The 105445-nt window shown below is 43.0% G+C and overlaps 4 protein-coding genes across 10 annotated transcripts; 2 read left to right on the top strand and 2 right to left on the bottom strand.

The window, feature by feature from the left end:
* Positions 1-44396: 44396 nt before the first annotated feature.
* cdk9 (cyclin-dependent kinase 9 (CDC2-related kinase)) lies at positions 44397-51089 on the bottom strand. 2 transcript variants are annotated; one of them, XM_079178515.1, is made up of 8 exons: positions 51029-51089; positions 50782-50895; positions 50180-50261; positions 48330-48420; positions 47968-48134; positions 46116-46287; positions 45619-45767; positions 44397-44564 (listed from the first exon to the last, which is right to left on the bottom strand). In XM_079178515.1, the coding sequence occupies exons 1-8, from the start codon at positions 51067-51069 to the stop codon at positions 44409-44411; spliced, it is 972 nt and encodes a 323-aa protein (XP_079034641.1). In that variant the 5' UTR covers positions 51070-51089; the 3' UTR covers positions 44397-44408. The 2 variants fall into 2 exon arrangements, with proteins under 2 accessions (XP_079034641.1, XP_079034640.1); XM_079178514.1 differs by lacking the exon at positions 44397-44564 and adding an exon at positions 44652-45527.
* Positions 51090-52043: 954 nt separating this feature from the next.
* On the top strand, positions 52044-68781 carry fpgs (folylpolyglutamate synthase). 2 transcript variants are annotated; one of them, XM_079179021.1, is made up of 15 exons: positions 52044-52199; positions 53507-53635; positions 53750-53803; positions 54573-54637; positions 55238-55352; positions 56431-56508; positions 56880-56941; positions 63026-63128; positions 63564-63641; positions 63733-63880; positions 64136-64267; positions 64710-64860; positions 65317-65392; positions 67303-67369; positions 67830-68781. In XM_079179021.1, exons 1-15 carry the CDS (start codon positions 52053-52055, stop codon positions 68198-68200), a joined length of 1776 nt encoding a protein of 591 aa, XP_079035147.1. In that variant the 5' UTR covers positions 52044-52052; the 3' UTR covers positions 68201-68781. The 2 variants fall into 2 exon arrangements, with proteins under 2 accessions (XP_079035147.1, XP_079035148.1); XM_079179022.1 differs by having other exon boundaries at positions 64184-64267.
* Positions 68782-71193: 2412 nt separating this feature from the next.
* skp2 (S-phase kinase-associated protein 2, E3 ubiquitin protein ligase) lies at positions 71194-78027 on the top strand. Of its 2 annotated transcripts, none has more exons than XM_079179187.1 (10): positions 71194-71277; positions 71890-72134; positions 72234-72348; positions 72889-73032; positions 73722-73856; positions 74514-74612; positions 74726-74853; positions 76190-76241; positions 76965-77072; positions 77148-78027. In XM_079179187.1, the coding sequence occupies exons 1-10, from the start codon at positions 71264-71266 to the stop codon at positions 77353-77355; spliced, it is 1248 nt and encodes a 415-aa protein (XP_079035313.1). In that variant the 5' UTR covers positions 71194-71263; the 3' UTR covers positions 77356-78027. The 2 variants fall into 2 exon arrangements, with proteins under 2 accessions (XP_079035313.1, XP_079035314.1); XM_079179188.1 differs by having other exon boundaries at positions 72237-72348.
* Positions 78028-83029: 5002 nt separating this feature from the next.
* Positions 83030-91518, bottom strand: nadk2 (NAD kinase 2, mitochondrial). 4 transcript variants are annotated; one of them, XM_079179150.1, is made up of 12 exons: positions 90750-91518; positions 90576-90664; positions 90374-90462; positions 89986-90067; positions 89721-89804; positions 87993-88132; positions 87186-87279; positions 86932-87027; positions 85590-85645; positions 85445-85498; positions 85234-85357; positions 83030-85142 (listed from the first exon to the last, which is right to left on the bottom strand). In XM_079179150.1, exons 1-12 carry the CDS (start codon positions 91002-91004, stop codon positions 85004-85006), a joined length of 1302 nt encoding a protein of 433 aa, XP_079035276.1. In that variant the 5' UTR covers positions 91005-91518; the 3' UTR covers positions 83030-85003. The 4 variants fall into 4 exon arrangements, with proteins under 4 accessions (XP_079035276.1, XP_079035275.1, XP_079035274.1 ...); XM_079179149.1 differs by having other exon boundaries at positions 86932-87075; XM_079179148.1 differs by having other exon boundaries at positions 86932-87096.
* Positions 91519-105445: the final 13927 nt, after the last annotated feature.

Consider the following 105445-nt stretch of genomic DNA (forward strand, 5'->3'; position numbering starts at 1 on the left):
ACCGAAATGTGATTCCCGCAGGAGGTTGAGTATACTTCCAAAATCACACAGACCACACACAAGTTTGGCTGTTTTTTTTGGTTTGAGGAAATGGATCTCCCGTGATTCCAGCTGCTGGATTTTTCCTCTCACACTCCGACAGACAAGTGAACAAGACAACATCTATATTGATACTTGCACTACTTCTCTGTGTAATTCTCTTTGAAATATTCAACAAACATGTTAGTCTGCCAATTGGTTATAGCCGGGGTGGGTTGGGGGCAGTGATAATGGCCCTCTGGTGGCAGCGTTCCCACCTCAGACAGAAGTAGCTTGAATCCTCCGTACACAATCTTTGTGCTAAACTGGTATCTCAGGCTACATTGCAGTAATAAAGGACCATCTAAATAGTAGCTGGGCCCTTTATTTACCTCAATGACAGCTAACCATCGCCATAAGCCTTCATTTCCACTGTTCACCAATTGTATAAGTTTTCCTCCATGTTTACCTTTTTGACTTGATAAATTCAATATTATGTCCATTTCCACCGCACATGTTGCATTAGCACAACAACGTCATGTATTCCACTTTACCCTTTTTCCATGAACTATTTGATGTTACCATGAATGAAATACAACGCATCCTCATCATTTTCACATTAAAAGTCTAGTGTCTTTCCCTTCATTGACAGACTTTTAATGTGAAAAGGTGAGTATGGAAACAGTATAACGAATAGAAACTGATGCTGATGACATGGCCTTGTTGCATTGATAGTGCTTTGTAAATGATGCTGAATTTACCATGTGGGTCGTTGTAGTAGGCTGAAGGTAATCCTATCAATCCCTGCTTTTCTTAGGGACTGGCCTCTGTTTGTGTGCGCTATAGACTTTTATTTGAGATTAAGACATTTTTGAATTGCAGGTTCACATGAGAATTTCGGGTACTTAACATTACTACCAATCATTTCCCAAATGCTACTATCAGATTAGAGCAAAGTAGGCTATTTATCCCAATCGATGATTTACTACCTTTCAATAACAACATGAGCATTTATATCAGCAAAGCGGTCAAATCTGCCTCAGTTGACCTTTGTGTTTAATGCTACAATAATTAGAATGGCAGCAAATGTTAGCATGCTAATAATCTAAACTAACGTGAACATGGTAGACATGTAGAAAAATGATATTTTAGTACAACTTTGATTTTACCATTGAACGGATGGTCAAAGCAACAACACTAACATGTTAGAACCTAACAACGTTGACAACATTGACAAGCAGTCAGGTTGTAAAGAAAGCCCTCAGTTTAGCCAACCTTGGAAGAGACGATGAAGGCAACGTTGTCACCCAGAGTGCACTAGTGGCTCTTCTGTGCAGTGAGGGATGATCTGAGACGTTAGAGGTGCTCCCAGCCCGGTGGCACGGTTAAGAAAAGACGCAATGGAAGATGGTTTATTTATAGAAGAAATGCATGTTAGCTTTCAGAATACGTAAACCAATTGTGTGTTTTCAAAACGATGTCTTATTACGAAGTATTTTAGCAATTCAATTAAATATAACTTTGGTAAATATAAGAGCGACTTGTGTTGAAAAGATCAGGGATCATTTTCTCGTCTATAATAAGTTTGTTATTGCTGGAAACTAGACATTTTGAACTTAATTTCCTTTATACAAGCCATGTTTTAAATTCCTTAAAAAAAACAAAGTAACAATTTAATTTGGCTGCCAAAAATGTTAAGGTCTCCAGTTTGGAAAGCATTTCAAAATGAATTGACCCTCTTTGTGAAATCCTTCGACATGTGGTGCATGAACGAGCGCCTCGACCACCTGCAGACGCACGACGCGCAGGCCACAATTAAGTCATTTTCACGAAGACGAATGTAAACTTAGCTTCATGGACGAGTCAGCAGCCTTCTTAGTCAAGTTAGGCAGACTTGCACTGCAGGGAGCTCTGGCTGTTTGTGGCCGCCTGGACGATGCGATGAGATCAACACGCCTTCCATCATTCTCTTCAGAGCACTGAGGGCCTTTGCATTCTCCAATAAGCTTTCTGCATAACATGGAGCCCTTCAGTCATTATGATTATTGATCGATATACATTGTGGTTATTACTATTTTTATGTTTTTGGGAGATTGATGTTATTTGCAACATGACTATATGGAAAGTAAAACTCAGAATAAACAGTCAACATGTTAACAGTACACATGGCCAAAACATGAAGACCGCCTCTGTATATCTTAATAAATTGTATCAAATGTTATATTTTAGTGTATTTTCATTACATTTACAGTCCCTGTCTTTGTAAAGAGTAGTAGAAGATAGGTGCATCACTATCATGGGATCTTGGCTATAATAGTGTTATTGCCTTTTTCTATTTGTTCTGGAATGGTAATAGAAATAGATTTACTTCTAATGGATTCATATTCCTTAGCTTTGTACCTTTCAAAGGAGATTAGATATACATATATAAGCCTTGTGGTTGAGGAACTAATTCGTTGTAGGTATGCTATTTAATTTGAGAGTTTTATCGATCTTACAATTGGTTCTTTTTATAATGAGCATTAAAGACTCAAACTGCTAGCATGACTCTTAGTCTTGTTAGGAGATGGGCTATTACAGGCAAAACCATCTGTATATCCTCTAAGGCAGAAATGCCACTTACAGTTGATTTAAATCAGCCTTTATTCTTTCTAAATATCTATTTGAAGAAATAGAACAAACCTTTTAGTGCAAGGTCTCTTAACAGTGGGCGTTCTTCCCTCTAGTTCATTGTTTTATATTTCCCCAAAGACCTGTGATTCCAATAATTCAGCTTTTGTGGATTTATAATACTTTAGTCAGTGGAGATCTACACAGTGATTGTTGGCTTTAGAATGCAACTACAGTACTACAAGATCAATGCTCTCCCTCAATATCAATTTCTTTTCTTGATACTTTTCAATGATGTGCCATCTCTTCTACATTGTTCCAGACGTCATGAATGCTTTTGGGGTTCACCAGAGTTTGTAAGTGGATGTATGGAAAGCTCATTTTACAAGAGATTTAGCAGCAGTGGTGTATACTGTAGAGCAAGTTTTTTTATTGTTTCTGTCCATAGGTTATGAATGAATCAAGTAGGTTTGGGAGGATATGTTCATAGTGCACTATTATCCTGTTGTGTTGTGTGCTACAGTGTATGAATCATGTTTTCTGTGTTGAAATGTTATGTTTTGTGTTTTTCAATCAACAGTTGTATTGCTCTTAATTGTGTGTGGAAAGAGGATAAGTGCTCTCAGAAGAACTCCTAATAATGAAGTGTTGAGGATGATCTGGCTAAAGCTCCAGTAGGTGTGTTGCACGAGTTACAGGTAGCCGATGCAGACTGAGGACTAAGTAAGAAACTCAGACAAACATGGCTGATTACCCACAGGAATGGGATTTCAAAGCCATTGCAGAAGCAATTAAAGTGGGATGTGGTGGAGGCCTGCATGGGCTTTAGATGCACTCCAGTGTTACAGACTAATGAGGCCTAATCTGGTGAGCTGGTCTAATTAAAAGGGAGGGAGCTTTTTCCTGTGGGCACCAGGAAGCCAGCAGTTTGTGCTCTCTGTAGCTGCCTGAGTGGGAAAAGCAAAGTTCAAGTCAGAATATACAACCGTGAAAAGTTTCATAAATCGTCAATTCGTCTGTTCAAATTAAAACATTTAACTTGACATCTTTAACATCTGTTCTGGTCTCTGATCCTTCCAAGGTCTCTAGTCTGGTTCTTTGTGATTGCTTTTTGGCATCAAATGCTTTTTTAAATGATCCTTTTTTATATGTATATTTGGCATGATCATTTCTTCCATTCTAATTTTAGGATCACTCCTTTTCCATATTGTGTGTGTGGCTTTCTGCAGAGCAGAATTAAAGGCTGATGTGAAGCGGGGAGAGGCACTCATGAGAAACCAGCTGTGACTCTTCAAATTAACAGCCTTCACAACTCGGCAGCTTCTCTCACATGGTTAGTCCAATTAGCTTCACATGCACAGTAACGATGAGGCTGTTAATGGTAGTGTTTCAAAGTGCGGAGGGTGAACACGTTCCTCTGGTTTTTCAGTCATGACTCCAAATCTGAATCACACCAAGTTTCTTCTGAATCCACTAGAATGCTTTTGTGTTGCTTGAGATCATGAAGGTTATGGAGTGAATAATGAATCTAAAACCGCTTCATTTGCCAAAACAAGCTTTTCCAACAGAGTTAGCTTTGTGTTCCAACTCAATCAAAGGGTTCATTCACCCAAATCTCACTTACCTCTTTTAATATAGATCAATTCAATTCAATGTATTTCTATAGCCTTATATTAAATCATACTTCATATAGAGCAGGTCTAGACTCTATCATTCCCTGATGAGCAAGCACTGGCAAGAAAAAACCCACCTAGATCAGGTCCTGGATCTGGGTGGGCAGCCATCTGCCTCGACAGGTTGGGTTGAAAGAGACAGAGTGGGAGAGCAGGGGCACTGAGTACCCGACTAAATGTTGAAGGGCAACAGCTAGGGTACACACACAACACAACAAAACCAAAAGGTCCTCTTCACTGACTGCCAACAGTGGCGATGATTATGGAATTCCAGAAGAACGCCGCCCCATCTGCTCCTATCACCCCGTGTGACTCCCTGGTCGCCGCTGTGGAGTCCCTCTGTTTCCTGCTCACAATCATCCCTCAGCTGAACATCAGCTCCATCACAAAGGCTCAGCGGAGGATGGACTTCCTGAGGCCGTCGGATGTCACCAGTAAAACATGGTAAACGCAGCATTTGGTTGGGGTTAGATCAAATCCTGGGCATAACTGATAGGAAGCTATATCTGTAGATTCTTATTATTATGAAGAATAGATTTGTGAAAAATGTAATCATTTCATTCAGTCTCGTGAGGCTGATCGTTCCTGAGTGTCGGGTTTGATGAGTTATGTCATATAAGTTTAACCTGAAACATGGAGCCTGATGAATTAATTCCAGTGTTCAAGAGAAACCATAATCATATTCTGGGTTAATTAATAATGACTTCACAATTGAAATGTCAATCAATACAGACGCAAATAATGAATTAATAAGACAAATAGATTCTTCCAGTAGAAATGTATCCTGCGCTTATAAGCAGGACACAGAACACAGTTAAATACAGCAGTAAACGTGAAGAAAACACCCTAGATGACAGGAGAATAATGATCAGTTTACCATAAATAACCATACCATTGAACAAGTATGATGGCAACCATGATGGCCATGGTGCCGTGGCATTTAGCTCAGAGCCCAACAGCTGAGGGAAGGCATCACCATTTCTTTGAGTTGCAGAGTTGGTGATAACTCTGTGGATTTATCGGTATGAGCGAACCCTTTCACATAACAAACAGTCATTTGACCCATTGTCAATAAAAACCTATTGATTAATTTCTATTATAATTCCAAAATGAAACTAGAATGAATTGCTCGCAGATGTTGACATACAACTGAAACATCCTTCATGCTGTATGTGTGCATATGTGGCCAATTGTGAGTCATACCTTCTGAAAAGTTGTATTCGCCTCACCTTGTATCCTTGCAGTCTTGCTAATTGGTTCTTGAACTAGTCAGGCTAATTAATGATATGCAGATGAGGCTTGATTGGTTTGAGTGTGCCATGGAACTTGCACCATGGAGGGAGATTGGAAGACCCCCCTCCTTGCTTATCAAGATATGGAGATAATTGCAATTAAAGTAATTTGCATGCACCAATGAATTTGTCTTATGCTTTTCATGATCACAGATATGAAGTAAATAACTGATTTCCTATCAGCACTGAGCATGTCAAACTGCCTTTGTCACGACTGTGCCTTTGACACAAATCTGCTTGTATTATTCCAGGGAAGGGAATTCTACTAAAAGTAATGCAAAGAATAGTTTATGAGTGTTAATGTATTTAATGCGTAAAGCTGTTGTATCCTCTGTGATCCTTGCAACCACCGTGACTGGCTCAGTGGTAGAGCCGGGTCGTCCTTCAGTCAGAGGCGTGTGTGACAATATTTTAGCCTTGTTCTTCCAGCTGTAACCCCAGCGGTGTGAAACATCTACTGTCACACACACACACACCATAAGAACACATGAACTTAACAGAATACACACATGTAATTATAGTCCGATCTATCGTGCTCTAGATGAAGCAGTCAAATTCTAAGTCTGTTATTTTACACATTCAGCGTTTTGTTTTTACCAGCTGTCCTTCCTGCGTTTGGCAGTTTAAACTGTGCTTGTCTTGTTTCTTTGTTTGTGTTGATCTATATTACCGGGGGCCTGTGCTTCGTAGCACTGGCCCCCCGGTGTCCTCAGATATGAGATCTGCAGTGCACATGCAAGACGTTTGCCTTCAGGGCGTTCTGCCGGAAAAGGGTCAACTTCAACCAAACCGTGATATTTTCCACCGAACCAAGTAGGTCTGTTGCCTAAACCGGAGGAGAATTCTATCAGAAAGCCCTGAAGGCTCCCTTCTCTCACATACATCTACAGTTGTGCCCTTTTTCTGTTCTTGGAAACATCTTATGACCCCCCCCCCCCCCCCCCCCCCCCCTCCTGAAGGTCAAAGGATAAGAGAAGGGCCTGGACTCTTTGCTCACATTGCTGGTGATTTGATAAAAGATTTGAGCCACACCTCCAATCACTGACTATGATATGAAATGGATATGCTGTGAACTGTGAGGAAGATGGGAGTTTGAAGCAAGGATTTTTGGGTGAGTGAGAAGGGGGGATGGGGGAGTAATTTCATCCAATCAGACTTTGAATAATTAAACTGATCAACTTAATTAGCTCAATTAAGTTGATTTGACCACGGAACATTGCCATATGGCGCAAGGAAACAAAAGAGGGGGGAACTAATTAAAAGTAAAATAATGAGGATTTTAATTAACTGGTTCCCCAGACATCAGCAAGCGGGATGTGGAGTTGTAATTAAAAAGTCCTGTAGTGCTGGCAACATTCTCTCCCTTTCTGTTTTAATAACGGCAAGGGCTCCATCCATCTAATTAAATCTGTAAATGAATTAGCAACACTGAGGGTCCCTACTTGAGTTTTACACCCCACCTCCCACAGCAAAGCTTCCAGATCCTTCTCATCATGTTGTCACAATAGGATGGGAAAGTATTCCTCTTTAGAAACAAATATACAGTAAGTTGTTCATGCAAGTTCTGACTCAAATCACTCAACTATATTGTAAGTGCTGGCATACGCATGAGCTGTGACTCAGATCACAAGCTTGGGATGATACAGTGTGTGTGTGCCCCCTGATCCTCGGTGGTCCTGAGGGTCAAAACACACATTTCACCAAACACACAAACAGTTAGCAAAATGAGATGATACCTTATAAAACACATTTCACAAAACGTTTTACAGAACATGACAATATTTTAGAAAACACAAAAACATTTAACAACATTAGTTCATATTTTATAGAACGCAACATTTCACAAAGCACACAACAGTATTTCAGTAAACACTATACTCTGCTAGGAGCGCCAGCACGAAGAACTCGGTGAGGATATGAGGATACTATTGAATGTCAATGTTATGAATGAAGCTTCAAAGCTTCCAACTGAGTCTTAGTACATCCTCACAGAGCCGCTAGCGTTGCTGTAGACTCTCCGTCCTGTTGCAGTACAGACAGGTTTCCTCAGAAAACAACTCAAAATGACTGAGAGCTTATGGGTTTATTGACAAAATGGCAACAAAAACGTTGCAAAGATTGAACTTATGGCCGAGGTGTTGTACTGAGCATCAACACTCAAACTCCACATTTCCACTTTGGACTTGCATTTGACCTCTGAGCCACAGAGGTAGAGCATATTTAACATGAAGAGAGGTGGTCTAACAATATAAAAACACCTGGAAGTACGAATGACTGTTGTCAACTGCTCTCTGAAGACTCGTCTACGTTGGAGTTCTAGTGGAGATCTGCCTGCAGCCTGGGAGGATGAAGACAAGCTGCACAATGACAACCAGAGCACTGCAGCTGTCGTTCCATGATCATTACCATCAGCTGCTGCCCACCACCTCTCAGTCCTCAGTATGCTCTGCATGTCTTTCATTTTGTATATGACTCTGTCGTCACTCTCTCTCCTCCTCTGAGTGGCAGAGGCGAGGTGCCAGGCCGCTCCTCGGTAGGCCCACCAGGAGTACAGCTTTTCATTAGCACTCTGTAATTAGGAACACATGCAATTTGCAGCATGGCACTCAGCTCACACACCAAAAAGTACACACATGGAGGCCCGCTGACACATACTCTACCTCAATCACTGACACAGACCAGTGCCCTGTTTCACCTCAAGCAAACTCACAGGCATACAAATGGAGTGTTTCCCATCTCTTTGTAACATTGATTTCATTTATCCCGGGATGAAATCAACAGATTAATCAATATTTGTGATCACACTTGTCATGCTGAAATCCTAGAGTTTATTACCCAACTCTCTGCAACTAGATGTACCTTTAAGTAAAAGTGTCTTTCACAGTCTACTGTGATGTTGTATTGTAGTGAGTAATAATGCATAATATATTTTGTATATAAAAATGAAGGATGTTTTCGCTGATGTTGCCGAATTAGACCTCTTCTCAGAACAGTAGAGCATGTGCAAACTGTGCTTGAATGGCGGGACAACTTAACATTGTTGGGATCTGGCAGGAGCGGGTTTGGTTATTAGCATAACAATTTCATTATTATAGGATTATTAATATAGATTATTAATAACCCCGGGATCAGGGACCAATAACAGAACTGTGGATTAGGTCTAAAATTGGTGTTCATTCAAAATGTCAATAGTCAAAGTACTATTACACATTCATAGAGTGAACATGGAAGGTTTGAATCCGAACACTGATTATAACAACCAGCTAGTATCACAACACAGAAAATAATCACAGAACCTGCTCTTTAACAAATAACAAAGTTACTTTACTTTAACAATACTGTCCTCCTGTCCTCCTGTCCTCCTGTCCTCCTGTCCTCTGTCCTCTGTCCTCCTGTCCTTCTGTCCTCTGTACTCCTGTCCTCTGTCCTCTGTTCTCCTGTCCTCCTGTCTTCTGTCTTCTGTCTTCTGTCCTCTTTCCTCTGTCCTCCTGTCCTCCTGTCCTCTGTCCTCCTGTCCTCCTGTCTTCTGTCCTCTTTCCTCTGTCCTCCTGTCCTCCTGTCCTCTATCGTCTGTCGTCTGTCCTCCTGTCTTCTGTCTTCTGTCCTCTGTCCTCTTTCCCCTGTCCCCTATCCTCTGTCCTCCTGTCTTCTGTCCTCTGTCCTCCTGTCCTCCTGTCCTCTGTCCTCCTGTCTTCTGTCGTCTGTCCTCCTGTCCTCTGTCCTCCTGTCCTTCTGTCCTCTGTACTCCTGTCCTCTGTCCTCCTGTCCTCCTGTCTTCTGTCTTCTGTCCTCTTTCCTCTGTCCTCCTGTCCTCCTGTCCTCCTGTCCTCTGTCCTCTTTCCTCCTGTCCTCTGTCCTCCTGTCCTCCTGTCTTCTGTCTTCTGTCCTCTTTCCTCTGTCCTCCTGTCCTCCTGTCCTCTGTCCTCTATCGTCTGTCATCTGTCCTCCTGTCCTCCTGTCTTCTGTCTTCTGTCCTCTGTCCTCTTTCCCCTGTCCCCTGTCCTCTGTCCTCCTGTCTTCTGTCCTCTGTCCTCCTGTCCTCCTGTCCTCTGTCCTCCTGTCTTCTGTCGTCTGTCCTCCTGTCTTCTGTCTTCTGTCCTCTGTCCTCCTGTCCTCTGTCCTCTGTCCTCCTGTCCTCCTGTCCCCTGTCCTCTTTCCTCCTGTCCTCTGTCCTCCTGTCCTCCTGTCTTCTGTCTTCTGTCCTCTGTCCTCCTGTCCTCCTGCCCTATCGTCTGTCGTCTGTCCTCTTTCCTCCTGTCCCCTGTCCTCCTGTCTTCTGTCCTCTGTCCTCCTGTCCTCTGTCCTCCTGTGTTCTGTCCTCTGTCCTCCTGTCCTCCTGTCCTCTGTCCTCCTGTCTTCTGTCTTCTGTCCTCCTGTCCTCCTGTCCTCTGTCCTCTGTCCTCTGTCCTCCTGTCCTCCTGTCCTCTGTCCTCCTGTCTTCTGTCGTCTGTCCTCCTGTCTTCTGTCTTCTCTCCTCCTGTCCCCCTGTCCCCTGTCCTCTGTCCTCTGTCCTCCTGTCTTCTGTCGTCTGTCCTCCTGTCTTCTGTCTTCTGTCTTCTGTCCTCCTGTCCTCCTGTCCTCTGTCCTCCTGTCTTCTGTCGTCTGTCCTCCTGTCTTCTGTCGTCTGTCCTCCTGTCTTCTGTCTTCTCTCCTCCTGTCCCCCTGTCCCCTGTCCTCTGTCCTCCTGTCTTCTGTCCTCCTGTCCTCCTGTCCTCCTGTCTTCTGTCGTCTGTCCTCCTGTCTTCTGTCTTCTGTCTTCTGTCTTCTGTCCTCCTGTCCTCTGTCCTCCTGTCCTCTGTCCTCCTGTCCTCTGTCCTCCTGTCGTCTGTCCTCCTGTCTTCTGTCTTCTGTCTTCTGTCCTTCTGTCCTCCTGTCCTCCTGTCCTCTGTTCTCTGTCCTCTGTCCTCTTTCCTCCTGTCCCCCTGTCCCCTGTCCTCTGTCCTCCTGGCTGCTTTGTCTCAGCCAGCAGATACATTTACAAAATAAATGTTTTGCCGTTCTTTCGTGCTGTGCCTGTGGCCGATTGAATTAGGTTTCACTTTTGTTTACATGTCCGTTCTTGTTGAACAGATTTTCGTTCTTCTTTTCAATCTCAAATATGTTATTGCACGGACAGTGACTAGCTTAGTTGCACGGACAGTGACTAGCTTGAGTATCCTTCAATTCGCCTGGTTCGCTTCACCACAGAGGCATATCTGCTCGCGCTGTTTGTTTTTGTGTGTGAGTGTGTTTGTGTGTGTGTGTGTGTGTGTGGTTGGGTTTCAGAAAGTATCACTACCTTCAGATAACGTAAAGCACAAAAGGCTCTCGTCAGAGCCAGTTTGTCCGTTCTGGGCTGCTGTAGAAACATGGAGGTGCAAGATGGCGGACTCCATTTTTGTTGCGAATGTGGCTCAGTGGTAAAGCAGGGTCGCCCTTCAATCAGAGGATTGTTGGTTCGATCTCCAGCTCTATAGTCCATGTCGATGTGTCCGTGGGCTCCCATGTTCCTGCAGTGTATGAATGGGTATGAATGATTAGATAACTCTGATGAGCAGGTGTCACCTATGTGTCACGTATGGTAGCTCCTCCATCAGTGTATGAATGGGTGTGAGTGGGTGTGAATGGGTGAATGATGACATGTAGCGTTAAAGAGCTTTGAGTGGTCAGAAGACTAGAAAAGAGAAATACAAGTACAGTTTATTTACCATTTTCAAATCGATGGAAAACACTACGATTAATAGTTTTGGGTGATTATACATTAATGCAAACAGTTATGAATATTGTATTCCATTGCTGCCAATTAATCCCACTAAATGCTACACACTGTTCCTTTAACACTATCAAAATCCAGAAATTCTGAAAAGATGTTACAATAACACGTTTTTTAGCTGCAGTCAAGCCAGAGAATAAGGCCCTTCTTCTGATATCTTCACAGATTAAGGAGTGGCATTATGGGAAATGTAGGATCTGGTGGTTCTGTCGATACTAGTCGGGATGCAGTATCTCGGTAACCTTTTTGATTACTACTTTAGTTACTGTGTTACTTCTTAATTTTACTCCTAAGGAAAACAAAAAGTAGAAACTTTTCAGTATTTTCTCCATCCAGCACAGTGCAGCCTCTGGGGACACTAGGAGGGCTAGTCTGTGTGTGTGCGTGTGTGTGTGTTTGTGTGTGTGTGTGTGTGTGTGTGTTAGGAGTGCTGGCCACCGGGTGCAGCTCCTGCCTCAACAAATGACTCCAAAGCTATTCTCAGCACCATGTCCTCATTAAAACATTCCCCAAAGTGCCCCTCCATAAAACGCCCTTGGCTTCATGTTTAGGTGTCTAATTAGGGTCCTTGCCTCAGCCCTAGTCCGGGCTTGTGTGTCAATTTAATGAGGCAATTAGGGATATTAGTGATATTGTATCTGGACTGTCTGGACAGTAGATTTGAAGGGAACTGGGAAGTGTAGTGCAGGCTGTAGGGGCAGTGGGAGGGCAGGGGTGTAGGGTTGCAGACATGTTTGTCTTGGCTTTAAGAATGTCCAGCTGTAAAAAAAGAAAAAGAGGTAATGTTATTATAGCCTCACATATACAGTAGTTCTTGGTAATTTACTGGGATAACTTCTCAGGCACTGCCAGTGATTTCCACTATTCACACATGCACAACATCCAGGAACCTTTCTGTCCGGCTCACTTTCACACATTCCATGTCCATGAATAGACGGGGCAAGGACAGCCCAGCAGATTGCCATAAAACTCAAAAGAAGAAGAAGACGCTGGGGGAAAGGCTGGATGTGCTTGTATGCGGCAGAAGACGTTTTATTATTTTCAGGAACTTGGTGGGCAAGGAGCTGTTTTTGTCTGGTGCCAATGTTTTTGTAATATATTTAATATCCAGTTTGTAAGACAAGTCAAATCATTCCGGCAAAATCAGCGGCGTAAAAGCTAAACTGTAAATATGTTGTGGAGTCTAATACGTCATCACCGGAGTCTTGTGGTTGGTGAAAGCCTTTTCCGTCAGACAAACGTAACCCTTTACGTACTTGTTCCTGCAATGTTACTGCAGGACATGTTCCTGAACATCTCAGGGATAGACTGCATGTGTGAACGGGAGAGTTTTATGAATATAAAGGGGAATAACCAGGTTCCATGGAGAGTTTTCCAAGTACAGTAGCTACGGCAAAGCTCACCATTTAACCCATTATATCTTGTTTGTCTACATAACCCAAGATATTGGTCCCCACCAAGAAATATTTCAGCAAATAACCCATGAAATAAGCTAATTGTTATTTTGTACACCTGACATTTTTGTACGGATTTAACAATCAAGATATAACGTGTTAGTGAACTAGTGAGGTGCTGGAAGGAGGATTTTGTTACTGTTGGAGCCAGAATAGCTGGTTCTGCTTTCAGTCGTTATGCTAAGCTTAGCTACATAGCTCACAGACATGAGAGTGTAAAGAAAGTGAATAAACATATTTCCCAAGATGTTGAACAGTGTTTCGTGTGCATGCACTGAAATAGTGGAAATGAATCCCTGCCTCCATTGAAGACACCAACAACACACCGGAGCCCTGTTTCATCTCTACTGAGCAAGTGAGCCTGACAGTCAACCATCAAGCTGGCTTTTTGCTCCACTGGCTGAGCGTGCCCAGGGTCTCTGAGCCGGCTCTCTCGCTCTCTATTCAAATGCTCTGCCTGTTGATAGCGTCTGCAGACACTGACACAGACCCACTAGGCTTTTGTTACTCCAGACTACCGATCAAATTGTTACACTTGTAGGAGCGTGGAAACAAAACGAGGAGGCGAGTATTCCCTTTGGCTGCACCTTGTGGCCGTTTATTTCCATCCATACACACATCACACACATTCACTTCCTGCTACCTTTTAACCCCCTTGTCACCCAGGTTACGCCCCTTCTCTTAAAGGGGCCCCGTGAATTCGGTCCCTTCAGTCCCCTACATGCGTCCCCCCAGAATTCACCAACTCTAGAGATTAGCCCCCTAATGTCTCAGGGCCCGAATCAACCGACCAGCCCGACTCCGTGTCTCTGGGGCCGGAGGTAGGACCACCGTTGAAGAAACCCTCCGGGTCTCGGTGTGATGTGGTGGGAGGGCACGAGGCCGCCCCCGCCGTGGGTTTTCAGCCAACCTTACCGGCTGGTCCAGGTCCAGATGAGCCGGTTTCAGACGGTCAACCGACACGTATTCCAGCCTGCCGCCCATGTCAACCTTGCAGGTCTTGTCCCCGATCTCTAGAACCCGAAACGGCCCAACGTAGGGGGGTTGAAAGGGTCCACGGTGGCCATCCTGGCGAACGAACACGTACTCCGCCGACCTGAGGCTGGACGGGACGTACGACTGTGGAAAGCCGTGCTGCGACGTGGGCACCGGTTTGAACAGCCTGGCTTTTTCCAGGAGCGTTTCCCGCTGCTGGGTCGCAGACCAAGGGTCTGTGACTTTGGGGATGAACTCCCCCGGGACCCGCAGCGGCTGTCCATAAACTAGCTCCGCCGATGATGCTTGCAGATCGTCCTTAGGGGCTGTCCTAAGCCCCAACATGACCCACGGAAGCCTGTCCACCCAACCGCTGTCTGTGAGGCTGGCCCGGAGGGCAGCTTTCATCGACCGGTGGAACCGCTCGCATAATCCATTAGCCTGCGGGTGGTAGGCAGTAGTGCGATGGAGCTTCACCCCTAGGCTCCCTGCAACTGCATTCCAGAGCTCTGAAGTAAACTGTGGGCCTCGGTCCGAGGAAACGTCAGCTGGGGCTCCAAACCTGGCGACCCAAGTCTGAATAAAAGCCCGAGCCACCTCATCTGCCGTTGTTGATGCCAACGGAACAGCTTCTGGCCAGCGAGTGGTTCGGTCTACCATCGTGAGGAGATGTGTGAACCCCCCGGATGGGGGCAAAGGTCCTACCAAGTCCACATTCACGTGATCGAACCTTCTTTCCGGAACCGAGAACTGTGCTAACGGGGCCTTGATGTGACGGTGCACCTTGGAGCGCTGGCACACCACACAAGTCCCGGCCCACTTCCGTACATCCTTCCTCAGCCCGTGCCAGACGAACTTCGCTGCCACCAGCTTCTGAGACGCCCTCTTGCCCGGGTGTGACAGGCCATGGATCGCATTGAAAACCTGTTGCCTCCACTCGTCAGGAACAACTGGTCGTGGCTGGCCTGTGGAGACGTCACACAATAGCGTAGTGCCAGTTTCGCCAAACAGGACCTCCTCCAACCGTAGTCCAGTCTCTGCTGTCCTTAAGTCCTGCACGCCCTGGTCTGTAACTTGATCCCCAGCCATCTTGTTGTAGTCCAATCCTAACTGGACAGCCCCGGTGACGGCCCTGGAGAGACAGTCTGCGACCAGATTTTCCTTGCCAGCTACATGCTGTAGATCCGTAGTAAACTCCGATATGAAGGAGAGCTGGCGCTGCAGGCGTGCGGACCAAGGTTCGGCGCTCTTACCCATGGCAAACGTCAGTGGCTTGTGATCCACAAACGCGGTGAACGGCCGAGCCTCCAGCAGGAACCGGAAATGCCGAATGGCCAGAAAGAGGCCGAGGAGCTCCCGATCGAAAGTGCTGTACCTCCGTTCATTAGGCCGCAACTGCCGACTGAAGAAAGCGAGCGGTTGCCACGCCCCTTTCACCCACTGCTCGTGCACCGCGCCCACTGCATAGTCTGAAGCGTCCGTGGTGATGGCAATTGGAGCCCTAGGTGATGGGTGTGCTAGCATTGTCGCGTTTGCCAGGGCTGTTTTAGCATCCACAAACGCAAGCTCCCTTTCCTCGGTCCAGTCCACAGCCTGCTTGACGGCCTTGCCCTTCAGTGCTTTGTACAGGGGGTGCATTACCTGCGCTGCTCGGGGAATAAAGCGATGGTAAAAGTTCACCATGCCCAAAAACTCCTGCAGGGCCCTCACTGTGAGTGGGCATGTAAAGTTAGTCACCGCCTCCACCTTTGACGGAAGGGGAACTGCCCCGTCCTTCGTGATGCGGTGTCCCAGAAAGTCAATGGTGGTCAATCCAAACTGGCATTTAGCTGGGTTGATAATCAACCTGTGCTGGCTGAGTCGCTCAAACAGAGTCCGGAGGTGAGCCATATGCTCCGCTCTTGACGCACTGGCCACCAGGATGTCATCCAGGTAGACGAACAGGAAAGGCAGGTCCCTCAGCACCGTGTCCATTAGACGCTGGAACGTCTGTGCTGCATTTTTGAGGCCAAACGGCATCCTCAAGAACTCAAACAGGCCGAACGGAGTGATCAGCGCTGTCTTGGGAACGTCCAGCGGGTGAACGGGCACTTGATGGTAACCTCGTACCAGGTCCACTTTTGAAAACACCACGCTTTCCGACAAGTGGGCAGAGAAGTCTTGAATATGTGGAACCGGATAGCGGTCCGGGATCGTTGCCTCGTTGAGCCGGCGATAATCTCCACACGGGCGCCACCCGCCCCCAGGCTTCGGTGCAATGTGCAGGGGTGAAGCCCATGGGCTGTTGGAGCGGCGAATGATGCCCAGGCGCTCCATGTTTTCAAACTCGGTCTTGGCGATGGTGAGCTTAGCCGGCTCTAGACGCCGGGCCCGGGCATGTACCGGTGAGCCGGTGGTAGAGATGTGATGCTCCACCCCATGCTTGACCGTGGAGGACGAGAAGGTGGGCTGCGTGAGGTCTGGGAACTCGGCCAGCAGACGCAGAAACTCATCAGCCACTGCCAGCATGCTAGTCAACCTGGTAGATCCCGCTCCACTTAGTGTACACGGGTAGGAACAAAAAGTCACAGCATTTATCAGGCGGCGGCCCTTGACATCCACCAATAGCCCATACCGGAAATCCACGCCAAGCAGGGGAATGGCAATTTTGGCAGTAACAAAGTCCCAGCTGAAACGCTGCCCCATAAAACACAGCTCCAGGCACCGTGTCCCAAAAGTGCGTATGGGGGTACCGTTCGCGGCTTCCAAGGGGGGGCCCTGCCCATTCGTCAGCATGTCCACCAGCGATGCAGGCACCACGCTCCTCTGCGCCCCCGTGTCGCAGAGAAAGCGCCGCCCGGAAACGTCATCCTGGATGAACAGCAGCCTGCCTTCCCGACCGACGCTCATGGCCGTTACTGAGCGCCGGCCCTGGCATTTCCCATCCCGCCGAAACTGCATGGAGAACGGCACCTTGTAGCCCGCGGCCCAAACCTTGCGTGGTAATAGCACAGGCCGGTAGATCCCTGCCGTTGGCTCGCTGCGACAACGGCCGTCATCTCCCCGGCAGCCATGCCGTGGCTTGGGCCGGCCTCAGCGCTGCCGTGTGGCCTTGCTGGCCAGCCAGAAAGAACTTATCGGCCTCCTCGGCCAACTCCCGACAATCGGTAATCGTGGTGTTGGCCAAAGCTGCCCGCACCTGCAGCGGTAGCTGCTGCAGAAAAAGTTCTGTAAACAGAAACTGCAGCTCGTGTTTTCCTAGCAGAGCTAACATTTTGTCCATTAGCTCCGACGGCTTGCTGTCGCCGAGGCCATTCAGAGAAAGCAACCGGCGAGCCCGCTCAGAGTCAGAAAGCCCGAAAATGTTCAACAGCCGGCGTTTCAAGGCATCGTACTTGTCCCGCTCAGGAGGATTTTCCAGCATGCTTACCACTCTGCCTGCTGTCGAACTGCCGAGGGCCGCCATGACATAATAATACTTTGTAGCGTCCGCTGTAATGTCTCTGAGGGCAAACTGTGCTTCAGCTTGAGCAAACCACACCGATGGTTGCGTCTCCCAAAACTCCGGAAGCTTGAGCGAAACTGTGTGCGTCGTCATCGTCTCTTCTGGAAACGTCCAGTAGAGTCAGGGTCACCAATGTAGGAGCGTGGAAACAAAACGAGGAGGCGAGTATTCCCTTTGGCTGCACCTTGTGGCCGTTTATTTCCATCCATACACACATCACACACATTCACTTCCTGCTACCTTTTAACCCCCTTGTCACCCGGGTTTCGCCCCTTCTCTTAAAGGGGCCCCGTGAATTCAGTCCCTTCAGTCCCCTACACACTGATAAACTATCTGGGCAATAAACAGATTCTCAAATAATTGGCCCCTGCAATTCAAAAGGGAAATATCATACAAATGTCCTGACTTTTAGTCACTAGTATGAGTAAAGATCCCAAAACACTGGTTCCTTACAAAAGTACTAATTTACCATTGCACTCCTAAAACATTGTAGGACTCACAATAGACTCAAAAAAAACAAAAATCTGGACCACCGCCAGTTCGGTTGCAGATCCAGGAGTGTTATAGTGGCCAATAAAGACTAGAGCCTCCCAGAACCCCAGCTTTTTTTCAACCTCATAGTCTTCAGCTCCAACTGATGCTGATTCAAGTGACATCACTTGAAGGCATTTATCAACCTTCACACAGCACCCTCTGGGCACACTAAAGGCTTTATACAACTTTCTTTCACATATGATTTAGTGCTCCCAACACCTCCAAACAGAGTTCCCTTTTATCTTCCTATAGTATAACCAATAGCTCATTTGCTACAGCTATCGTTTCTTTTAGCCTAATAAATGCCCACATCTTTCTAACTTGAGCTGAGATAAACCCGATGACACAGTAGAGTCTGGTCTCCGGTTCAGTTCAATGCATTCCATACGTCTCTATTCTCTTGTTTCCACTGTAGATTTAACAACATCCACAACAAGCTGACAGATTCACCACCATGTATAGACATTAGAGCTAATAACTGACATTTGCCATTTTGCTCATCCAGCAGTTTCAGAGTAACATTGGCATTCAGTAGGAGACATGTTTGTGCCTACCTGATGAATGTAGTCCAATATCCATTCTCCTTTTAGCTCCGGTCTTTTAAAAAAGACTATTTTTCTGGAAACAGCGGCCTATGGGGGTTGATGAGTGAACCATGAAGTAAATGTGCTGCTAAACCAAAAACAAGGAGCTTGAGAAGCTTAAGTAAAGCACCTTAATACTTCTTCCAACACTGGTGAAAAGGAATCAAGAAGTTTGTCACAAGTTAGAAGGTGAATTTAGTTTCATGAAAACATTCGTTATGTGATGTCACTGTGTCTTTATTGCTCTGCACACACGTCTTCCCCTCATCTCTGATGTGAATGATGGAGTCAGAGAGCTAAAGGCCAAATGATAAGGTGATATCTGTGCCAAACAAAGGTCATTATTTCCATTCCCCTCTGTAACACTGACCACCTCTGTCTTTATCTGCTCCGCTGTCAGCAGCCTCTCAGACACAGTGCAGCTCTCAACTCAGGATACTTCAGAGACACGTTGAGCGCAACTGCACACAAAGAGCCCATTCACAGGAGCAAAACAGGAAACAGCCATACAGCATGCTTCCTCATGGAACATCTTTTGATCTCTGCAACACATACATGTAGGACTTCAGCCTGGGAGGAAGAACTGCACCTAGTTTTTCTTTAGGTAGCCCATGTTGGGTTGATTCTATGGAGTTATTGTTTAATGATGATGATGATGATGATGATGATGTATAAGCTGTAATTGTATTTATACAGACGTAAAGTAAGACAAATATTCATGATTTATTTTATTTAGCAGTGATGCTGATGAAGCTCAACCTAGACAGGAAATAGTTTTGTATAACATAGCAGGACAGCTATTTTCTTCTCAACTAATCCTCTGAAATGCTCTACATTCTTAACCACCACATATGGTCCCTAACCTTTAGGTTAGACTGTGTGTTAACCCAAAGCCAAATGACCTGACTTGACTCTATGAAGCAATTGAAAATGAGAAAACCTGCAGGATCCAAAGAGGCACATTTTATATTCATAAAGGGGTTAGGCTCCCATCTGTTGACCAAATAAACCTCCTCATTGAGTGTGAGGTAATGCACTTTAATTTGATGTAATGTGATAGTCATCCGAAGGAAATTGCTTGTGAGCATCAAAAGCCACTGAAGCATTATGAGAAGCAGCAGCTGGGTGACCAGATGAGTCTGCAGCTCAGGAAGAGCGTTTCTATTCACGTTCTACCACATTTCCTGTCGTAGGTCTTTACTGATCGGCAGGATGTGAAGTCATCAGGGCTGTAAAACACTGAGGTGGAACTTTACTTACACATGGTGTCCGGTTTTCTTAAGCAAGCAATTTAGGAGTCACTGCTTCTTAAAATGTAACGACTTTATTTATTATGTCAGGGTCGAGTCACGCTAATGAAGCTGATGAGCCCCATGCTCATGTTATGAAATAGGTTTCTACTGTTTGGGGTTATTTTGTGATTCGTTATAGACTTCCCACTTTTATCAGTGTCTTTAAAATCTCTCTTTTTTGATTTTCACAGCTGTTATAGTTCATGAAAGTCTGTCAAACTAAATGACAAAATGTTTCTTTGAGAAGCTGTCACACAAATTGTTGGCTTTTGAATATTTATCTTTCTGAGCTAAATATTTATTCTTGATTCGATGTGCAATCGTGCAATACGATCCAAAATGACATGGACCTTGTGGGGAAATTATTGTAGCAAACTACTGTATCAAAAGTGAACATAGATCAAGACAAAATATGTTGGATTGTCATTTAAAAACTTTTTTCTGCTATTGGCAGAATGACACTGTTTGCCAGAGCCTTCCAATACTGTGGCTAATATAAAGATCCTACCTACACTATAAGGTTTAAGATTTAAGATTCAGATTTAAAATGACTACTTCAATAAGGTTTGTGAAACAAGATGTAAAGAAGAACTACTACTTAATCAATATGCACAGTGTTTATGTGCAATATATCAGGAGAAAGGCAGAAAAGAACTGCTACAAGCCTAGTTTATGCTTAGTAGGGCGCTCCCTGTTTTGTTGCCACGATTAGCGCTACGGAGAAACGTTTTGATTCTTCTGATCGACAGCTGGTGGCAATGCGGCAACAACAGCGAGGAAGAAGAAAAGGCTTGCTTGTTGTACATGGATGTAAACAATGTAGGTTTAAAATAGTGTTTTATGATGAAGGAAACACATTCAAAGACACTTTTTACACCTCAAGGATACACACAATGCTTTCTGTTGTGAAATAAACACAATCCGGAATATGCAACTCTGGTTGATTCCATTCAGTGCAAGTCATCAGAGTATGGTGATGACCAAAAATGTACAGAATTGTATTGTGCCATAAGGGTTCATGCAGTTATGCAAGGTGCGCCAACATATATTATAAATATAAAGTTTACTCAGTATATATATATAAATAAATAGATATTTAGCATTTTTAATGTAGGTAGATCATGTTGACTTGGTCATTTTAAAAGTAGCTTGCAAGCCAAAAAAGTGTGGATGCCCCTGCCCTAAAGGAACAGTGTGTAAGATTTAGTGGCATCTAGTAGTGAGATTGAGCTTTCAAAGGATGAGCTACAGTGGCCTTCAGATAGAGATAGATATCTTAAGGATTTATTGCTTCTTGGAACTTATCGATACTCTTTATATATATTTAGAACAGGATTATAATTTATTTGTATTTAACTAAATATAGTTTCTAGAGCACTCACAGTCAATATATAAAGTAATTCCCATCTATAATAAACATGGCGGAGCAACATGACGAACGACATGAAGAGGACCCGCTCACTATGTAGATCTATACGTGGCTTTTCCTCAGCAAACAAAAACCCAACAACTCTTAGTTTCAGGTCATTATACACTCATATCACAATCACAATCAGCTTTATTGGCCATGCATGTATGTGTACGCATACATGGAATTTGACTCCGGTTTCCACTTCACTCTCGATCTACATACACAAATTCACAATAAACAACAAAAAATAAATATATATATCAAAAATAGAAAAGGGCAGCAAAAAAACAAACAGATGTAGGTATAAACATTTAACAATATGTACAATATAATTATAAACATACATCCAAAAAAGTATATATATATATATATATATATATATATATATATATATATGTGAACATAAACCTATAAAGATCAATGGCAATGGAATTGAGATGATAGTGGTAGTAGTGGTAATAGTGCAGACAGAGGTAGTGCAATATGACTGATTAATTGTTCATCAGAGTGACGGCCAGTGGAAACATAGTGAGGAATATTTTATTCCATTTCTGCCAATAAATCCCAGATATTATACACTGTTCCTTTAATATTGTGATTAATCCGGTATGCGTCTTTGTGTTGCTATTTTGTTGTTTGTTTTCTGTGGCCTTTAATAAAAAGCAATTCTACATCTGATTACACCGGCTTATGTTCCACCCGTAACCCTAGAATTATTAGGAAGGTCAAATAAATGAGGGCTCGTCCGGATAATGATTGATTCCTGTGACGCAAAATTATTGCCAAATTGTTAGCGACCACTCGACGCTGTTTTGTGCAGGTCTAAATTATTGTTTGCCTCTGTTAAACCTCCATCACTTTTTTGCCAACCCCACTCCGGAACAAAAGCTTAGATCTGACAGGCACAGCTAGATTTTGAGCTACAAGTGTAAAAGGTGTAAAAAGAGGATACAGCTGTCAGGCAGTGTCAGCTTGAGCTTGACCCCCAGAGAGAAGCTCCCACAGAGGAGGCAGCATTCATATGATGTCAGTAAACACATTTCTTTGGTGCCAAAATGTTGCAAACAGAAGTAAACTCGAAGCGCATTGCTACTGCTCTCCATTGGCCTTCTGATATGTGGGCATTGACGGCAGAGCCCTGGAAGCAGTTTCTGCTCTCCTTATAGAACAGGGTTATTCAATTTAAATTTAGCAAGGTCCATTTAGAGAGAATTCCCTCATGCAAAGGTCCGGAACATCAAAATAATGTCCAACTTGAGCCACGATTTAGTCCCATGTATATTGAATTAGCCAACAGTTGTATTAACGTCTGTATTTAGACAACAACTGACTGTCAGATCAAATATAGAAAGTTCAATTGAATAATATCTCAACAATATTTATTGTCAGATTTCAAATTGAACTGGATGAATTATAAATAATTACTCGAAATAAAGTTTCGAGTAAAATAAGGGCTGGATTAAAGAATAAATTACATAACAGAACGCTTCTGAAAAATGTAGTACTTTATTTATAAAGTGTTTATACCAGCGGAAGTCCACCAGCAGCTCTGTGGATTTCCCTGAGTTTATCTGGAGGCGGTTCTGCTGGCACCAGCCGATAAGCCTGGTTCAGTTCTCTGTTCCCTGATATCTCCGTCCGTGATGAGGCCGACGATTGCAGAGTCGGCAGAGAACCTTTGCAGGTGGCAGTTAGCAGAGTTGTGTGTGAAGCCCGAGGCGTCGTGTCTGAAGAGGAATGGAGCTAGAACGGTTCCTTGTGGGGCCCCCGTGCTGCAGGACACCAGGTCACACTCACGTATTCGCGCATACTGTGGACGGTTGGTGAGGTAGTCCAGGATCCATGCTGTGAGGTGGTGGCACTCTCCCCAGCTTCAGGCTCAGGTTTAACATGTGCTCCACAATACCACACTGGCCTGCGCAGGACTTGAGAAGCCTTGAGCTGATGCGGCCTTTCATGCCTTGATCTTCCTTCAGTTAGCTTATTTTTTGGATTCAAGGATTCAGGGATCATTCATTATTATGCAACACAGAGTTGCACAACGAGGCGACTGTGGATCAGTGGTAGAGCAGGGTCGACCTTCAATTAGAGGATGGTGGTTTGATCCCCGGCTCCGCTAGTCCATGTCCACATTGCTCCCGTACGGTGTGTGAATGTTGTATGAATGATTAGATAGTTCTGATGAGCAGGTGGCACCCTGTCATCAGTGTATGAATGGGTGTGAATGGGTGAATGATGACATGTAGTGTTAAATAGCTTTGAGTGGTCAGAAGACTAGAAAAGAGAAATACAAGTACAGTCTATTTACCATTTACAACAAAATGCAGTTGTAGTCCATTTGCAGCACAAGCAAAACATGACAGTACATTCCTGTAGTGCATTTTGTAATTAGTATCACAAGGAATGTAAACAGCAGCAACAAAAACAATTCTCTGGGCAGATAAAATGGCCGACATCTTAACATAAAGAATCCCACATGAAGAATTGTCCATTAACTGTCAATACGTTTGAGCACTAAGCATCATGACGTAAACACAGAGTCCACCTCCTCTCATCCCAACGAAACCCTGCGCTCTGTCAGCCGTTTCCCTAACTTTATTAAAGAGAACCAGGTTCATCCACTTCCGCTACCGAGGCCTCATTATTTGGCCTATTGCCCTTGCTTTCTTTATGACTTCTGGAATAAAATGACAGTTTGTACTTTTTCTTCTACTACAATAACTATACCGTCTACTATTGCTGGACCCAACTTTTTTAATTTGCTGTAGACTGACGATGATGCTGTGAATCAACCATGTCAGCTCGCTCGTTGACAGCTGCACAGAAAGCGAGTCGCTAGCCTTCTAATACCAGCTAAAACCTTGGCGGTCTGCCCCTTTGTCTTAAAGGGACAGGTTGTACGTTTTACTGGCATCTCGTAGTTTGTGGCAGACTGCAACCAACTAAAGACCCTCTGCTAACACCTCCCTTTCCAAGCATGTTGGAGAACTATGATGGCCTACAGGTAGGGAGAGTTATCTTTAGGTTTTTAGTACAATAGGAGGTACTCTTCTCAATACTCTGTTCTTCTACATTACTAAATAATTGTTATAAAAGATATATAAGATTTTAAAAACAAATACTACTACTGAGCATCAGTGATATTGGTGAGAAGAGGAGCCTGAGAAGAGCTCACAGGATATTAAAGACTAAACCCACCCAGACACAACCTGTTCACCTGCTGCTGTCTGGAGAGAGATACAGAAGTATCAGCTGATGAACCACCAGACTTCAGAACAGCTTCTTTCCTCTGGCTGTGAGACTCCTTCAGGGAACGGCCGTGATTGGTCCCGTATCATCAACAAGCAAAAATAATCTTCAATAACTTAAACTTACAGCTCTTTAGCTGGCCAAACCTTAAAAAACTAAAGGAAATAGGCCAAATACTTGCCTATCTATATTAGTGAAAGAAATAACAACAAGCAGTCCCAAAAAGAAAGCACACAAAAGGAAAATGCAGCCCATAAAACAACTAAACCCTGCCCGATCCCCTGGCGGGGTGCAGTGGGTAAAGGCAGGGTACACCCAAGACAGGTCGCCAGGCACAGAGACAGACAACCATTAACGCTCACATTCAAACCTACGGGCAATTTAGAATCACCAATCAACCTAAACTGCGTGTTTTTGGAATGTGGGAGAAAACCCACACTGACATGGGAAGAACATGCAACCTCCACACAGAAGGGCTTTCCAGGTCCATCCCGGGTCCATCCCGGGTCCATCCTGGGTCCATCCCGGGTCCATCTTGCTTTGAGGCGACAGTGCTCGCCACTACATCACTGTGCCATCCTATATATATTTAATATAAGCAGTCATGATCTCCAGAGGATGAACCTTAAAGATTTAATGACCTCCTGATGCTGAATCGGCCCTTTTCAAGTCATTGCATGGTAAATACAGCAGTAATTAATAACATTCATTATGGCTGTGTCATTTAGGTGGTGTTCTGCATGCTGGCTCACTGGAATGTCTGTGACACACTAAATAGAACGGGACCATCATTAATCTAATAGTGACACCTATGACTGACTTCCTATGCACTGTATTATTTGTCCATGACCCCACACAATACATTCCCACAGTACCCCAATGTCATGATGCACACTGAGATATGACATCACATTTCTGTCAGTTGCTAGTGCACAATGTTGACTTTGTAGCATAAAATAGTTTTCATTAAATGTATCTGTACAAAACTGTACATTAATAATGCTACATACTACAGCCCACATCCCTTGCACTGAAATCGGGGCGAACAGCAGAGCTGTGTTGTACCACATACCCCAGACTGTAAGATGGGAGTTTCAACGTTTCAATGTTTCAAACATCCTAGCAGTTACCTCAGCTGGAATCTTGCTTTCCATGAAGGTTCCAGGACATCGGTGAGTTGTGAATAGCTTGCCACACTGACTTTTCTGAGTGAAATGTTACAACTACAGATCTGTGCAGGCTTAGCCTACGGTTTTGTTCCACAGTTAAAATAATTATGTGCGACATATTAATAATACATACTGTATACAAGTTAATACAAATATATTGTAATTCTCAAAGAAGTGATAGCATCACTAATTTTGTTACAATATTTGCATATCCATGGTCATTAATAAGCATTCTGCCAACACTGTGATGGGCTCTCATTATGTAAACTAGTGAACCAGGACTGGTCATCAAACACGCAGGTTCAACACCGGGCTGAAGTCAGTCTGAATGTGGCCTAGACGACCTTTCTGCTACCTGGGCAGACTTTTCACGCGGTGCAGATTGCATTTACACCTGGTTGAGATCCACAATGGGAGTCAGACCACCTCTGATCCACTGCGTTCTGTGTGCATCAACATGCATTGTGACACAGATTCAGATCTGGCTGCCGAAAAAGATTCATGTTTGCCTAAAGTGTAATAATTTAAAGATCCATTAAATAGCATTTATTATTGCCTATTGTTTAGTCAAATGTATTGTATGTGAAGAACTGCATGAACAAAGGTTCACTGTGTGTTTCTGACTCCTACAGAGACAGAAACATTTACGGTGACAGCGATGGACAAGAACCATAGATAAGAAGTTTACCTTTCAACAGGTAACTGTTGATACGGCAACAAGATTTTTTTGTTAGGGTGTGCTAGTCTTTTCTCTGGGGAAATGTGTGCATGTTGAATGTTAAAATATACCTCCAAATCCTGGCTAAAAGTTCTAAAAGTATGGGCAATAAAAGGGCAGTTGTCCTGTTGGCAGGCCCAGCTGGCCACCAAGAGGCCACTCTTTATTGACTTGGCTGATAGAAATCTGCACTGACATTTGCCTCCTTTCTATCTGAAAGAGCCCAGGACTGACATGGCAGCTAAGCATTTCAAAGGCCCAGTCAAATTGCTCTTTTTGATATTCAGTCAGGCCAGCCTTCTGGGGACCCGTGGCAGGGGGAATCATATAGAAGAAGAGACGACGAGGAGTATCTAAGACCGAGACACTTTTTAACAAAGCAGGGAGGAGGCTGCAATATAGAAGGACAGTGACCGGAATACACGACCTCTGTGAACTTTGTGAACTCAATAATCGCATGTGTCTGAAAAGTCTACCTTTCAAGGCTTTGAAAGATTTCAGATTGAGGCATAAACTTTACAGAGAAGCTTTTTGTCAGATGTGGCTGGTCATGAACTCAGAATGAGGTGATTGCCAAATGAAGACGTGTTACATTTGTATCCATACAGTATTTAGAAAGGATGAATCTTGAGACTGCGGGTCCCTGGAAACAGACACAGAGTGCTGATTAAAAACAATATATTGTCCAAATCATATGCAAAGTTTCCTGCCATCACACTGCCATTTCTCTCCACAAATACAATAGGTCCTCCCGAATGTTTTAACATTTTGTAAAGGGACAGATGACCTAATGCACTAATGGTTGATGGTGAATGCTACTGTGTGTGGGCTTGTTGAAAAATGGGTTTAAATGTCCTCTATCAAAATTCAGTTCAACTATAATGTAGATTGACAGTAACCTAAGTATACATTGAGCAGCTGTATTATGTAGACTTGATATAAACAGATACTCAATATTAAAGGACCGGGATTAGGATCAGGAAAACAAAAAAACATGGTGAGGTCATTCCTACTTTTCTCTGAATTCTGACATGTGACTCGGTACAGCCTCTCTAGCTATGGGGGCCCCTTGACATCTTGGGCCCCAGGGCCTGTGCCCGTAGGTCTGTTTGATCATAGTTAATGTACAGTAGTGGCTCTAGGCTCTAGTCATTTTTACCCTGATAAAAAACAGCATTCACACTGACATACTCTCTGTTCAGGTAACTACCGTATATGCTGCTTCCTGCTGGTAAAATACCAAGAGCCGATCTAATCTGTTCATACTGAGATTACCCATGACATTCTCAGAAGCTGCTGAAGCACAATCATGGTGAAAACAGTCTGTTCATGGTACAGTCTGTCTGCACGAGCTGGTATTCACTCATCTTGTGTCTCTTTGGTTTTCTCCCTCTTGAATGCACTTACTGCTGCTACATACTGTATTTCTGTAGAGATATGGTGTGGGCCTACTCACTATAACCTGTAACTCAGTGGCGGGCCGTGTCTTTTATACCTGGGCCTTCAGTGCTGTCCTACCACAGTTGAACCACCTCATTATGCTACATCACAGCTACAGGTTATCATTTGTCAATAATGAATTCAAAAGTAGTGTATTGCACACTTTTATTTTAAAAGTACTGCTATAAGAACACAAGTGCAATAACATTTGGTTTGCAAACACTTAAAACAAATCAGGTTCTTTTTAACAGCAGTATTCCCGTTACACAGTAGCAGTTCTAATACAGTTATGATTCTGATAATAGATATTCAGCCGGTGTTCACAACTTTATCTTCATGTGTGTAAGAGATGCAATTTGAAATCTACACCTTGAAAACTGCAAACTTGTCTACGTCATGTTTTTTTTATGTTTGTTAAATTCTCAGTAGCGATAACTAAATGATATGTTTATTATACATATTACAAACAAAACAACTTTAAAAAAATAATTTAAATCAATCATTTATTTTTTGCTTTCTTTGGTATTTTGGTCAGACATTATGCAACACTGATTACTGTAATATGTGTGGCATTTGTTATAAATGTACGTTGGTACATACCACTGCTGTAACTGTTATTTTCTATCTCCCTACCCCACAATATTAATTTAATAAGTGGACATATACAGTATAGCCTAACTTCATATTTTTCCTACATTTTCTGTTGGTCCCCAGTCTGTACACTATACTTATTTAAAGCTGCACTGATCAATCTTTTTATACAAAAAATGCCAAGTTTCTCCAATAAGAAAAGGTCTCGGAATAATTTCCTGTATTTGTAGAGCTCAGTGCTCTTCAGATCTTGCGATAGATCTCCTCAGGAACGTCAAAACTCCTCTCCAAAAATGAATAACCAGTCCAGCACTTCTGACTCCATCAAGCCCCACAGAGGCTCACAGCTTCAAAGTCTCAAGTTTGGTCTTAAAATGGGATTTCTAAAATCCTTCCAAGCTAAATCTGGTCTAATTTCAGTCTAGATATACTTATCTAATACTCATCCCTACCGGAATGAGTCACATAATGACACAGTGTTTGATAGGCTGGATCACCACCGAGGATGAGAAGGAACGAAGAGGTCAGGGATCTGTCACTATGGTGACAACAACAAAACTGAGGAGCTGCTTGTGGATTTTGGGAGGAATCAGCAGAGGAATAGATGAGAATTGATGGAACACCTTTAGGGATCTGTGAGCCCAGATCACAAGATTCTGACATGAACCACGCACTCAGACATCTTGTTAAAAAGGTGTTGGTGAAAAAGGCCGTTACCAGCTCAGACAGCTGAAGAAATGTACATCTCTGGAGGTCCTAAAGACCTGACATTGCATTTCACTACACATTTCACTTTTGTATGAGACAAACATATCTTTACTGCACTACACCAGTGGTGGGCCGTCAGGGCCAGCTAAGCCTTCTCTGCTGGCCTAAACTGTAAGGATTACAGATACTTGAACCCAAAAGCACAACTCGGCTAATACAAGTTCAGTTCTGTTACTTGAGTTCAGGCAGGGTCAAAACCAGGAGGTCAGTCAAACAGGCGAACAAATCCAATAAGGGGCAGGCAAAAATCCAAGGTCGGAACAGGCAGATCAGGAACAATACAAAGCTACGCTGGAGAACTTGGCAATAACACAATCTGGCAGGGAATAAGTGCAAGTGAGGGGACCTAAATAGTGAGGGCTGATGAGGGAATGGGCTGCAGGTGAGGTGGGTGTGGAGGACCAGGTGAGGGGAATGAGAGGGGATCGGGTGTGAATGGTAGAATCTGAAATGACAGGAGAGTTAATTAAACAAGCAGACAGGATGAAAACAAACTAATATGAAGGGGAATTCGTGACATAAACAGAATCACAAAGTTAGAGCTATTTTATAATTCAATAATTTTTCACAAATACACTAACATGTATCATATTTTCTTTTCCCATTATCTTATGTTCTCATTGCACAGCTCCTGTCTTCCTCTGTTGCTCTGCTTCCAGCGCAGCTTGTTTTAAGGAGAGCTTTCATCCAATCAGATTCAGCCTCTATGTCTCTATGTAAGGAGAGAGGCCCGAGGTCCTCTAGAGCCGTGGTCCCCAACCACCAGGCCGCGGACCGGTACCGGTTCGTGGGTCATTTGGTACCGGGCCGCACAGGAAGAATAAATATATTATTTCCATTTTATTGATTATCAGAGTCTGAAAGAAGTTTTATTTAGAAAAATTACCGGATTCTCTCCCAATTTCATCCGCCTGTGGCTCTTGACACATGGCAAGACGCTTGTCTCGGTCACGTGATACGTTACCTCAAAAATGAAGTCCGCAAACTAGCGAAAATGAGTAAAACACTTTTGGAGAGCTTCTTTGCAAAGAGGAAAGGCCTCTAAGGAGACAGAAGAAGAGCCGACAACTTCCAAGAAAAAGAAAGCTTCATTTAACAGACAATATCAGGAGTCTAATTAAATATCAGGAGTATTTCTGACGCCCCAAGCCCGCTCTGCAGAATATGTGGAGACAGAGGAAGTTCAGCTGCTGGAGATTGTAAATGACGGTGGCCTTAAAGTATGTTTGAGACAACAACTCTGCTGGTGTTTTGGATTCAAATCAAGGCTGAATATCCTGAGATCGCCAGAAAAACCCTGAAACCCTGCTTCCATTTCACACATCCTCTTTGTGAAGCGGGATGTTCTGCAGTGACTAATCAAAACAAAACGCAGTAGACTGGACATGAGGAACACACTGCGGGTGTCATTGTCTCCCATTAACCCCAGATGGGACCGTCTCGTTTCAGAGAAACAAGCTCAGGGCTCCACTGATTCAGCGTTATTGTGAGTAGTATTTATTTCTGCATTTTATATTTGTTTTAATGCCGATCGTATCATTTTATTTCCTCGTGTTTATCCGCCATACCTTGAAGGCCGGTCTGTGAAAATATTGTCTGACATCAAAACGGTCCGTGGCGCAAAAAAGGTTGGGGACCACTGATCTAGAGAGCCTTTGCAGTTTAAGTGAATGGGGACGTTATTGTTGATTGTCATAGTCTTCAACCAATCAGATCTTTAGTTTGACATGTTGGGCGTATTCTTTGACGTGCCAGTGGCACCGAGGTAGCCTGTTAAGTACGTCTGCATTAACGTGCGCCGTGATTGGTCAGTGGGCGAGCGCGTGACTAATGTGAAATTTAAGGAAGCTGGCAGAAGTTAGTTGGAGTAGTGAGAGTTCAAATTGAAAGATATGGAAGAAATTATAACATTTCTAGGGTTTTGCTTGGTGTAGTTTATTTATTTGTATGAACGGTGTTCCTGGCTGACAGCGTTGCACATTTTAAGGCTGAGAATGTGTTTCATTTTAACTGAGCAGCTTGGTGTTTGGAGCTATGCTATGCTAACCTGAGGACGCCATAGCACGGCAGGACATTACGGTGCTTTTGAAAACTTTTGGAGAAACCCGAGTGGATCTACAGGTCAACGAACACGTTCGCAGGGAAACGGAGCTCAACAACTGCAGTCCGCCTGCGGCCGGTCCGCCGGCAGAGGTGGGATTTATACACATATGAAAACAAATGACCACAGTACTTCAATACAACAACATAATGAAGCGTGTCTTCTACCCTACTCCATAAAAACAAACATCATGATAAGGTGAATTTGTGGGGTGTGGTGAGGAGAACAGGGGTCTAGGGTAGTCCGGTGCACCACATGTGCTCACGACCCTCCTCTGATCTCAAACATGAAAGAAGAGATTAAAATGGATCATTAAAGCTGTAGAGCAGAGAGACAGTTTCTCCTTTATATTACCGAGTCCTTTGAGCTGTGAAACACACACGAATACACAGAGCACCCCAGGATTCTGACAGCTCCTGTGTGTGTGCCCTCTGATTGATGAGCCCTATTCCAAATGTTTTTTCATCCAAATCAGTGGGAGTTTAAGTGCCTCGTGCATGTTAATACCAAACAAAACATTAGCCGGAGCGGTCCCATTGCTAACTCCCTCTCTGCTGATTTCATCACTCATCTCTCTGTGGCTCCACATGACTCCAGGACACGGAGGGGTAGAGACGGAGGCAACAAGGAAGGCAGACACCATTAGAGGTCGGGTCATTTTACACAAATGCTGCACGCGTTTTATGGAAACTGTAATTTTATCTGTTTTAAGTCGGTGACTCTGGACTGTGGAATGGTTTATGTTGTGTTGCATTTCTGAAACCATTCAGTGACCATTTGTTAGTTGAACATGAAAGCCTGGTCATCTATTAATAAGGAGATGATGGATGACTTTGACCGAGCTTTGTAGTGCTTAACATGTTCTCCATGTGGTTGACAGGATGTAGACCAACTCAAGAATCAAGAGAAGCCCTTTCATACGTAGGTCTTCCTGTCATGCATCAGGGCCTGTGTTGGACTGGCTGTTACTGTTAGCGAGACTCCAATCTACAGTATAGTCCGTACACTTCACTGATGAACCTGACACATTACATAGAATATTACCTAATGAATGTTACACGCTTTAGATTTCTCCCCCCTTTATTTCTCCTTCCTTCTCTCTGTCACCAGCTTATAAAGCTGATAAAAGCTGGTGACAGGAAATGTGCGTTTCCATCTCCTACCATTCTGCAAATATTAGGAGTCTGTTTATAGTGATAAACAGGGATGCTAGTTCTCTAGTCTATCGCTATATTTCGGTTCTTCATTGAACGTTTAAGTCATATGCCTCATGTCTGTCATGATTTATTCACTAAGCCTGTTTCCATTGCACTTTCTTGCAATTTCTTTGTTAACCACGTTTTCCACCTCAGCCGACTGTAAAAACCTGCAATATCTGGACTTTTTTCAAATGTAATTTATTTACTGCTCATGGGTGAAAACATGCAGTGAATGAGTCAGGGGATCACCAAAGTCTAGAAAAAAAGTAAAGTTTAATTATATATCAGTTTCCCAAACTACTTTCTTATGCTTTGAAGGTTACTTTTAGAGGAGCTGAGACCTCCTGCAGTCTGAACCTTTAGCATACTTTGTTTCAGAAGTTTAAGTCCTAAAAGCCCAAGTTTTGGTAGCATCTTCATTAATAATAACGCTGATAATGGCCTTGAATTTCATGAATTCCAAGGCTTTTTTAAAACTGATCAAAATTTAGAGTAAAAATCTTTTACAGCTCAACTTTGAATTTAGGCTCTCGTCCTCAACAGAAATACATCCAGCGACGCAGGATAAGCAACTGGGAGCTGCCATTAGCTCCCCACAGCTCTGTGAGCTGCTGCAGAAAAGCTGAATATGAAATCCGCCTCAGGAGTGAAGCAGAGGGCTGGAGTGCTACTAATGGCTTGATGTGGCCCCTGACTGTGTTCGTTTCAGAGCAACCCAAGCTCATCCTATCCCTACTGGGCAGCTAATGCAATTACACCCTTACATCTGCAGGGGGCTCCCTCTGTCCCCATCTCCACCTCAGCCCACTGCTCTCTTTGTGACTTTGTCTTAGGTGTGTGTGTGTGTGTGTGTGTGTGTGTGTGTGTGTGTGTGTGTGTGTGTGTGTGTGTGTGTGTGTGTGTGTGTGTGTGTGGTGTGAAGGGAGAGGTAGCGGTTGTGACTAGTAGGTCTCATGCTCACGATTTACGGTTAATCAATCATTGTGCCGCCTTAATGACACCCTGCTGCTTCCCTAATGTCTTCTGGCAGAGGCGGCCCGCCGCTGGCACAGAGCTCATGCAGGCACACATATGGTTGCCTCAAGTGAGTGACAGGACCCCTTTCATGTGTGCTGCCCTGCACGCTGGATGCCATCAGCCTCATACATGCGCCGCTGGCTAGGACTGAAAAGGTGGTGGAAGGAGGAAAACGAGAATAGAAAGAAAAGGAAGAAAGTGATGGAGAGAGTAGGAGAGAATTCGTGTGCCTCTCCTGATTGGCTCAGCCTCCCTGCCTCCTAAAAGTAAACTCAAGAACAATTCAACATGATAAGTGTTACTCCTGGTTTCTGTGCTGGAAACACCAGGAATAGTGTGAAATCAACATTTATAGAAGGCTGAAATGAAAACTGATAAATCATGAGATATTTGGTAACGTGCACTCATGTACGTCTGATAACTAGCTACCAGTGCATTTTAGCCATGCGGTGTGGCTGTATGGATGCCAATGTCTGTGTGTTGAACAGTGCATCATTCAGTCCATCATTTTTGTCACGACTTACATATCTCAATAACTGCTGGTTGGATTATCATATTCTATTGTAAATCTTAATATGTTTCTATTTCTTGCACTGTGTTGGTTGTTGTTGATTCTTTAATGTTATGCTCACCCGCCATGACAAATTCCTTGTAGGTGCAAACTGATTCTGATTCTGATGTTTTGCACAGATGTTGGTGGTCCCCAGAGAATGAATCAAAAGGACTTTGGTGATTGCTTGACTTTTCCTCCAGCGAGACACTTCCATTTTGGGTTTTTATTGGCATGACTTAACAACCATTGGATGGAATTCCATGAAATCTGGTACAGACATTCACGGTCCCCTCTGGACTTTGTGTTTAGTGCTTTATTCCAAACCGACACCTGAAGATCAGATAGAGTTCAAACTAAGATCCAGGCAGGCATTGGTTTCATTCATTTCAATCATCTGTGGGTGGAGTTACTCCATCCAGACATAGATTTTGCTCAGATGTATAGACATCACCTAAGTATGGAACTTTGGTCATATGATAACAGGTGTTAACAACATTCAGCACCTTAAGATCTCTGCTGGTCTAAGACATCATGATGACATCCCAGCTGTGGGACCACTACATCAGTGAATCAACAAAGGATGAGAGACTGAATGAACACCAAAAACAGGATCAGCTGTCTGTGAAAATCAGAGCAAATCCACTCACAGCATCCACTGGGAAGGGCTTAAAACGTCTTCAACTGGAGTCAGTTGACGTCCGGAGACGGATCAAGGAGGACACTTTACATTACAGCCTGTATAGTACAGCATCATTATTGTTGAGAGTTAACCTTTGCACACCAAGTCCATATTTTTCAAATGCGTTTTTTTAAAATCCGTCATCCGATAAAAGCTGTTACACACGGAAACTCTTTGCAAAAATGTGCAATAGGACAATAAATTATGAGGGTGCAATTGATAGTGAAAGGGGCTAAAAAAATGAACAACATAAGCAACAATCTATAGTTTAGCTGCCTAGAACACAATCAATACTGTCTTATCTTTGGTACATCCATTGTTTTGTGGCCACAATCTGTCTTTAAATTCTGCATCTCTGCATTCTTTTCTTTGTTTGTCGTAAAGGGGTTTGTGCTGGGAGACGAATGAACGAAGGGAATGAGTTTATCAGATGCCATTTTGAATGACGACGTTTACATTTCAAACCTGTTCTGAAAACAATAATGACTAACGAAAGTTGTTACATTTAGTTACGGGGTAACTGCAGGGTATTGGGGCTGTACTGTAAAGCACAAATAGTAGATAACAGGTATTAGGCTGCACAGAAGTGCAGAGTACCAGGCAGATTAAATCACCTCCTCAGAGCAGAGCTCATATAGCAGCAATGTTTTCTAGTACTTATAAGAACAAGACCCCTGTGAATGTAAAATGGCATTTATCCCAATCTGACATGGCATTTACCTCAAACAAACCCTGAAGCAGAGTGTCATCACATCAGTCAGAAAGAACACCATAATACACCTTTTAGAGCAGTTCACAGTGTGCCCTTCTTTGGCCCAAACCTGGCACAGTTTAGACACAGTTTGCATCCTGACCTCTCATCCATTCAGATCATCAACAGGGATGTTTCTATGCCGAAGACTTCAGAGGCCATTTGCCTGCAGGCGGCTGCAGTAGGAGGTCCATCTGTCCATTGGAGCGCTTTCTAATTTATGTTAGTTGTTGATGTCATCGTTGACCCCCCCCCCCCCCCCCCCCCCCCCCCCACACACACACACACACACACACATACAACTGACAGCAGAGGAGCTCTGGAACTAAAAGAGCAATCCATCATCTGTGAAGCTCCAGTTTGACACCACACACAGACTGTTGAGATGAGAGTGAAACTGTGAGCCTGAGGTAATTCTTGACAAATACATGGAAATGCAATATATACATATTCATAAATGCCTTCTCCAAAAGAAATGTCCACGCCTTCCAATAAACATGTTCTCTACTTTATAGTGCAATTTGCTATTCTAAGGCTCTGCTTAGAACACTTAAAGGAGACATATTATGTTCATACATGTATTTGGGTTTTCTACTACAACATGTTTCTATGCTTTAATGCTCAAGAAAACTCTTTATTTTCTCATTCTGCCTGTCTGAATATACTTCCTGTCAGCTGATGTCATTCATTTTGACACACTTAGAATGGTCTCTATAATGTACAGTTGACACCCAAGGTTACAAGGTTTTTTTATATGTCATTGTACAACTAGGTTGCTCAATAAAATTCAGATTGTAGTCCTATTTTGCTACATAGGAAAAATAAAAATATATTCTATATGGAGGGTGGAGGATGAATTAAGGAGTCTCACAGCCAGAGGAAAGAAGCTGTTCTGAAGTCTGGTGGTTCATCAGCTGATACTTCTGTATCTCTCTCCAGACAGCAGCAGGTGAACAGGTTGTGTCTGGGTGGGTTTAGTCTTTAATATCCTTTGAGCTCTTCTCAGTACCGTACACATCCCATGTTAGTTTGTAATGTCTCCAGTCAGGATGCTTTCTATTGCTCCTCTGTAAAAGTAAACAAGAACTTGGTACAGAATTTAGCCTTCTTAAGTTTCCTTCAGAAACACAGCTGTTTATGAGCTTTCTTCACCAGGATGGAGATGTGTGAGGACCTTGTCAGCTTGTTTGTGAAGCTGATTCTCAGGAACTTAAAGCTGTTAACTTGCTCCACCTCAGCTCCATTGATTGACAGGGGTGTGCGTCTTTGCCTCCTTTTTTCTCAGATCAACAATCAGCTGCTTGGTTCTACTGAGTTGAGCAGCAGGTTATTCTCTGAGCTCCACTCTGAAGGTTGTTGATATCCTCTCTATATGAAGTCTCATTGTTGTTCGTAATCCGGCCAATGACAGTAGTGTCATCTGCAAACTTCACAACAGAGTTCTCTTGATGTTTGGGGTAGCAGTCGTGGGTGAACAGCGTGACCAGGAGGGGGCTGAGCACACAGCCTTGGGGGGCTCCGGTGTTCATCACTAGAGTGGAGGCTGCCAATCCGAACTGCCTGGGGTCTGTTTATTAGCAAGTCTAATAACCAGTTGCAGAGTGAGGCACTCAAGCCCAGAGTGCTAAGTTTACCAATCAGTTTCATGGGAGAGAACGAGTTGAAGGCTGAGCTGAAATCAACAAGATGAGTGAGGGCTGAGTGGAGAGCAGTGGAGACGGCATCCTCTGTGGATCTGTTGGCTCTGTATGCAAACTGGTGAGGGTCCAGGTTGGCTGGGATGTTGTTTTTGATGCTGGAGAACCAGTTTCTCAAAGCACTGCCACAGGCCGATAGTCATTTAGAAAAGACACTGCAGACATTTTAGGTACAGGAAAGATGGTGTCTGTCTTGAAGCAGATGAAACACTCTCCTTAGACAGTGATGATTAAAATGTCAGTGATGACATCATAGCTGGTTGATACATTTTCTTAGAACACAACCAGGGATGTTATCAGGCCCAGCAGCTTTACTCATATTCACCCTCATCACATCCTCTGAGGACACTGACAGTGGCCGGTCCTCTGGAGGCAGGGCAGACTTGACAGCTTACTCTTTGTTGAGGAGGTCAAAGTGAGCGTAAAAGGTGCTCAGCTCAACTGACAACGTAGCCTCACACATGATGGGGGCGGTCCTTCTTTTATAGCCATTCTGGATTTCCTGCCACATTTCTTTAGTGTTGCTGGTGTTGAGGTCTCTCACCAGTGAGGTATGTACGGGTGATGACCTATAAACCCTGGGTGAGGAAATCGCTGCCTGAGCGGGCAGACGATCTCATTCAGCTAGCCTCCAGTCTGCTTGCCTCCACACCAGTCCATTAGCTTTGAGTTCCTGAGTCTGCTGTCCAGAGCCGGCTCTAGCCCCAAACCTGCTACTGGGAACCCACATGGCCGTGGGAGGTCCACGAAGCGTAAGCCGGACTCCCAGAATTCATAAGAAGAAAGCCAGTGTTTCTTTGGAGCATGTTACCACCATGCAGGGCCATTTCAAAGCCTATCCTGTCAGCTTCTGTCAGCCTGCTCCTCGGCCTGCTAGCGTCCAGTCAGCTGTTGGGATTAGGCAGGAGCCTGTTTGGTTATTAGCAAGTATGAAAACTAAATCATTGATAGAAATAAAAGTATTAATATCAATAGGATTATTAACATATATTAATAATAACGGGGCACCAACCTGGGATCAGGCACCAATAACCAAACTATGGATTAAAGTCTCAAAATTGGTGTTCACTCAAAAAGTCAATAGTTCCACATTCATAATCAGTGAAGGTTTGAATTCGAGCACAGACTATTACATCCAGCTATACCACATATATTACATGCAACACACACTGCAACATTAAATCCAAGTCAATATGATTTATTAGGATTGCATTACTGGAATTGTATACAAATGTATGTTTCCATATTAAGTGAAATCTGTCATAATTAATTTGTTAACCTTATTCTAATGTTTTTTTAACAGCTGCTCAACCCCATATGATGACCTTAATGCAGAACATTAAACACCAGCTAGACCAATTGATTGCCAGAGTGAACCATCTCGCCAGTAAGCAACACACAACTGACCAAGAAGTGGAAGTGACTGACGACCCAGTGCAGTTTCCATTTACGTCAATGGAGGAAGTGGAGCTTTTTGAACAACAGCTTCAAAATCCCTCCAACTCTCAGCTGAAGAAGAGTGGTGAGTTTTATTAAGCATCTCTATCAAATCTGATTAAAATCAACTATTGTATGTAATTAACACTGGATAATACCCTGTTAGATGAAAATGTATTTTAAAACATTCTGTAAAGTATCAGATATTAACAGTACTTTTTTTTAACCCTTTTTAGATTTCCTCCCTGGCAACCATCGGAGGACATGACACCAAACGGGTAACGTGGAACATCCTTGCCCGCATGTTCAGCGATGATGATGGCAGGAGCATCAACTGGAAGGGGATAAATGGAAAAAAGGCCTTCCGCCAGATGACGTCAAAGACTTTGCGCCTGCGTAAGTAACTAATATTTAATGAAAACAATTTTAAGTCACCCAGAGGTCATAGGTCGTGTTCAAACTTACAAATTAGCATGTTTCCCAGATCTTCTCCTTTTTAACGGTGCTAAATTCAATATTTGAACAGCAATTTCATTCTCTGCTCAGGTATTACTCGACTGTATCTTTACATAGATTATAGTTATATGATACATTAGCTCTGAATATAGCATAGCAAACCTTTTCAATGCCACTAGCTTTTAGACTGCATGTCTGCTATATGTTGCACTGAGGGTTCATGAGATTTGGTATCTGCTTGTGATTACAGATGCTGTCAGAAAGAATCATTTTACCTGCGAAGCCACAGACAATGACATTCTGAAACACTCAATGAGGTGGTTGAACCTGGCAGCAGACCGGGGAAGCTCCAGGCGGCGTGCCACTGTCAACACTGAACAAACCTAAGTGTGTGTGTGTGATAGTGTACATAAAAATCCTTGTAAATGCATGTCTTTTAATAAAAAACGGTTTCTGATATCTATGGTTACATTTCTTTCTTTCCATTTCCACAAAGAATGCATTTATGTTCTCCAGATTTTATGTCGTGAATAAATTCAAGGAGTATTCACACTTTTATAGAGCAATCTAGATGTTTGTCAGCTTGATTTGAGATATTTCTGTAGTTTTTGAGTAAGGGATCCGCTTCATGAATGGGTCCAAACCTGACCCGGGCCGAATGAGCCGCTTTATGAACGGGTCCAAAACGGAACCGGGCCGAATGAGCCGCTTTATGAACGGGTCCAAATCGGACCCGGGCCGAATGAGCCGCTTCATGCGCAGATACGGGCCGGATATATGCCGGATCTGGTCTGGATCTTTGACGCGTATCCATTCCGGATCCGGCGCGCTGTGCAAGTAGACCCCGGAACAGACCCGTTTTGCGGATCTGTTCCGGGGTTTATGATACCTCCAGGGCGGATCCGCAGCGGGGTCCGTTTGCTATCTGGGTTATCACAACACATATAACTACAAGCATTCCTTTTCTTCATATTTCCTGTCAGCGACAGTGATGCACTGTTCTCCTGCCCAGCTGTTGTTGTTGTAGTCCTTGTTCAGTAGCAGACGGTAGAAGCAGGTCGTCGGCATAAACCAGACTCCTCTCTATCGAGGAGGGAGAGAACTGAACACTTCATTTAGATCCACTCGATTAAAGTCAACCTGACCAACACCTCTTCTCTGGGTGACAATTCAGTTTGTTTGTCTCCAATTTCAACAGCACATGTATTTTCTGAATACATTGATTTCACCAGATCAGACGTTTTGTCTCCCATATCACAATGAAGAAGACTGTAATAGACTCCTTCACGCCAAATAGAGTCAACGGTTTCTTAAAATCAATGAAAGAAGTGAATGTCTTTCATCATTTTATGTTTGGTGTACGTGTTTGTTCATGAAAGTGTGAAGGCTATATACATGGTCGGTGTTTTGGGAGGAAACCAATTTGATTTCTTCTGAAGATGAAGTGTTCATTAAGGACATCTAGTATTCTTTTATTCAGAATACAACAGAAGGTTTTACCTCGACGCTGCTGATACCACGGTAGGTACTAGGGTCTGATTTGTCCTCACTCTTATGAATGGAGGAGATAACACTTTTGCACCAGATGTCAGGAAAACATCCTGACGGCAATACGATGTTGAAACACTTCAACAGTGCACTCTGCATCTCTGGGATGCTGCATTTGACGTTTAGTCTTTAGTGTTGTCTGGGCAACAAGCTTTCCTTAGCGGGAGAGATTCTGTCTGTGTGCTCAATTCTTCCCACGTAGTCAAAGGGTTTGTTGTCTTTCACAATACATTGATATGAATTCATTACATTTAATTTAATGTCTTTGTACAGATTTTCAAAATGTGCTCATCAGATGTCACCGTTTTGGATGATAAGCTTGTGCTTGTTTTGTGTTGAAGTTGTTCCACATATCCCAGAATTGATTTTGCTTAATTGCATTGTTTCATGTCGGTATCATTTTGTTTTTTTATCCTAATTGTATATTTGTATTTGCTTCAAATTGCATAATACATAATGTGCAGGGCTGTTTGTTTGGTCAGTGTTTTTTATTTTGATGTTTTTCTCAGGTCTTGTTAAAAAAACATTTCTCACCATTTTGCCCTAAGGTCAGCTTTAATAGCTCTCTTATGAAATATCATATTGATATCATCAATGGCCTTGTTTACACCAGATTAGATTCTGTCTCTTGTCCAGGGTCCTTTGTTCATATATTGACACGTCATCTGTGGATCAGTTGAGTTCAGGCCATTATGAATTTGTCTCCACTCTCTGGTGCACATCTGTAAGTAGAAATTCATTCATACATTTTACTGGATTCCCCTTTTGTGTCACTCACTTGACCTGAGAGTTTAAAGAACACATTTATTTGGTTGTCGTCTGACAGTGAATGCACTGATAGTGGAGGGGTCAATGTCAATGATTGCATAATGTCCTAAACTAGACCCAAGAGCTGAGGAGTTTGTGAACCTCCCGCTACCTGTACAGACCTAAAGCCTCTTTGATTTACTTCAGAGTCAAGGTTGTACTGATGGGTGACAGTTGGGTTGTAATTGGGGGGGCTCACCAAACACATGGTGGTTGTCCTGTGGGTGGATATCAGGTTCAATTCCTGTTCGTCCATTCAGAACTCTAATTAGAAGTACATTTCACTAGACCTGGAAATAGGTGATTGAAGAGTTTCACAATCTACAGATATAGCTTCCTATCAGTTATGCCCACGGTTTGATCTAACCCAAACCAAATGCTGCGTTTACCATGTTTTACTGGTGACATCTGATGGCAAAGTTCTCCTTTATAACACACCAAGATCCCCCGCGATGATCTGCCTTTGCGTATGTTTGAGAATTTCATAGAGGGCACCATTACTTCATTATATCCTGGAGGATAGTGAGTGAGAAGTGTCTGTTCATATAATTACATCAACATCTTTGATAGATTCTATGGATTCAGGGTTTCCACTCTTTAACTCAAAGGGTGAGGAGTTAAGACCCTGAATATTCCAACAATTTATATATAATTAATGCAATAAAAAGAAAACGAAGCAATCAAAGTGAACCTGTACAGTGAGATAAATATAAAAGCTCTTACAACTATCTTTATATTTACAATGCGGAATAATTATTGATCTGAATTTCCCGGAGACATGTACCATTTTCACAAATTACTAGAACTACTACTATTATAACAATATATTTCCATGTTGTTCTGTTACTCAAGTGTGAAGGTGTTCTGAGTTTGTACATCTTCTCTGGACAGAAGCCGGGTGCACAGGGTGTGCAGCATCTCTCTGACGCCTCCCGGCTCAGAGGTAGCAGGGAGAGGGAATGGGACAGCAGGCTGCACTACAACTGCAGCATAGGACTGTTTACTGTGGTGAAGGCTGAACTGTAGTGTCTCCTCATAGCATGGGGGTTGATCCTGGGGTGGTGATGGGGAGGAGGGGGTCCGGGATGGTCTCTAAAGGGGATGGAAAGTTTGCGTCCTAGGGTTGCGTCTTTGAGGGTCTTTGCAAATATCCCCATCCTTTCTTTGTGTAGATGGAGTCCATCATGGAGATCCCAGGTTTCAACGGTTGGGTGGAGGGCCAGGTGAACATTGGGTAAGGCATCGTCTTCTGATCTCCATATTAATGTCATGGATGACATGAGGAGGGGTGTCTGTCCAAGGCACAGGGTGGAGAACACAATGCAGGTGTCTGGGAATTCCTTACTGGCCTACTCCGCCATCTTCCTCTCTGCCTCAGCAGTGTCCCTACGGAGACTGTGCAGGTCATTTGTTCCTGTGTGGATCACCAGATACTGAGGCCTAATGAGGGTCTCCTTTTTTAACAGCTTAATTGCCTGGCCTGTGTTGCTGCAGCGTTTAGACACCACTTTTTTTGTGTCTAGGAATTTCCCATCAGACTCATCCAGCAGGACCGCTAGTGGGGTTTGTTCTTCAGGTTGAGTGAAGGCAAGCTGTGATGGGTAGAGCTGATTGTCTGGATGTATCAGGAGGAGCCATGGCATTGTTGGGCTGGGGCAGAGACAATGCAGGGGTCTGGGACACTGGCAGGGACAGTCTGTGTCTCTTTACTTGTCATTGTCCTTTCTACAGTATATTCTCAGCATCCTCCTTCACTTTGGCTCACTGAGCACAGATCACACTGTTCTCCTGTTTGAGTGCCTCTACACCTCCTCTGAGAAGGCCTCACGGTCTCTCCTCAGCTGCTGGAGCTCCTCTTTAAGCTGCTTCACAGTGCTGTCTGGGGGGCCAGACAGTCTGACCTGGGTCAGCTCTTTGAATTCAGCAAAGTCCAGCTCCAACAGGGCCACACTCTGGTTGGTGGAGCTGGAAGGCGTGCGGGGGGGCAGAGATGGACATGGTGGTGGGGTTCACTATCTGGCTGTCATCATCTTCACTGTCGGAGGGGAAATTGATTCTTGGTGTCCACCTCAGCTTTCAACAGTGTGAATGCCTCTTCAAATGACTCCAGTTTGGCTTCATTCCCTTGGACCATGACCTTTCCTTTGGTGTAGCATGTGATGGTAAGCAGAGTCATCCTTGTCAAGGTGTTTATCTTTACAGAATTGTATTCTGCCTCCTGAGCCGATGCCCTCACTGGATACATGCTGCACAGAGTATCTTTTCAGACGTAGATGGACTCAAAGGTTGTCCTTCTTCCTTAGCATAGTCAATGAAGAGGACCTTTTGGTCTACTCCGTGTGTTTCCTCTACTTTTACATTTAGTTTACAGCTGTCATGTTCATTTCTGCCTGCTGGTCAGCTTTCTTGGCTTTTGTTTCGAGGTAGGGTAGGCTGACTATGTGTACCTGAAGTCTTTGTAATTTACATTGTCAAGAATAAAAAAAATAGATGAAAATAAATGTATACAGTCTATGGATTTGACACAGAATGACCCAGCTGGGACACACGGGCAGCCTCCATGTTTGCATGACTTTGACATCGGAGCTTCAGGAGACAACTTTACTCACGTACTGTACTACTGTACTCTCACTTACTAGGCAGGCCTCCAGGAAGTCACAGATACATCGTTACCCATCCAACTTCCGTTGCAGTGGCTGTCTTTACTAAAACCAGGTAGAGTATCGGCTTGACAAGGAGTTTTTGTGGTGAACAATTGACACATTTGATTTAAGACCAACAACAGGTTCTTACCTGGACCCTCAGAAGGTTCTAGAGGGAACCATACATGGGGACTCGACATGAAACTCCTTTAGTTTGAAGCGTAAGATTCAGTTTTGGTTAAAGTTGTTCCAGAAAGCACTCCAGGTCTTCAATGGGGACAAGCAGAATAACCTAAAGATGTTTGAACATATGTCATTCGAACATACAGGTAACAGACATGGTAGAAGGGCTGCTTTATTGTTAGCTCGAGAGGAAAGAAGATTGCCAAGAATTCAGTAGAAAGCACATCAAATGTGTGTATGCACTACCCAATGATACAGTAATGTGATGCTGCCACCTACTGGAGGCAGGTCATCAATGTGTGATGGGCAGTCTTCTTCATTTATCTACATGGCTACACTACAGTAGTGTTGTAAAGTCTGGAGATGGAGATTAACATTAATCTGCCACAGGTGTCCCAACATGTCCTGAGCAGGACAATGAACCGACAGCCGGAGTCTGCCACGGTCACCAGGACAGGAGCTTGTTGCTTGTTCATGTTTCTGTGAAACAAATATACAGGAACACCAGCTCACATAAAAAGGTACATTTTCTGTTTGAGTGTAAACCTCAGGAAATACCATGATCACACAAAATCTCAAGTTGAGTAATAACTATTTTATTTTGGGTATGTAACATTTGGTCATTTGTGAATTATTTGTGTAAAATGGTTTAAATAAAAGGTTTTAATATAAATAAAAACCTCAAATACTGCACAGCCTTTAAAGAGACAGCTATTTTTTTTAAACAAAACAATAATCATGTGTGAAAATGTAAAAAAAAAAGAATCTCTCCTCAAGTAATCACAATGAAAACTTATCTGGACCTTGTCTAATCAAGGCCACCAAGCAAACACAGCCAAGCCATGTCTACAGAGTTGAACATCAGTCTCTTCATTATTACCTGGAGAGAAAGTTGGAACATAATAGCATGGCTTGCATAGGATCAACCCAAACAACCTGCATCCTCTGCCATACACACAGAGCAGTAGAGCTCCAAACCCCAACCAAAAAAGGAATGTGTAGCTTCCTCAACATTCTGCTGGTTAGGAAATAAAGTTGTCAATTGTGAGAATTACCGTCCATAAGTTTCTTCAACCACTAAAACACTCGATCAAACTCAGTCTGACTGGTGGTGGCTGGGTTTCTGTTCTGATTGGGCTGCTGCTGTGGCATGTGGCCTCTCCGTCTGGGTGGGGCCAGATATTCAAACATGGAGGTGTTGTGGGTGGAGAGCATGTTCTTCAGGTCTGAGGGCATGGGGTCGGACCAGAAGAAGTCGTGGTTGAGCGCGTCGTCGCTGTCTATGCGCTGTGCCGGGTCCAGGACCAGGAGTTTATCGATCAGATCCAGGGCGTACGGGTCTTTGACATAAGCTTTGAGACGATCCTTTACTTTTCTCTTTTGGCCTTTGGGCAGCTCCATTTTCTGGTAAAGCTCATACTTCTTATCCACACCAGGCCACACCTGATGGAAAGCCAAACTGGTTCATGATCCAGTTGACAGAGAAGACAAGCACGTCACCAAGTAATGCAACGTCAGTCTAAACTGATCTTACCTCAGCAGTGATGGAACCACAGAGCTGGCTGATGAGAGTGAGCTGATGCTGCTCAGTGTTGCCTTGCATTATGGGACTTCTGGTCCACATTTCTGCCATAATGCAGCCTGCCCCCCACAGGTCGATGGGGGGGCCGTAGTCTCGCTCACCTATCAGAAAAAAAATATATTAATATTATAATATAGAAAAAAAGTGCTTTATTTATTTCAATTAATTTGTGATGCACCTTGTAAACTCAGCATCAATGAGTGCTGGAAGTCATTACTTGATGACAATGATGGAGTAAGAATAAATGAATTGACACAGTAGCACTATGAATAGCTGCAGCAGTGTGTAATGGCTGCACACATCGCTGACTGGGTGGTGCTGCTGCAGGATCAACCAACACTAATCAGTGAATTGAAGTGCATCCATTAATGGATAGCAATAAGATGAAGGAGAGCATGAGCACATTTCTACCTGTGTGTGTTGTTTGGAGGTTTATGGTGGTCTCTTACCCAGCAGCAGCTCTGGAGGTCTGTACCAGAGTGTGACCACACGGTTGGTGTAGCGGTTCCCCTGGCTGTTTTTAGCCAGGCTGAAGGCTCGAGCTAAACCAAAGTCCGCCAGCTTCAGGACACCATCTCTGGTGATGAGCACGTTGGCTGCCTTCATATCTCTGTGAAGGATCTGATCCAAGAGACAGTAAAATAATGATGAAGACCACAAGGTATCGAAACAGTGAGTAATAAATGACAAATGAGGTGGTATTTCCTGGGTTTAAAAAAGGTGCAACAGGATACAAAATACTCAGCCACCTGCTTTAAAGAAATGGGGGGCAGCATTTCACCTCCACTACTGGGTCCATACAATCTAAACTTACAGCCAACTACTAACTAACAGCAGGGCAAGAATACGCACGAGTCAACCAAACTGCTGAATTCTGAGAGCCGCTCAAAACAACACTACTATCTTATGGGGTTTGCCAAATGAAGCTCCGTCCATCGCTGCACACTCAGTGATGCTGGCATTTACTGAGTTGGTCAGAACTGCCATCATATAAGTCATCTCCAAGTCACAAACATGCAATTTGGAGATGGGCATTAATGCTTTCCCACTGATAACGACACACTGTGAAATCGACAGGAGCTAGTAACTGTAATAATGTTGATAGCAACAGCTGTTATTACAGGAAGTAGCAGAGAGGAACTGGTACTAGGTTGCATCAAGTTACATTATGGTGCGTTTAAGCTCCATTCAGAAAAAGTGAGTATTGGACGAAAGTACATTATAACGCCATCATGATGTGTTCAAATGTAATCTTGTAAAATGTAGCTTTGGTGAGAAAAGTCCAGATGCTTGAAAAGATGTTTTCACAACAACATAAATAGATATTACAGATGAATTATGAGCTGCTTAACTTCCTAACACTAGCTCCAAGAAGATTATAATACATATTTAAAATGACTAATAAGATCTTTTATTTCCTAACCATTGGAATTGTGTATCTCAATGCACTATTAGCAATATTAACACTATAGATCATTTAAACAAAGTAAAAGGAAATATTTGGTAACAATCATTTTATTTCCTTTTTCAGTCCACTACAGGGTACCGAGTTGTTCCTGGTGCAGTCCGGGCTAAAGTCAGCAGTGTTGGACTCTGTAGACTAATACAAACAGTTCAGTTTGTCAGGTGCATGATGCAACATCAGTGACATGTTTGTATGACGGTGTTGGTCCGTCTGTCTGCTTCACTGACAAAAACATTTTGCTGCAGTGAGATGAGCCGAGTAGATAAAACAGATGTTGTCAAACTGTATTATTTGCAGCTAAAAAAAAAGTTATAAATCACAATGTTTGATAACGCAATACTCTACGCAATAATGTTGGTTTAAAATTGCAACAATATCGTAATGTTAAGAAGTATTGTGATAATATTGTATCATGGGGCCTGATTTTAGTCAATGTTTGAAATGAGAAGTGTAGAAATAGATTTAAAAGAAAGGATTTGAGGAGCTTTGGGGCGGAGCCTGAACCTCAGTACAGTATGCAAACACAAGAGCAGCCCAGCCTTGTGCTGCGGACGCATTATATATTCTATGATCATTATAATCTCCCAGTTTAGAAGTTTGATCTACAAGGAAAAGTGTTTTATTTATTACAGATATTAGGTAAATGATATGGTATCAGTGTACATTTAACTACAGTAAATTGCCACAGACGAGTGTTCTTCTGCACCAGAGAGATCAGTTCAGTGTGAGCCTTCCTCATCACCAGAGACCCGCCAAGGTGTTTAACATACATTTCGGTTTTAGATCCCAAATCTGTCAAAAGAACCAGGGGCTGTTCATCTTCATCAAAGCCTCACCTTGTTTCTGTGGATGTAGTACAATCCATTGAGCAGCATCTGCATGACCTTCTTGATCTCTGCAAGGGTGAACTTTACATTGGCATTGCTCAACAGGCCGGCCAGGTCATGCTCACAGAAGTCAAACACCAGGTAGATGCTGCCTTTGTATCTGTTGAACTGAGTAGCTTTAAGAACAACGACAAGGAAAAAAGAATGAAAAACAACCAACAAACTCATTTTATGCAACATAGGCTTGCTGCGCCCGCCGTTAGAGAAAGACATATTTAGGTATGGCAAACGAGTAACCTAAGAATACAAGCACACAAACCTACATGAGGACAGAAATTGATTCATTTATAGACTGGAGTTTTGACACCAACCTTTGGTTCGGCAGATCTCAATCAGGTTGACCACATTCTCATGTTTGAGCAGCTGCAGGATCTTGATCTCTCTGAGAGCTGTGATTGGGAACTGAAACAAAGCAGTCAGAGAACACTCCTATAAAGACTGAAGAAACACTGACGCACTGATATGAATTCAGCATGTTGTCAATACTTAGTGTTCTGAGCAAAGACAAGCAGCACTATGAGCACAGCATGTATACAGCAGCGTTTAATCCACTCAAAGAAGTGAATGCCGGGGAGTTTAAAAGACACGGTTAACGGCCAGGTCAGTCAGACTTGTGTTTGGGGACCTTTGTCCTTTTACTACATTTCCAATTTCAAAACACAGTACATAACATAAAGACAATCACACATAACATGCACAGAAACCCCAAAACCATAAGCGACAAAACTAAAGACATCCTACAAATTCATTCAAAAACCCAACAAGCACTAGAATAGTAGCAATAAAAGCATTCATAATCTGAAAAAACTACATGTCAAAACATATAAGAAACACGCTCGGGGCTACGCTCTACTTTCTGCTTTCTAGCCATTGCACCGCGACGAGCAGGTGGAATCAAAGCTGCACCAGAGCAGTGTTGTAACAAGTCTTTATTATTCCAATATCAAACTGCCCTGTTGTGCGATACAGGAACTTTAGTTTCAAGGTATTCTTGCATAGTACTTCCTCAGCAATAGCTTTACCAGAGAGTGACTGATCCAGATGCTAAGCTATGCACTGTGTGCGGCATGATTTCATTGCTATTGCATGCGAGCCAACTCCTTCTGATGCCTACGCTTGGCAACAAACAGAATCGAGTCAGTTCAGTGACGGCTCTTTGTCTATGAGCTTACATTTCCTAACTCTCTGCTGACCTCTCACTAGCAGGGCTGGGGCGATTCGCCAACGTGACCAACAGCATCGATTGATTTGCATAATGTGCGTCGGCACCTGTAAGAAGTGGCTGTGCCCAGCGAAAGTCCGTACTCCCCCAGAGAAGAAGCTGCAGGTAAAAAAAACGGCCGACGATCCTCCAAAGTGTGAAAGTATTTTAGGCTCTGTAAATTGGAATGGCTCATTACAGCAGTAAAAGTGCTACGCACGAACCTGTGGTTCAGGTTCTATTGTGGAACCAGTTTAAAGATTCGGTGCAGGGGGAAGACACCCTCACCAAATATAAGAGTAGGCTTAAGACTTTCCTCTTTGCAAACGCTTATAGTTAGGGCTGGCTCAGGCTTGCATTGGCCCACCTCCTAGAATGCTGGGGGGTGCTAGGATACACTGAGCCCCTCTCAGGTTTCCATGGATCCTGGTCCTACCTGGACCGTGGTCCTGCCTGACACTCAGTTACTACTATTATTATTATTATTATTATTATTATTATTATTAGTCACATTTCTATTACCATTACTGCTTTTATCATCATTATTCATTTTTTATATCCACTGCTACTATTATGAGTAGTCATCATTCTTCTGCTATTATTGGTGCTACCACTGCTGTTACTCATCACATGAATCATTGCTGTCATATGCATTGAACATGTTGGAACTCTGTTATGTTCATTCTATCACACTTCATCCTGATGGAGGATCTCTCTGTTGTTCTCCCTCAGGTCTCTTCTTTCTTTATATTCCATTAAAACAAGGAAAAAACTCCCATAAACTGAGGCTCTGCCTTTTATTTACCCTTTGCCATGGTGAATTGTAGTATTATGGTATTTTTCTTTCACCACGCAAGAGCTTATCTCACAGTGAACACAACCAGAAAGAGCATTTTGGTCAAAACGCTTATGCTGACTCCACATCAACAATGGACATCATTATAGTGAGTGGTACATTACCCCTTCTTTCTCATTTTCCATCAACACTTTCTTCAGTGCGACCTTCTTCCCAGTCTGTCTGTGCTTTGCTTTGAACACCTCCCTGTGAAGAGAATGGTACAACAGAACTAATCAAATTTACTTTGCTCACAAACTTCATTTTGAAAAAAAGAGAGAAAGAAAAAAAGTTGTCCCTATAAACTATATTAGGATAATATTTGTAACATATAATGTCAACAGTCATTTCACTTGGATCTATAATATACGAGTCAATACCTAAATATTCACTTACAATTGTAGGCAAGTGTTTCTTTTATGGTAACAGACTACAACATCCCTCTACTAGCTACTATACAATCCATCAGGCTAGCTTCTTTCACTTATGAAGCTACATTTTCAGAAAGTGTCTTGAACATATAACAGATATCCGTCCTAAAAATGATTTTTGAACAGCTGCCCACACGGAGAGAAACAGAATTGTTCATGTTTGGGCCTAACTACCTGAACGTTACTTGTCCTCTAACAAGTTAGCTAAGCACAGCTAACGTGAGTCCTTCTTATAGCCTATGCGTTAGTCACACACAGATACACAGATAGGAAATATATATTTTAGTGAGACTCACCCAAAGGTTCCTTGTCCTATTTTTGCCATTTTTTCGTATTTGGAGAACTCGTCACAGAAAGGAAATTCAACTCCATCGTAGTATTTCGACATTATGGCGGCCTCCCGGTCGGGCCTGAAGAGACATTTCATTAAACAATGGAGCATTATTGTTAGAACACGAGCAACATAGAACACCACCCACGATAATTACATTACTTAAAACATAAATGTTTTAAAAGTGACACTGTAAATCGCTATATTCTTACTTTTCAGCCCCACCGGCGTTGCTTGTCTTGTCTCGCTGCATCGCTGCTAGTCTGCGATCCTGCTGTGTATGCTGCGTTTAAGTGAAACTCAGGATTCTAGACTTCAGCAGTGTAAGGAACTGCTTCTTTAATTTATAAATAATACTAAAAATACAGATATAGAAATACAAACATCCCCACACATAATTTAATTCAATAAGACATGAAATAATTAAAGTATTATTTCTAGTCCAATCATTTTTGTAAATTTATCATCGGGGCACTGACGGTACTTGAAGGCAGCAACATGGGACGACTTTAGTGGAGTGAACTGAGAGCGACACCTGGCGACCCGGAAGGGTACTACCGCCTGCAAAATATGCATATTTGCCGTGGCACTACTTAATGGAAAATAATTGTGTCATGTGACAGTGTGGGCAAACGTTCGTCCCACCAATCAAAGGGTAGGCAGATCGTGTTCGTTTGTTTTTGGTTGTTTGTTTATATCTTTGGTGGATATTACTGTGGCTGTAAATATAACAAGCATACATGTAAAGCAAGCATCCACATGCATCATTATTCAATGCAAGTTAAACATTTTATTTCAAAATGACCTGACAGTTTTCCCAAATATACTTGCTCAGCAAAAATAAATGTTAACTTTGGCTATGTACATTCCATTTATAAAATGTTTTATATGCTATTCAATATTTAGGTAACATAGAAGATTAGTTAGTTAGTTGGTTAGTTACTTAGTTAGTTAGTTATTGTGTCATGCACATACAGGTTCCCAGTCCACGTGGACTTATCACACACCAAAATACAAATAAGGTACACCGCTTATCAAGGGCCTAATTAAATACAAATACTAAATACAAATTTGACCCATTTGATCATCTTTTTTTTTAATAAAAACTGGTTTGTAAAATGATGGGGGCGTATCGTGACGTCATTGTGTGTGTGTGTGTGCGTGTGTCTGTCTGTGTGTGGGAAAAGAACCTCCCATATTTGGCTGCAGCTTCCTGTGACAGCTCGACACACCACGATGGTGTGCATGTCGAGTGTGTGGCAACGGGGTTCCGTGTTTGCCGCGCGGCTCGGAAAGCAGGGCTGGGCGTGTAGTTTGGCGGGCCTTTCACACAGGTACTACAGCACCAAGACGGCACCGCAGATACCAGGCATGGAGTACCAGGTACGCCCTTCGACCTATCTTTGCACCGGCTGCTAGCGAGCTAGCCACCAGCGGTAGTTTGACAAGTTTGTGCTAGAACTCGAGTGACTGCACGGTTGTGACATGGATAGAAACATGGTTGACTGTCTGAGACTAACGTTACACCGTTTGGCTGGTGAGCTGCTGGTTACTGAGGGACTGTACTATGAAACGTTCCAGTGTGGGCAGAACACTGGCAGCTGTAACGTTACTGTGTGAAGTGCCACACTCACTGGCGTCAAACCTCAAAGTTGAACCAGAGTGCTGACACGTGGTCTAAACCTCTGATGCCATATAGAGAGTTTGACTTAGGCCACTTTCACATCATGTGTAAACTTTATTTTTATTTGTATTATGTTAGTTGTGTTTTGTCTGAAACTACTCAAGAGCTAAATAAACATGAAAGTCACATTTATCTTGTAACATCATGTCCAAAGGAACCTGTTGCGTTAATCATTGCACTACTGTTTACAAGTTGTTGTATCGTGTGTGTGTGTGTGTGTGTGTATGTATATGTATATATATATATATATATATATATATATATATATATATATATATATATATATATATATATATATTCAAAATGGATGTAATGCATATGTTTGTCTGGAACAATGTGGTGAAACAAGTCTAAGTTGTGAACCAACTTTTCATAATGTTTTAAATAGTTTTTTAAAGTATTTTTTAACTTCACAGGCTAAAAAATTCTAAGTATCCCTTAGAGTGTCTACTGTGTCTAATCATATTTTGTCATTTATCATAATTGTGTTCTCTTGGCCAGGTATATAGTATATTTAACATTTGATTTTACATTTAAACATAATAATACAAATGAATACATTCAATACAATAGTTCGTCACATCATATTAAGCAAAAAAAAATTCACTTTAACCTATTTATTGCTTTAAATTAATATTTTACCTGGTCGCACCACCATGACATGTATTAGTTGTGCCACCTAATAATATCAGTAATCACAGGAAATATGCAGAAAGTTTGCATTTTTATTTCAAATACAACATTTGTTAGTCTTTGCATGTGTACACCTACCAACACCTTTTTCAAAGCTCACTGATCACCACGCTAGATCCCGTTTGTTTAATCCGTACTAAAACCAAAGTGTCCCAGGTCACTGTTTTATCGGGGGTTACGTACCACCCTGTTTCTTGGCTGGGACCAGGCACCATGCTTTACTCACAGCAATACGTCGAAGGCTGTGACAGTGCGTCCAAGCTGCGGTCTTGTGCTGTGGTTCTAAACAGTTTACTCATTGCTTTCGCTGCAGGACGCCATTTGCACTTTGAACACACTGCAGACCAATGCCAGTGCTCTGGAGCAGGTACGGAGAGAGCGGGGCCACCCTCAGCTGCAGCTCCAGGCCATGAGAGGCTTCCTGGAACGAGCTGGCCTCACAGTGAGTCACCTCTATCAGCTCAAACACTACTCATGGAACATTGACCACTTCAAGGATTACAAAGAATGTGTGATAGAGTATTTACTTCCGTCTGTCTTATCTGATGTTTTAAAGGTGGAGGAGCTAGACCATCTGAATATCATTCACGTGACGGGAACAAAGGGCAAGGTGAGCTGACCAGACACCCAGCCTGCTGGAGTGTTTCATACGTAGCATTTCAAAGGCTCAGTGAGTAATGCTTTGACCAGACAAGTCGCATACACAAGTATTTACATTTAGATCCTAGATCAGGGGTCTCCAACGTTTTTCAGGCCAAGGACCCCCAAACTGATGGAGCAGGGACCCCAGACTATATATATTGTATAAAATTGTGTTTTATATTAAACTGGGCCTAGTGCCATGTATAAACATAGCTCTTTATTGTGCATTCTAAGCTATTCAAATAATACACAGGTTGATATATTCATGTTGTTATTTTAAACAGGAAGGTACAGTGAGTAGGGGGGCCGTGCCACTGACATTTAGAAACATACCTTCAGCTGATACCAATGACCATATCAACATTGTCTGTCAATTGCATGATAATCATGCATACAAGCTGTTCAAATAGATGTTTTTATTTTAAACATAAATGTGGAAACGGAAAGTGAGTGATGACCTATTAGTGCCACTGTCATGCATAAACACACCTGTTATCTTGCATACAATACTGAACTATTAAAATAATGGAAAGAATCATGTTTGGAAAAAAATGAATATATATAAAAAATTGTCTAATCAACCAAAAATGTCACGACCCCCCTGCAGTACCTCTTTGGACCCCCTGTTGGAAGACCTCTATCCTAGATCATTCATAAGTTCACATTATGCGAGCTCATGTACACTGTTGTCACAGCTATGTGAGGGTGGCCTCTGAGTGTTTGCGTTTATCTTTCAGGGGTCAACATGTGCGTTCACTGAGCAGATTTTAAGAAGTTATGGCTTCCGCACAGGATTTTACAGGTAACACTGTGTGTGAATAAGCGTATTGGATACGGGGGGAGGAAGTTGTCAGTGCATTGGCCCTTATGCTTTTTGTACAGAGTATTACTGTTTTGAACTCCATAACTGACCAGTCCTCAGACAACCTTTTATCCACTGCTGAAAGCTAACGACTTAAGGTGTAGTCATTGGCTGTGCTCTGTAGTGGCAAGGGTGGAGAAAGTCAGTGAAGGAAGTTCAGGAATGACTTCATCTGTATTAGCGGTTCTAAATCAAACATTTTACCGATTTGAATTGGATTCAGCCGTTACATGTCATGTGAAACAGTCTTTATTGTTTACGATGCTGTTGGTCCTCATGCTATTTTGTTTACTATTTACTGTAATAATACTGTTGCATATTGTCAGTATTCAAATAAAGCTACTTCCAAGACTATCAACATCAGCTGAAGATGATCTGGGTCTGTTACATAGGGCTGCAAGTGTAATAAGACAAATTCATGTGAAATCAGGAAAATCCGATTAACATTCATATTGATGCACCGTGCCATTGTATTTATTTACTTATCAGTCAGTCCAAAGTGACGAGACACTCCTTTTGATTTTTCTTTCTTGGTTGTAGTTCCCCACATCTAGTACAAGTCACAGAGAGGATCCGAATCAACGGACAGCCCATTGGAAAAGAGCTCTTCACTAAATACTTTTGGCAGGTTTATGGACGACTGGATGAAACTAAGGTAGGCTATGCAACAAGGCAGAGATGTACAGTTTAAAAACACAGTCCCTTCTCGTTGTAAATGAATGTGCTGTCTGTTTAACCGAAGAGGGACGAGCCGGAAGGAAACTTGACCTCCAGACTAAGCATGGCTACTCATTTGCTTGGGTTTAATCAGGGTCACACTTGTAATTGAGTCCATAGTAAATGAAACCCCTCATGTCAGGATGAGCATGACCATCATGTGACAGCACACTTTGGTCACACTACCAGAAGTCAATGTGCAGTTTGATTCTTTAAATATTTTAGACAAATTCGGTCATTCTTTTAACAAAACACTTCCTATGAGAAGTAATGCCACTGCTGGAAATACAGAAATCTTAAAGCGCAAATGCATTGCACTGTGCAGTCCTGAAGGACAGGCAGAGTTAAAAGCTTTCAATGTGACTGTCTGATGTCCATAGGGAGGTTATTGCATAAGAAGGTGGTATGATCTCACCCTGAACACAGACAGGAGCCCAGAGTTCTGGGAGTTGAGAGTCCTGATTTGAGTATAAGGTTTAAGGAGATCAGACAGGTAGTCAAGGGTGTGTCCGTTTACAATTTCAAGTCTCATCTGACATGGATAGGTATCCAATGAAGGCCTAGCTCGAGACACCACGGCCACTGAAGGAGCTGGTGATGACGGCGAAACAATCCTGCTGCAGGACTTGATACAAATATATTTTTTCGCTTTTTAAAGAAGAATTAAAAAATATAAATGACAGTTGTCAGGGCATGAAACCTATAATCTTTTGATCTCCGTTAGTGCTGAAACAAATGATTAAATCCAATCAAGTAGTTGTTTGCATAGAAACTTTGCAAACAAGGTCAGCAGTAATCAAAAGTAAGAGGCAACTGTGGCTAAGTGGAGAGCAGGGCCGTCCTTCAATCAGAGGATCGGCGGTTCGATGTCGATGTGTCTTTGAGCAAGACACTTAACCCCAAAATCGCTCCCGTAGCTGTGCCTACGGTGTATGAATGGAATCTGAATTGTAAGTCGCTCTGGATAAAGGCGTTTGCTAAATGTCTGTAATGTTCCCTCTCTTTGACCTCTTCAGGACGCCCATGGAGGGACGATGCCGGCATACTTCCGTTTCCTCACCATCTTGGCCTTCCATGTGTTTCTTCAGGAGAAGGTATGCTAGCAGGCCTCTGCTGCCTTCATCAGCAGTCAGCTCAATCATACATAAGTTATAGACTTATCATTTGGCACCGAGGTAAACACTTGTGAACCTGGTTCCAGCCTTTAGTTTTGAATGTAGTTTCTCCTAACTTGTCTTCAGAGATGAGCTCTTCTGGTTATTTCTTTGAGCTTGTGTGCAACATCATAAAAGTTTAAAGATGGTCCACAATGGAAAGTTCATTCTGACAGTCTGCCCTGCAGATTTTAAGATGTCTTGTGCTGCATCGGGGTGTTTGGTGGACAGACTAGTGGACTGACATCATCAATGTTTTTACGTAAATGACTAACTTCCTTGGAATCTAAATCACTCTTTTCTTTGTCCAGGTTGATTTGGCTGTAATTGAAGTAGGGATTGGTGGCGCATATGACTGCACCAACATTATAAGGTAAGACTCAATATTTATAAAGCGATTGTTATTTACTTGCTCTTTCAAGCTGGAAATATTGCTGAACTAGAATTTGATATATCTATTTCTGTCCTTAAATGACTAGAGTTTCAGATCAGACACTTCTGAACAAAGACTGTCTGTCTGTAAAAGAGCAATGATATGTTACTTATTAGAGAATGAAGCTTTAACTTTGACTGTGTATGACTGTAATGTCACTCTGGTACACAGACACACAGCAGCTGTAATATCTCTAACGGTTTGGACCCATAAGGGCTGCTGTAGTATCTCAATGAAAGGTGCTTGATCAACATGAGAGCTGAGAACACTTACAGGTAGCAGTGTTACTACACAACCTGCCTTAGTGGAGGGATTTACTGTGAGAGCTGGATGAGTGCTCCATACATCTACAGGTTCTACTCTCTGTTCTGGCATACTTATGTATTCATGTTTTAAAACCAGTTCTAGTTCAAAAGTTGAGGCTGCTGTTAAAGAATACGCAAAGAGTGTTTGTTGGGGACTATTTTCAGCAGCGGATGAATCCACATGTGTTGCTCTAGTGAGTACTTGAGTCAGCAGGACGGTGTATGTGGGACTGAGTCTAAATAAAGTACAGTGTGTGTGTGTGTGTGTGTTGATGGTGATGAAGGAACATGTCACCAGAGCAACAGTGAGGCTCATTGATGTGTTTCTATGGACCGAGGAAGAAGAGACGGAGTATTTATCCCCCTTGCTGTTTTTCCTATTTTGTTGCTTTACAACCTGGAATTAGAATGGATTCTTTTATTTGGATTTCATGTAATGGACCTTTACAAAATAGTTACTTTCTTAAAAATTAAAAACTGAAAAGTGGTACGTGCACATGTTATGAAGTCCTAAATAAAATGATAATGGTGCTATCAATTACCTTCAGAAGTCATAATTAGTTAAATAAGCTCCACCTGCGATCAAGTGTCACATGATCTGTGATACTTAGAAGGAGCACCATTCCATTAATTATTACAAAATGGAAAGAATATGGCAGCACAACCAACCGTCCTAGAGAGAACCAATACTCTGGGACCAAGAGACCAAAGGGCTGGAGAGCTTCTTCTTCTTCTTCTTCTTCTTCTTCTTCTTCTTCTTCTTCTTCTTCTTCTTCTTCTTCTTCTTCTTCTTCTTCTTCTTCTTCTTCTTCTTCTTCTTCTTCTTCTTCTTCTTCTTCTTCTTCTTCTTCTTCTTCTTCTTCTTCTTCTTCTTCTTCTTCTTCTTCTTCTTCTTCTTCTTCTTCTTCTTCTTCTTCTTCTTCTTCTTCTTCTTCTTCTTCTTCTTCTTCTTCTTCTTCTTCTTCTTCTTCTTCTTCTTCTTCTTCTTCTTCTTCTTCTTCTTCTTCTTCTTCTTCTTCTTCTTCTTCTTCTTCTTCTTCTTCTTCTTCTTCTTCTTCTTCTTCTTCTTCTTCTTCTTCTTCTTCTTCTTCTTCTTCTTCTTCTTCTTCTTCTTCTTCTTCTTCTTCTTCTTCTTCTTCTTCTTCTTCTTCTTCTTCTTCTTCTTCTTCTTCTTCTTCTTCTTCTTCTTCTTCTTCTTCTTCTTCTTCTTCCACTTTTCAGTTGTTTTGTTATAGTTTAACCCACAGGGTTCTTAATTTCAAATTTAGCCCCTTAATTATTTACAAGATAAACTTTGATTGTGATATAAAGGATAACATTTAGTTTTAGATTTTTACACTGTTATTGTTGTAGTTTGTCATTTTATTGAAGTGCTTATGAGCCATAAATCCCTGCTACTGTCCCATATTGACTGTGAGGTAACATTTCAAAATATTTTCTCAAACTTTCACTTTTGAGGACAGAATTATTGATATTTACTACATGGGAATAGTTTACTACTTAATGTAGTGTGAGTGATGCCACAGCTGTTTTGAGCATTTGCAGACATGTCTCTATCTATGGCGAGGATCCAGGACAAACAGTTTACAGGTTACATCCGGTTACCCAGTGAGTCCTCCTCCCTCCAACAGACCGGATCATGTTGTACTATTTGGTCAAAGTCCAAAGCTCCACTGACCACTGGGCTGGGTGCAGTGCTGTGTTTTTACTAAAATAATCAGTTCTGTTAAATATTTAGAGCGTTTCATAGTGCTTTATCCCTGCGAATGTTGTTAGACGATTGGGCATAGTAAGCCTCATATCTTGTTCAATTTAAACATGGAAGAAACACAAAATGCCCACATATAGAGCCTTTGTCACACTCATTTTCATGGTCCTAGGAATGTGTCTACATTGCTATTTTTAGCATTTCAAAATGGCACCCGGTACCAGTTCATGCCGTGCTGACTGGGCCTCCTTCATGCACAAGAGCTTATCTTGTATCTTCTAAATGTATCTATTTTGGTGATGAAGCAAGTTCCAAAAGGAGAACAAATTTTGTGGGTTACATTCTGCTATTATTATTATTATTGCTGATCTTGTTGTTAGCTAGCATCATGGCTAGCCCCCTTGCTAGCGAGAAGACAGACCTCTGTGGACAGATCATCACAGCTAGCAACTAAGATGTCAACACGGAGCAGGAGAAGTGTGATGCACAGGGTGAGAGGGAAAACCCATCAGCTACAGGAAATCATTTTCTTTCTTTCTTTCCAAAAATGTATTAACTTCTACATTAAGTATGGATTTGAGCGGGGATTTGTTTGTGGGTTATGCTCTCAAAAGAATCGCTGAAGCCATCAAAACTACCACAGCACTGCCAAACGAAACACCCAGCCCTAGTTGGAAAACCAAAAAAAGAATAAGCAAGTGTTAAGCCTCTTCTAAATCCAACGTAGCAGCATTACGTGCATCTTTCCCTGTGGAAACCACATGGGTAAAACCAAAAGGCCTTTCATTACAATTAGTCCTACGACCATCTGCTGACAGTTGCTAAGAGATGCAGCAGCAGTCGGTAAAGTCTCCCAGATCTCCATCTGATGACTCTGTTGCCAGGAGAAATGATGACATGACAGAAGATGATTTCAATGATTGAGGCATTCCTCTTGATATGCACGGAAAGTTGACTCAAAAGAAATGGACAATCAAGCTATTGTCATATTTTCCAAGATGACTTTCATAAGGGTCTGTTATGTGCATCGTCCTTGCCAACTCCCATTTGATCTGCGAGAGCAGATTGAGAGATTCTAGACTCAAAGCAATCTCCCCCGGCAGCTGTCTGCTGTATCTGCCACTCTGCAGGGCTCAAGGATTGCCCAATTGCCCCGGGGCAAGTAAAATGTCAGGTCAGGCTAGTAAATCTAGCAAATCCCTTGCCCAATCCAGCAAGGGATGAAAAAATGATTAAACACATTTGTTTCCATAGCTGATGCTGTCCATAGCTACAAGTTGTATAGGGGCAAATAAAAATAGATTTTGGGCAAGTAGATTTCTGAAACATTTGCGTTGAGCCGTGCTATGAATGAACTTAGCTTGTCACCACAGGGGAAACGGCCGCTGACGTGACATTTTCAAGAAGAAATCGTCGTTTCCCAGTTTGTCACAGTATCTGGAAGCTGGTGCGTGATCACCTGAAAGGAGCTTTCAGTTCGGCAATCTTCCTCCCATCCCTTTGACTGTGCATCAAAACTGAGAACCGCATCCTCTCTGCGTTGGTGAAAACATTGGTGAAGCTTTAACGTTTCGGGTCTCCAGGACTGAAAAGGTTGAGAATCCCTACTGCAGGGTGTGTCGGTATGCCGTGATGTCACTGTTGGGTGTGGTTACAGGTGCAAAAGAACAGCCAGCAGAGGGCAGCCTGCTGTTCAGTTCTTCACAAAGGTGTTTCTTTTGTGTTTAAATAAGAAGAATTACAGGGTGGTTGGTGTGAGCAGTAATAGCCACCAGGGCTGAACAGACAAAGAAAAGAAACTCAAACATTGTGACATATGTCTCATGAATAATACTAGGGAGCTATATCAAACTAGAAAGCAAGGAATCTCTTGTCTGTCTGTGTGTTCTTTGCAAATCTCCAGAGCCGCTCATCAGATCTTTAAGTGCAGAGTGATATGATATGATTATATTTAGCAAACTGTTCTGGTCTCTGGGTTTGTGAGGAGCCGTGACTTGAGTGTGTGACTCGACATGTCATGTGAGGTGTGTTGCTGAGGACCAGAGGAAGCTCAGTATTCAGTGTCTACTTGTTATGAGCGATTCTCCAGAAAGCTGCAAGCAGCACCGGCACAGGTCAGACATGCAGCCCGTCCTCAACACACACTCTTAGGACAGTTAGTTGACAGTAAAGTGTGCTTGGCACAAAATGATGAGGCTGACTAATACTGAAGAGCTTGCCAGTTACTACTTAAAGTCACATTGAAGGATACTGTTGCCTGTTTGTGCGCAGTGAAAGTAGTGCTGGGCGGTATACCGGTGCATAGCCGGTCTTCAGCAGGCAGCTATTGTTCGCCGCCGAAAGCGTTGGCATCGGAGCTAGTTGTCTTATCTTATTGAGAGGGACACCTGGTCATGGTCATAACTTTATAACAATTAACAACCCACAACTAACGCTCTTTAACAGAGCAAAACACCGCGACACAACAGTCTGTGACACATAAACAATTTGTAACACTAATAATAGATTTATTGTACATTTATAACATTTCACCGCCAAACTGCATGGTGGGTACAGCTCACTCGCCTGCTAGCACAACAGTCTGCTAACAGCTGGGAGAGGCTCCGTCCTCCAGTAACGTTGCATTACAGAACAGCGATGCAGGATGAACAAAGACAGACCGGAGATGCACCGATAGAGTCTGACACATATGCAACGCTGATTATGTGTAATATGTGTGGTATTTGTTATAAATGTACGTTGGTACATAGAGGGTGATAAGAAGCTGTACATGGAGGGGCTTAGGACCCAGGGGAATGTAGGTGAAGGAAACCGGAAGAGATAGAAGACACGCCACACAAACAGCTGTTCACCGCTTGTCACGATCCTGTAGACCAGAGATTCCCAACTGGTGGGTAGTCGCGGACCCGTTTTCAGTGGGTCGCGGGCCTTTGCCTTATGCAGCGGAGTTATTCACGATCCTTTCCAGCATTTACGGCACTTGTTCAGCGGTGCAGGAAAAACACAGACCAATGCGTTGTAAATCATGTCACGTGATGCAGTTTAGCCAATCAAATAAGGGTATTCTGATACGTTTCCTGACTCCAGTGAGATGTACCCACACCATGAGAGACAAGGAAAGACGTCATACCGCAGAGCTCATGTAATGCTAAATAAGTCAAATATCTATATGATCTCTGTAAAGAATATAAATTCTAAAAAGACCACAGTCCTTAACCAATGCTCCAAAAACAGTGTGTTGAAAGCATTTGTTTATTAAGTATATGCTCGTGAAAAAAACACTGATATACCGTGATACTGCCAGAATTTTGCAAAATACCGTGATATACAGTTTTGGTCATACTGCCCAGCACTGAGTGACAGCTCCTCTCGCGAGTCACGTAAAGCGTTGGTTATACTGGCGCTTGGCTCCGTAGCACTATCGCCGAGCATGAACGGAGGCCGTTAGTTGCATCCTTCTCTGAAACGCCAGAGTGTACAAACAAAATGAACTGTAAAGAACGACAAGTAGCCACAACCTCCGCCATACTGAGGAGGGATTGTAATTATCTGTGAACTCATATCTCACATTCATGGACTACTTAATCACCTTTATACAATCCCTGTCAAACAAGTCGAGTAGTAAATGCATTATAAAGAAACAGGCTGAATATCTGTAAACTATTTGATTTGGCTGCAAAATATTTACTCAAATGTAGATTTCTAACACATGAATTTGCCTTTTTTTGTATGACATGTAAATAGTGATTTTATCAGTGAACCAAAGCCGATTAATTGAACGCCTCTGCAGTGAACTATTTGTAACTTTAACGTGTTCAAGTTGCAATATGTTTAAAATCACAATAATATGGTATTGTGCCTTGTGTATTGTGGGGCATCTGATCCCAACCCTATTCATCACTACCTGTAGTTACTGATTTACTGCCACCATGAAGTTTTGTTTACAACTTTATCAGTGATGTAATAAAATTGGACCAATGTCCTTCCTCCTCTGTGGTTCTGTGTCCACAGGAGGCCGTGGGTGTGTGGTATCTCCTCTCTGGGTATAGACCACACTCAGATTCTTGGAGACACCATTGAAAAGATCGCCTGGCAAAAAGGAGGCATCTTCAAGGTCAGTAATCATCAGCAATATGTCATTGTGATTGCACTTGAATGAGTAATATGACAAAAACATAGTCGTATATCTTAGTCTTCATCAGCAGATGGAGTTTGTTGTGTTGTCAATTTAGTTTTGTGAGTTGATTTTGGTGCAGCTGGGATTTTGAACAACTCCATGAAAACTGAGCAAACTCCCTCCACTGATGAAGACAGTGTATTTGGAAGTGCTGGTAAATGCTAGTAAGTGGACCTTGAGTTAAGCTGGGGTATTTTAAGGTCAAGAATAAACTTAAACAGTGAGTTACGATGTCTTCGTACTTGAATTCAGACCTGCTGAGGAGACATTGGCGTGCTTAAGAATAAAACAACTCATTGTTGTGCAGTAGTGTTCTACTTCTCCGCTGCTCTGTGAGCTCATTGGCTGTTAATCATGTGCATGTGTTTTCAGCCAGGGGTTCCTGCCTTTACAGTCAAACAGCCAGAAGATGCGATGGTTATGCTCAGGAGCAGGGCCAAAGAGACGAGAGTAAGTGACCAGTCGCACTGATGCAGAGATTTCAGTCTCTGCTCCAGCTGCTCGGTTTCCTGTAATAAGGTCTAACCTGCTGTTGTTGTAGTGTCCTCTGTGGGTGTGTCCAGAGCTGGAGGACTACCAGGCAGATTGTGGACCTTTGTGTCTGGGCCTGGCAGGACAGCACCAGCGCTCCAATGCCTCCCTAGCGCTCCAGCTGAGTCACACTTGGCTGCAGAAAAGATGTCTACCAGGTGGGACGGGTGGTCTGTATGTCACACCATAAGAGAAGCTACCTCTCAATGTATAGGTATTGAGGAGATTCTTCTCAAATCAGATCAGCCTCCAAAGTTCATTTCCCCCCTCTTGGTGAGGTGAAGTTAAAAAACACCCACATTTAATCATGTTTCTTTTTCTGTAAATGTCCTGTCATAGAGCGTAACTAACACCTACGTCTGACTGAAAGAATACAAGCCAGCAGCAATGTTGTGTATTCCGTGTCTGAAAAGGGCTCGAGGCTGTCTCCGTTTTCACATCACCCTGTCCTGGCTCAACAGATAAGAGCTTTCCCTCCACCAGTGTTGAGAACACAGCGGGACGTCAGGTGGCTTCCTTCAAGCCCAGCCCCATCATGATAAAAGGTGAGTCCTGCAGAACAACCAATCACTGTAGAGCAATTGGATCAGGACCAAGGTCATTCCTTTGCTGCGTTTTACATCTCGGACTGGGCAACCATGTCACAATTCTAATCAATTGTGACATAACTCTTTCTGCAAAATGACCAGCTGTGAAATTAATAATAATATAGCAGTATAGTAATGGTAATAATAACCTTAATGAATACTTTTTCATTGACTTGAAAAACATCCACATGGTTCACTTGGTCCCGCTTCGATGTCTGATTCAATATTGATTTGATTTGGGATATTTCAGTTACAATACCAACATTGCTTGGAAATTAAAGAGATTTTTGAGAACTACTATCCGATTAGGCGGCAAGATGTAGAAATGGCGTGTCCTCTTTCAAATACACAGTGAACATCTTCAGTGGTAGTTGTGATATTAGTGACTGTTTGGTCTCAGGGCTGGCAGACACGGTGTGGCCTGGAAGGAATCAGACTCTGAAACACGGAGCAGTCACCTACTTCTTGGATGGAGCTCACACCATGCGCAGCATGCAGGCCTGTGTCCACTGGTTCAGAGAGACTGCAGCCCAGCATGAAAGGAACGCAAGGTGAGGGTCACTCATGACACTCGGTGTACCCGCATCTACCCAGCAACCTGATGTGAAGCTGCACTGGTCACTGCTGATAGGATGAGTCTCTTCACACTCGGTTATTACAGGAGGTGCTCATAACATACTTGCTGTAATGCATTGTGATTTGTAGATCACTCAGGTGATGGCTGCTTCATCACTCTGTCACACACCTGTTACTACCTGCAGAAATGAAGCAAACAGCCAGATGAAGCACTCCAAGCCTACTGGTTTAGTGGAGTGGCACACTTCCCCTCTCAAGACCACATGTTAAAACATCATGACATGAAGCTGTAGCACAGCTGGCTCATCCTCCATTTTGGTTTCCAGAAGTGGAAATCAGACCACCTGATTGCTTCTGATACTAGAGCAGCAGACATTTTGTCAAACAGCTAAACAGCACTGATGTAAAGCCATGACATGTTTGTGTTGTAGTGGACCTGTGGCCAGAGTTTTGCTGTTCAATGCCACAGGAGAGAGAGACTCAGCAGCCATGCTGAAACTACTGGTGGTGAGTACAACTGCTTTCAGCAACACAGGGCATAAGGCCATTGTCTTAACAGCTATTATAGGTGCTAAAATAGATATTCACATTAATATATCATCAAACAACTAGTGTCTATGTAAAGATGTAGTGTAGTAATGTCTACCTGAGCAGAGAATCAAGTCTCTCTCCCTGTTACGTTGCCTGATTGGGGTCTAGGGCAGAGGTAGCCAACACGGTGCCCACGTGAGTTGCCCGCAAGGCATGTTCTAAAAATAGCACTAGTCACCACGGAGCTCCGTTAAAAATGTTACTTAATGTTCTTTTTTCAATCAAAAACCCGAATGGCGGCCGCTTCCCGTTGGCACCGGACGCACGGCCCCAGCCGCCCCCGCCGCAAGGCACCCCGTCGTCAGGTCCATCAGTCCTCGGAACAGGCCGTGGGACAACAACTCGTGGTTGGCTGCGGGGGTAGAGGCGAGGCAACGCAGTCCGACCGAAAAGCCCCCCCCCCCCATATATTATTATTATTATTATCAGTAAAAGGTGATCTGCGCAACTTTGTTATTCAGGAGGTTTGTATCAAACAAGTAGCCCTTCGTACTACTCAGTACCCTTGAAGTAGCTCTCCGTTTCAAAAAGGTTGGTGACCCCTGGTCTAGGGGATGGGGGAGTAACGGTAATAAATAAACCTAGGGAAAAAGAATCATGGGCAACGGATGAGTAAACCAAAAGGATTCTCACAATGCAACAACTGAAAACTACTTTCTTAAAAAAGAAAGTAACACTTACACCACAACAGTAAACACTGTAATGGGTCAGGCTAACAACAACCACACACACGGCTTGAACGGAGGAGGAGAGCCCCACACCAACACACACCTGTACGCTGCTACTTGGCCCACATGGTTGTCTGTCTGGATCTCCCAGAACCTTAACCACCATGGCACTAATCGGCGATTGAGCCCAGCCTCGTTCGCTCACACGCTGCAGCTGCTCGGCAGGAACAAGGGTGGCACCTGAATGGACACTGGGGGTGGGTTAGAGAGAGAGCAGAGAGACAACAACACGGCACGTAACACTCCCTCCCATAGGACCAAACCATAGTTTGGCCACAACCAACCTCCATTAATACATCCTATATGAATTTAACATGAACACAAATCTCACCCACCGGACAGAGCATTGTCTGCCCCCTTCTGGTGCTTTATTTCTGTATTAACACCGTGCACCAGCAGGGCCCAACGCATCAACCGCTGGTTATGATTGCACATCTGGGCCAGGACGACGAGAGGGTTGTGGTCCACAGTCACCGGCGATGAACTGGAGCCCACATACACTTCAAAATGCTGAAGGGAGAGAAGCTGGTGGTGCTTAAACTTCACAGAGAAGCAGCACACAGTCAGGAACACATCTGCCTCGCCCTGTTGGATAATACAAATAAGTCGTTTTTTTTCTAGTAAGGCAATAGCATACTATTTGAAGGAAAAAAGGTTTATTTTCTACCTTTCATGCATACATTGGTTTCTTAGCTAGGAATAAAAACCAGGGCCATATTGCACCAAATTGCCCCCAGGATTTCACACAAAGACAATGAACATTAAAAAAACAATCATTTCTACAGTTTTTACTGAATGAGTAAAATGTAACTGTTTTTAAGAATGAATAATGTATGGGAAATACTTGTTTCTGATTGGCTCTTCCTGCTCTGTGCATACATCATGTGACCATTAGACAGCAGATCTTTTTTACTACTAAAAAGTCTAATACAGCCGGGCTTAAAGGCTCTGCAGAGTCCACTCCAATAATGGATGTTCTAATGTGTAACCTGCTATGGAGATGAAAACCGGACCCTGACTGAAGCAAGCTACATATGGTCAGTACTGGCACACGGTCATCAGACATTTATGTCTTTTACTTTCCTTTTTTCTTTTCAGCCGTGTCATTTTGATTTTGCTGTGTTCTGCCCAAACATCACTGAAGCCATCGCTTCTTGCAGTGCAGGTGAGATCATGGAGCCGGTTGTTTCTGGCTCTTGACACAAACGGTGAACTCTGAAATGATTAAAGGACCATATCTGTGTTTCGCTCGTTAACTACAAATCACATGTACTCGTCATGACTCCTACTTTCCCATAGCATAGTGTTGAGATTGATCCAAACATGCTAACGTGCTGCAACTCGGCGGCCGTCGGTGAGCACAGGTTTTGGTCTCCACACAGGCCCAATGGAACCAACACTGGCAACCTCAGTTTGATTCTTCAGATTTTTAAATAAGAATATAGAAAGTCAATAAGCACATTTCCCAAAATGTTGAACTATTGCTAAACAGAGATTTGAAAATGGTCCCAGTCCTATCTGTGAAAGTGTATTTCAACTCTGTACAATATTGAAGTGCTTTTGTGTTCCAAATAAACCCAGAAACACTATGACCTTAGTCATCCTGTCTCTCCCACACCCCTCAGACCAGCAGAACTTCAACGTCTCGGTGAAGAACATGTTGACTCGCTGCCTGGACAACGAGAGAAGATGGCATCTCCACAACGGCATGGGCAATATCAAAGGTACTCAGCTGCTCATTGAGGACAGCCTGGTCCCTGAGAAGAAGGCCGACAGCCTGGTCTTTCCCTGCATCCTCAGCGCCCTCCAGTGGATCACCCAGGGCCGGGATTCGGTGCTGGCAGACCCAGCCAAGAGAGACTTGCCAGTTAAACCCAGCATCATGGCCAAAGCTGCTTCGCTCTGCGACGCGGCCGAGATCCACATCCTCATCACCGGAAGCCTCCACCTAGTGGGAGGAGTCCTAAAACACCTCGACACAGCTTCCTCTAAGTAAACGGACCATGTGAAATTCAAACAGTTTAGATAACGGCATGCTCTGCTGACATGCACATTTACCTTTGTGGAAGAAAAATGATTTCTGTCTGTATAGATGAGTTTTTTTACGCGCTAGCTCATGGACAGTGACTTCAGGTGTGTACCTGAAAGGGATTCGCTCCACCCAGGTATCGTAGCTGACGCTAGGAGCCCCCAAGTTCAGACCAAGGCAGCTTCAGTCCTCACTACAGCCCAGCTTCACCCAGAGCCTTACAGACGACCGCACAAATGTGTGGCGCTCACATCGCTAGTCTTACTTGAAGCCAAATATGTTTACATGCAAAGGGTACCTTCATGTACACCACAATGTGAGCTGAGTTGGCTAAACCGGAACGATGTCTGTGCTTCAGTCATCCCCGGTGTGGTCCCTTTTTACAATATTACATTAATTGCACCAAAAAGTGCTTCATCTAGTTGAGTTTTTTGTTTTTTACTCTCTATTTGGAACTCTTGGCTATTACCTTTCACTGTCTTTTTTTTTTTTTTTTTTTAATTTTAGGTAAACCATTTGACATGGTTTCTACTCTTATTTTGTTGTTTCCTACACATTTTGTTTAGTAGAGGTGTACATATTCTGTATGTATGTGTCAGATGGATTCATGTAACAAACTAAATTCAGTTTAATCTGTTTTACACTGAAATGATTTAACTGACTCCTCATTTGCATTATCTGACTGTCCTACATACAATTATTGTATAGTTTTGAAATATATTGAAACTGTATCAAATACTGCGTCTAATATGTACTAATTTATTAGGGTCTTAATGTTGTCATGGTGATCCATCCAGTGAAGCTCACAGAGGTCATCATCTTGACAGGAAGTTGATTCACATCTGTCCACCCTGTAACCTCAAATGACTTAAATTCACTTTCAATCAAGACATGAAGAAAATGCACTTAAATGGAACTTGTCACTTGTAAGTAGTGAAGATGAAATCTGCTCGCATCTTTAAAATTAGTCAATTAAAAAAATATAGATATCATGGAAATTGTGTCCCTCATTATTTCCTGTTCTCTCCTTTGTGAACCTAATACAGGGTTCCCACGGTACCTGGAAACCATGGAAAACATGGAATTTATTTTTTCATTTTCCAGGTTTGGAAAAGTCATGGAAACTGAGCAAAAGTGAACACTTACATGGAAATTGAAACAGTTGTCCTGGAAAATTTTATTGGATGATGTGTAAAATAGTAATAAAATGAAACTATTGAGCACAGAATTAAGATGAGTTTATAAAAACCCTTTACATGTGAACAGCTTTTACTGTAGATAGAAATGGATGATCCCATGTTGTAGAGCATGCTCTTGGCATCCTATCTGGTATATTGGATGTTGGAATTTGATGCAGGCAACCTGGTGATATGGACTTTAAAAGTATAGTTTCGGATTGGTGGACTTCGGGAATAATAACCGAGAAACGTTACTCGCGATCTCAATAGAAGGGTCAAATACATGCATTTCCCAGCCAACACGGGAGCCTTGACATCTACAGTGAAACTTCTTATGCAAGTTTATCCTCAAATGTAAGTAGCTGTGTTTTAACTGTGTGGTAAACCTGGGTCTACCACACTAGGTGTCCTAGGGGGTTGTGTGTGTGAGGGGAGGGGGGTGCGGATGGGGGCGGAAAGCTTCAGGGGCCTATAGATCATCACTTAATATGGTACCTGGAAAATCAGGAGGTAGCATGGAATTTTTTTTCAAGGCAAGCGTGGGAACCCTGTAATATAATGTTTTATGATTAAAGACACAATTCTTGTCTAGTCATTGTGATCAATGAGCGGTTGTGGCTCAGTGGTAGAGCGGGTCGTCCTTCAATCAGAGGATCAGCGGTCGAGCCCTGGCTCCGCTAGTCCATGTTGATGTGTCCTTGGGCAAGGCACTCAACCCCAAATTGCTACGATGTATGAATGTTAGTTAGTCCTGATGGGCAGGTAGCACCTTGCATGGTAGCCCCTGTCATCAGTGGGTGAATGATGACATGTAGTGTTAAAGAGCTTTGAGTGGTTGGAAGACTAGAAAAGAGATACAAGTACAGTTTATCTACCATCAACTATAAAAGTCTTTCTGAAATGTAGACCATCAACTTTAGGGGAAGGACCTGTTTACTACCCTTCACTGCAGAAGCCCAACATCTGCACAGGGCATCAGCATCTGTATCAGTGGTGGTAGAGGGAGTCTTGACAGGCAGCACTCATGCTCCCGTAGATCCACGAGTAGACACTGAAGATCACAATAGTTGTATCTGTATAGGAATTTATTGACAAAGAAGTTCTCTGGAAGGCAATGTGTTACTGAATAGTTACATGTGAAGCTGCTGTTACGTTTGTTAACCTCTACAAGGGGGACTTCAGAGTCCGACTGGCCCACTAAAATCCAGCTGGAGATAAAGTAGCACCCACACCGCAGCTCTGCTGGTGACAGTGGAAACACTGAACATTCAGAAGAAAAGTTGAAATATAACACGAATGTTTTATGCTTGAATGAGGTGGAAAAGTTGGTGTGTGGATAAAACAAAAAGCAGTGGAATCCTGACTTACATGAAGCATGTGGCTACGAGGCCCGCTGAAGCCTCTGATCCTCAGGGAGACCAGAGATGGTGGCAGACATCCACTTTGCTCCATGGAACAAACGGAATTGTCAGATTTATATTATGGTGCACAGCAGTGTGACAACGTTGTTCATAAGCTCTGAAACAGAAAAGGCAGAGGAGAGGTGGAGTGAGGATCTACTGACATACTGTATTTTGGCCATTCAATTCATGTTTTTTTCCATTAACCTCATTTGGAAGTCACAAATGCAAACGCTCTACTCGGCGTAATTATGGAAAAAGTGGAACGCCACATGGCCCGATCAGTGCAACGTGTGACGTAAGACGTACGGCGCAGACACGTCGGTGACGTGGTACTACGGGGCGCCTTGCGGCTCTCGGCGGTGAGTTTAAAGAGTCTCGGTTGGAGGCAGCGGTGGAAGCAGCGCTCTAACTTAACGAACACATTACCGGAGAGGTTTGAACCGGAGGAGATGCCAGAACACAGGTACGGCTACGACGCGTTTATACTCTTTGTTCATGTAAAACATTTGCACGATACCCTCGAGCTTTCTCCAACACTCGGTTCTTCACTCTTCAGCGTGCCGTCCATATGAAAACGAGCCGACACTACTAGCTGCTCACATTGTGCTCCATTTCAAGAAATACCGCTTATGTCTCTAACCACTGTGAGTCTGTAACGTTAGTCGTGTGTGCATAGTGTGTGTGAGTCTCCACTGTGGCCAGCTTTAGTTTAAAACTGAAGCTAATAATAGCGGTTAGTCAATGCCGCGCTTTCCTGTGAGCCAGGCCTCCGCCCAGGTCTACTTATTCCTCCTGTTTTAATGAAGTGTAACGCAATATGAGAATTAAAGTGGGACTGGATGCATCGCTTGAAATAGAAGTGACCACACATTTGCGTTTTCGTTTGCATTTAGAATTTGCGCGGTCACACCGCCGGCAGCAGCATCAATATGGCGGGCACAGAGAGGTGGTTCTCTGGAGGGAAAGCTAGCGTGAACTCGAGTCTCTGAGATGTCGCAGTAAAATGACAGCTTTCCATTGTTGTCTCGTTTGGTGTAACATTTTTGATGAAGTGTTAGTTTCTCCTTCCACCCAGCATGCCGCTGCAGGATCTGCCCTGCCTCCAGGGCTCCATGTTGTCTCAGGCCAAGAAGACCCACAAACGCAGGTCTAAAGGCGGCCTCAGTGAGGGCCTGGACATGGAATGCACCCCGACAGAGCTCATCCAGCAGTGGTCACCACTCCACAAGCACCAGCGGCTCACCAGCATGGGCAAAGAGAATGATGGCAACCAGTTTGTCCTTGCCAGGAGATCAAGGAGGAAGAGAGAATCCACATCATGTAGGAGAGCTCTTTGTGACCCCTTTGAGGAGCTCTGCAGTGTTTACTCTGTAGCCCTGATGAATTCCTACTGTGATCTTATTCCTTTAAATTTCCCAGCAGACATTGCATGGGACCATCTGCCTGACGAGCTGCTTCTCAGGATCCTCTTCTACATTCCTCTGCAGGACCTTCTTCGGATGTCAACAGTTTGCCAGCGCTGGCGTCGCTTAGCGTGAGTCTCTAATCACCAGTTTGCACTAAGGATTTTCACCGGAGTCAAATGTTTTCCTACCCAGCTTCTGTCCTGATTAACTGCTTCCATTCTTGTTAAGTATGTACACAGTTTGACCGTGTCACTTCTGTCCGTCATGCGGTTGCAGTCCCCCAAATGATTGACTAGTGCAGAGCTCAGACCCTTAATATACATTCGTATTGATTCTTTTCTGGTCGTCGGTTGGTTAAGGAACTCGTCACTAACGGGTAATGTTAGTCATTTGGGTCCTAAGAACCTAAAATATTCCTGATCCAGAGAAAACAATCCCACAACATGACCCCACACAGATGTGACTGGTAAAACCACAGTCAGATAGCAATGTGGATTCATCTGGATGCATGACACGGTGTAGTTTTAATCTGCCACTGATTGTGACAACACAGTGTAATACTTTCCCATCCAGGTAGATAGTTTCCACCTTTTGACTGTAGGTTTTCCTGATGTCCATGAACGCCACATATTGGTGTTAAACAATAAGCTATTAACTGTCTGTTCCAGGTTGGATGAGTCTCTGTGGCACAGCGTGGATCTGGAGGGGTTGACCCACATGGGTCCAGCTCTTCAGCAGGTGCTGAAGACCGGAGTCCGCATGCTGCGCTGCCCTCGCTCCTTCGTGGAAGAGCTGCACTTCACAGGCACAGGGTGAGTCCAGCAGCAGGGGCTGCTAAAGGGTTCATGTCTTCCAGGTTCAGTTTCTTGTTGAAAGAATAACTTCAGTGATATTCTAAATATTTTTTTTATTGTTCATAAATCTAATGAGCAGACCCAAACCAACAGGGAGTGTATCTGCTAACGAGCAGAGTGTGTGGATGTCTCTTCTTCCTCGGTCCATAGAGCTCCATAGAAACACATCAATGAGCCTCGCTGTTGCTCTGGTGACATGTTCCTTCATCACCATCAACACACACACTGTACTTTATTTAGACTCAGTCTCACATACACCGTCCTGCTGACTCAAATACTCACTACAGTGGATTCATCCGCTGCTGAAAATAGTCCCCAACAAACTCTCTTTCCTCCTGTCTGATAAAAGCGACAGTGACCAACTATATTGGGAAATTATTGAGCCATTTATTTAAAAAATGGGTATGTATGTAGTAGTTTGTTTTTTAAAGATTTACATCCTCAGTTTGAATCGATGGGCTAGGAGACAGCGGGAAGGGAAGTATTAACTATTTTAAAACGATGTGAACCACTGGAGGCTGCTGTTACATGGAACACTTTGTCTGCTCAGATGGAACCTTTCACAGCCCTCTAAAAGATGAGACTGGCACATCTTTAGTGAAAAAGATTGCAAACTTGATAGTATTGTTGTCTTTTCCGTTGTGCAGCCCTCTGCAGCTAGTTGTGATGGATCTGTCCAGCTCCATCATCCCCACCTCGTCTCTGGAGAGCTTCATCTGTCACTGCAGGCAGCTGGAGTATCTGAGCCTGGAGGGCCTGCAGCTCTCAGACGCCATCATCGGGTACGCTTTCAGCTCCAGCTCCACCGTGTTGCACTTCATCAGAGGTGTGACACGTGTTGCTGATTCGATCGCGGTCAACAAGCATACGTAACGTTTCTATGAGTCTACAGTTTACATTAAAACATGATGAATACATATTTAGGTTCTAATCCATTTCATTTACTGTGATCTATAAATGACACTGATGAGCTGGGCCCAGCCGAGTTTAGTATTTTCTGCTGGAAAATAATTACAATGATTGCAGTTTGCTACTTTTTTTTTTTTTTAATTTGTATTGTTGCTAGGTAACCACCGAGTGATTGCTAACGTTTACACAAACCACAAAGTGTACACTACTTAATAGTTAACGGTACAGTTTAAAGTTGGTGCTGCACTACTTGGCTTCAGGTCTTGGTAACTGCGGTTGGTGCAGTTTTTTTGGACTCGTTCAGGGTGCTCCTGCAGAGAGCGGACAAACTCAAGCAGCGCTTCAAAGACCTCGCTCATTGAAGCGTGCAGGAGCTTTGAAGGCACTGCGTTTATCAGGTGTACAAATGGCAGCGTAAATAGCAGCTACATGTGAATGTCGTCATTATTTGGAGTTACTATTGTTTTAGTGAGTCTTCTCTCGTGATATATATTCATATCTATAATCTTTTTGTCCTGTCTCTCCCTCAGCTCTCTGTCTAAGAATCCAAACCTGCTGCAGCTCAACCTGAGCGGCTGCTCGGGCTTCTCCGCTCCGCCTCTGGCTGACATGCTCGAGTCCTGCACCAGGTCAGTCTGTCATGTGTCAAAGTCCTGTTCTCCAAATAACAGCAGCCGCTTTCATTCATCCTCCAGCTCTGCCATTTACTAATGCGCTGTGCTTTTTGTGTCTTCCTCTGCAGCATGGAGCAGTTGAACATCGCATGGTGTGACTTCAGCAATGAGCATGTGAAGAGTGTTGTTGAGAGTGTGAGCTCTAGTGTTACTCACCTCAACCTCAGCGGCTACAGAGAGAACCTCACGCTAGACGGTAGGTGGGAGTGCTGGTGCTAAACCAGTTCATTACATGTCCATGAGTGTGTCCAGGGTCTTGTGTTCATCCTCTGCTCTCTCAGGTGTTGGTTTTCTAACGCATTCATACGGTTTGACTTCATGGCAACCCGCTCCTATCTACTTTGTGTTCATAATGGCAACACTCTGCACACTACATGTCTCACTACATCACTGTCTTCATCGATATCCACCAGGTTTGTCGTGAGATCTTCGGTCTCATAACCTTGTGTGTGGCTTTAGAAATTGGTGGCGGGTATATTTTTGGCCAATAATCCAGCTATTTAAATGATCAGTTAAATAATGTGGAACATGACTGAGGACTGGTGTCTCTGCCTCTCTGGTCTGGTCCAGCCTGCTACATTCATACCTGTTTCAAACCATATTGCTCAGTTAATGATGCATTACAGTACAAAAGCCTAAACGCATAGATGGATACAATACGTGACCAGCTGAAGGACAGGCCACGGCCTGTTGCACTGCTCGATCTCAATTCAATCGTCTCAGAGAGCAGATATTTCTTTTTCTTGCGATCCATCGGTAGTTCACTTCTTGCATAAAAAGACAGCACGTAATGGCTCAGGGAGTAGCTCAGATAACTAATCAGTACGGCTGTCTTTGTTCATTCCCAGGCTGGTTAGGCCTGAGGCTGAGTGTCCATGTGGCGTCGCACCTTTCTCAGAAGTTCAGATGCTCAATTAGAAGCGTTTCGAGGGGCCACAAATGAAAGTCAGAAAAAAGAAGCTGGGTGCCTCAGTTGTTCTCTTGGCAGCTGCATACGTTATGTGGAGCTTCAGTGTGCAAATGAACTAGCTCATGGACGGCTCAAGTCAGTTGTAGATTGAGAGACAGCACTTTTAAGTTGAAGCCAACTGGGACTTTAGTGTTGTTCCTACTCGAGCATGGCAGCGTGAGAGCTCCCAACACGAACAGCTCTCTGTGCTGTTCATTACAGTCTTCTCTGAAACACCAGAGGGCGTACAAACAACATGTACTGTGAAGAAGCAAGAAGACAAGAGTGTAACCGGCTAAACCTCATAAACCAACCACCAATTATCTGTAATCTCATATTCATGGACTACTTTGTTTCTTTATACAAGCCCTGTAAAGAAACCAGCTGCAGCACAATGGGCTGCTCATCAGCGGTACACTTGGAGCCGCTTCAGCCGTCGGTGACTGTCATAAATAATGACGGCTGTTCTGGTGTTGAGCATCTCCAACAAGTGGTGAAAGTGACACCTTGAACCAGACCAGGAGTACACTCCTTCATATTGAGCACTTTTAACGCCGTATAAACTTTCAATGTTTTCATACAGATGTGAAGGTGCTGGTGACGAGATGCCCCCATATTCAAACAATAGACTTAAGGTAAGCTTGTCATGTTCTACCTGTTAGCTGTACCGCTCTATCACCCGTTTCAAGTGTGTGTGTGTGTGTGTGTGTGTGTTGAATGTAGTAGTTGTTGAGACATTTTAGGCTATATCCTGTGTCATAGTGACGCTGCAATACTGCAATACGTAGTAGGATTCATCCACTGGGAACCATAAATGTACAGCATTTCATGGCATGTTTCAGCCTAGACCAAAGTGGTGGACCAGTGTGTGTGTGGTTATGGAAACGCTGGTTTTAAACGGTTGCGTCCTGGTGAAGTGGTCAGCATGTTGGGTTCAGTCGCTACAGTTGAAGTGCTTGCTAGCTTGTTTGGACGGCTCCGGTTTGTGATTGGACTGACTGGGAGCAATGGTTTCCAGCGTGTTGGTCATGGTTCAGAGAGTTTGATAATAATGACTTGGAGCCTCAAGCACCGGCTAAATACTGGCTGACCGTCCTTTATTCTGACTGTTGTGGCACTGCTTCATGGCCGCTGATGATGAGCTCTGTGATGTCATGCCTTCACTAATGTACATTGTTTGATGTCAGCTAGTGTCACAGTTTCACCACATGCCTTTACATATTTTGTGTTCTTTATAGTCAAGTCTGTTTTTAGTTGTCTGAGGCAGAGCACCGTTTGAAATCTCATGAGCTGCTAAACTCATGGACTTCACACACGGCTCAGAATCCAGCTGATGTAGCGCTATGTCTCTGTTACAGTGACAGCACTCTGCTGATGGCAGACAGCTTCCCTGTCCTCAAACAGCTGAAGGGTCTGCTGCATCTCTCCCTGAGCCGCTGCTATCACATCCACCTCGCTGCTCTCACGTGAGTTCCCCCGCCGCTGTTCCTGCTCCTGTTTCTGTTGAGTGACTAAACCTGACCGGACGGGTATTTTTCCAGAGACTTGGATAAGACGTTCCCCATGCTGAGCCTGCTGGACGTGTTCGGCATCGTAAACGGCAGCCACCTGTCCTCTCTGAAGAAGGAGATGCCTCGCGTCAGCATCAACTCCAGGCCGTTCTCCAGCATCGCCCGGCCCACGCCCGCCTCCAGACCCATCGGCTACTTCATGTGGAACAGGAAGTGCCGACTGAGGTTCAAACTGTAACCACCACACCTGCGTCTTGTTTTAAGCCGAGTTAGTTCCTGCTGCAGAGTGTTGGATCCTGCAGTGTTCCAACGAGCACACGCAGGGAGTCCAGTCCAGCGCGCGCTAATGGAGCCGTGTTTCACGGTTTGTTGCTGCTACGGGAGATGTTTTTAGTGTTGGCTGGCATTAAGGGTACTGAAGGTCACATACTGGGCCCTTCAGTACTGAACATGCACGCTTGTAGAGAAATGGAATACTTCATATAGGGAGCTCGGATTTGGATGTTTTGTCCGCTTCTTGTTGGAATGTGTTTAACATTTTAATGGATTTTTGAATCTGTTTTAGGTTCTAATAATGTGTTAATTTAAAATACTTTGTAAGGGAAACATGGTATAAAAGACTCAATTAGCAGATGTAAGATGTCAATGAATATTTGGGCCATTTGAATAATACTGAAAACAAATGTCTTCTCAGCTGTAATAATGAGTGAACAGATGATTTTAGAGTATAAAATGATGTATCTGGATCCATAGCTCTGTTGGACAGACTGTACATGTGTTCTGTATGCAGGCTTTTATGATGAGATCATTGTCACTGTACATGTGCTCTATATCACCATGGATATGCTGTATAAATATATCATTCAAATGAAAGATGCACTGTAACTTGTGAACTGAGTCTTAAGAAGTAAACCACTGAATACCCAAACTGCTCTGTGTCTGAGCTTGTTCTCATGGGTAAACAGGACGGTGTCCTCTCTGCAGGACATGTGCCAAAGTGCATACCCAGCACTATGCCTTGCAGCAGGACCACACACACACACACGACATCCTCTGTCCCGGGACCCTCACATCAGAACAGGAGGAAACTCTCCAAAAACCCTTTAACAGGAGAACAGAGGAAGAGACCTCAGAGAGCAACAGAGGAGGATCCTCTATCAGGATGAAGTGATAGACGTCATGTGTACTGAACAACATTACAGAGTTCCAACACGTTCAATGCTTATGACATCAATGATTCATGTGATAATAGCAGAATAGAGCAATGACTACTAATGGCAGCAGTGGATATAATAGATTAATGATAATAAAAGCAGTAAGAAAAGTGACTAATAATGGTAACAGTGGGTGTTAGCCTAGCTAAGATGCTAACCGGCACTCAGCCACGGCAGCGAGCGTTTTTCCTCCGTAGTCCGAAGGAAAGCTACAACATGGTTTTTATTTACAATTTGTATGAATCAATTCATTAAATTAATTTGTGGGGCAACGAATTAACTAGATTTTAAATATTTTGTTTTTATACAAATTTAAAGTAAAATAATTGCTAAATGGACTGTACTTGTATTTCTCTTTTCTAGTCTTCCGACCACTCAAAGTACATGTCGTCATTCACCCATTCATACACGGATGACTTGCCCAAGGACACATGGACTAGTGGAGCTGGGAATCTAACCGCCTCCGATTGTAGGACGACCCTGCTTTAACCTTTATGGGCATATTTAGTAGCATCATGCATGATTAGGAGTACGTTCCTTTCTAGGACAGGTGTCTGCAGTGGAAATGAAAGGATTGCTTCACTCAAATTTCAAATCAGCTTTTACAGCTTTTCTTTGGATTATTTCTGTTAGAAAAATTCACGCAAGACCGATGGAAAATCACTAATCAATTGGCCATTTATTCTTGCAAGAAGGAGACAGAGTTGATTCACATACAGTATACATGGATCAAGGCTGCTCAGAGGTCTGACTCTGAGCCTCGGATATTTATACCAAGTAAACAATACAGTGTCACAGGCAATACGTCACGAAAGCATAACACACACACAAAATGGCGTCCACGCCATGTAGTAGTCAGGAGGCTATGTTCTCATAACATAGCTCTGTACCCATCTTAACGCTCCCACAGTCCTTATTATCATTTCAATCCAGGACATGCTGCTGAGTGTTCTTTCGCATAGACTAAACAACTGTGGTGAGGCAGTTCACACAACAAGGACACATAAGGACACCAAGCTTTTAAAGCACACCTTAGAATTAGTCATTTAGATTTTCCCCAACAATTTCTCACAACCCTTCTCTACCACTGTAGAGCTATTTTATCATTTAATAATTTTTCTTAAATACACACAGGTGTATTATAATTTATAAAAATATTTTTCCCATTATCTTATTTTCTGTGTTCCTCAGTTGCTCTGCTTCCAGTGCAGCTTGTTTTAAGTAGAGCTTTTATCCAATCAGATTTCACCTCTGTGTCTCTAGGTAGAAGAGAGGCCCGAGGCCTGCAGACTCACCAGTGAATCCATGTGCAGTTTAAGTGAATGGGGACGATATTGTTGATTGTCATAGTCTTCAACCAATCAGATCTTTAGTTTAACATGTTGGGCGTATTCTTTGACGTGCCAGAGCGGCTAGCTGGCCTGCAAGCACATCAGCATTAACACACAGCTCAGGCTGCAGTGAGGTGCAGTGTGTGCTGTGATTGGTCAGTGGGCGAACACGTGACTATTAAAACGAAACTTAACTTGCCAGCAGAGCTTAGTTGGAGGAGTAAGAGTTCAAATTGAAAGATATGGAAGAAATTATAACATTTTTAGGGTTTTGCTTGGTGTAGTTTATTTATTTTTTGACCTCAAAAAAAGTAATTACACTCAACAGCTGAATAAGGAGGAGAAACGGATTTAGTGGCGGAGTTACTGACAACGCCTTTCTCAAGAAAGACATTTCAGGAAAAGCTGGACATCCTAAGAAATGGTCAGTCAACGCCACAGCTGGCAGCCCTGACTCAGCAGGAAAAGGATTTGTATGAACGGTGTTTCTTGCTGACAGCGTCGGAGAAGCGTTGCACATTTTATGGCTGGTTTGGAGCTATGCTACGCTAACCGTAGCATTTGAAAACTTTTGGAGAGACTCGAGTGGATCTACAACTCAACAAACACGTTCGCAGGGAAACATCTCCACAACCGCGGCCCGACGTGCGGCCTGGGCCGGCCGGCGGGCGCCCCGGCGGAGGTGGGATCCTGGCCCCGCTGCGAACCGCTGCGACCGGTGAAATACAACTGAGGAGGCTCGACTGTCATCACTGGCTCCATGAATCGAGAAGGACTTCTTACTGGAACTGAAACGATGTACTGGGATTCAACTCTTTAAGTTTCGGTAAGTCACAAACTGTGTTAGTGTTTTTACATAGTAACGTTACTACTGTTCATTTGTCTATCGTGTTGTTTTTATGAATAGTATTTGAATGGCTCGTGCTCTTGTGTGGTGGAATCCGTGGATCCGCTGCAGGTTTGCTGGATTGATGAGTCATAATGAGGTTATTAGGAGGTAATTCAACTGTAGTAGGACAGCACAGAAGGCCCAGGTATAACATGCACGGCCCGCCACTGCTATATATATACAGAACACACATACCTATATTTGTATGCATACACACAAAACTGATAAAAGACTAAACTCCTGTGATTAATTACACAAATACTATACAAGAAGTACAAGCATTTCACTGTTAGCGCTGTTAGCTCCGTTAGCATTTAGTCATCCGGCTCAGTCATTGCCATGTTGAGAGCCGTTGAGAGGCAATCAAAATGCTCCGTCACTCCTATTCAGAACCTTTAAAAGAGTGGATCTGCAGTAACATGTCTCCTGTGATATATTATACCTGTATATGACTCTATGAGATAGTTAATACTGAGGCATCGCTGTGTAAGCAGCATTTTAGTTCAGTATGGTGGTTTCCAACCTACGGGTCGGGATCCTCCGCAGGGTCACAACATACTGTAAATCTGACGGGTCATGAGATGACCAGTAATGGGTGAGGAAAGACAACGTTCTGCTTGACAAACTTTTGTCTTATCTGTGCTTTTTGTTGTGAAATATTGGGTAGTTGGATCTTAAAGGATTTTTATTTATCAAGACAAAACTCACACACAGAATGAGAACAGGTCTTTTCACAGCACACATTTTGACTTGTCAGAGTAGGAAAAGCACAAGTGTTACTAATAACATTGTTGAAATGAGAAGTCCCAGTAAACCATGATGGTGTGACAGTGAGCCAGCATGAATACCAGGAGCTAAATGGAATTCAGCCATCATTGCATTATTTACACCCGCGCTTCTCAGTCAAAATGTATTCAGTCACAGATATAGACAGATAGTAGTAGGTTGTGTGTGTTCCAGAGTAGATCAACTGTAGCAATAACAGACTGATGTGGCCAGCAGTTGAACATCACAATATTTAACTTTTATGGGCATATTTAACAGCATTGTCATGACTACATTCATTTCTAGAACAGGTGTCTGCAGTAGAAATTATTAAAATGACAAAACATCAGGTTTTACAGCTCTTGCCAGTTGCTTTGGTACATCTCTCAGATCACAACTGAAATCACAAAAATAAATGTAGAGATCCTTTGTTGTGTGAAGTTAGATAACTTTAACATGTTAATGTACAACACATCCCTCGTTTCAGAATGTAGTTATGGCTTGAAGAGGATAATGGATATGCTGTTTATTCACGTATCGTGCTCTCTGTAACTGCAACACTATTTCATCCTAACTATCCTCTAGAGAAAGAATTGAAGGATCTCAGAACTACTTGTTCAACCTCCACATCATCCTGTCTCATGAAAAGCATTTCTCATTCTTTTGAATAATATATTATATTGTGTTGATCAAAATGTATTATACTGGTTCCCTGATGACTAGTCTTACCTCCTAATGCATTTAGGCAACAGTTCATTGCTCATATGTCATTACATACAAAATGATGCTTCATCCATTTTGTATGTAATCACATAACCTGTCATTAACCTAAACATTTGATACACATTTCTCTTACATTCTTTGTATAAATGTGTCCCGAGCTGATGAATTGCTCTCATGTGAATCTGGACTTTCACTAATAATGGGAATGTGTGAGGCATTAGATCAACCAGTTCTCTAAAACAGCTCAGAGGTTCATCGCCTGAACTGTGATTGAGAGACAAGTATCGACACAACGCCACGTTAGGATCAGTGACAGGAGGAGCCAATGAGCAGTCGACAGCGAGAACAGGAGTAGTGAGGCTGCGTGGAGGAAGAAATAGTTCTGCCGAAGGGGTTTCCTAGGTTTACCTCTTGTTCCTTTACGATACAGAAAAGAAAGCGACAGTTTCACAGAACAATGATGGTCCGTCTAGCAATCAATCTCCCACATACAGTAATGTGGAACGGTGCACTGTGGAAGGGGATGTCGGTCAGAGTAGGCGCAGCTTTTTACCCACAGTCCTCAGAGGCAACATGGCCAAGCTTTAGCCCATCTGCATGTAAACAATGACACTTCTGATGTCACCGACACTCATGGAGATACAGATTGACTGTTGCGAGATAAAGAAAGGTTTGTGTGGTGCCGTTTGTACACATTTTTCAGAGACATACACTTACTCTTGCTTGTTTAGGATGACTGAGAAACACCGTCAAAGATCCTTCTGTCTCCACCATGATACAGTGGAGCTGAATGAAATTTCATATAAATCAACAGTAAATCTGTTTCAGTACTCTGGATAATTACCAAAGCTCAGTGTCAACATCAGAACTATTTCACCAACTACAGCAGATCTTGTGTTGCAATAGTAATACATTTACTGTAAATGAAAAAGAGGCAGTAATGAGTTTAAATAAGCACACACACACGCAAGCATTTCTTTTTCACACCACTTTATCAGACTGAAAAAACAAAACTCATCGGAACATACTGACACATGACATTGATGAGGAACCCTCCGTTGGCACTTTTGTAAACTAGTCCTCCTGGTTCACGTGTTCTAAAGGTGCACCAACGTCTCTCTGATCAAGTGGAATCACAAGCGTATACAAGAGAACTGCTAGATTCATATTCAACATTTGAAATCATTACAACTAACTGTGTCTTTAGAAATTCAGCATGTACCATTGTTCAAGCATTTAGTGTTCATGGGTTCAACATCATTTCAAGTTTAAACTCTGACGTTGGTCTTGTCGGCAGCAACCACACGCTGCCGTTTCAGAAGCATTTCCAAAACGTCATTTCTGATCTTGTGAGGTTACAACTGCAAGACTCACTCTTGCCCCAAACAGCAGAATGCTCCTTTGAGCACGGAGGGGTTTTATTGCACTTCCTTCCTCTCCAAGCCCAAATGGTTCAAACAGCTAGAACAAAATATGAGCTATGATACAAAAATATCTTTAGTCAACAAACACACTGTTCTTTCAGTTCACCATATAAACCTTTAAACAAGCACCAAAGAAAATGTGGTGATAACTCCTCTGTCCATAGAAACACATCAATGAGCCTCACTGTTGCTCTGGTGACATGTTCCTTCATCACCATCAACACACACACTGTACTTTATTTAGACTCAGTCCCACATACACCGTCCTGCTGACTCAAGTACTCACTAGAGCAACACATGTGGATTCATCCGCTGCTGAAAATAGTCCCCAACAAACACCTTTCCTCCTGTCTGAGTAACGGTTGGATTTTTAATAAAGGTGCTCAACACGATATTCAGAGCATTTCTATGATTGAGGGAAATCCATCACGAGATAAACCTCATTTCACAGCAAACACGTTTTCTGGTAATTCAGTCGCTATATGAAGTAACCACATGGTTTCATACACTCTGAATACTTGACAAATGAAAATTACTGAGTATATTTAATTAAATACTTCAGTGCAAAATAATCAGATTTTGAGAGCCATTTGAGTAAGTGTGCGCTTGTTAATATCAAATTAGACGATATAATTGTACATCACAATATCTCAAAATATGAATTAATCTCGATACTATTCCATTGAAAGTGTATAAATAATAATGAGTCATCACCCAACCCCAACGGTTCTAACAGCAACAGTGTCTACGCTGCTGTGACGGTGTCATCAGCTGGAACCGCTGTATGAGAGCAGAGCGGCCATGAGCTAACCAGTGGGCACGCTCACGTGCACTAACATGCACAGGGCCGGCTATGTGAACAACGATATCAACACACAGAGGGAGACATTACTACACTAGATCTTTACACAGATGATGGTTATTGATGATATTAATGCTCTGAATGTTGGCTAGAGAACCTTTAAATGACATTTTAGATTTGTGAGCCGTCTTATGTCCTGTAAGAGGGACGTCCTCAGTGAGGACCGCTGGACTTGGGGCTGAGTGACACAGAGAGTCGGACTCTTTGGGATTTGTTGACAAGAAGAAGAATTCCTTCTTATCCTTTAAAAATCATCAGCGATGGCTCCACAGATGTGAAAGCACATCACAAAACGTCATCTGAAATAGATACAAATGTAAACAATTGTTTTCTATGAACAGAATGATGTTATACCTAATATCATACCCGAGATGTTCTGTTATCTTGATGCAGTGAAAGTCAGTCAATAGTAACAGACATTACATGATGCTTGACACAAAATGGATTATCATCATCATAACCTGTTGTAACCCGAGAATAGAGGGAAAAAAAGTGTGATTTGAAAATACATAGTTTGTAGAAATGCACACATTTAATAAAACAATAGTAACAATGGTACCTTTCTGTCTGCTATAACAATATTCACCACTCGTGGAGGCTAAAGGCTATAGAGGGTACTTCCCTTTGAACAGTGGACTTGAGAGAAACCAGTCGAGTGTCGTGTGCTCTGAACTCGTCTCAGTGTTCAAGAACAACCGTCCGGAGCTGATCCTCCTCACTCATGCTGATTGTAGCGATGGCACCGTCATTGAACTCGAATGAAGTCCCGCCGTCAACCACCATGCAGGCGTCCCAGCACCGAGAGCGGACAGACACCCTGAAGCACAGATGCATCCCCACACTCAGACGGTACACCTCCACAGCTTTTCATTTGGCTACTGTTGTGAGACCGAGGAACAGCCACTGACCTGCTGGCGAAGCCTCTCTGCCGGCTGCTCGAGAACACTCGGTTGACGATGGGCTCCCTGATGCTGTAGAACAAACGTCTGTCGTCCGGACTGAACACCAGAGACTCGTTGTATTCATCAGTAACTGCACAGACACAGACGCCATCGTCACATAAAACAAAGCGCCAAAATATGTACCAGTCAAAAATAAATGAAGGAGGATTATCATCACCCATTTCAATGATGTCACGATTGAGCGGGATATCAAGACCCGTTTGAGACTTTCCTGGAAAAAGACACGGGGTCAGAAGTCTGGTGCTGGGAGACAAATCTGGATTCATTTAGATTTTAACGTCACAACCTGCAGCCGTACGTACCGATCTTTAGAACCTCCTCCACAGCTTGTTCAGCAAGTTTGTTGATGTTGTATGACCTGACCAAAAGAAAGAACATATTCAACTCAGGATGGACTGTGGCAAGTCGGCACATATTGGGAGACACTATGATTTCAGCCAATGCTTCTGTTGGACCCTGTAGGTCTCGTGAGCAGGTGCAGCTGTGACTGTGCACATGTGTTGACAGCTGTAGTGAGGCTGGGCGAGGTGCACGTGCTACAAAATGATGTCATCACGGCGTGAAAGCTGACGGTCACAAAGAGTTCACTGATCAAAGCTCTAATAACAGGTCTGAGGACATACAAAGACATTAGAAGGCATTGTGGAGGTTGCTTTATGGCGTTTTGCCAGTTGCCTTTCAGGGTGCTCGTAGCTCACGCGCCTTCTGTGGAGGCGTCAACACATTCCAGTATTAAAGGGTTAGTGCCTACCTAATGCTCTTTGAAGTGTCCACAGCTCCCTTCAAAGAGTCGTACTAAAAAGACGGATGCTGAATTAAAAGGACGACTTTAATGAGGAGACGATGCCTGTGAGAGTGGCACCCATCTTCTCATCTCAAGCTCAGCAAGAAAGTCATTAAACATGTTTTCCAAAATGGCAAAGTATTCCTTTACGTTTCATTTAGTAGATTTACAATTTGAGGAAGACAACAAAAACAGAAATGTTTAGATCCCGCTAAAGGCCCCTGTAATGTTTATAGTGAGGATGCTGTGGAGCTGGAACTGCACCGTGCGGAGCTAAAGGCTTCTTCACATGCAGGCCTCCTCTAGAACTGTGAGGAGTGTTGTGTTGTGGGGGCTCTGTGAGGGAATACGTTTTTTCTTTGTGGAGACACCCAATTACTGTTGACCACCGTTTAAACTGAAAGACAACAAACTCACGACTTCCCTCTGAATTTCCAGAACTGTACAATAATAAAATTGGCCTCATATTGAGAACAGACATTTCCGGCAAGCCAGCACGACGCATTTATCCAATCGGACTTCTACAGTCCCGAGAGTGAAACCTGGTCTTTGGCATCAGCTGATACAGAGCACTGATCAGAGACCAGTGTTTAATCAATGAGCGGTGAGGAAGAGACTTTATGTGTAGGGAATATCAGGCTTCACTGAAACATTGTTTCACTGACTGTCAAACTAAATGTAACAAATAAATACTTACATTTACATTACTGACTTGTTACATCTCATGAAGATAATAAATCATACACCAGCAACTATCTGCTGAAACGGTCTCTTAGTCATGTCCAAACTTCTAATAAACAGTGGATGAGGATGAAGCACTAGTGAAACATTTAACATTACGTTGAAAGTTGAGTATTTACCAGGCTTTGGATCCTGTTCCTGTACAAATGCTGAGTCCTGAACTCTTCTGCTTTTCCCACGGGCCGTCATCCACAGAGATCTCATAGTAGGACGCCCTATGGAGCAAGAGGTTAACATGGAGTTTGAAGGAGTTTAACTTCACCCTGTGGTAGACAGAGATTATCCTGGTGAGCACAGATGAGATTAAAGAGGGTTACAACATGCACACATGTTTAGAAACAGTTACGAGCATCAGTGAGGATGACGGAGGTACCTGGAGGACAGAGACTCTCCGATGAAGATCTCATTCAGGCTTCTGATTGGTAGGAGACTAGTCTTGGAGAAGCTGTCATGTAGCATTCCTGTCCCTGAGAAATGTCACCAAATTAGTAGAAGAACTGCGAGAGAATACAAACGTCAACTTACGGATACATTACCGTTCAAAAGTGAATAACCTGCTGCCACAAAGCTGGACTGTGTGAGAGGACGACTGTCTGAATGAGAAGGTCTCTGTACTAACAGATGCTACTGAGTGCAGTAGACGGAGAACAAAGCCCTCAACTGAAGGAGACAAAGATCCTCTGAGCAACAGCTGAAGAGAGAAATCAGCAGTCATTGGGCAAAGAAACTGGAAGCTTAGATTTAAACAGGAACAGCTTCCTGTTTCAGAGTCAAGAGTTTCACAATAAAAGCAGCCTAGAACTTTAGTAAAGCTCTTCTTCAGACTTCACCATAGCAACAGAAGGCTAGTGAAGGGTTAGCACTGTTGGAACATCAGATGAACGAACAGTTTAAACCTCCTCACTCAATATTTACAGTTCAATAATAAACACATTTAACATCAAGTTTAAAGGATTCTCCTGTCACGCGACACTGAGGAACTCCACTGGATGGACGTTTGAGTCGTTTCACTCTTCTTCAAGAGCATCAATATAACAGCTGATTATTAACTTCTGAACGATAGTGTACATAAAGCTTCCTAATTAGAGGTCAATATGAGCCCATTAATGACAATCTAACTCCAAGTCAATTCATCTCTCATGAGAGCGAGACCCAGGAGAGCAGACAGAGGGAGTCCTACTCTGCTGGCTGTCCATGGTGGTGATGCGGTGAGCTTGGCTGTGCTGCTCCAGGCTCAGCTGCTGTTCGTGCAGGTCTACGGAGATGGGATTGATTCCTGTGCCCTCTAAGTGCACACGGATCCTCTGACGCCACAGCCACCTAACAGCAGAGAGGAGGGGAGGCCAGAGCCCATTAGGCTCCCACTAAACCAGTGGGTTTAGTGGGCATTTCTTTCAAGGGAACAATCAAGTTTAAAACATGCTGATACACATGTGAAAGCACCTTTACTGCACCACAGAGGGCGTTCACTTGTACAACAAACCTAACGTTTATTGAAGGGCTACTCCAGTGATTAGTATTGCACATCTGGAAAGTTAGCCTTACAAGACAGATTAAATCAAAACAGCACACAGATATCCTGGCGTGCAGTCCCGAGTATGGCTCAGGCATCAGAAATGCTGGATCTTACATTTTCCACAATGAAAGTCAATAGCAGATTCCCATTAGACTCTTGCTGCCTTGTACGTGTCTTTAAAACTCAAAGTAACGCAGTCTTCCATTCAAATATGATAACTGTGTTCTCCTCCGTTTGCTTTTGTCCCTTGGTTTTGTGTCCCCGTCTTACTTTGTATCATATCTTGGGCGTCTCCACTTGTTTTGTACTCACTTTAACACAATAATTATTTATTTTTAATAAATAATGAAAAACTCTCATAACTCTAATGACATAATCATTTTTCTCAGGTCCACCTGAGCCTCCGCAGACATCTACAACTGTTTTCAGTCTCAACCCTGAGGGGTACAAATCTGTTGAGAACGTTTGTCATTTGATGTCTCTGTTGCTTGATACACAACATATGACTACTTATCTCTTTTATGGCAATCAAGTTTATAGAAATATATTAATAAGTAAGTTGTGAAAGAGAAACAAAACTATAGTACATCTACCCACAAAAGACAGGAATGTACCATTTAAACGTTGCTTTACGTGACTATAATGTATTGTAATGACATGGCATCATATCATAGATTATCCTCTTTATTTTCTCATGTTTGAGGCTGACACAATCTAAATGTATTAATCACACAATATCGTGTTTGATGCACACCCATTGAGGGTTGTCCTCACAACTGCAAGGTGAAAATACTTAATTTTAGGAACATTAATAGGAATCTGTCTCAACACTGTCCCAGTAGGTCTGTTAGGAGTACGCCTGACCGTGACATCACAAATTAATCCAGGAACTAATCTCAAATGATATCTTTGATAAGAAAATCACCAAATCAGTTCTTACAGGAGAGTTCCACTGAAGGCTGTAAGGACACCAGCTTCAATATAAACCCTGAGCAGCAGGTCTACAGTAGATCTGATTCATGACCTCTAGTAGCAGTTCGACTTCTACAGACACAGTAACTGGCTTTAAGCTATCCCACAGAGTCTGAAGACACAGCAGTGGGGTTTTAGAAACCATGTGACTTTTTCCAGACAACACACGATTAACCTGCTCTTGAACTCTAAGCTAAGGACAGAGCAATGAGCACAAGTTGTTGAGATTTCCTGTATGACCCGTGATGTTACTATTAAATATATACTTTTGTTAGTAAAGTAGCTTACAGAGTAACTCACTTGTAAATTGTCACTAATGAGCTGGGAAAAGCTGGTTGAAGTTAAGTGACAGGGCAGCATTCTCACTAGAAGAAAGTCACAGTACAACAGCGCTGAGATCGTTTGTGGGTAAATACGCACCTGAACTCACCACGACAGAGTTTCTCCAGAGCCTCTGGGAAGGCCCGAGTGTAGCGCACAGGCAGGCACAGATGACCTTCTGACCTACAGTTGAAAGGGAGAAATGTAATGAACTCTGAATATAAGGGGAGTGTTCAACGTGGAGTAATGACATTATATGTTGGACTCTCGAGCGCTTCAAAGAGCCACAGTACATCAGGTCGGATTGTTCTTTCCACATTCAACAATCCAAGCCCTGCTCAAACAGTTCTGTTCAGTGTTTTACCTCTCAGGATCTGTGTTAACGCCGACAACTGGTTTGTCCTTGCTTAAAACCTTACTGGCAACAAGTAGCATTGTCCCATCACCTAACAAAACAAACTGCAGTTAGAGAACTTGTATTGTGTATTTGCATGTGTTGTCTGAAGCCTTTGTTCATGTGACTTTTTGCCCCCTGGGTTGAATAAGTTAAAGTCCCCATTCTATACATCGAAGAGTCTTTTATTCAGCATTCACTTATTCAACAGACGGTATAGATATTAACCGTAAAAGACTACATTTGCACAGTTTGACCTCCCTGGAATGAATGGCATGTATTCCTGCATACTGTACTGAATCAATGTCACTGTATGAGGAGGCTGACATACAAAAAACCCAAATGTTCAAATTCCTACCTCCAGCAGAGATAATGGCATCTGCCCATCGCACTACTTCTTCATCATATTCTCCTCTCTTCACGACTCGTACCTCGATGCCTTCTCTCCTGCAATCACATATTTATAAAACCAGATTTTAAGAGCAAACAACTAAAGCTTTCTCGTCGTCTTCTTGGGAGTGTGGCTGTGATCATCTCCCCGTGACAAAGCCACATCTTACCGCAGGCTCTTCACGATGTGTTCCACGTTGTTAGTGTGGATGGTGTGTCTCTCCAGCAGGCCGCTGTAGCTGGAGCCCTTCATAGCGAGCTGCAAGACACAGACAGCTGAAGCGGTGAGAGTCGGTTCAGTGCGGGAGGTCACAAGCATGTCTGGAAGTGAAAGACAGTCTTACCAGTTGTTTTAAGTCCTCTTCAGACAGTCCTGCGTAGAGATACCGCTGCTGTTCGAACTCATATCGCGTCGTCTTTGTAACAACTGCTACTTTTCCCGGTTTGAATCCAGCGTTCGGCTGCGACGAGGCGGTGCGTACTGAAGTGTGGAAGGGGCGAAGTGAGCTTCCTTTCAGCAGGCTGACAGCTCGAGTCCCAAGGCGCACCAAGTTCACCACAGAGCGACGACTCATTCTGATAAATGCACACACCACCATAAACTCAAGTACATGTCCCGTTGCACGTGTTGAATGGGAACTCTATAGGTCCGTAGACATACTGGGTCATATGTCAGTCCTGGGACCAAATTAAGTTAATGTCCATTCACTATCACGGAAGGTCACCGGGTCTACCGAGCTCTTCCGTAGCGGTTAGGTGACCGGTTTGTAACTTATATTACTATCCAAGTCGAGTGTCTCCTCAGGCAAGTAACAACACAGTGAGAACAACAGTTAGCTCGGTATTTAAGAGAGGCTAGGTACCCTACCATCCGTATTTGGTGAGGGTAACAGATAGCGTTACGTTAGCAGCTGAGCAGAACAAGCTAAACTTAGTTAGCACTCAGCTAGTGGTCCTTGATATCAAAGTTCCGACTGGGTTGACTCTCACCACAAACCACACCGAAGCTGTGGCACGCTCCTCGGGTCCAGAATGACTTTTATACACGAGCTAAAGCACACGGACAGGGGAAGAATAAACGCCAACAGCGGGCACTAGCCACACCGTACGTAAATTACCACGCAACCTGGCACGTACGCTAGATCTACGTACGCTACGTAACGTAAAGAGGCGGAGTGGTGACGTTTTGATGTAAGCGCAGCGTGTGCCTCTGTTCCTGATGCGTTCACAGCCACATAGAAGACTGGAGAGGTCACACAAGGCTGCCGGAAAATACTGTTCATTCCAGTTTGTGGTGGTTAATAAGTCCAAACGTGGCTGTGACCAGGATTTTAGAAGGACTGAGGTCACGAGTCCCCCAGACAACTATATAAAGTCTTGAATGGGATGTATAAAATTATTATTATATGATACCCCCCCATATTAATTTAAACTGACATCTTTGATCATCACCAAATTACCAAATCAATTCGTAGAGAGTTTCACTAAAAGCTGTAACGACCCCAGCTTCAATTTAAAAACCCTAAACAGCAGGTTTAGAGTAAATCTCTGATTCATGACCTCTAGTAGCAGTTCGACTTCTACAGACACAGTAACTGGCTTTAAGCTTCTGTTCCCCGTGCAGCTTTTAGACTCTCTGATCACCATCTGGTTCATCTTCTCCTGACCTCCAGGCTGAAACTAAAATGTGCTAAACCTGTGGTCAAGACTGTGAGGAGATGGAGCAACGAGGCAAAGCAGCAGTGACTTTGACTGCACTGAATGGATTGTTGTCAAGGCCACAGCTACAGACCTGGACGGACGTTCTGCACATAGAAAAACAAAGAATCCTGGTTTACTGCAAAACTCAGACAGCTTCGTCAGACCAAGGAGGAGGTCTACAGGAGTGGAGACAGAATCCTGAACAACCAGGAAAAGCAGGTTTTCAGCCAACAAGCCTGCATCAGTGAGGAGAGGCCTGCAGGACATCGCCAGCTCCAGGAAACCAGTCCCTCACACTGTGGTGACCCATTAACCAGACGACAGGTGTGTCCACATTCACTCCTCTAATCCACTCCCACTTCACACAACCAACGGCTGTGAAAGCCTTTAGGCTTTGAGATCCACAATCTCCCAGGACCTAAAGTGGGCGTCCAACATTGCTGCCAGCTCAGGAAGTTCAACCTGCCTCAGGAGCTGCTGATGTAGATCTACTCTAATCCTCCAGTCTTTCTGCCAGCTGTGTCTGCAATGACCACTGCTGTATTGTGATCAGGACTGCTGATCAATCACTGGTGCCAGTCTGCCCTCCATCCAGGACTTATTCTCCTCCTGAGCCAGGAAACATCTCTGCAGACCCGTCACACCCGTCACACAACCTGTTCCAGATTCCCCCCTCTGGGAGGCTACAGAACATTGACCACTGGAACAACCAGACACAAGAAGAGTTCCTTCCTGCAGGCCGTCACTCTGATGACCCCTAACACCAGTCATTCACTGTCACTAACGCCTAAATACTTACTGTACCTACAGATTATAAATGAAATCCTTTTTAACATGTAATTATCATCACCATCAAAAATAAGCAGCATGCTGTACTGTATATTCATGTCCACATACCTGTATATAAAGCAACCTGTTACATGAATCATTTATTCCAGCACCTGTTGAACTCTGCACCATTTCACTAATGACTTGCTTGCTCTTTTAATACATATATTAAAAGAACATTTAATACAGTTTCTATCTGTGCATATAGGTAAATATCTTGTAACTCGGTTTTTGTCCTTTTTTAAAGCTTTATGTTTATTTGTGTGGAGAACATTCAGAGCAACAGACAACCGGAGTCGAATGCACACATACTTGGCCAGTAAAGCTGATTCTGATTCTATAGTATTGATTTTTTAAACTTTTAAATAAGACTTGTTTCTGCCCTCAATATGTGGTCATGAGATCTGAAATCAAATTTGGGTTTTTATCATAAATTCTTCAAATTAACACAGAGCTCATCTTCAGTCTATCTTTAGGTTAGGACTGAAAGCTAAACTGGGTCTAAAAACTGAATTTTGAAGCACTGACACAAGTACATTTCTGCTCAAAGTACGCCAACTAAACCTTATGTTCAATAAGGATGATTTTCTAAAAGTCAAAACTAACGTTAATAATAATAATGCGAGCGGATTCACCGACGGGACATCAATTTTAAGAGTATATTTCGCAGGGTACGTAACTCTTCTTCTGTGTCTTTATTCCGGTTGTTTTAACAGCAGTTAGCTCGTGCAGTTAACAGTGCGTTAGCTTATTTAGCTTTAGCATGCTAAGCTAAAGCCCCACTGACGGTGACAGCTGGGTGAGTCAACGGTTAACCTGATGAATGAAGCAAAATATACTCGGGGATATATTTACAAACGAGGCAGTTGTGCCTCCATTGTGATAGTGTCCACGGTACCTGTGATATTTAAATAATAGACATTACAACACGTGTTTGTAGCTAAGCATGTAATTAATGTAACAGCCGCATGTGTTAGCCAGCTACAGCTAGTTCTTGTGCTGACTTCGTCTGATGCTACCAAGCCAACTGTTAGCTAGGCTAGCATGATGAGATATTGTCAGGAGCCTGGTTCACTCATGCCCACAGTAGAGTCTGATAATGACACACATGAAGACATTTTATTACTGCTCTTTAGGTTTAGATGTGGAGCGGAGGCTTGAATCCTGAAGTTATATAATGGTGTTATTTACTCCAACCTACAGTTGGTGACTAATTAAAGGAAAATGTACACTATTCATCCACAATATTTTTTTAATGTATAGATAGGTGGGTAGTTAGTTGGGTGGGTAGGGGAGTAGTTGGATGGGTAGGTAGATGGGTAGTTAGTTAGTTAGGTAGGTAGTGTTGAGGCTGAAGTTTCTCAAACAGAGGAGAAGAAGAGCACAGAGGAGAAGAAGCAGCCCCCCCCCCCCCCCCCCCCCCCCCCTTGCTCTCTTTGTTCCATCAGCAAGCAGGGCCAGAATCAAATGGTTCAGGTTAAAATCAAAAGTATTTAATATTCTTAACAGAAGCCAAAACAAATGCAAACTGAATTACACTATCGACAGTAAAACAAACATAATATTCCATGAAATATGAGGCCCCGTCCACACCACAGGACAGAATGGTGTGTCTGTCCCATGATGCGGAGGAGGTTTGAGGATCTTCTGCAATTCGAAGATCCTTTGTCCCTGCTGAGTCTCTCAAAAGTATCATGTTTCACATTTCTCAGCCAATCGATCAGCTCAGTGATTGGCCGGATTCCAATAAGCCCCTCCTAGGCCGATGACCCATTGTTCTGTTCTTCTCACCTAGGTCAGCCAGCTTCGTTCCAACCCCCGCTGGCAGACACCTCCTTACATTCTTGGGGCCAGTTCCTTTGTTTGATTCACCAAACCCCCGCTTCCAGTACACTCGTCACACCTTCCTCTTACAGTATGAAATGACCTCTGATGATGAAATTACTTCTTGGTCTAAACTCTTACAAGTAAACACACTGTAACATATAATATCCAGCACTAGGAATGCTCTAAAACTTAAATTCCTCACAGTAGGTAGATAGATGGATGGGTAGATAGGTAGATAGTTACTTTATTAATCCAGCAAGGGGACATTTGTTCGCTACAGCAGCAATTATGGTACAGGTAAGCAATCAAATAGTAAAAAATAACAAATATTGAGTACAAAAATGCACAATATATGCAATGAAATATAATAATATTAACTAACTAAACAGTAGTGCAAAGATTTAACCCAACAACAAACAAACAAAGAAGTGATTTATTGCAGTGGGCAGGAATATATCAAATATATATATTTTATATATAAAAGCTTTATTTTATCAGGTGATCTTATTGAGATATTTGTACCTGAGTACAGCTGATAGAAAGAAAAAACTAAAAGGATTCGTATCATCAGACACTAAATAGATTTTAAATATAATATAATTTCGTCCCGTGGAGAACATTGTCTTAACACGTTTACAATATTTCCACTGAAATATTCGAAATGTTGTTGTTTTTTGACGGTTTGAGTTTCGCATTTGAGTTTCTGGTTGGGCGTCTTCTCAAATTAAAATAGTCACCAAGTGTTCCCTAACAAGGCAACACTTTGACGAAATAAACAATACATGAAATGAAATTAACTCCACCGTTTACACGTCATAAATAATAAAGAACCTTCTTACCTGTTGTTTTTAAAAAAAAAATTTTAATATATACTTTATTGGTGAGAATGCACAATATGACATAAGAATCAAAGAGCACGTGCTACTCAGTTTACAGTAGTAAAGGAGGAAAGAACAAGAAAGAAAAACATTAAAAAAAAACAAAGAGCTAATTAAATCAAAACCCACCCACATACAAGGCCTTCACATTTTTTTACATAAAGTTTATGTAGTACAGTATTGTAAAAAAACAAAACAATTGAATAGTTAAGTTAGATTGCAGTTAATTGGACAGATAAGGGAAGGACAGAGGACCAGATAGATCAGTACAAATTACCAGACCTATCTTATTCAGTTGGCAACACTAATAAATTATGAAAATATGAAATGAAAGGTTGCCATTTCTTAGCAAAATTGTCATTACAGCCTCTAAGTGCATATTTAATTTTTTCAAGACTTAAGAAAAACATCACATCCTTAAGCCAGGCAGACTGAGATGGTGAACTTGGAGATTTCCAAGCGAGAAGTATTCTGCGACGCGCCAGAAGAGTCGTAAAGGCAATAATGTCCTTCTCTTTGGTACCATATAGGATGGATTTGGATGGGATTCCAAAGACTGCCAGAAGAGGGCACGGTTGTACCTTGATCCCTAAAGCTATAGTTAAAATATCAAAAACATAGTACCAGAAGTGTTTAAGTTTAGGACACGCCCAAAACATGTGTAGTAAATCTGCTTGAGGATAATCACAACGGTTACATCCTGGGTCGTGACCTGGGAATATTTTAGCTAGTGTCGTGTAGACAAGTTAACGAATTGAGTTTGAGGTGTTTACTTAGATTCAAGCAATAGTTTTATTTATCACAGAGATATTAGCCGAGCAGTTAAACGTGCACGGTCCTAACAGTTCCTCTCCGAGTGAGAGCAACGTGAAAAGGCGCTTGGACACGGTAGCGCGGTAAGTTTTGTAGGTTCTCCTTAGAGGAGCCATTGGTCAAAGTCAAGGTGCAGGCGGGATCGATTTTAGCAGAGCGACGGCCTGGTTGGAGCACTGAGCATATCCGCTCACACTGGCTCTCGTCCGGGAGCCTCCTTCGATGCGTCTTCAGTGTGTGTGTATGTTGTGAAAGCCTAGCCTAACAGGCTCCAAAGTGTGTAGTCTACGTTTTGCTATCTCAAGCTGTGGTACGTACTGTTCTCAGCTGGCAGTTTACTCCAAGATTTGATATCAGTGTATAGTTGCCCAAGCGTGTCCTTCAGAGTTACAGTTTTCTCATTCCTTTGGACAGGCGAGTGCTAGAACGCCCCGCCTGGAGTTTTAAACCTTCATAACCTGTAACTCACAACTCCGCTAATTAGCACATAACGCTCTGATTAAGTGTATTTACATAACACTAGTTTGCTGTTAGTAAAGTGCATCCTATGGACCACTTTAAACTGAATAAGACCAAGTCTGGCACAAGATGTAGATGTGTTCACCCTATTCAGTGCACTCACCCACCAATTTTCTGTCAGGTTCATGTTCAACTCACTTTCCTATTTGGTTTTAATTGTAGAAAAGGTATCTATCATAGTTATGATCTGGTTGTAAACTTTAGAGATCGATCCCTTCTGAGTTGGATGTGTGTCCAGTAGGCTTTCCCAAAGTGTTTTGCACGGGAGGTCAGGATATGCCGGAAAGTGTTTCACTACAAAGTGGTGGACCTGAAAGTATCTAAAGAAATTTGAACAGTCCAGGCCACATCTCTTACAAAGAGAGTCGAAGCTAGAGAAGTGGTCATTGTCAAAAAGATCCCTGAAACACTTCAGTCCACTTTTTCCCCACTGTGAGAAGGTTTTGTCCACTACAGATGGTGGGAATAGATGATTGTTACTAATCGGACCCAGAGAAGAAGCTGTTCGAAATTTAAAATGCAGACGAAATTGAATCCAAATTTTAAGAGTAGCAAGGACAATCAGGTTAGAAGAATGGCTAGACAGTTTTATCAGAAGAGATGAGTATACCAATGCAGGAAGAGAAGATGAATAGCATGATTGAGCCTCCAAAATGCACCAATCAGTCTCAGGGGCATTAATCCAAAATGATATTTTTTGAATATTAGTTGCCCAATAATAAAAAATAAATTTAGGAAGAGCCAGGCCACCTAAGTCCCTTGGGCGTTGGAGAAAGACCTTGCTCACTGGTGGCGACTTACCTGCCCAGATAAAGTTTAAAATAATCTTATCAATAGACTGGAAAAAAGATTTTGGCAAGAATATTGGTAAGCATCTAACCAAGTACAGAAATTTGGGGAATACATTCATTTTTATAGACTGCACCCTGCCAGGTAGTAACAGGGGCAGGTTGCTCCATCTAAGAAGATCATTTTTCATATTTTCAACCAAGGGGTTAAAGTTGGCTGTATGAAGACAAGCAAGACTGCGGCTTATGTTGACACCAAGGTATCTGAAACCCAAACTGGCTAAACGAAAAGGTACTGAAGACTGTTGAATTTGGCAAGCCAAATTGTTTATTGGGTACAATTCACTCTTTTTAAAGTTTAGTTTATATCCTGAGAATGAACCAAATTCCGTCAGAATCGATTCAATTATAGGAGAAGATGCCACTGGGTCATTCACATACAACAAAAGGTCATCTGCATACAGTGACACACGATGTTCTATCCCACCCCGCCGTATTCCCTGCAAAAGTGGAGATGTTTTCAATGCAATGGATAGTGGTTCTATTGCAATTGCAAAAAGCAAGGGGGAAAATGGGCATCCTTGGCGTGTGCCTCTCGTTAAAGAGAAATATGGGGAACGTAGTGAGTTGGTACTGACACGCTTGCGGAGATGAATATAAGAGTCTAATCCAGGATCCGAAAACATCACCAAAACCGAATTTCTGCATGACCGTGAATAGGTACTCCCAATCGATCCGGTCAAAAGCCTTTTCGGCATCTAATGAAACAACTGCTTCCGGGACCAGTGTAGAGTGGGAAGTGGGAATTATATTGAGTAACCTGCGGATGTTGGAAAATGAATGACGATCTTTTATAAAACCAGTCTGGTCTTCAGAAATAATTAGAGGCGTAATGTTTTCAAGTCGGCGAGACAGTACCTTACCTGTTGTTTACCGAACTGCTCTTTCTCGGCAGCCAAAGCTTTTTCCGTCTTATTGTCGGTTTTGTTCTTCGTTTTGCTCATGTTGTCCCTTAAACACCGCACACACTAAAAGTCTATGAATCCAGAGAGGTCCAGTTCTGAGTTTCAGCTCCTCGTCTGTGCTCTCGTGCCTGTTTAAAATAACAATAGGTGCTCAAGACGCTCCGCGCGCATGTCCCCAAAAGATTCCTCCTTGAGTTCACCTCTTCAAATTAAAACATCGCAGTTTTTCTAAAAACTAAGCTGCCATAGAGGTAAAGAAAGACGTTTCTCTTGCATGTAAAAGCTCTCCAACTGCGTAAAAACGGGCACTTTTAAAAGAAAACTCGCCAAAATCAGTGTATTATTCACAGGCAATAAAACATCAATGACATGCTTTTTACATATAAATATTTTTTTAATCAAAAAGTAGGGACCAGGTTATAAAATGTAAAAACTGCTGAGAGCCATCGAGGTGTCCTCTTGAGTCACCAGGTGAATCTGTCGGCAGTGAAACTGGAAAAAAAATGAGCCACACCACTCAACAGCCCTGTAGGACTGGTTTCACGTCTCACCCACTCCACACAATAGAGCCTTTAACAATCTGAAACACGCTTTAAAAAAACACATATGTACATAAAAAAGTATGCAGTGGCACCGAAGATTAAGGGAATACAAAGCTACAAATTCATGACACGACAGACTGTTTATCACTTCACTTCCCTGAGAGACAGTTCAACCTTTAGCTGTGTGCACACAGGTTCTGTTGTAACACTGATTTTGAATAACTGACTCTGAATTAAATGCTTAACAGTTTATTACATGAAGTCACTTTAATAAATACTGAATATAAAATCTGAGCTTCAGTGAATGTCAAGCTGTCCAGGTGGCTGACTTTAGAAGAGGGCAGGCTTTGGGTGGAGTGTCACTATTCTGTTGGAGGAAAACAAAATAAAATAAAGCTGTTATGTCTTAACACACCCAAACTACAAGGAGGAGCAGAACTTTTTACACCCTCGATGCCACACCTCAAAAAAAAAAAACACTTGATGTGTTGATTGACAGAACTGTGTTTCTGTCCTTTCATCGATGGAGTGTGCTGAGAAGACTCCCGGGCCGTGCTGATTGGCTGCCGGTGGAGCGGCGGCGTCACGTAAAGGTCTCGTGTTCTTCGCTCTGAGTGATGAAGGCAAGCGTCTGTCCAGACAGACGCAGCGTAACTTGTCCTGACTGACACAAACGAGGACAAATAACTGTAGATACGACAAGATTCATGTCAACACTTCTCCTCTCTATTCCGTTTAACACATGAACAAAGAGTGTGCCTACAGTGTCCACAGTGATTCCCTTGTTAAGCCAAAATATGAAACCCTCGACGACATCATGCATCCACTTCTGTTTTTGGTGTGTGTCCCCTCTTCACCTGTCGGGTGTCCCCTGACCGCTCTTCTCCCTCAGAGACTCTCGAGAGCTTTCCAGGTTCAACTGCAGCAGCTGGAGGTCGTCCCTCTGATTCTCACACACCTGCAGAGCACATGAACAGATTTGTTCATTTACATTTCAGAGCGTCAGATACTAGCTATGTCCCAATTCAGGGGCTGCATCCTTCGGAGGCTGCATTCGTAGACCGGTTACGTCACAGCGCGGCGACTAGGCTGTCCCAATTCACATGTTTGTTGAAGACTCCTTCGAATGCAGCCTACGAATGCAGCCTTCAGACCCCAGATTTGAAGGATACATCTGATGTATCCTTCGCAGCCCAGCACATCCCGAGATGCATTGCGTGCCGGTGAAGATTTTATTTGAACAAACATGGCGGCGACTGATGCGAGAGCTGGAGACGCGGCAGTATTCACTTTTAAATGTAAGTATTAGGTTTCAACTCACTCGAATGTCACCGATACTAATGTTGAAGCAAAATAAGAGATCGTATAACATCACGTGTGTTAAAATGTTCCGTTAAGTTACGTGACGTTGGTAACTGACAAGCTAACTAACGTTAGTCGCTGCGCTATTACCGGAGCTGCCTGCATCCGACCATAGTTAAGCCTTAAAGTAACTTTTAATAACTTTACTTTCAAACCTCAGAGGTTGAATAATATCTTACTGAGATTGTGATGATTTTACAGATGATTCATACTTCATATCATTATAATAAACGGACCAACGTGAGCTCAGGTAGTGAACCTGAAATATTACTTTAAGTCCGGTAACGTTAAGATTAATTTACTAACAAGGACCACGCACATAACAGTTTGAGTTTTGAGAGGTTTATTGCATAACGGAATGATTGTTGGATGAGGAAGCGTTAGAGGTGAATGGATGAAGGGATGTGGGGTAGGGATGAAGGGATGTAGGGTAGGGATCAAGGTAGAGGGATGAAAAGATGTAGGTTAGGGATAGAGGTAGAGGGATGAAGGGACGTGACGGGGAACCGTTGGTGTCCGGCGGCTGGTGGGAACGGAGACTGTTGGGAAGCTCTGGAGGTGCATAGTCCCCAGTTGTTCCTGTAATCCTGTTCTCTCATCCCTCCCCCCAACCCCATTTTGTTGATTTTTCACAGTGTTTATATCTCTTTGTTTAACCAGCAAAGGACCAAGATAGAAGCACCACGAAGAATATAAAACACAGAGGTTAAAAAACTTAACATACAGAGAATAATCTAGGACCACAAAACAGATTCACAAAGATAAAGTAAAATAACAGCAGCAAACATACAAGACAAATAAAAAAGAAAGATGCAGTTGATGAATAAAATCCTGAAACAGATGAAGACAATAGATACTTATATTTCCACCAAATCACTCATTTACAAACACTGGCAGCTTGAGAGAGGACTCGTCGTGCTGCAGTTTAATGTACCTGACAGAACCAGATCTCTCTGGAGCAGCTGGAGCTCCTGTTTGAGACAGATGATCTCTTCTCTCTGAGTGCTGCTCTGTGTTACCTGCTGCTGCAGCTCCTCTGCACCCGCAGGACAGACACAAAGACAGGGCCTCAGAAACCATTACAAGCGTAATATATAATATATAGAAAATGTTTGAAGAAACATTTGAAGATGTCACTGGTGTACCGTTAAGGTGAGTGATCTCGTATCTGGACTCTCTGTGGCGGCGTTTCTTTTCCTCCGAGTCTCTCAGGAGTTCAGTTTCCCGCGAGCGGCTCTCCGTTACCGTCGTCTCCAGATCTCCGAGGCGCCTCGTGAGGTCGACTACGTGACCAGAGGCCTCGTCACATCTTTGTCCTGATGGGGGGAAAAAATAAAAGTCCCAGGATATCAGAAAGCATAGAGATATAAAACTATGATATATTTATGGAAGATACAAAGAAGTAATAGTACCTTGAGTTTGAGCATGGAGCTCAGTTCCTGGAGCTCAAAAACACCAGCTCTACATCTGTCCTATCTCCACACAATACAGTGAATATAAATGTGTATTCATGTTTTAATTGTACCTCAAAGTCTTGACATTTCTGGCTGACTTTCTGCTGCTTCTGTTCAAGCTCACAGAGCTGCTGTTGAGCTGCGCTGAGCTCCTTCTGGACCTCCTCCTTCCTGGTCTCCACCACCCACACACGTTTAGTCAGGACTCGGATCACCTCGTTGCATTTCTGCAACGCCTCTGCACAAACAATCACAGAAAATGATGTTCTGAACGTTGATTGATGGACAAACACAAAATAAATATATAAAAGTTTTTTTCCTTTTTTAATTAAAAAATAATTAATCAATTAATTAAACAAAAACAAATTAAGAATTGTTTCTATCTTTACTCCGCCAAATAAAAGTCAATCAAAATTTATTTCAATTAAGTAAAACTTAATTAAAATTTCCAATCCAAGTAGGTTACAATTAATTAATATTTTCACTTACAACCGATCAATCAACTAACTAAAAATGTATTAAAAGTAATCAACCAATTACACGAAAATGTAATTAACAGTAATTAATTAATTAAACAAACATCAATCAACAGTTTCCCAATTAATGATTCATCAGTTCTAACACAAACTTCAATTTTAACATCTAATCTTATTTAACTCTTAATCAATCAAAATTTCGAATTCTAATGATTATTTCTCAATTTTGTTCACAAATAAAAAGAGGCCTCCTGTTTGAAACGGACAGGAGTGAACTTATCGCCCTACTTATCGCCCACTGTTTGTCCGTCTTGTCCATCTTGGAGCTGCTTAGGGCAGACGGTTGGCTGGCATCCAGTGAAGCACCACCATTTTTCTGAAAAATGACATATACACACATCACAATCAGACACTCTGAATGCTTTTTATTTAGTATTCAAGAGAAATGTCACTGACCATTTTAACTGGAGTGCTGTGCCATAACTCAGCTGAAGTATCTGAAAGTCAAAGAGGACGTTGGATGGTTGAAACCTTCTCTAATATGTTTCAAACACAGGACTTTAACGGGGCTGTTGTTTGTTTGTTTACCTTTTGACCAGAGCCAGGCTGAGGCTCTTCCACCTGATGGCGACAGTCTTTTCCCTTCGTCCATCACATCATAACAGCTACAAACTAATATTACAATTCCTTCGTGTTGTTGCTCCAGTTACCCCCCGTGTTATGTTACCTTCATTGTTGTATTGAGCTTGTTTGGGGCATCTATTGGGGGGCATGCTAGTCAGCTAGCTTAAGTTAGAAAGGCTAAAGTTAACTCAAACGCTGCAAATTAGGCTCAATAACTTGAGCGCTTGTGTAAGTTAGCTGCACGTGTAACAGAGTTAATGATTCCACTTGCCATCACTGGCCATTATTTGCCAGTTACTGTATTATTTAAGTGATTACTAATCCATATCATTTTCATATTATTTCCTCTATTTCTGTAAATATAATTTACAATTTATCATTAGTTTCCACGGAGACAAGTGTGTTGTGTCACATTAGCGACCTCTGCTGGCCGCCGGCAGAGTTTAGTGGTGCGCCCTGCTTTTGTTGAGGCTGAAACTGGTGGAGGAAGCGCAAGGCCGCTGCTGTGTTTACTTCTTTCTGCGCAGGCGCATCATAAAGTAACTCGATCCGGTCCAAATTCAAAACAGTATTTAATTAAACAATGACGACTGTAAACTGATGATGACAATTACAAACTATAATACACTATCGATAGTATGCATCTCGAGAGCAGAGACCACGTGCAACTCCACTCACAGGCCCGACCAAGTCGGATCCTGCAAAGCGAACTACCATGGCCCCGCGCACGTCCTCGCAAACAGTCCTTTTATGTCCTTTGATGGTCGTAAAGTGTCCGAAATCTGTCGTAAAACACAAAGGCCGTCTTCTGGGGGCAGTGATTGGCTTCCAATCGCTCTGACGCCTCCTTCATCGATCCACTGCTCATCTCAATGGCTGGTTCCTTGTGACATCACCTCTGACATCACCTCTGACCTGCCCTCTGTCCTGCGGCCGCATGGTGTTTACCCAGGAGCCCTCTCTGTTTTCTGGCCGTCTGCTTCCTCATCAGTTGTCTCCGGTTCTCCTCCTCCTTCCTTGGCCATTTGTCCAGCACCTCTGTGTCCCCTTTGATGTCTCTGCCTCATGGCTCAGAACCCCCATACCTATGTGACTGCACTTTGGTTCAACACTTCCAATGATTATGTTAAAGACTCCTACAAGTAAACTTATTGCAAACATATATCTTCTATAAGTAAACATCCTGTAAACCTATATTACATTCCATAAGTAAATATATTGTGACTCTTAACATAATTTACATTCTCATCATTGTGACAATTTCATTCACCACTAGGGGTGCTATAAATTCTACTAAATAATGCTTTTAATTCTTAAATTCTCCACACTTTGCTTAGCCAGTCTGAAGCAAAATGTCTCCGTGGTAGGTTGATCTGTGACAAGCTCCGTTGTGATATCTGTATAAGTCCCTTTTTGTTCGCAGAACTGTTTTAATTTATAATTTCTAGAGCAAATGCTTTTATACTGATAATTTTATTCAGCATTTTATTTAGTTACATGTTACTGTTAGTAACATGCTAACAGCTAGCTTAAGCATTTGTTTCTTTACTTTGGCAGTTCCCGGAGTTTGTGACCACGAGGTGGGCTGTGAGACACCTAATGTACCTCTGTTTATTACCAGATTTTTTTAACTGAAATGTCGTTTTATTTACATGTATGACCAGTCTGAAGCAAGATGTCTCTGTGTTCCCGGAGTTTGTGACCACGAGGTGGGCTGTGAGACACCTAATGTACCTCTGTTTGTTACCAGGCTACTTCATATTTATACTGTCTGATGAATAAACGGCTGATTGGAGACAAAAGACACAACGTGTGGCTGAATTCAAAACACAACGCAAAGAGAGAGAGTACACAACTGCTACACACGCTTCAAACCACATTTAAATATCGTTTGCTGAATATATAAATGTATGTAGAAAACTTAAACGACTAGTTAGCTAACGTTAGCTTCGTGGACAGTTTAACTTTTGAACGTAAACAAGTAAAGTGGGACTGCACGATGACGTTACGTGTGCTCGACCTCCGGTCTCCAGGAGGCGCTGCTGCGCATCGCTGCTGCGCATCGGCGCTGCGCATCGGTCACTTAAACCTTTAGGTCCCGAGCGGAGCCCAATTGGGCTCTAGAGGGGGGGCGACAGAGTGTACACATGTAGTACAAATCACTTTTGAGAACGAATTAAATGATATTTTAAAATATTTCAAAAACGTACATGACGAAGAGATTCTGATCAAATGGACCATGTAACCTATTTTAATCACTCAA

Source organism: Pholis gunnellus (genome assembly GCF_910591455.1).
Source record: "Pholis gunnellus genome assembly, chromosome: 18".
NCBI classification, from domain to species: Eukaryota; Metazoa; Chordata; class Actinopteri; order Perciformes; family Pholidae; genus Pholis; species Pholis gunnellus.

Bases quoted from the DNA above. Each gene is read 5' to 3' on its own strand.
- nadk2 (XM_079179148.1), bottom strand. From the start codon at position 91,004: ATGGTGGTGTGTGCATTTATCAGAATGAGTCGTCGCTCTGTGGTGAAC. The intron at 88,133-89,720 runs GTGCGTATTTAC...CTCTGCTGTTAG, and splicing joins CTCTGTCGTGGTGAGTTCAG to GTGGCTGTGGCGTCAGAGGA. The intron at 85,499-85,589 runs GTACGTACGGCT...GTCTTTTTCCAG, and splicing joins GGAGGAGGTTCTAAAGATCG to GAAAGTCTCAAACGGGTCTT.
- fpgs (XM_079179021.1), top strand. From the start codon at position 52,053: ATGGTGTGCATGTCGAGTGTGTGGCAACGGGGTTCCGTGTTTGCCGCG. The intron at 54,638-55,237 runs GTAACACTGTGT...TCTTGGTTGTAG, and splicing joins TTCCGCACAGGATTTTACAG to TTCCCCACATCTAGTACAAG. The intron at 63,881-64,135 runs GTGGGACGGGTG...GTGTCTGAAAAG, and splicing joins GCAGAAAAGATGTCTACCAG to GGCTCGAGGCTGTCTCCGTT.
- cdk9 (XM_079178514.1), bottom strand. From the start codon at position 51,069: ATGCAGCGAGACAAGACAAGCAACGCCGGTGGGGCTGAAAA. The intron at 50,262-50,781 runs GTGAGTCTCACT...TTCTCTTCACAG, and splicing joins ATAGGACAAGGAACCTTTGG to GGAGGTGTTCAAAGCAAAGC. The intron at 48,135-48,329 runs GTTGGTGTCAAA...TTGTTCTTAAAG, and splicing joins TGAGATCTGCCGAACCAAAG to CTACTCAGTTCAACAGATAC.
- skp2 (XM_079179187.1), top strand. The intron at 72,135-72,233 runs GTAGGAGAGCTC...TAAATTTCCCAG, and splicing joins GAAGAGAGAATCCACATCAT to CAGACATTGCATGGGACCAT. The intron at 72,349-72,888 runs GTGAGTCTCTAA...TGTCTGTTCCAG, and splicing joins CAGCGCTGGCGTCGCTTAGC to GTTGGATGAGTCTCTGTGGC.